The sequence below is a fragment of the Arachis stenosperma genome, chromosome 3, assembly GCF_014773155.1.
Source record: "Arachis stenosperma cultivar V10309 chromosome 3, arast.V10309.gnm1.PFL2, whole genome shotgun sequence".
Classification (NCBI taxonomy): Eukaryota; Viridiplantae; Streptophyta; class Magnoliopsida; order Fabales; family Fabaceae; genus Arachis; species Arachis stenosperma.
The window spans coordinates 162,497,104-162,638,987 of NC_080379.1; the positions used below are offsets into that span (position 1 = coordinate 162,497,104).

Sequence of the window (141,884 nt, forward strand, 5' to 3'; positions counted from 1 at the left end):
CAGCATATGCCTGAACCAGTGCTCAATATAGAGTATCTTCATAGTAAGGACGACAGGGATGGAGATAGATGGTTCTCCACTTACTATAAGACATGGCATCAGCATTAGGACGAGGGCGCTCGCTCTGTGTTGAGTGTCCAGAGAGTGGCTGATCCTGGTCCATCCGCTGAGTACCTGGACTGGTGGCACTGTGTTGCACATAGGATTCTGTCACCAGGGATTGCTTTCGCCGACCCCAGGCCGACACAGGTTCCGGACGATGCTATACTCAGAGGGTCGTCGCAGGCGCCGACTAGAGTTCCAGTATCGGATATGCCGGATAACAGACGTGTGGAGCGGAGATGACACATTGGTACACGTGTCACTGATCGCGAGTGGCGCTGGCTCGACGACATGATGCAGGAGGAGTAGGTTGGTGGTGATGACGGAGGCCAGGCAGATCATCGCCTTTGTCGATCTAGTGCTAGACAACAGGCTACTCGTGCTGGACGAGCACCTCCCGTCCACCATGAAGACGAGGCTGGATCGTCCCGTGGGCACCCTACTGACACTCAGGTTGGTGGCACTGCGGAGGCTAGTATGGGTGGTACACCTTTTACTCACGTATCTAGCTCTTAGGTACTGCATGAGTGTAGCACGCAGATGTTAGCTGATCTTGCTACCACTACTTTCACCATGGATTTGGACGATCAGCTGGCTGGAACCCAATTCTAAGCATATTTTGCTGAGATCATACGGGGTGACGACGTTCATCAGTACCAGAGTCCGATTCCAGGCGGCCCGTCCGACCCTCCGGAGTATAAGTCACAGCCAGCGATGTGCCGTCCCAGGATCCTGAGATCCATCTCCCGGTTGACCTGAATGTGCCCGCAGGCAGCCCGTACGACACTTGGTTCGGCATAGGGGGGACGCTACCATCTGCATTGGAGTTGGGCTACAGGAGGCTCCACCCGGATATCGGCGAGCGGCCAGGGTTAGGCGTCTGACTCGATGTGGCACAAGCTCACACCTACTTGGTCCATTCGGGGGCGACCATGATGTTGATGGTGACCAGCAGTAGCGCCGTTGTCTTATTTCCGACCGTTATCCTTGTATGAATGATGACTTATTTATTTTCTGTTAGGGTTAACGACTTGTGATAGTTATATTTGTATGATTTATGTAGTTAACTTATTTTGTGTTATTGTTAATGCCTGGTGGCTATTCTTTTCGTACGACTTATTGCAAATGAGGATTACATTTTGTATCAATTCGTGTATTTTACATCATTTGGTCGTTACTATTACACATGTATATAATCACCCACTCTACTTATAATCCACTACAGGGTGTAGCGGATTATGCACAAACACAATTTGATCATAAACCGCTACAGGGTGTAGCGGTTTATGAGTATTGAAGTCCTCAACGTAATCCGCGACAACCTGTAGCGGATTACGTGCAATTGGGTTCCGCTACAGGGTATAGCGGATTACATACAATTGCGTTTGTTACATTTGCGTATGGAATTCGCCAATGTTGTATTTGCGTAAGGGTTTCCATCAATCATTTTATTTGTGTAAATTGCCCTAAAATTAATGATTAAAATGATTAAAATGCTAATATTTTTAAAATATTTAGGGTAAAGTATATTTGTTGTCTTTGCAATTTGGTAAAAGTTTTAAAAAATATTCTTAAGTTTTATTTTGTTTTAGTTTTGTCTTAAAAGTTTTCGATTTGCATAAAATATACTCCTGACAACTAAATTTTCAAAAATTTTAAGATCAATCCAACAACAATGCATGACAATTATGTTCGATTTGCTTATGTTAAAGGTTGTTCTTATGAAATTGTTATTGAATTGATCCTAAATTTTTTGAAAAATTAGCCGTTAGGGATATATTTGATACAAATAAAAAACTTATGAAATAAAATTGAAACAAATAAAACTTAGGAATATTTTTAAAATTCTTACCAAACTTCAGGAACAAATCAAATATTTAAAATTTGTTTATATTCCATTATTTTGAATAGTCGTCATGATTGTTGGGAGATTAAATACGTGCTTTTTAATTTAAGGTAGGTTTAACATTAGTATTTATACAAATTTTTAATATTTTTAATAAATATATAACAAATATAAGTTTTACATAAAAAAGATTTAATTAGTCATTTTAACCGATTTTCTAATTAGCAAAATCCTTTTATTTATTTTATTATCAAAGAATTAGCTAATTTATATTTTTAGAATATTTGTTAAAGACACTAAAAGTAATAATATTCAATTTTTGTTTTTACACGTTTAATACTTCAAAAGTGCATTGAAAATATAAAAATTAGAATTTTTGATTTGTGTTTTCACATTTTATTTTTATCATTATCAATCTTTTAGACTTTTATGAAATAAAAAGAGAAATTAAAAATAAAAACAAAAAATTTATTATTTTTATTTTTATTTTCAGAACGAAACAAAAAATTACTAAAAATAAAGACAAAATAAAAATGCAAATTGGTACGGTTTAGCATCTTCAACTGAATCTAAGACATTTTATAGCTCAATCACACCTCTTTGTAGATATAATTAGGCACAAGATACTCGAACTATATCCTATCTCATTAAATTCGGCAAGAATCTACTATAAATCTTTTTTTAATTCATACTAGATATATTATAATAACTATGTTATGTGTACACTAAAATCAACTATAAAAAATAATTATTAATATAAAATATATATTAAAATATAAATACATATATATTTATATATAAATGACTGATTTTAGTGACTGATTTTAGTGTACGAATAATATTTTTAATATTATAAATACTTTTAAGTAGAACAAACATTCACCCTAATAGTCACCAAAAAAACATTCACCCTAATAAAAAGTATGTTATTTTTTTTAATCCTCATATCTTTTGGACGATCATTGATTTGATCGTCATAATTCCTTATAATTACACCATCCGACTTGTGAATATAATTGATTGGAAGTCTCTATTTTCTTAAAGATAAATCTAGATAGTTAGTGTCGAACACAAATAAAAACATCTTCTATTTGCTTTCTTATCTTTTAAAATACATATTAATTATTAAATCTTATTATTTATGTGTCAAATACTAATTAATATATATGATACTAGTGAATTGTAATTTAATAGCCAATAGTTAATTGTTGTCTTTGTAAAGAAGCTTCTGTAGTTGTTTAATTCTCACTGAAGTTTAGTGAAGAAGATCAAGTAGCCTTGATATTATTGGATTGGTTTAACCTAACACTCAAGCTCACAGCAATTAAGAGCACTCAAACTCACTACCTAAGAATTCACTAGTTCCACATCTGATCTATATATTTTCCCCTGTTCTTACTCATTACAATAATTAATAACTCACATAGCTCAAGCTAATTGAGTAAATTGATACACTTTATTACAAATATAAATATGAGAGAAAGAAGTAAGATTGCATAATAAAGGACTTTAATTTTGGTACTGGAATTTTCTATGCTGAATAATCAGTTTACCACCGCTGTGGTTGACGTTTCTTTAATGAAGTTGTACCCTTGTTGGGTTATATAAGCTTAAGAAAGAAACTAGCTACTTTCTACAATTTTAATTTATACCTCTTTTCTCTCTCGTGGTAAATTCTCACTACAACCAACATGCATGTTATTTGAAACAAGAATGTTACGTATTAAAATCTACTATTAAAATTATTAGTTATTAGCATAAAAATATATTAAAATATAAAATAAATATTAAAAAATAAATTAAATTATTCATATATTTATATATAAATATAACAGTGATTGATTTTGATGACTGATTTTAATATACATTTAGTATTTTTTTATTTAAACACATATTATTTAATTTGGTTTTTAAATACTGTAATAATATATAATATGGTTATCAAATGTCACTGAGAAATTCCCAAAATCTTAACACTAAAATTAAACTGCAATGTTCAAACGCAAGCCAATAAAATGATAAACATTGATCATATATGTGCACAAAATTAAAATAAGAGAGGACAAAATTTAGCAAACACAAGAGAAGAAGACAAGGAAGAAGAAGAAAGGGGACAGAAGGGATTCACCTCAGCACTTGTCACATATCTATACGACTCTCTCATCTTTAAAAAAATAAAATAAAATAGATTTTGAAAATAAAGAGAAATTATTCGAACTTCAGTTAAAAGTTAAAACCTATAAATTAAAAAGAGAAATAAACCATAGCATATGTTAAAGGCTCAAAGCACATATAAAAAACTTCTATTTGAGAAAGCAAATAAGAGAAAGGATAATATATCTAAAATAAAATCTAAAAAAATATCTGTCCACCACTGGTATTGAATTGGCAGGGCTAAAATTTTCTCTTTAATATAAAGTTCTGAATTTCATATATCATGGGGCCAAGGCCCAAAGGTTGCAAAAGGAGGCTTAGATGGTTAGAAATACGATACGGCCCAAGGATATAAATCCAGGCCCAAGTATCCTGCTCGACACAAAGATATCTAATTATCTATATATAATGATCTTTAAACGCTTTTCTTTCTTTCCAGCCCCCCAAAAAAAAAAAAATCGCTTTGTTTCTTTTCTTTTTTCTTCTTTTTTTTTCCCCATATATTTCGAATCAAGGGGGCGAAATATATGTTACGAAACTTTGGCCATATTTTGTAGCCAGCAATATATATCTGGCAAAATCAGTTTTACTACAAAGTGTATGTTCTCTAATAATTTGTTTTACTTTAATTAATTTTAAAATAACAACATTAATATAATTTTTAAATTTAAATAAAAATATATAAAATTATTTAAACGGATAATAATAAGATAAATTTAAATTTTGGGTTTTAATTTAAATTAAAAAATACATATTCACACACTTGTAAATTTAAAATGAAAAGATTAATAATTTCTTAAAATTTATAAAAGAAAAAATTAAATTTATTGAGATTTAAGAAATCATTCTATATGGAGACTTTTGAATTTTGATTTAAAAAATGTATCTAAAACATATAGTCTTGTGACATAGAGAGATCACGCACGTGTCTAATCCTTGGCCACAAAACTCCCCAACCTCTTCACTTTTTTTTTTTTAACTAAATGATGTAGCATGATGATCCCTATGATGATATCTTTCTTTTCACATAGTTTTTTGCTTAAGTAGGGAGCTATATATAATAGGAAACATTTCAAGTGCAAGTTGTTTTAACCGTTAATTTTAATTAATATATATTATATATATTTTTTATAATTTAGATTAACAGTTAAAATAATTAGTGCATTAATACTCTCAGTACATTTAAAATGTTTTCTATATAATATAAGAAGGTTATTAGATGTATTAGAAATACCGGTATTTCAATTATTTTAAGCGTTGATTTGAATTATAAAAAATATAATATATATTAATTAAAATCAACTGTTAAAACAACCAGAATACCGATATTCCGATACACCTGATACCTTTCCTATAAAATATTGTAGCTTCGATTTAAATCTCAACAAGTAGGTAGTAGTTGTGTGGTGATTAACTAGAATGGCCGTGCTGACAGTTAATTAAATGAAAAACATGCAAAAGTAATTAAAAAAAGTAGTTGGTTGTTTGGTACAAAACTTCATGAAGTGTTCAATGAATCATTTAACATCTTTAACACCCACATCAACTTCTCTTCTATCCCATTAATATTAGTCTTCTATTTATAGTATGCATTAACATATACTTGATTATCAATTATCAATTATCATATATTCATGGCAAAGAGTGAAGTGAAGTTGTTGGGTGCATGGCCAAGTCCATTTGTATTGAGGGCTAGGATTGCTCTTAACATAAAATCAGTGGATTATGAGTTCCTTGAAGAGACATTTCAACCCAAAAGCCAACTTCTTCTTCAATCCAACCCTGTTTACAAGAAAATTCCTGTTCTTATTCATGAAAATAAACCTATCTGTGAGTCCTTGATCATTGTTCAGTATGTTGATGATGTCTGGTCCTCCGGCGGCCCTTCTATTCTTCCGGCGGATCCTTATGATCGCGCCATTGCTCGATTCTGGGCAACTTATGTTGATGACAAGGTATATGTATACAACTTTCGTTGGATATTCATAACATCAATTTTATGGTTTAGAATTTAGAGTTTAAGAATTAAAGAGATACTTTGATAGTATATTAGAATTAATGAATTTAACCAAGTAAGGGATAAAAAAATTATCTTATTGTAACTACATTCCTAGATAATGTGAAACTAAATATATTCCGAGTCGGACAAGAACATAAATAAAACCAAGAAATTCTCTGTTAGATAGGTCTATGAAAGTTTTCACTTTTTATTTTAGTGAATTCATCTAAGAATATTAAAAGTGGAAATTGATGCCAATTAGAATATAGTTTTGTCAAATGGGCTTTAGGCCCAAGGCCCTCAAAGCTATTAGAAAAAAAAAATAATCGCCTTGTGCATGCAGCAACTCATTGGCCAACGACAGACCTTTAAATAGAGCTCAGTACCGCGGCGAATTAGCCCCGGGTTGGATTGGGATACCGTGAGAAAAAAAAAAAAATAATTATGTCAAAGCAGTAGAAGTAATTGGTTACTTTAATTCAACTCTTCTTTTGTCCGAGAAAAAAAAAATTTACTTTTATTTTGTATAAATAAATTTTGGGATTATGAAGAGTTGAAGATCGTTACATACTTGAAAGTACAACAGAATTGAGAGTAATAAATTCTGATTCTTCAGTACGTTCTTTTTTTTTTCCTTTAAAAGGGAAAATATGAGGACTCTAAATACAACTTGTGATTATTTTTCAGTTGTTCCCAGCCATGAAATCCATTGCAGGAGCAAAAGGAGAGGAAGAAAGAAAGAGATTGATAAAGGAAGTGGAAGAAGGATTGGCACTACTAGAGGATGCATTTAACAAGATCACCAGCAAAGGAAATAACAAATTATTTTTTGGTGGTGACCAAATTGGGTACCTTGATATTGCATTTGGTAGCTTATTGGGGTGGCTAAGGGTGACAGAGATAACCACTGGTGTGAAGTTGTTTGACCAAGTCAACACACCTGGTTTGGCCAATTGGGCTGAGAGGTTCTGTGCACATGCTGCTGTCAAAGATGTTATGCCTCACACTCATAAGCTTCTTGAGTTTGCTAAGACACTTATGACCAAATTGGCTCCTATTTAACAAATTAGTAGAGGGACATGCAGTGTAATAATTAAGCCATTGTTGCTGAGTGAGTGAGATTTTGCTTTTGTGCCTTGTAATGTCTAATGTGAGGCTTTGTTAAATCAAAATGTTATTTGTCTATCAAAATTAATTATTAAAATCATTCACTAATATATTTGTGTATAAATATATGTGGTTTAATTTATTTTTAATGTGTATTTATATTCCAATATATATTTTATACTGGTGACAAATTTTGATAGCGGATTTTTGTGTATAGATAGCATAGTCGTTGTTAAATATATCATATTAAAATTCGTTGTGACGTAAAAGCAAATAGCACCAGTGGTCTAGTGGTAGAATAGTACCCTGCCACGGTACAGACCCGGGTTCGATTCCCGGCTGGTGCAATTTTTCTTTCCTTTTTATGTTTTTTGCATTCTTAGAAGTTAGAACCCCGTTCAAAGCTGATGAATTTTTTTATTCTTAAATAACATACTAGAGACTAAAATAATAGGATATACAATACTGTCAATTAAAAGTTTAAGAGACACCTTCAAGAATGAATGACTCAAATAAGTAAATAACATGAAATTCTTGCCTCATTGTTTGTTGAATAAGTAGTTTTACTTGTTGGACTTCAAACATTAATTGTGCAACAAATCTGAGTCAAAAATATATATTCCAAAATAAAGTCAACAATGGCATGCAATATCATCTTTCACAGTGTTAAATGAACTCTGAAGCTTTTGTTTTCATTCTCCCTTTGATGTCATAGAAGGTGGCGTCCGAGGCCGGCTGCTGGTGACACTGTCATATAACTATAACAAACTCACCAAGTCTCACATTTTATAAAACTTGAATCTATTTTTTTGTATTTAAAATAAAAGACATTGTTCATCACTTCATCTTGAATAATCTCATTTTTTTATTATTATTAGTATATTTTGTATACATTTATAAATAAAAAAGATAAATTAATAGATATATTAATATTTATTAATATACCAATATATAGTAAATAAATAAATAAAATTTTGGTTAATATATGTCTTTAAAATACATATTAAAGTTACAATATATATTTATTTTATAAAAAGCCATATATAACTTAAATTTCTTATATATTTTTTTATAGTTTATTAACATACAAAATTTAATATATATATATATATATATATATATATATATATATATATTCAATAAATAAAAAAGCAAAACAAGATTAGGTGTCTGGTGTATTACACTAAAATAGCTTTTGTTTTGAAGTATTGTGACGAAAACTAAGAGACTGTAACTCAATATCATGTTTATTGATCTAATACTAAAATTCCAGTCTATGTCATTAAAATTTTAGTATTTCAATTCTTCTAAAAAATAAGAACATAGGAGATTGAAATTTTTAAAGACAAAAGCTAAAATTTTAATAATATTTTATATCTAAAATACTTTCATTTTAATTAATTAATTCTAATTTTATCTTTTTGTTTAAATTAAATTAGAATTTTATTTTTATTTTAATCTCTGCCCTTCCACTTTACACTAAACACAATATTAAAATTTATTTCAATTTTTATATTTTTTTCTCGGTTTTTGTCTTTATTTCAGATACTACCTAACAGTCTAACAGTGTTATTTATAGTCAAGAGAGAGGGCAGCAAAGCTGACAAGTCCACAGGGACATTTTGATATACGTATTAATTAATTAATTATTGTTGCATCATAGCTAATAGCTTAGAGTTTATGGCACTTGTCCAGTATTAATTTCTAAGATGATGTAACATTTCTATTTCTATAATTTTGAAAATGCAGTTTTTTATGTTGACCGTTTACTAAGTGTACTCACTCAGAAATATAAAGTAACTTCACTCCCTTTGCTTTGTTCTGGGTATCCTCGACTATTATTGTTCTGCATTAGAGTATGGCAGAGAAGAAGAATAGTAATGGTGAGGTGAAGTTGTTGGGGGCATGGCCAAGCCCTTTTGTGATTAGAGCTCGCATAGCACTCAACATAAAATCAGTGGAATATGATTTTATTGAAGAGACTTTTGGGAAGAGAAGCCAGCTACTTCTAAAGTCCAACCCTGTCAACAAGCAAATCCCGGTTCTCATTCATGGTCACAAATGCATAGCTGAATCCATGATTATTGTTCAATATATCCATGAAGCTTGGTCCTCTTCAGGTCCTCCTATTCTTCCCTCTCTTCCTTATGATCGTGCCATTGCTAGATTTTGGCTTACTTATATTGATGATAAGGTATCTATCTATAACCATTCTATATGTTAAATCATCTATAGTTTTTATTGTCTTTAGTGTAACAAAGGTTCTTATTTTATTTTGGTTAAATTACACAGTTGGTCCCTACACTTTTAGTAAAATTACAAATTGATCCTTACACATTAAAAGTTTGTAATTGAATTTTTAAAAAGAATTAAAATTTGCAATTTAGTCCCTATTGATCAAAAAGTATTGATTTAATAGAATATTCTCATAATATATTGAGAATATTCTGTTAAAATAGAGAATATTCTGTTAAAATAGAGAATATGCTAAAAATATTCTGTTAAATCAAACACTTTTTGACTGGTGTCCGATAGAGATTAAATTGTAAATTTTAATTCTCTTTAGGGACCCAATTACAAATTTTTAAAGTGTAAGAACCCAATAAAAAATGATTCATAGTTGTTATGTTTAAAAAGAATAAATTTAGTTTTGTGGTTTTGACAGTGGTTCCCGCCCTTGAAATCCATTGTGTTGGGACTAGACACAGAGCCCATAGAGGAAAAATTGGAAAAAGTAAGAGAAGGGCTGGTGTTGTTAGAGGATGCATTCAACAAAATAAGCAAAGGAAAAGATTTCTTTGGAGGTGACCAAATTGGGTACTTGGATATTGGGTTTGGAAGCTTCTTGGCATGGCTGAAGACGGTGGAGGTCACTGAAGGTGTGAGCTTGGTGCATGAAACCACCACTCCTGCCTTGGCTAAGTGGCTTCAAAAGTTTTGTGCACATGATGCTGTTAAGGATGTTCTGCCACCCATTGACAAGCTTATTGCCTTTTCTAAGATGCTAAGGGCCAATGTGGATCTTGTCATTAATCCTAAGTAATTTTGCTTAATTAATACTAGGTGGAATCATTAATAATGTATTGTGTCATTCTAACCTTTACTATTATTATTATATGGTGTGTTACTACAGAATAAAAGACATAAACATTATTATGATATGATTTCAATAATATATATGATTTTCTATTATATAATTACGGAAATAATAATTAATTAATCGATAATTAAATTGGTCTCTTAAATTTAAAATTAATCTTTCTAATAGACAAGCTAACAAAATGAGAAGCTGATTTATTCAAAATTGAGACATCAATTAAATTATATAATTAATATTTTTTTTAATAAAAGTATGGTACTCATGCGTTTGTATGTATCTGAAAGTTTGTAGTATAAAATATTCCGTCCATAGAAGATTCCAAAGAGGAGTAGTATCCAACTTTGATTCTGATTTCTGAGAGACATGAAGACATAAATAGATGAGATAAAGGATTAAAGTAAGCAAGTGTTAGAGTGTGGCTGCCATGGGTGAGAGTGAGGTGAAGGTGATTGGAAAATGGTCAAGCCCTTATGCTATGAGGGTGAAGATTGCCCTCAGAATCAAGTCCATTGAACATGAACACTTTGAAGAGACCTTGAACCCCAAGAGTGATCTTCTTCTCAAGTCTAATCCTGTGTATGCCAGGGTCCCTGTTCTAATCCACCATGGCAAACCCATCTCTGAGTCTCTCTTCATAGTTGAATACATTGATGAGACTTGGTCCAATAATAACTCCCCTTCAATCCTTCCTTCTGATCCTTATGACAGAGCAATTGCTCGCTTTTGGGCCACTTATATAGATGAAAAGGTGATTCCTTTTTGTTTTTCCCGATCTGGGTTTTTGCTATTTTCACTCTTCTTTTCTCATTGTTTCATTGAAGTTGGATTGTAAGTTGGATTATTTATAGTTATTGAGTAGAAGATCTTAAAAGTTTATGTTAATGAGTTTTGAGAGACTTTTAATTGTTTAAAAACTATCAGTAATTCGATTCTTTATTAACAACCTTTACAACTAGCTTACTATTATTAGATTAGTTCTATTAATTATATTGATTATACTATTATTTCAATAAAATAAACTTACATGGAAGTATGTTACATGTTGTTAGTTAATAACTTAAGATTAGTTGGTAGGTTATAGTAATTACTCTAATGAGTTAGCTTTCTCTTACTATATGTGATTTTGTCTCTACCCAAAAACTATATGTCAATTGTAGATCAATTGATTCTTAACAGTTTTTTCCTTTCTGTGCAAATGGGGGCAGTGGTTTCCTTCCATGAAGAGCATTATAACTGTTGAAACAGAAGAAGAGAGGGAGCCATATTATAAGGTGATGGAAGAAGTGGTTGAGAGGGTGGAAGAGGCTTTTGGGAAGTGCAGCAAAGGGAAGCCCTTCTTTGGTGGGGATAGTGTTGGATTCCTTGACATTGCTTTTGGGAGCTTCTTAGGGTGGCTCCATGTGACAGAATCTTTGTATGGAAGGAAGGTTCTTGTTGAGGCAAAGGCTCCTTCTTTGGTGAAATGGGCTGAGAGATTTGCTGATGATCCTGCTGTGAAGGGGCTTATTCCTGATCATGACAAGCTTCTTGAGATTTCCAAGCCTCTTCAGATCAAATGGAGAGCTTTAGCTGCTGTTGGCAAGAAATATTGAATAAGAAGGAGAAATTGTTGCATGCTCATAGACCGGAAACTTAGGCGAATTGTGTTCCATCTACTCATAGAATGACATGGGTCAGTTTCGTTTGAAATGCCGCTCTATCAATGAATAGATGGAGCATAATCCGCCTAAGTGCGCTTTGCGAGCGTGCAATTATTATTTCTCGAGAGAATTTGGAGTGGGAGTTGCTAGTACAAATGATCAAGATTGTGTGGAAAATAAAGTATAATTGCATTGATCTATTTTCCTCTGTTTTTGAGCTTTAAAGTTGTTATCTCATTTTTAGTGACAGTTCCATGTATCAAGTTACTGGTTTGCTTAGATGATTCAATGTTATGTAAATGTCCTGATCAACAACTCTCATTATCTGATAACATTTAAACAACATTGCTTAATTCCTTTTAACTGCAAGGTTTGAAGTTTGAACAATGATGATTCATTTTGGTTTATTGTCACATGCAGTGTTCATAACATGTGCTGCTGCTGATGCTGATGTTTATGTGAAAATACCAATACTCTTAGGTTGTAGTATATTTCTCATGAATGAATTGTCTATATCTTAACCTTAACTTTCTTCTGCTTTTGAGCTTGTAAGCTGAATTAGTATTTTTAAACTGTTGTTGCAAGTAATTCAACATCAAATGCACTTGCTGCTTGAAAATCTCCTCTTTGAAGTTGCTACTATCAGGAAGAGGAGTAATGTAATGGCATAAGCATATTTGTGTTGCCACTTTGATTAGATTCTTGCTGCTATGAATTGCTATAGCTTTTCCTTCACTTCCCATAATCACATTAACTATATCTTTGGAGTCACATGTATACTTTTTTTATAAATTGATTGGTTTTGTTTATAAATCAATTTTTCAAAAGAAAGTTAAAGAAAAAGGAAGACTTTGTGCATATCTATTTTTGAATTTAATTTTTTTGGGAGCCATTATTTTATAAGGAAAAGTCTAGAGGACCAGCAATTTTGTTGCATTTTGGCCAGCATGTAACCAGCAGAGAAAGGTGAGCTATTGGATGAAATCTCACACCAATCTCATGCCATCAGATCATCATTGATGGCTAGTTGATGGCTACCAATCACAAATGTTGCTGGCCCTAGCATTGCTCATTCTATACTTAGAAAAAAATATTTAAAAAATATCTTTTAAAATATTTGATATGTTTATGAAAATATTTTTAATAAAAAGACTAAAAATAGAATTATTAGAAAGAAATCTTTGAATATTAAATCCAATACAAATTTATAAAAAGAAAAGATCTTTTGAATAATAATGTACGAGATCTTACTAGCATTAAAATAAAATCCAAATTAAAAAAAAAAATCCTACTATTCACTATTTATTATCCTCACCGAAAAACATCATAGTACAGTTGGAGTTTTCAGCCTCTGACACACTTCACCAGTTGATTCAGTTCAGTCCAAATATTACAAGGTAGTTCCTGTCTCTTTCCTGGGATGTTCTTATGTTCAAGTCTGAACCCAAAAGCTAGTTTGAGATTGGTATATGAAAAAAAGAGAGTAAATTTGATAAGATAGCAGGAAAATGGAGAAAGTTGTTAAATTGGATAACTGGGGATATGAGGTGACAACTTCTTCTCAAGCATGTATTTCAGCCATCAATGCCTACTATCATCAGGTGTGGAATTTCATAAATGGTTGATCTTCTTTCTTTTATTTATGTGTTTGATAAAGTTTCATTTTTGACGAGTGAGGTTTGCCTGGAATTTGGCTTTTGAATGTTGTGAAGGTACTAAGCTATGGCAGAGAGAAGCATGTGATTCTTGAAGCTGTAGCTCATGACAAAGATTGTACCTTGGCCAACATCTTAGCATCCCATTTTCTCCACTCTTCTGATCCTTCCAAAGCTTCCTTTTTTCTTGATTCTGCTAAATCCAATCTGGTAATCTTCCTTTTGTTTTTGCTATACATTATGCTTGCTTACTCCAAATTTTAATTTTTCATACATAATAAGAGTTCAGTTGTGAGTTGTGACAGGAACAAGCTACCTTGTACGAGAGGCTAGTTTTTGATGCTGTCAGTTATTTAATATCTAAAGATAGAGATGATGACGTGGCTTATGAATTACATGCGAAAGTGAGTTCACCCTCATATATAGTTTCCCCCTTAATTCATTGTTCTTGTTCTATATCTCTGCTTAATAACTGATACTTTTATTCTCAAGTTTGAGGACTAGTTGTTACTCATGCTTGGAAAATTCAATATTGAATTTCGACTTATTTTACTTGGTATGCTACTGGCCTACTGCATATTCCTGCACTATCTATATTGCTAGTGTAGGTTCTCTTGATTAATACATCTTTCACTTTGGTTCGAAGCTTCTAAAAGAGTTCCCGAGAGATCTTGTTTCTCTGAAGAGGGCGCAAGTGCTATGCTTCATCACAGGCCGGCCTGATCTTTCTTTATCTCTTGTTCATCAGGTTCTTTACTAACCAGAGAACTATCACTTCGTGTATGTTATAATTTGCATGCAGCAAGTAGTTTTTCTTTGGCCATAAAAAAGTACATTGCTATTAGTAATAAATCACTATATTCTATATTGTTTGAAGAATTTAGAATATGTAAATATTGAATCAGCATGTACAATGAAGGGGGCTCCCTAATTTGAAGTTTATAAAGAGTTGAGAGTTAATCAAAATTCTTCCCTTGAAGCAAAGAATTGTATTACTGCAAACCATTGGTTAATTGGACAGTTTGAGAACCTTATCCTATGTTTTATAGGTACTACCCCAAAATAAGGGAGAAAGTTTCATATATGGCATGCTTTCTTTTCCTTCATTGGAGCTTGGTCGTATGAAAGAAGCCGAGGAAGCTGCCAAAAGGGGATTTGAAATTAATAAGCAAGATAGCTGGGCACATCATGCTGTAAGTTAACATATTCCATTGAACAAGGGAATGCTCACTCTACCTTATGATTTGCAATGTGCTTTCTAAAAGATGTTTAACTATCAGCCTAAGATTTTGAATAAAACCCTGTTGCTTGCTTTTCTCTTTTGGAGTCTCAAATCTTGATGTCATAGAAGTTTCCCAATTTTGTTAAATGATCTATTAGTTAATCATGCTGGGACTATTGTCTCTAGTTTTGTTTTTAGATTCATGGACACATGTTAAAAATGCATTTTGAAAAAGACCTTGTAATAAGTTATATACTAAACTAAATAATTACTGTAATCACTGACTTTATTTTATGCAGTTGTGCCATATTTATCAGTACGAGTGCCGTTTTAAAGAAGCTGTGGAGTTCATGGAAGAATGTTCACCTTCATGGAGTTCTTGTTCATCCTTTATGTATGCAAGGCACTTGATTTATTATTACAAGAGTTTTGTTTTGCTATCAGTAACTTGAAATGTTTCCATTTTTTCAGGTTGACCCATAATTGGTGGCATGTAGCACTTTGTTACTTAGAAGGTAATGGTCCAATGAACAGAGTGCTTGAAATATATGATCATCATATATGGAGGGAGTTAGATCAACCTGATGCTGTGGCTGCAGAGGTTTGTTATTTCATAACATCATCTCTTAAAGAAATAAAGAAAGAGAAAGAAAAATCACCAACATCATTCCATCTAACAGTTTCTAATTTTCTTGGTTCCTTTTAATGAGTTCTGACATTACACAAATAGGTTTATCTAAATGCTGCTGGCCTACTTTTGCGGTTGTGTGTACGTGGCGAAATGGATATCATTGGAGATCGTCTCAAGATCCTAGCAGAATACCTAACTGATAAAGTAAGTTAGGATACACTCTATGTCTTACAAGTTATATGAGCGAAGACTCGCAATGGTAGTGTAGATTTGATGGTGATATTTATGATAGTTGATACTTGGTATTATCTAGCTAGTGGAGAAAAACTTGCTAACTTGGCTTGCAATCGAAGCATATAAATGCTGACAGTTTATTTGCATTGTATACTTAAATATTTAGGCCAACTGGTATATGAAGTGGCAACTTGATATATTGACAGTGTGGACTCTTGCAAAGACTGGAGAATTTTCCAAAGCTGAAGAGCTTCTTGAGGGATTAAAACTTAAAAGGCAGGTAGAAAGTGTTAACTCATCTTTTGCAGAAAGTATTCTAGACCTACAGCATCATGAATTATAATACTGTGTTTCTTACCATAGGATTTCGAGGATGACGAAAAAGAAGCAACGAGTAATGCATAGAGGATTGGTGGTATGCCCGAGATACGACTTTGTTCACCTGAATGATACATTTCCATAGATAAAATTCATCTCTCCATTTCTATTTTTTAACATAGCTTGCAGAGGCAGTCTATGCTTATGGGAGTGGCAATGACAGACATGGGTTGGAAATACTTGGTCCAGATTTTGATGCTCATTCTTTTAAGGTTGTGGTGTTTATCAACCTATTTTTTTGAGTTGTGGCTCCACATTCCTTAAATTCTTTTTGGAATTTACAATATCAATTGAACTCTCATTTTCAGCTGATTGGTGCATCTGATGAACAACTAGATGTGTTCAATGAAGTTTGGTACATCATGTTGCTGAATGCTGGTGAAGCAATCAAGGGTAAAATCACAAACTTTAGTCTAAGGTTATCTAATACAACTTCAAGTTGGTGGCCAACTTTGTAAGGAGTTTTCAGAAATCAGTCTCATTATCCACACAATCTAAACAACTAACTCTGTCAGCCATGACTGACCATGATAACTTAAATACAGCTATTGAATTGATGGAGAGGCGAATCGAGAAGAGGCAGGGGTTCGCGTTCTTGTGGCGTCTGCTGGTAAATCTCTTTTTGCTCATGGTTTTGGAGAATAACAAGAGGGGCTATGATCTGATGATTGTAGCAGAGTTGATGACATATTGTTATTTCAAATTTGTGTTTCAGGAGAGTGCATACAAACTAGCAAAGATGCCAGAAGAAGCTACTATAGCAAATGAGAAAGCAAGAGCTTTGGAGTGTGCATATTTCAAGTGAAAGGAACAAACAATTACATAATAATCCCAGTAATAAGTTGATGAATTATAGTGAGTTAGCACACATCTGTGCTAATGTAAGAAGTATGAACTAAGAACTAGTAGTATTATAAAATAAAATTTTACATATTTGTCTAGTTTGTGTTGTTTAATCTAATCCTATTTGGTAAAAAAAATATATTTTTTTTATAAGCAAATTTTTTTTTTCTTTTTTGTATTTGTGAAATCGTTTATGCATTTGATCTAATTTTGTATAAGAATATTTAAATAATTATTTAAAAAGTGAATAAAATGACAGATAAAAATTTAACCTTTAGATTCTTTTTTCATTTTTTGTTAACCATTAACAAAAATAATTGCAAAAAAATATACTTACTGTAAAATTATTAAATTTTTAAAATAAAAAATTTATCTTTTTTTAATCATGTTTATAAAATAATTGTATTAAAATATTTTTTGAGAATATATATTTCACATTTGGAATTTTTATCACATTTTAAAGTGTTTGGAGGATATTTTTCTCAGCGTATTAAAAAGTCGCGATTTCGATAGTTTATCCAAATTTTAAAATCGGTGAACAATTATAATTAATATCATAAGTTAAAATAAATAAAATCAATTAGTAACTCATCAACATTGGATCCGTGGCGCAATGGTAGCGCGTCTGACTCCAGATCAGAAGGTTGCGTGTTCGATTCACGTCGGGTTCAAATCCCGGATCACAATTTTTATTTACCAAAATAAAATTTGCATTTTATTTTATTCTCAACTTCTCAAGGCATTTTAACCTGCAAAACGGCTGCGTTTTGTCGTTTGGCTCTGCTAACAAACCGAGATCTCATTTCATCCCTGAACCGCGAGTGTGAAGAGGAAGAAGAAGAGTACAGTGCGAATCGAAGAAACTCGAATACGCAAACCTAAGAATGGCGTTCGAGATGCCATTGGATCAGATAAAGCAGTTACAGATCTTGCTTCGCAAAGATGCCAACCTCTCGTGGTACGACACCGAAATGAACGACCAACTCTCCCTCCCCAAGCTTCCTTCCGTTGCCGAAACCGTCGCCAATCTCGATCCCTCGCCACCGTACCTTCGCTGCAAGAACTGCGATGGTAGGCTCCTCCGCGGGGTGCAGTCCTCCATCTGCGTCTTTTGCGGCGCCAATCCTCACAAGGATCTCCCTCCCGAGCCCATCAAGTTCAAGGACACACTCGGTTACAAGTGGCTCCTTGATTCCCTTCAGCTCGATGGATCGGTAATCTCAAATCTCCTCAATTATATATAATCAGTTTTCTACTGATCAATTTGTTGAAATTGTTCTCCTATAGTGCTGGAATTTGGGAAATTGTATGTAGCGCTTGGATGAATTCTTATGCATAATTGTGCAAATTATTTAACTAGGTGTGGCTTAATTGGCGTAGTTGGGGATCCATGCTATTTACATGTACAACTTGTTAGAATGTTTACATGTAATTAACCCATCATATCTCTTGTTAAAAGAAAAAAGAAAAATTCTAGAACTGTGGGATAAATACATTTAAATGTGATCTAAAATTGGGATAATTCCAGTCATATTTATTTGATAGAGATTTGTTGAATATGATGTTTGTTACTAACTAATAACTCATCTTGGAGCAACTGCTTTGATTTTTAAATATTTTTCACATTGATTAGTCATTGGAACCTTCATCTTTTAATCTTGCATTTATGTAACCTGTCTATTAAGTGCATGTTTCTAGGGATATATGTTCATCTGTCTAATGATGACTGTTAGAGATATAATCATGTTACTTTCTTCTATTAGCTTAAACTTTTGGGATGAGTTTGATGATATGGTATTAGAGCTCTATATCTGAAAAGTCTAGAGTTCGATTTTTCGTGAAACCCAAAAGTGGAAAAAATATAATAAGGCAAATAAAAGAAAAAAAAAAGAAGGCCTGAGCAAAAAATCAAGCAAATCCAAAAGAGGCTCTTGCTTGAGGGAGAGTGTTAGAAATATAACCATTCATGTTGGCTTTTCCTGTCAGTTTACGCTTTTGGGATGAGTGGTTTCATGATAATGACTTAAGGATCTTGGATTGTAAATAGGCCATTACTTCTTTCTTGCATTTTCCATTATTTCTAAACTTCCTAACATAATTTTACAATATTTTGAATTTTTTACTACAGTTAAATTGGCTTGTTGGCTTTAGACTTTTTATTCATAGTATTTTTTTCAAATTTCTAAACAGTAGGATCATTTCCTAACTTGTTGAAGCACAACTCTTACTTATAATACAATTGGTCATATAATGTTTAAGCTGCTAATAACATGGCTCTCTTAAAATTTTGGGTGTAATCATTGATGCATGACCAACTTTTGGAGATAGATAGTAATTTTGCTTTATATGCCAAGCACCACAATACATAATCTAGGGCATTATTGATCCACTTAAATGGTTCAGATTGACTAAGATAGAGTGCTCTACGATTAAGTTAATGAGAAATTCTCAAGGAAATTTAGTAAGATCTCACAGATTCATTCCATATGGGAACTTTGTATTTTTATGGAACAGTTGGCAATGATTTAGATATTTTCAAATTCTTATTCATAACTTCTTTTCCTTTCATTCATTCGTTCTTTCTTTCTTTCTTTTTTATCTTCTTTTTTTTTTTTTTTTTTGAAGTATGTGGAATTTGGAGAAGTCAATAAACCTCATTATCTGCCCAATACAAACCTCCATTAACATATGCATTGATGCATCATCCAAAATTAGTGGCGTATATTAACAATTAGATTAAGCATGACGTGTGGATTTGTGTTCTTCGTTGCTTTATAATCTAAATTAAATAGAATATTGCATGAGAAGTCCCCTAACATTCGCAGCCAATAAGCATAAGCACGACCCTTGATCATGGATTAATATGTATTTCTACTTTGGATTAAATATGAATCAGTCATTAAACTTAAAGAGTGTCTTTGTTTTATACTCCACCTAAATCCTCTTTACAATAAGTACAGTTACAGTACTAGTAAAAGGATAGTTTGTATATGGGGGTCTTGAAAATGTGCTGCTGTGAAATGAGTTTTGGTTTCAAGTCTCTTAATTGATTAATGTGTCTGAAGGAACATATTCAAGAGTCTTCATTTTTGGATATTTATGACACTATAATAATACCCATAAAGTTTGCTGAGGAAATAAAACAACTCAACACATTCATTAAGTAACAGAGATTAACAGACAGAAACTACCGATCATCTATAGTGGGGCAATACTTGATATGAGAATATTTAATCCGGAAGTTAAAGAATATGACAATACTTTGAAGTTTGAAGCATGAAGAACCATTTCAATGGTATCAATCTCTTGCTCATTCGACTTTGGTGGAATTCTTCAAAGCCTAACAACCCAAACATTGAAGCACAACTCTAGTTTCTTGGGATTAACTTCCTTGAGTAATGAGTATATAAATTTTCTCATCCATTTCTGTGGCTAATTATCTTTGGATTCTCACTGATTGATATTCACAGAGCAATTTGAGTTCTGTGTTGGCATTGCATGTTTGATGGAGGAAGAATAGTGTATAAATAGAGATATAATAGGTGAGAAACATGGATTGGCTGGACAATTTGAATTTTCGAAATTGGTTGCTGAAATAATTGCTTTTGGATTAATATTCTACAATTGAGGAGAACCTAAGCTACCCTATGTCTCCGATATCTGCTCCCTAAGATTTAATGAGGCATGCATATTTGAATAGTATTTGCCTTCTTTGCTTAAAACTTTCAAAAAGGTTGTATCCTGCACCCTTGCTTCCTCCCATTCAAAGTGTTCAATGTTCATTTACTCATGCTGCTACACGTCATCTCAAAGCATGCATGCATGTTGCACTATGATGCTGCAGAGAACATCAATCCCACATAGATGAAGCATCAGACTTAGCATCCATGAAGTTGAAATGCAGTGGTCATATAACACTTGGACAAAAAGGTGGGATACGGGATTACCAGAGTCGCACCTATATAGCCAAGATTTGCTACTAGATAAAATTTACATTTTAAGAGTTTATGTCATCAATAATAAAAGAATTATGGCAGTGCCCTTTTTTTTTGGTATAAAAATAGTTTTGGTAGTTTGTTTGAAAATAATGTTTTCGTGTGCTTTTGCAGGAGATGGTGGCACCTATGGAGGAGGAGGAGAATTCATCAAGCAGGAGGAGGAGTGAATCTAAAGATGAGATTCCCTTATCTGAGCTGCTAGATTTGGAAATTAGATGGCCAAGTGAGGCAGAGAGAACTCTGTCTAGTAATTCAGATTCGGAAGCATTCCAGGGGAAGAGTTCGTTGAGTTTGGCTGGAGTTGATCTTGATGGTTTTTTCGATCACAGGGAATCCGATTCAAATGCGTCTGGACAGACAATGGCTTTCGGAGATCAAGTGGGTGATACTGCTTCTTATAGTGCCATCCAAGCTGGTGAAAATCTTAGTTTGTTTCAGAATGTCCAAGCTTCAGAATTGGCTACACCTACAAGGTCTATGGAAGATCAGAGTGATGATTCCTTTTCTGGTTGGGCGGCCAACTTTAGATCCGCTAGTTCTGGTCCAGTTAATGAAGAGCCCGAGTCATCATTTGGTCATTCTAAAGTTCAAGATACAGTATCTGGATCCTCGAAAGATGATTTCAATCATTCAGTGTCCAAAGGAAATGATTGGTTTCAGGTTGATGGATGGAGAACTTCTAACCTAGAGGTACCTAACCAGAGCGGCAAACCAGAGCTGAATGTGGATTTTAATGATACCAAAACAGCAGAAAGCGCTACCAGTTCCTCTACCAGAAATTTGGACTGGATGCAAGATGACCAATGGCAAAGGAGTGATAATAAAACAACTGCTGCTGTTGTTACTGAGGCGGTTGAATATTCATTTGATGGATGGAATGATTTTACTGGCTCAGCTAGAGCTAGTGCACAAGATCCTTCAAGTATTATTTCCAGATCAAATATAACTGAGCAGGTTGGAAAATCTGAAATTACCGCTGATCTTAACAATACCAAAGCAGAAGGTAATAGCCCTTCTATTGAAGATTTCAGCTGGATGCAAGATGACATATGGCCAGGTAGCAATAACAAGACAACTGATACCAAGAGTACTAATAACGTTGAGGATTCATTTGATGACTGGAATGATTTCAGTGGATCAGCCAATGCACAATATTTGCCCAGTAATCTCTCCAACTCCAAGATAACAGGTGAGTCTGGCAAATCCGAACTTGCCAAGAATAATGATGATAAAAGAATAGCAGGAGGTGATAGTGGCTCATCTAGAAATTTTGACTGGATGCAAGATGATCAACAGCTGGTTAGCAATAACCAGGCTTCTGACGTAGTGACAACTAATGAAGATGCTGATTCATTTGATAATTGGAATGATTTGACTGGCTCCCCTGTTACACAAAATCCTTCCAATAGTGTTTTGTATTCTGAGACAAACATTCTAGCTGGGAAATCTGAGACTTCTGTTGATGCTCACCAAACCAAAACAGAGGTAGGTAATAGCTCTTCTATTGAAGATTTCAACTGGATGCAAGATGACGGATGGCCAAGTGGCAATAACAAGACAACTGATGCCAAGGGTACTAATGAAGATGCTGATTCATTTGATGACTGGAATGATTTCGCTGGATTAGCCAATGCACAACATTTGTCCAGTAATCTCTCCAACTCCAAGATAACAGGTGAGTCTGGCAAATCCGAACTTGCCAAGAATAATGATGATAAAAGAATAGCAGGGGGTGATAGTGGCTCACCTAGAAATTTTGACTGGATGCAAGCCAATCAATGGCAGGGGAGTAATGACCAAGCTTCTGGTATTGCGACCACTAATGAGGGTGCTGATTCATTTGATGATTGGAATGATTTTACTGGATCCCCTGTTACACAAAATCCTTCCGGTAGTGTTTCTTATTCTGAGATAAATGTTCTAGCTGGGAAATCTGGGACTTCTGTTGACTGTCATCAAACTAAAACAGAAGTAGGTAATAGCTCTTCTATTGAAGATTTCAGCTGGATGCAAGATGAAGGATGGCCAGGTAGCAATAACAAGACAACTAATACCAAGGGTGCTAATGAAGATGCTGATTCATTTGATGACTGGAATGATTTCACTGGATCAGCCAATGCCCAAAATTTGTCCAGTAACCTCTCCAACTCTGAGATAAAGGGTGAGACTGGCAAATCTGACTTTGCCATGGATAATGATGATAAAAAGATATCAGAAGGTGCTAGTGGTGCATCTAGAAATTTTGACTGGATGAATGATGATCAATGGCAGGGGAGCAATAACCAGGCTTCTGGTATTGTGACTACTAATGATGATGCTGATTCAGCTGATGATTGGAATGAATTTACTGGACCCTCTCTTGCACAAAACCCTTCTAATAGTGTTTCGTATTCTGAGATAAATGCTCTTGCTGGGAAATCTGAGACTTCTGCTGATTCTCATCAAACCAAAACGGAGGTAGATAATAGCTCTTCTATTGATGATTTCAGCTGGATGCAAGATGGAGGATGGCCAGATAGCCATAACAAGACAACTGACACCAAGGGTGCTAATGAAGATGCTGATTCATTTGATGACTGGAATGATTTCACTGGATCAGCCAATCCACAAATTTCATCAAGTAATCCCTCAAACTCTGAGACAACTGGCAAGACTGGCAAATCTGAATTTGCAAAGGATAGTGATGATAAAAGAATAGCAGTTGGTGCTAGTGGCTCATCAAGTTTTGACTGGATGAAAGATGATCAATGGAAGGGGAGCCATAACCAGGCTTCTGGTATTGCGACCTCTAATGAGGGTGCTGATTCATTTGATGACTGGAATGATTTTACTGGATCCACTGTTACACAAAATCCTTCCAGTAGTGTTTCATATTCTGAGATAAATGTTCTAGCTGGGAAATCTGAGACTTCTGCTGATTGTCATCAAACTAAAACAGAAGTAGGTAATAGCTCTTCTATTGAAGATTTCAGCTGGATGCAAGATGAAGGATGGCCAGGTAAAAATAACAAGACAACTGATACCAAGGGTGCTAATGAAGATGCTGATTCATTTGATGACTGGAATGATTTCATTGGATCAGCCAATGCACAATATTCCTCTAAAAATATTGACTGGAAACAAGATAATCAATGGCAGGGGAGCCAAAACCAGGCTTCTGGTATTTTGACTGCTAATGAAGGTGCTGATTCATTTGATGATTGGAATGATTTTACCGGCTCCTCTGTTACACAACATCCTTCTAGTAATGCTTCATATTCTGGGCAATCTGTGGCTTCTGATTTTCATCAAACCAAAAAACAAGTTGGTGCTAATAGTTCAGTTCAACTTCAAAGTTTTGATTGGATGCAAAATGACCTATGCCCAGTTAGCCAAAAAAAATCAAATGATCCCAAAACTACTAATGTAGTTTCTGATTCATTTGATGATATTTGGAATGGCTTCAAACAAAAGGCCACTACACGAGATTCTTCCAGCACTATTTCAATACCAGTTCAGACTTCTTCTGAGCAAAGTTCTGTCTTGAATTTGTTCAGCTCCTCAAACAAATCACATAGTGTGAATTTTTAGGACGTTTTAGCAGCCCACAGAGTACTACTGCAGCAAGTACACAATCTGAAGCTGCTTCTACAAACAGGTAACTTGACTGACATTAACTCAGATGCATTGTTATTCTTTTTGAAAAGTATGTGTAAGTGAATTCAAGCTTTCAACCACTTGTAATACAAGTGGGAGGAGTAGAATGTGTTTTTATGTTCCAACACTAATGGTTGAGGTTAATCATTCAGATTACGTTAGTAGTATTGTATATGATTCATTAAAAAGAATGTCTGTCTATACAGCAAGTCGTGTGAGGAAACTGATGGTCTGGTTAAGCCAATTAAATTTGATATTGGAGAGGTGTTAAAGGGTGTTTTTGTTCTGTTTGGTTTGACAAGTTGAACGGGACTTTGACTGATGGAATAGTTCTTAGCATTTACAACAAGGGTTTACATCTTGCATGTGGATAGTACAAAGGAGAGATGGTGTAGAAAGGAACAAATTAGTGGATGGTTCTAATATTTATCATTCATTACAAAATCCATGGTCCAACATATCTATCCTTTCCAGTACTGTCTACCTTGGAAATGCCTTTTTCATTTTAAACCCTGGACAGGCTTTACATATTATCACTGATGATGTGTTTTCTTGATGTGGTTTTTGGTCAGCCTACAAACCTACATGTAGATCTTTCATACCGAAAAGTAGAAATTTATCCAATATATTGCATGTCCAGGCTGGCTGATGTGGATACCAAGCGATGAGACTCGAGAGAAGTTTCCACTGCACAAGTAGGGTCAAAAGGTAATGATGTGGAAATGTTAATGTCTCTCAGATGCGTGATCTTTCCTTTTTGCTTGAGAGCAGTCTTAGAGTTTCCCAAAAGTAAGATGGACATTCATTTTTCTTATTGATTTCCAGTCATTCTTCACATGTAAGTTTAACTTTTTATTCTTGAGCACGGGCCTATATTCTCTGTGTTCTTGGATGAATGGGTGGAGGGTGACTTTGATCTAGTGTTGTGATTCCACCCTCCTGAATCCGTCTTTTATTGTAAACCGCGTATGGTGGTATTGTGTTGTTTTATAGAATGCGACCACTATACATTCGAAGCTAGCTTTTCTGAGGAAGATTATGTGTATTATAATTTTTGTGTTGCTGTTGAGGAGTTTCAGACATTATTCACACCACTGGCAATTAATCTTCATTGGATTCTTCAGTCTTCACATCTGAGCCCCTTCCCTCCCCCTTCTTTTTTCCTTATCTTCGTTTTCTTTTAAAAAACATCGATTTTTTTTTTAAAAGCCCGGTGGAGTTGGGAGAATATCCCACTTAAACTTGACAGTTTTGCCCAGACCAAAACAAAGAAGTTGACTGTTTTGGATTTGAATCCTCAACGCAATGGCAGTTCTAAAGTGAAAATCTTGGGGATTAATAACTTTTCCAGTTGCCGTTATCTTCCAGAAGCTATCATTTTTATTGATTTATAATAATATAAAATAACTTTTCCTAACAATCTGCTTGAGAATTCAATAACTTTTTTTCTTATTTAAAAAGAAAGATAAGCAATTTAGAAAAAATTATGTTATTTGTAAATTAAAAAATGAGTGATTAAATTACCACTCATATGAGATGCATGCAATAAAAAGATATATTGATAATATATAAAAATTCGACGTTGTTGTTGGCCCCTTTCTATATATATATATGATTTAATAGTTGATTTTTTCATGATATTTTTAATTTAGAAATATCGACGTTGTTGTTGGCCCCTTTCTATTGTGTTTCCGTCGGCTATAAGAAGAGTCAAAGGAAGAAATGCAATGGCAGGGACGGATATAATATACGGGGCGAGTGAAGGCCTCCCCCTCCCCCAACTTTTAAAAAAAATTAATAATAATAGTTATTAAGTATGATTTAATTTTTAAAAAAATTATTTAGTATTTAATCTAATATAAATAAAAATTTAGTCTAATCTAAATATTAATAATTTTTAATATCTAAAAAGTAAGTAATAATATTAAAAAAAAATACGAAAATATATTATTACTAATATTTTTTAATTAAATAAAATTGTTCAAATTTTATAAAGTAGATTTTTTTTTGTGAGTGTCTTTCTTGATTTATTTGGTATTAATTCTCTCTGTTTCAATTACTACAATTGAGAGTTCTTTTTCAACTATGAATATTGTGAAGAATAATTCAGAAATAAAATGAAAGATAAATTTTTTGCTAATTATCTTTTAATTATATTGAAAAGAAAATTGTTAAAAAATTTGACACAAATTCCATTATCGATGAATTTTATGATACAAAAAATTGACCAATTCGTTAATAAAAGTACATACATATTTTTTGTACTTTAAAATATATTCTCTATTAGTATATTTTTATAATGTATTTTACATTATATAATTTTTTGTATAATTTTTTAATATTATATATGTTATTCACTCCTATAATACTATTTTCGGATCCGTCCCTACCTATAGAAATGTCTAAGGAATAGATATAACAAACATTGCTAACGACTAAATTCGTTCACAAAGCTTATAACTCCTCATTCGTTTTGTCCTCTTGCAGAACTTTGTTCCTTTATTGTTCTGGTTTAACTGTATTAAATCATTAAGAATATATGTGTATGTGAACAACTTTAGCTAGCTACATTTTATTAACGTTACATTGAAGTTATGTTGCTAAAGAACTTTAATAATATATATTCGTGATTTAATAATATTTATACAAATTTGGTTTGTTTATAATCCAATTAGAACGAGCAGAGGAAGAAGCCACTCCCTCTGCTGTTTCTCTCCCAGTTAACAAGGATATATTATTCCTAGATCTTGTAATGATGTGATTTTGCCGCGCTGTTTAGTTTACGCACAACATAGGAAAAATGGAATTTGATTAGGACATTGTTACTTATTTGAATAATGGCAAGAGCAAAGACCAAGTTTATCGAAGTCAGAATCTGCATTCTGCCACGTAGAATCATCTGGTCTTCCTTTGAACGTTGACTACCCTTATGTCTTCTAGACTTGGGTTGGTATCGCTATGTATCTCTTGGAGTCAAACCACTGTTCATTCATAGTTTTGTGTGTGTTTCTTTTTCATTTTTATTCTTTTGAAAAGTTGACATTATTTTAGTCTTATTTGAAAATAAGATATATATTGCAAAAACCATAAATCTGATTACTATACTCATATTGTTGAGGCTATAAATAGATATATATTATGTTATAGGAAGATTGATTAAGGAACTTGTCCGTTAGCTAATACCTCCAAGTAAAAAATTGCTTATTTGTTCCATGTTTTCTTTAAAGTTTCCATGATTCTTATGTGCGGGTCAAGTAATGCCGTATGTTATTGTTGACCACCGGGTCAACTTGTAGCATATTAGATTATTAGTAGATATATGATCATTTTTCACTTAGCACATTCATCGAACACTTGGTAGACGTTATTCAACTACGTAGCAATGGAGTACTTCAACAAAGCCAAATCCGTGAAGCTTCGGAGCCACCTCGGCAAGTACCTAATCGCAGACGAGGACGGCGAAGGCCTCTACCAGAGCAGAAAAAGCTCGGCGAAGAACGCAATATGGGAGGTGGAGTTAGTAGAAGGGAAGAGCCACAGCATTCGGCTCAAGAGCTGTCACGGTCTGTACCTGAAGGCAACGGACACAGCGTTCCTTCTAGGAATGACCGGAAACCGGGCGGTGCAGTCGGAGATGGACGCAGCAGGTTCGAGTTGGAAGTACGAGTGGGAGCCACGAAGGGAAGGGTTGAGTAACCACGTGAAGCTGAGGAGTTGGTGTGGGACCTACCTTAGGGGAAACGGTGGCACTCCGCCTTGGAGGAATTCAGTTACGCACGACGATCCTCATAGTTCCGCCACTCACTCTTGGATCTTGTGGACTGTGGAGGTTGTTGACAACATTATAGTTGGATCTTTTTCCAAAGAGAGATATGATGATGATGCGGTTGTTTCTGTGGCGGCGCTTTCTGATTCTTATGTAAGATCTCCGTCGTCGTTGCCGCTGTGTGAGGACCCCGCGGAGTTGCAGCTTACGGTACGTTAAGTTTTTATTGATTCTCTAATTTTTTATTTATTTAAATAAATAAACCGAATATTAACCATCTTTAATATTTTTAAAATATAAAAATACCTAATTCCGTAATTGTTTGACTGGTTAAAGGGATTGCATACAATGATACAAATGAAAGGTTTTCATACAAATGTGAATTAACGGCAATGCCTATAATTGTAATGCCTAGGATGACTTGTGCCATTTAAGTTTTTTTAAATATAATGATGGTAAAGAATCTGATTAATTAATAGATATTATCTTGTGATTGGATTTATTGTGGGTGAGTGGAGATGGGAAAATTAAACGTAGGGTTAAATGGTGATGAGAGCAGTGTCCGCCATGAAATAGCCAGAGTGTTTGGCCAATGCTGAGCCAAAACCTCTGCACAAATACAACGACAACGTCCAACACTGTGGAATATGGATTCTTTACGAGTTCTCAAATGCCCTATCTCCACTTTAACTATTTTTTTTTTAAATTACACTCAAATAAAATGTCGACAATCTTATTTCAGATAGGTGTTTTATTTTTCACACTCGTTTTATTTTAAAACATTTAAATAAATTTATATAAAAAGAAAAAGTCTAGGAGGCCAACAGTTTTATTGAATTTTGGTCAGCATATAACCAGCAGAGGAAGGTGAGCCATTGGATGAAATTTCACACCAATCTCACACCATCAAATCATCATTGATGGCTAGTTGATGGCTAACAATCATGAAAATTGCTGGCTCCCTAGCATTGCTCCAAAGTATAGGTAGACAATAAATTTAGTGAATAATATAATTATGTATTTTTTTTATTTATGATTTTCATAATTTTCGTTGTAGTGTGTTCTTTATTTTATTATATCAATTTTAAAATCTATTATTTTTATTATTTATAAAAATAATTGTTTACCTAATAAAACTATAAACTTATTCTTAATTTTATTTTCTAAAAATTCATTTCACCTTTTCCCCCAAACACTTTACAAGGCTGTAAATTACACAAGGTTTGTTTTCTATGAACACCTTCCAGTTTCAACTTAAGAAACGTCCAAATCAACTTCTATAACTTTCTAAATCCACGTGCCCAACTCCAAATCTTGCATACCAGTTAATTATTGAATACTTACTCTTACATGTCATCACTGAAATTCAGGATCAAAACATAGTTTTCTTAGGCATCGTAATTATAGGCATGGTAGAATACTAGAATGCCCAACGGTAGTTGTAGATATTATTTGAAACTAGAAATACACAAGTAGAAGAGTATGTTTAAATTGATTTACGAAGGATTATGTCATAAAATAATTTGGTCTAAGAAAAATTTAATATTTTATTTTATGTTCGGTAATCGGGTTCCGGACAGGTCGGGTATGCAAGTGAAGGGGCGAGGATGCCTTAGCTCGGGTCGCGCTGGTAGCGGGCTAGGCGAGCTGACGAGCACTTGAGCTGGTGAATGGACGAGGGGAGGTGCCACCTGCAAAGACACTCCGACGCCTAAGTCAGAAATCGTGCAAGCAGGGGGAGTGATGTGGAAAGCGACGTACCTCGGGGGAAGAGCCAATCTTCCCCTTATATACATGTCAGTAGCGGGCCCCAAGACGAGGACAGGCCCATATTTCCGAGGACGTTGTCCTGCAGCCGCGTGTGTGCCGTACAGGACGCGTGTCCGGGTCGGTTGGAGGGCACGTGACCGGGTCGGGTAGAGATCGGGTCGGACCGACCCGTGCGGTTTTTGGGCCAGGCCGTAACAGTGCCCCCACGCGCCAATGGTAGTCGTAGGAGCTACCAATGGCGTGTCGTCTCGCATTTCGTCTGGTCGGCTGCTCGCGGGAGGGATGTGCCTCCAACGCGCGTCTCTTGGTTGCTCAAAGCAACCGTTTTCATCGCTTCGTTTCCTGCGCCGAGCATTAAATGCTCATAATGGGGTGAAAAACCCCGTTTGAAAAGACCATTCTGCCCCCAGGTGTTTCGCGCTTTGGAGGTAGTTTTTAAACGATCGGTTTTGGTATTTCTACACTTTTCTCACACTCCCTATTCTTCCTTTCTTCCTCCTTGCTACAAGATTCCAAGGCGTTGCTGTGGTGCCTCCGTTCGTGTTCCTTGCACTTTCCCAGACTCGCAATCATCCTTTTTTCCATCAACTTAGGTAATTTTCGAATCATTCCTCTTTTTAGGCATTATTTTCGGTATGCTCGTTGCTTGGTTCTTTTGATGTTACTGCGTAGCCTTAGTTGCGAGTAGACGTGTTAGGGGGGAAAGTACCATTCTAGGGTAGGCTTTTTTTTCGTTCCTTTAGCCTTTTAGTCTTGTTTGCCTTTAGTCGGGAAGTCGTGGGGGGTGGTGTTTGTTTTCGGCCTGAGCAACCGATCTCTTAGACTAACTGGATGGTACCCCCATGTAGGTATGGCCCGCACGGTCTCCCGAGCATCCGTTAACCCTGCGGCTTACGACCAGTATGCTTGGGTCGTCTCAGATGTAAGGGATTCACCCAACCAAATGAGCGAAGAGGAGCTCACCGAGTTCCGACAAGCCGGGTATTTGTGTGGCGGGACTGACGAGGAGACCAATTATGACGCCTTCGTCCCGGCTGCTCACGAGCGGTTGTATGAAATCAACTTCCAACCCCGCCAGGTCGCCGACTGGATTTGGTTCTACAAGGCCATGTTCACTCAAGTCGGAGTTCGCATTCCGTTCTCAGCCTTTCAAATGGCGCTCTTAAACCGAATTTCTGTGTCACCGTCGCAGTTGCATCCGAACAGTTGGGCTTCGATCCGCTGTTTCGAGATGGTTTGTGAATATCTCGACCTGCCGGTGTCCGTAGATGTCTTCCTCTTTTTCTTCACCCTCACAAACCCTACCAAGCAGGGGAAACATAGGAAAGGGTTCATGTCCTTCCGGGCTGCTCAGGGTCGGAAGATTTTCGGCTTGTTCGAAGATTCTTACCATGGGTTTAAGGACAAGTATTTTAAGGTCCGTCCGGCCAAAGGTCGCCACCCCTTTTGGTTGTCTCTGGAGGGGGTACGGCTCATCCCGACTTATTGGAGCTTCGGGGCAGGAGCCAATAGTTTTATTAAGGTAGTTTATAAAAACATGTCGGCAGAAGATCAGCAGATTGCCGAGGTGCTAAACGCGGTTTTTGGGAAGAACCCAGTAAACCCCCACCTCCTCATGGGTGATCGAGATTCCGGTCGTAATTATATTTGTGAGAAGCTCTTTACTTTACGCTTTATCTTTTTCCTTTCTTGTCGATATTATGTGACGACTAACCGACCTTACTTGTTTTCCCGCAGTGGATATGTCGGCGTCCGTGACGGGTCTTCCCGACTTGTTTCAAACTTTTCTTGGTGGTGGCGACGATGAGGAGAGTGACGAGCAACCCGCCTCCAAGGGACCTGATGCTCCGGAGGACAAAGACGTTCCCGAGCAGAAGGCCGCAACCGATGGGATCGGTACCTCGACTCAAGGTGCCTCGGTTGAAGGTGGCAAGGCGGTCCGTGTTTCTCCTATCCGTGAGGTTGTCGGGACTGGGGGTTCAGTGCCCAATCCGGATGATGAGGAGGAGGTGGTGGAGGTCTCTAGCCTGAAGAGAAAGAGAAAGAAGACATCCACGGCGTCATCTAGTCCTGAGGGTGTCCTTACCGTCATGGAAAGGAATTTCGATGCCAGCAACTTCATAGATACCCAACTCATTCCTGGCACTGAGGAGTACTTCCATGAGTCTTCCCTTGCCGGGCAGGCGAGGTGGATGTACCGAACTCTTCTGCGGGGCGCCGTGATAGCCCGGAAGGCCGAGTTTGAGCTATCCGGGATGGAGTCTCTCCGTCGGAAGTTGGACTCCGCTGGGAAGGCCAACAATGATTTGAAAAGTGAAGTGGAAACTCTCCGGGAGCAGTTGACTCAAACTTCTGAGAAGTTGGATGCCGCCGAGAAGAAAGCTACCTCCGCCGAACAAAAGTTAACAGCTGCCGAGAAGAAACAAAAAGAGTCGGACGCGACGATTGAACGTCTGGTCGAGCGTGAGATGGCTCTGGAGAAACAGGTCGGCGAGGCGCAGAAGCGTACGGCCGAAGTCGAGAAGGAGAAGCAGGCCGTGGAGGCCGAACTGGCAACATGGAAGGCCAAGTACAAAGACGTCGTCAAACAGGGTAAAGGCGCGATTTTGGGTACCGAGGAAGCCCTGAAGGCTCAAATTAAAATTGTTGCCCCTGAGTTCGACACGTCGGCAATTGGCGTTTTTAAGATTATTAAGGATGGCCAGGTTGTTGATGTTCCGAAGAAATGAACTCTTTGTTTCATCGTTTTTGTTTAGCCGTTTTGTTTTGGCTTGTAGACGGTTGTTTTTAGCCGTTTTGGCTTACGAACAGTTTAATCTTAGCCGTTTTAATTTTGGCTTGTGAACAATGACTCTTTGGCCGCTTGCTCGTGTTGTCGCGATGACGTTTTTCTTACTTGTCCGATTGTGTTATCGTTTTTAGTAACCGTTTTTGGTTTATAGTTGTTTATATCGGCGGCCCGTGGGCTCTCGTGTAGTTGTTCGTTACAACGGTAGTTGATGACCTCCCGGGGTGATCAGTCCCGGGTTAGGTGTCGTTGCTAGTCACGACAAGATGATTTATCTGAAAAACGGAGGTAAAATAGAATGGAGAATTTGCACAAGTGTATCTTATTCGGTATCCACATAAAAGACTTGAAAGTTACTATGAAATTCAAATGGCAAATTAACTACTTAGCTAGATTAGCCGGCAGGTCGCTGCGTCCTCTAGGAGTAGAATCTTCTAAGGTTGTCCGCGTTCCATGTTCTCGGGACCTCCTTGCCATCGAGCCTTTCCAACTTAAAGGCCCCTTTTCCCATCACTTTCTTGATTCTATATGGGCCTTCCCAGTTGGCCGTTAGCTTGCCTTCTCCTGGGGTCGGCAGGCCGATATCATTTCGCCTCAGGACGACGTCGTTTGGCCCGAATTCCCTCTTGAGCACTTTGGTGTTGTAACGGAGCGCCACTCTTTGTTTTAGCGCCGTTTCTGTCAAGTGGGCCATTTCTCGGGCTTCCTCTATCAGGTCCTTTTCTACAGTTTCCTCTACTCCTTTTAAGAGCAATCGCGGGCTTGGTTCACCGATCTCCACGGGTATTACTGCATCCACCCCGTACGTTAGTCGGAAAGGGGTTTCCTTGGTGGAGGATTGCTCGGTTGTTCGATAAGACCAGAGGACCGATGCCAGCTCGTCGGCCCAAGCACCCTTTTTGTTGTCCAACCTCTTCTTTAGCCCTGAAAGGATAACCTTGTTGGCGGACTCCACTTGTCCGTTCGTCCGAGGGTGTTCTACCGAAGAGAACCTCTGCCTTATTCCTAGGCCGTTGAGAAATTCTGTGAACTTTTTGTCAGCAAATTGTGTGCCGTTGTCTGAGATGACGACTTCTGGTATCCCGAACCGTGTTATCACCTGCCTCCACATGAATTTTCTGCAATTGGCTGAGGATATGCTAGCCAATGGTTCGGCTTCTATCCATTTGGTATAGTAATCAATTGCCACTATGAGATATTTGACCTGCCCAGGGCCGACAGGGAAGGGCCCTAAGAGGTCGATTCCCCACTGAGCGAATGGCCGGGAGGTCGTCAGCAAGCTCAACTCGTTTGCCGGTGCCTTGGCAAAGTTGGCGTTCTGTTGGCACTTTATGCACTTTTTGACAAACTCTTTGGAATCTGCCATCATCGACGGCCAGTAGTACCCAGCTCGGATCAACTTCCTTGCTAGGGCTTTTCCTCCGATGTGGTGCCCACAGCAGCCCTCGTGGACTTCCCTGAGGACGTAGTCCGTTTGGTCGGGGTGTAGGCACTTCAGTAGGGGCTGGCTGAGCCCTTTTCTGAACAGCTGTCCTTGGATGACGGCGTATTTGGCCGCTTCTCTTCTTAATTTCACCGCCTCCTTTTCGTCACCAGGGACTTGGCCGTGTTCTAGGTAGTTGGTGATGGGGTCTAGCCATGAAGGACTTAGGGTTGTTATGTGTAGTGCAATTGCAGGTTCCTTTGTCATGCCTTGGATGAGAGACCGGTTTCCCTCCCCTGGCTTCGTGCTGGCTAATTTTGATAGGAGGTCTGCTCGTGTGTTCCTTTCTCTGGGTACATGCTGGACCGTGACCTCGTCGAACTTTTGGCTCAAGCTTTTGACCTTTTCCAAGTACTTCTGTAACAAGGGGTCCTTGGCTTGATAGCTGCCGTTTACTTGGGAAGTGACGACTTGGGAATCGTTGCATACTTCCAGCCTTTTTGCGCCGACCTCTGTTGCTAGGGTCAAGCCTCCTATGAGGGCTTCGTACTCTGCTTGGTTGTTCGAGATGGGGAACTCGAATCTGACCGATTGTTCGTATACGACCCCGTTTGGACTTTCTAGGATGATCCCGGCTCCTCCGAAGGTCTGGTTGGAGGCTCCGTCCACATGGAGCTTCCACCGTGTACCCATGTCCTCGCCTGGGTCTCCTGTTACTTCAACCAAAAAATCCGCCATTGCCTGCGCCTTGATGGCTTGCCGGGGCTCATACCGTATGTCATATTGAGAGAGTTCGATGGACCAAGTCATCATTCTTCCCGCCAGGTCGGGTTTTTGGAGAACTTGTCGGATCCCTTCTCGAGGAAGTTAGGAGTGCTAAGGCTAGCTTTTCCAACTTGCTATATCTTAACTCTGCTCCTTGTAGGGCCCTGCTTATGAAGTAGACTGGTTGTTGGGTCCTCCCGTCCTCCCGCACTAGTACTGCGGCCAGGGCTTCGCTTGTTATAGCGAGGTATAGGTACAGTGGTTCCCCGTCCCTTGGCTTCCCGAGAACGGGAGGTGCCGCTAGGATTTCCTTGAAGTGTTGAAAGGCTTCTTCGCACGCGGGTGTCCACTCAAACGCCATTCCTTTCTTCATGAGGTTGAAGAATGGCAGGGCGTTTGTCGCCGAGGCCCCGAGAAACCGGGAAAGTGATGTCAATCGCCCTGCCAACCTCTGGACGTCCTTGACACAGCCCGGGCTCTTCATCTGAAGTATTGCCTGGCATTTCTCCGGGTTGGCTTCTACCCCTCTCTGAGTTATCATAAATCCCAGGAACTTGCCGGCTTCCATGGCGAAGGCGCACTTGAGGGGGTTCAGCCTCATACCATGTTGACGGAGGGACGCAAACACACTTGCCAGGTCGTTTAGGAGGTCGTCAGGTCGTGTTGTTTTTGCCAGGATGTCGTCCACGTAAACTTCGACCGTTTTCCCTATGAGGTCGTGGAATATCCTGTTCATCAGCCTTTGATATGTCGCCCCTGCATTTTTCAAGCCAAACGGCATTACCTTGTAGCAGAAAGTTTCTCCTGGCGTTATGAACGCCGTTTTGTCTTCATCTGGTCGGTGCATCGGTATCTGATTGTAACCGGAGTAGGCGTCCATGAAACTCAGATACCGGTACCCCGCCGCAGCGTCGACGAGTGCATCTATATTGGGGAGGGGGAAGCAATCTTTGGGGCATGCTTTGTTAAGGTCAGAGTAGTCCACGCACATTCTCCATCTGCCATTGTGTTTTCTCACCAATACCACATTTGAGAGCCATGTCGAGTAGTCCACTTCTCGTATGAAGCCTGCTTCTAGGAGGCCGGCCGTTTGCTTGGCTACCTCCTCTGCTCTTTCCGCGACATCTTTCTCCTCCGTTGAGCCACTGGGCATGCTTCCGGCTTGACGGCTAGGTGGTGTGAGATGATTTGTGGATCAATGCCCGGCATGTCGGCTGGCGTCCATGCGAACAGGTCTTTGTTGGCCCTTACCATTTCAATCAAAGGCTCCTTCAACTCATGTGGGAGGTTCTTGTTGACGAATGTGAACTTTTTCCCTTCGTCACCGATGCTAAATTTCTCCAGGTCCCCTTCTGGTTCCGGCCTCGGGTTGTCCTCTACTCTGGCATCGAGGTCGGCTAGGAACACGCCAGATGCTTCCTTGGACTTCTTTCTGAGGGAAAGGCTGGCGTTGTCACAAGCGACCGCCGTCTCGAGGTCTCCTCTTATGGTCCCTATGGATCCATCATCGGTGACAAACTTCATAACCAGCAGCTTGGTATTGATTATGGCTTCAAAATCATTGATTGTTTTTCTTCCCAAGATGATGTTGTAGGCTGTGGAGTCTCGGAGGATTACGAACTCGGCCATCGCCGATCTCCGGCCTTGCACCTGTCCCACCGAGATTGGTAGGGAAATGACTCCGTCTGGTTTGATGAAGTGGTCGCCTAACCCGATAACCCCGTGCTGGTGTGTCGTCAGGTCGGCATCCTTCAGCCCCAGTGCGTCGAACACGTTGCGGAACATGATGTTTGAATCAGCTCCTGTGTCGACAAGGATCCGTTTGACGAGGCCGGTTCCCACTCTGGCCGTTATGACCATGGGAGGGTTTTCCGGGGCGTCGCTGAACCATTGGTCTTCTGGGCCAAAAGAAATGGACGGGGGTTTTTTGGTACTCTGCATTGGTGGAGATGAGATCGCCAGGACCTTGGCGTCTTTCTTGTGTGCCGATCGGGATTTTGGTGCGGCGTTCTTTGCCGTTACCACGTTTATCACGGTGAGGCCATGGTCCCCGCCTTCGGGTTCCTGCCGCCGCCTGGTCGAGCGCGTCTTGGCTTCCTCATCTTGATCGCGATAACGCCTTCTCGGCTCCCTGATGAGATGGGAGAACGCGGCTAGCTTTCCTTCCCTTATCGCCTGTTCTAGTGCATCCTTCAGGTCGAAACAGTCCTGTGTTTGATGGCCATACCCCTTGTGGTAATCACAGTAAAGGTTCTTGTTTCCTCCTGTTCGGTCCTTAAGTGCTCGGGGCTTCGGGAGGATTCCCTTCTCCGCTATCTGTTGGTAGACCTCCACGATGGGGAGAGTGAGAGGGGTGTAATTATTGAATTTCCCGACCCTGGGGAACGGTCGAGGTGCCCTGTTTGACGCCTCTTCCCTAGCTTTTTCCTTTGCTCTCTCTCCGTCGACGGGCTGCCGTGCTTGTCTGTAACCGGACTGCCGTTTATTTGCAGCCACGACTCGGCTGACTTCCTCGTCGTTTATATACTCCTTGGCCACTGTTTGGATTTCATGCATCGTCCAAACTGGTTTCGTGGTGAGGTGTTTTCGGAAGTTCTCGTTGAGGAGGCCGTTCGTTAGGCAAAGACTGGCCACCGAGTCGGTTAAGCCGTCAATTTCCAAGCATTCGTCGTTGAACCGATCCAAGTACTTCCTTGTCGATTCTCCTTGTCTCTGGGTTATCCCTAGAAGGTTGATGGGGTGCTTAGCCTTCGCGATCCGCGTTGTAAATTGGGCCAGGAATGCACGACTGATGTCTGAAAAACTGTAGATGGAACTTTGCGGGAGGCCGTTAAACCATCTGATCGCTGGCCCTGCTAGTGTTACCGGGAAGGCGCGGCATCTCACTTCGTCCCCTACTCCCTCTAGATTCATCCTGGCCTCAAAGGCCGTGAGGTGTTCCAGAGGGTCTTGAGTTCCGTCGTATCTCATGTCCGTTGGTTTGTCGAAGTGTTTCGGCAACCGGACCTCGAGGATAGATCGGTGGAAGGGTGTGACGCCCATTATCACGGGTTGTCGTGTTCTCCCAGTTCTCCCTTCTCCGTCTTCACGACCTCTTGCTGCTCGGCGGGATTGCCTGCCACGAGAGTAGATGACTGTGTCATTCCGTCTTCTCGGAATGGGTGACTCCTCCCGCGTGCTCTCTGCTTCCGTCCTGGATGCGGATACGCGCCGCGGGCGGCTTTGGTGAGAGTCTTCCTCGTCTTCCCCGGGAGACGGGGTATAGCTCGGATCGGTGAACTGTCCATCTCGCTCCTGGTCGGCCAGCTGTCGTTCCAGGTTCTGGACTCTGTGGCGGAGCTCCTGCATTATTATGGCGCTATCGCCGCCCGTTCCCCCGAATGGTCGGGTTCTCGTGTGTCGTTGGGGGGATCTCCGCCCTCCCCTTTGCGAGGCGACGGAGGCTGCCCCCTCCACTCCGGCTGCTCGAGCTCGGTCGCCGGGACCTGGCGCGACTTCCATTCAGGCAAAGGGATCCCCACAGACGGCGCCAATGTTCGGTAATCGGGTTCCGGACAGGTCGGGTATGCAAGTGAAGGGGCGAGGATGCCTTAGCTCGGGTCGCGCTGGTAGCGGGCTAGGCGAGCTGACGAGCACTTGAGCTGGTGAATGGACGAGGGGGGGTGCCACCTGCAAAGACACTCCGACGCCTAAGTCAGAAATCGTGCAAGCAGGGGGAGTGATGTGGAAAGCGACGTACCTCGGGGGAAGAGCCAATCTTCCCCTTATATACATGTCAGTAGCGGGCCCCAAGACGAGGACAGGCCCATATTTCCGAGGACGTTGTCCTGCAGCCGCGTGTGTGCCGTACAGGACGCGTGTCCGGGTCGGTTGGAGGGCACGTGACCGGGTCGGGTAGAGATCGGGTCGGACCGACCCGTGCGGTTTTTGGGCCAGGCCGTAACATTTTATTTTATTTTTTTACCAAAGATAAGAGACTCGAATCTGCAACTTCTTAATTCATCTTTAAAGAATATTAATATAATTAAATTATATTTTATACTTTTCTGTTAACGTATCATAACTAAATGTCACATGAATTTTGAAGATGAGTCCTAAATAGAAATAGTTGGTTTGAACTGTGAAGCACGAAGCAGCAGCGTAGGGTGGTGGTGCACGTGATTGGCTCATGTGGTTCCTGAAGGGAATAGCACTTTCACTTTGGCCACCTAATGGCCGCGTCCACCGCCACCAGCTAACAACCGCGTTCTGCTTTGTGCTTGCTGGCTCCCCCTTACAGCACACAATGTTGAATAAATCATCTCCTACACTTTCGAAATCACAGGGTTTAATCATTTATTTTTATTTAGTTCTATACTAAATGGCCAATTACTTAAAAGGATTTAATTAATTTAGGGTTTTAAGAATAAATTTTAAAAATAATAATAAAATTATTTAAATATATTTAATATACTAAAAATATTTAAAAAATAAAATTTTATAATAATTTTTGTAAAATATTTTTTTAAAAAATATTCAATTTATATCTTTAAAATAAAATTCTTATCTAAAATCTAATCCATCAATTATAAAAGTGAAGTGAAAATTCAGATATAATTAACTTCACATGATATTGATAATTAAAAATTATTAAATAAAAATTTAATCAAATTAATTAAATTATCAAATTCACATGAAATCTATTCTATATGAATTTTTACCTAAAAAATAAACACCGATAACTTAACCGTATACAAAACGTTTACCAGATCAGGAAATAAATATAAATAATAAATAAGCAAAATGGTAAGCAAGAAAAGTAGTCGCCTTTCTTCTCTCTCTTTCTTCTTCTCTTCCACAGTATAAGAGACGAAGTCCAAATATCACTTCTCAAAATCAATCAAAGCTCCCCCACTTTCCATTCATCTCTCTCTCTCTCTTCCTTCGCCATGGACTTCTTCCACCGCGCCAAGGTGGTGCGCTTCCGCAGCCACCACGACAAGTACCTCACCGCCGACGACGATGAAGAATCCGTCGTCCAAGACCGCAACGGCGCCACCAAGAGCGCCAAATGGCTCGTCGAAATAGTTCCCGAATACGACAACATCGTACGCCTCAAAAGCTGCTACAACAAGTACCTCACGGCATCAAACCAGCCCTTCCTTCTCGGCGTCACCGGCCGGAAGGTCCTCCAAACCCACCCCTCAAGACTTGACTCCTCCGTCGAATGGGAACCCATCAGAGACGGCGCCCAGGTCAAGCTCAAGACCCGTTACGGCAACTTCTTGCGGGCCAACGGTGGCTTGCCGCCGTGGAGGAACTCCGTTACACATGATATTCCGCATCGGACTTCCACTCAGGATTGGGTCTTGTGGGATGTTGATGTGTTGGAGATTCATGTTGATTATGTTCCTCCGCCTCCTCCTCCTACTCACTCTGATTCCCTCAATTTTGAATCGTCTACTCCTTCTGCTGTTGATGTCAAATCTGCTCAATTTTCTAGGCAGGAGGTATGCTTTTGGGGAAAAGTTTTGAAATTTTCATCTCTGCTGCCTTTGATTCTTTGTTGACTTTATTTCCTTAATTTCTTGATAGTACTTTTAGCTCTCAAAATAATGCTTATTTTGACTAAATTGGTGTAGTGTGTCTGGATAGTTACATTGATTTATGAATGAACCTATTAATATGGAATGGAGGGAGTGCTGTAATTAGCTTGGTTAATTGTTTATGATATAGCTAGATTAGATACATGAAATTGGTCGTTGGATGTTTGTTTGTGCGGTTAAAATTAAATTACTGTAGTTCCTAGAAATATATATTGGCCTTTGACTATCATTTAAGGACTAATTCTGACTGTGATTTCATACTGGACAAGCATGATTTTTCGTAGAGGGAAACATAATACTTTTATTATGGTAAGGTTCTGCGGTTTTTTTATGATGATTTTGTCTTGATTTGTTTGCTGGCAGTCGTCGGATTCATATGTGGGTTCACCGCCGAAGATGGAGGGGAGAACTATATACTACCATGTTGCCGAGGATGATGGGGAAGTGGACGATGAGAATGTGCAGGGGTATTCTCTGATCTTCAAAGGGAACGGGGTGGAAGAATTGACAAAGAAGTTTGAGGAGGAGACAGGGTTAGAGGGAGTTATTGTGTGCAGTCGGAGTCCTTTGAATGGGAAGCTTTATCCTCTTCGATTGCAGCTTCCTCCAAACAATGTGATGATGCAGGTTGTTTTGGTTCTTCAATCGTCAAAAGGTGAGTTTTCAGAGTTCTTCTTAGTTCTTATGGATGCTGAGCTGCTAGTAGTCACATGCATCAGAGTATTTTCATGAAGTTGTCATAGATTATCAATTGAAATCAGATTGAACTGATATTATACGAAGTTGAGAAAGGATAATTTGGTGTTGAGAATTGGATTGAACTACAAGTGTGGAATTCTACAATAGCTAGTCTCTAGTTGATGTAGGACTAAACTACATAAGTCTACCACTTGAAAAATTAGGGATCATTTGAATTACATAATTATTAACTCCCTTGGAATATAAATCTTGTAGGATCCTTAACATCAAGCCTTTTAAGACATTGGTCAGACTTATATGCATTGCTTTGCTTCCTTCTTTATAGAAAAATCAAGTGGAGGACTTGATTGATGGTCATATTTGTTTTCAAGGTGAAATGCTGCATTGTTATAATAGAAGTAGTTTAAAATAATTGTTAATGCTATTTTGGCTTAATTAGTCAAATTTCATAAAAATGTTATGCAACAAATAATTAGCCATTTAGAGTGACTTTTAATAGTTAAGAAATAAGGATGTGGCATCACTACCTTTCACACATCTCGCTAATCTTACATCGTATAAATAAATAAATAAAAATAAAATATACTCCTTCCAATGCATAATATTTGTCACTATTAGCCAATGTTTACCGAAACAGTTTATTTACAATTACTTTGTTTTTTCATGTCTTATTGTACTTTGTTTATATAAAATGATTTGATATTTGCGCATTATACTTCAATTATTTCCCTAACTTTTATTTTTCTATTATGCCATTCCAGTTGCAAAAGACTTTGAGGCACAAGGTTTACTTTGAGTAGCGAGATTTGTGGAGTCTTGAATCAATTACATTAATGCAAGGGCTATGTACATAGAGATCCAAGCGGGTTCAAATATCAATTATACATGTGAAAGCATTTAAGATGTTGCACTACTACACCATCTTCATTGCGTTGAAAAAGCACAATTCATTAAGGTCTTACCAAACCTTCAATGGAGGTGCCCTAAATTTTGCATTGGCTAGGATCATATCAGCATATTGTCCCCTTCTTCTGGTAGTAGTTGTTTTTAGGCTTCCTATGTATTTGAGCTATAGTTATAAGTATAACTTAGTCAATTCTTCATGTGCACTACTATTGTTTCATTTATTTCATTTCATTTGTATTGTGGTAAATTTTCTTTGACTATGCTATTCTTAGGTGTAAGTGTATGCCTTTGTATAGATTTTTTTTTATTTATTTATTACAATACTTATAAACAGGCTTATTTTTCTAATAGAAAAGGTTCTGTTTATGTATGTCTTATTGGGTGAGATTCTAATTCACAAATGACAGAACAAAACAAAACAGAGAGATGCAAACTAAATTTATCAATGAGCGTCAAGCATTATGACAAAGACCAAAAGTTTCATGTGCATTATATATATAATTCAATTCTCTGGTACAATCTTTTATCAAACCAATTTATGTTACTGTTCGTCCGTTGAATTTGTGTCAATGGAATGCATGTGGCCGGCAGTTTCACTGGTATTAACTAGCTGGCTATTATTAGTTGAACCAAATCATTCATCATTCGTGTCGCTCTCAATATCCAGAGAGATATATGATTATAATAATTGCTGTGAAGATAGGATTTTCTATTGTCACATGAAATTTTAAGAAATCCATAACATCAAACCCGGGCCAATAAAATTTTTTAACGATATATTAGTTCACCATAGATTTTTCATTTATATATGATTGTGCATATTTTTCGTCACCAATAATCCTTACAAGAACAGTTTCCCTCTTTAAAATGATGGAACCGTGCACGATCTCTCACAATTATCTCTACATTATAAATTCTTGATAGTAATTTTGTAACACCGTGACAATCATTACACACCCTAAGATTCTTAAACACTCTTATTGGCATGCCTGGTCTTGACCTTAGCAATCCAAAAGCTATAGCTAATCTCTCACTATGCAACCTCATAGTATTCTTTTTTCCCTCATTAACCTCATCAACTAAAGGTGCACCTGAATAATCAGGTACATACCCGGTTGCTTCTAGCTTCTCCTCAATTTCACTCATAAACTTGTATATATCTTCACTTTGAGGATGACTCGTGTCCCCAGCAAAAAATTCATGAGTGACACCATCAATCTCTACCAAACTACAACCAGGTTCTTTATTCACACCCTTATCAGTCATTAGTTTTCTAAGCAATCCAACATCATTCCACATGCTAGCTGAAGCATAGATTCTTGACAATAGCACATAAGCACCACTACTATATGTAGTACTTCCCTCTGACTCAAACACTTTCTTGGCCAATTCTTCACTTAGCTCAAGACTTGCATGTTGCTTGCAACAAGCATCCAACAGACTCCTCCAGATCACGTCATCCGGTTTCATAGGCATTTCTGAAACCAAGTTCATAGCCTCTTCGATCCGTCCGGCTCGAGCGAAAAGATCTACGAGGCATCCATAATGCTCTAATCTTGGCTCAATTTTGTACTCCCTCGTCATTATGTCAAAAGACATAAGCCCTTCATTAACCATGCCCCTGTGATTACATGCACTCAAGACACCAACAAAAGTGATTGAATTCGGCACGAGTCCCTTTACCTTCACCATTCTTGCATAGTAGTCCAACGCCTCCTCAGCCATGCCATGCATGGCAAGCCCCAAAATCATTGAATTCCATGAATTCACGTCTCTATAAGGCATGCTTTCAAAGACTTGTCTTGCAAATTCCACTGAGCCACACTTGCAATACATATCCACCAAGCTAGTGTTAACCAAAACATCATCAATCATGTTCTTGTCACTCCTTTTCAAGACATAAGCATGAGCCCACAAACCCAAAGACAAAGCACCCAATCCAGCACAGGAACTAATCACACTTTGCATGGTGTAACCGTCAGGATAATGAATCCTCTGCATCTCACAGAACATTCTCAATGCAGTGTCATACTCACCAGCACTTGCATAAGAGTCAATCATGATGTTCCATGAAACCTCACTTCTTTCGGACATTTTCTCGAACACCTTGTGTGCCAAGTCTAGAAACCCACAAGTTGCATAAAAATGAATCAAACTGTTACAAATATGAGTATCCAATTCAAACCCAAGTTTCAATACATGAGCATGCACCTGTTTCCCTTCAGAAAGAGAGAACAAGTAAGCACATGCCTTTAATACAAAAGGGTATGTGTAATTATCAGGAATAACCGCTGCACTTTGTTGTTCTCGTTCCATCATTAACATTGCTTTGTAAAGTTCCATGGACTTGTGTTTTTGGTCTGCGGTTCTAGCATAGGCTCTTATGAGTGTGTTCCACATGAAGGAATTGGGATTCTGAAAGTGATGAAAAATTCGAGTGGCGTATCGAAGATCAAGCAGAGAAGAATGGTGAAGGATTCTGCTGTGTAGAAGGAGGGCTTGTGGATGATGGTTGGTGTGAATGGTACGTAGAAGTTGAGCATGGATTTGCTTCAAGTGAGAGATATCAACAATGGAGTGGTTGAGGAAGTGGAAGAGGCGCGTGTGGCTGTTATGGATAAAGGGTTGGCCATTGTTGTTGGTGGAGAAAAGCAATGGAGTTTGAGTTGTTGCCATGCCCAATGCTATTCATTTCTCTCTCCTACTTATTATCAACAAGAAGATAAGGTGGAACCATGTTACCAAATTAAACATCTTATTATTCATTATTTTCTATATAAAAAAATATATAAGTAACTATACTTTAACAATTAAAAAATATCAAATTCGATTATAATTTTATATCAACAATAGAAAGCTTTTAGCTTAAATATTTAGTGTATCTCCCTAATAATTTAAATATTTAATTCAGTTTTGATTCTTTATATAGCTCTAAATTAAGTTATTATAATACGTAGTCATATATTTATTATTAAAATTTACGCCTACAAAAAATAATTATTAAATTAGTTATTATTTGTATATAAATATGATAGAAATTTATATGCAATTTGTCTTAATTAAAAATTATTAGATAATAATTTAGTTAAACTTATCAAATTATCTAACCGTTTTTAATTATCAATTTTACATGAAAATAATTTCACATAAATATTTATCTATGAATATATATGTATTGTTTAAGGGTAAAAACTTAAATGCAATCAATTAAGAGCCATTAAATAATTTAATTGGTTTTCATACCAAAAAAATAATTTAACTGATTTAAGTAAATGTGTATTTTATAGTTTAAGATAGGAATAAGTACTGTTTTGATTCCTAAAATTTAAAGTTAAAATCAAATTTATCCCTAATCTTATTTTGGATTTAAAAGCATCCCCAACATTTCATTTGGTATTAAGATCGTTCTTTCAATTTTTTGGACAAAAATACCCTTCCCTAACCCCACCGTTAACCACCATCACCACCTTTATTACCACTAATTATTCGTCTTCTCATATCTATTCATTCTAATCCATCAACAACAGCAACACAACAAAAATTCATCATTAACAATATAACATTGAAATTTAAAAATTCATCATCAACAACATATTCAAATTCAAAAATAATATCAACAATCTCATTTATTTTAAAGAGATTGAGAAGAGAATAAGACTGCCGTGAAGAGAGGAGAAGCAAAAGAACGAGAGAGCGAGAAGGAGAAAGTTCAAAATCGTAGCCACCACCATCGAAACTGCCGCCACTGTTGCTCTTGGAAATTGCCACTGGAAAAGAAAATAAAGGAGATTTGAAACCAAAGAAGTCCTTGCAAACGCTAACAGAGAAGCAGAAAAGCTCAGCCTCATTGTTCACCACCGTTTCCAACGCTTCAAAATTTTTTATTTTAAATGCAACATCAAATCCTTCAAATCCTACAACAATAACAAAGCATTCAAATTTAAAAAAAAAAAAGAATGAAAAACTTAATCAATTACAGAAAAGAGACAAACGAAATTTAGAGTAAAGTAGAGATAGCAAGGTAACCAGTTTGCTCCACCACTACTGTCGTCGGAAAAGGTTGTTGACAGCCAACAAGGTAAATGGTGATGGCGTGAAAGATTACCATGTGTTCATAACATACAGCGGAAGAAAAGAAAGTAATCCTAATGATCTATTTTGTGCTTAAACTTTATTCCAATAATAAATATATAGTAGATCAGATCTAAATACCTGAGTACACTAGTAAAAATCTTTTTCTCCTTCGATGATACGAAAGCGCTATGCATATCCACACCGAAACCAACATTTGCTGTCAACTCCTTGACCAATGAAAGTCTAATCTAAATTGAGAAATCTCTTGCAACTCTTTGCATGCCATAAAATTATTCTCCAAGAATCAAGCTCACATACGTTTATGTGTGTAGAGGTAAAGGAATAAAACTCTTGTTATTCTCGTCTTTTTCACTTTCCTCTACTCTTGGCGTATATATCTATAGTATGAGATTTGTTACTGATTTTAAATTTGAATCTCAATTCAAATTTAAATTATATCTTAAAATTCTAAATCTGAATCCTTCAAATTTATGAATCATATCATAACTCAATTTAAAACAGAATCAGATAGGATCTCATCCAAATTTAGAAATAGAATAACTAATTATTCTCAAATCTCGTTTAATATTCTCAATTATCATACTATTATTATATTCTTGGTGCTAGCAAAGAATATAATAATATTCCATTTGAATTGATATAATTATTTATTTGATCAAATCAAAATAATAATTAAATAATTATTCTATAGCAAAGGTTAGAACACTCGTTAGTGTGTGACCTCGTAGGTTCAATACTAAGCATGTAGTAAATTAGTCATATTAAATTTACTAATTGAGGTTGGCGTCTAGTAATACTCCATAATGACCCGATAGTATAAAGTAATATATTTTTACTAAGAACCTTAGAAGAACAAAGTATAATTCCTTCCATATTTCCAGCTCTTGGTTAACCCTTATAGTATGGTTTAATTGTCAAACTCTAACTTGTTACCATTATTATAATGAACTGTGAATGACCTGAAAAATTCATTTCTTCATTCATTCAATCCCCTTTGCCAATGTTTTATTCATCTCAGTCATTATAATCATAGAGCTCAAACTCTTTACCGAGAGTTGACGGATTTCTTATTGACTAATCATTAATTCTACAAGTATTTAAACTATACCCAATATCCATTCAACTAGCACCCCAGAGTATTAGGTGTCCAGAATCAAAGTATAATAAATACATTGTTAATTACTATGACAGTCGCAGGTCAAAGGAAACTCTATTACTATGTTCATCTTGAAAATATCCTATTGACAAAAATACGGTAATTATAACCATTAGAAATTCTCAAAGTGAGTCAGTTCAATGGTCATATCTGTAACACTCTACCACGCTAAGCTTTACGCTTAAGCCGTAAAACAAAGGTGGTGTGGTATTACGACCTCTAAAATAAAATAAGTACATATAATAGCAGAAGAATTATAATATGCTAGGAGCCGTGAAGAAAAGAGGAAACAAAATCGCAAAATAAAAGCGCAACACTCAAGGAACGGGTTAACCTGCGTGCTAAGGAAACCATGACTATTAAACATATGATAACAGAAGTAGGAATAGAGTGCCAAAGATACAAAATAACAAGCTCCTAACTCAGCCTGCGAAGTCAAGACTGGCCGGAGAATATTTACATATATATACATACATATCCAGAACCCAAAAGTACATATACACAATCCTGCCTCTCCATAAACCTCTAGGAGGATCAAAAGAACAAGTTATGCGGAGAGAAAACCAAGTATATATATACACATCATAGCATAACAAAATAACCCTGTAACCACTCCGCTTCAAGGGTCCAGACGCCTAACGAGATGCCTCTCGACCTGCATCTGAAAAACAACAACATAGTATGGAATGAGAACCAGAGGTTCTTAGTATGGTAAAGGTGCCACACACATAATATATAAGGTCCTGGGAATGCCAGAGGCAATCCTAGAACGCCGACACTCAAATTATAGAGCTTAAAGTATTAAATAGAAGCTATAAAAGGTGGTTTACTAAGGATATTTAAACCTAACTTAACTTAACCTTAAATATAAATCCCACTCTGCCATTCCTCCTTACCTCCAACTCCATCATGCATTTTCACAGACAAGTAAACAAACAAAGGCAAGCACAAGAAGGTTACAAGTGCTACAGATAACAAATATACATTTAACATGGCAAGTACATTTAGGCACACCCAGTTAATACACAAGCAAGTAGTTCAAGTAATATGCATATGATGCATGCCTGTCCTATGGCTGATGAGGCTCATCTGTCGGTTATCCAGCCAACCCGACAAGTCTGAATTGTACTTAGACTGTCCCCCGACGTGCATCCCCAAGAGTCTATGCATAGTTTTTCTCAAATAATCAATAATACTCAATGGGGGTAACATTCCCGGGAATTTATATAGTGCCCGGTCACACACTTACGTCGTAGTGTCAACAGAGTATCGAGTTTTCAACCTGGTACACGTGGTGGCAAGCCACGGCACTTAATCCAGGGAATCTCGTATCTCAGATTATTCAAATTCATAAGCCATATAAATAATTCAATTATAATTCATCAACTTCAACATCATTCTCAATCGCATTTCATTCATCATCATACATCAATCATATTCAATCCTTATCCTTCATTATCACACCTCCCATTCCGTCCATCAATAGTTCCAATTCAAAACATAACTCATTCTTTTCTAAATGAATCAAACTTAAAACATACTCATTTTCTTAATAACTCTAAATCAAACCATATAACCTTCGAATCTAAATCTTTTTAAATAATCATATAAACAAAATCTCTAATTTTTTATAAAATTTCGGCAGCATCTCCTCTAAAACTCGGACTTTGCCACCCTTTTCGGGTCCAAACCTGCTTTCTTTTCAATTCAACATACCATTCCTCATTATCATAACAATCTCCACAAAAAATCTACCTCAGATCAACAATTAAACTCATACAATATTCAAATCCAACAACCAAAATTCAACTAAGAGTCATAGTTCACAAATCCTAGGCTTTTAACACAAAATACTTCAAATCAATAATTCACCGAATCATTAATTAATCAACAAGCACCAAACCAACCATGTTCATCAACAATAACATTCAACTATAATTCTCTCCAAATTAACATAACAACATTCACCATCCAAAATTAGTAACTAATTATCCAATAAACTTCACTACAAGAAAAAGGCGCATTTGTAACAAAAAATATTGTTACAAAACGTCAAAATTTTGAAACAAAAGTTTTTTGTAACAAAAAAAGGGTCCATTGCAGTAAGTCCCGTTACAAAAAGTTTTTGTAATGAAAAATGGAACTGTTACAATTCAATACCATATTTTGTAACAATTTTTTCTGATACAAAAAACCAGAAGCCGTTACAAAAGTGGTAACAAATTTTGATCTTAAAGGTATTTTTCGTGACAGTCAATTTTTTTCCTATCAAAAAATTTTGTTACAAAATGTAACATGATTTTGTAACATTTTTTTTTCTTTAGTTACGAAAGCAAATTAATTATTTTGTAACAAATTTTTTTTATTACAAATTACATGCATAATTTACTAAATTATTTTTTAAATTAACTAATATATTAACGATTTTAATAAGCAAGTTTACATGTATATAATATGCAAAAACATATATAAGTCAAACAAGATCCTTTAAGCTAAAATTGTCTTGAAACAGAATAACATTAGCTAGTGAGTACATTGATTAGTTCAACAAAAACATAAAAGTTCTAACATAAAAGTTCAACCAAAACATAAAAATTCTAACATAGCTTAGTGTCTCTATGCATCAAAACATTCTTGATCCCTCAAGATAGCATATGATCACCATTTCAGCACTCCTGTCAATAAGAAAAACCGAAATAAAAAAGTTAGAAACCATAAGCAACTTTAGGAATACCTTTAGGGTCTAATTTGTTTCATTGTCAAAGCGAGCTATGAGAGAGTTCAACATACTCTTGCACACTACAGTATACACATATCAATATGTTCTACTTTACTATTACTTAAAATCAATGAAGACAAGTATGAAACATGTTTCAAATAGCACTTATCTATTACTTAAAAAATTCAAGGCAGCCAATGGGTAACACAAGAATTTAGATTGAATCAAAATCAATGATACTTACCTCTATTAACCGTCCATTTGCAACAAGCCTTGGGCACAAATCATAGTAAAGATAACCAGCAAGAAAAGTGGAATGATTTGGAACAGAAACCTAGGAGATTAAAAGAGAACAGAGTGATGATTTTGGATAAAAGAATATGATAAAGTCTTCCTAAAAACAAACCTTACATTTGAAATCAGTTCCAGAGCAGCCTTTCGAACATCATCAGCTGTAATGTCATTTTGAAAAGAGTCTCCATTACAGCAAGAAATTTTCTAAGAGCTAGAAAGTAAAAAATGAGAAAATCTGTTGAAACCCTATTAATGATGAATGGTTTCCTTGAAGATAACGTGTCCAAGATCCAATATTTGAAAGTTTATTAAAGTGCTCTAATGAATTCTGGAATGCCTCACAGATAGGTGAAACACATAGAGCATGACTTAGCATTCTACTTTCCCAAAGAAAAGCCAACCACTTCTCAATTGAGACATTCTTCCATTTAAACATTCTAGTCAGCAGCTTGTACGCATTACCTGAGAGTTCCTTGAAACCCTGTGGATATGCCAATGAAAACCAAAATCTTGTTACTGAACATATTATGCAACAACCTCAGCAACCAATATGACAAAAGAAGCAAACTCAACCTTCAGTTGTATTAAATCTATTATATTGCAGAGTAGAATCATTATATTGTTAGGCAGATAACAGTCTCCATCCTCAAAGCAACCAAGAGGAGAAATACCCAACCATAGATCCAATGTAGCTTTGACAAAGAAAGCTTACTAGCTTAGCAAAATAAGAAATTCAATAAGACAAAGTATATAATTGATTCTAAGACCATAATTGAGGACAACATTCACCTTAATTGGGCGTACAACAACGATGAGAACTCCTCCTCTCCTTCTTCCATTTAAACATTCTAAATTCAGTTTATTGTATCTACCAAACAAGTTAATGTATCCACTCCTTCTTCCAACTCTTGTTATTTCAGCTTCTTTTATACTAAGTTACAAATGATTAAATAGACTAGTTCTATCATTAAATCACTCCTTGACCTTAACCTATTACAAATGTAAAGCAGCTTCTAGTTTCTTTATTCATGTATGTTAATAACGTGAATAACAACAATTAAGACAACCTAAGCAATTTGCAATTATATTTAGAGCATGTATGATATATTTTCTCTAATTATTTAGCTTAACGGAAGGTCCTAGTTGCCTTAAGGATGGTAAAAATTACAACACATAACTTATATTTCAAATTTAAGTGGCACTTGCTAACCTGTATGACAAATACTTGGCTATATATATATTATGTGATGACTTAATCTGTAAGTACTAAGTAGTGGTAAAACCAGTATTGAAGCATTGAGAAATATCATACATACATAACTTCCTAAATTTTATAGATCTTGGACAGCACTAGAATTTGTGTAACCTTGCAGATTCAACAATCAACACCAGCATATCCAGCACCAAATTCATCAATCAGGAATCCCAATCCGATGATTCAGGCCAACTTAAACTCAGAATTTTCACTACTCAGAAATAATGCAACAAAGCTAGCTGCAGAGAATTCAACAATCACAGAAATAGCCACCTCACTATCTCAATACCAACTCAATATTCAGAAATACTAACTCAAAGATATACTTACTTAACAAAGGAGAAACATGGAGACGAAGCAATGGCAGCAGCTCCGACACCTAGAAAAACAAAACCCGTCATAAACGAACCATGGTCGGAACCCAAACTGGAGTGGGATAGGGTTTGGCAGCTGCAGGGGAGTCCTCCAGCGGCTGCAACAGCGGTTTTCCAGCGCCATTCAGTGAGGCAGAACAGCGGTGGCAACTTCCTCCGTCGTCACCTCCTCTCTTCCAGCGACAAGCTCCAGCGGCAAGGATGGTCGAGCTCCTTTCTAACAATGGCAACAATGTTACTTTCTCCCTCTCTGCCTAGTTCGATGGCGACAGCTCGGCTGGGGTTCGGTGGTAGTGATTTCTTCGTCGGCGACCACAAGATGCGGCTTCTCGATCGTGTCTCTCCTTGGGTTCCCACAAGCGACGGCGACGAACTCAGAGGCGGCGGCGACGGCACGCGTAGCAGCAGTCTGTGATGGTGACGATGGCAGCACTGGCTTCTTGGCGAGGACCATGGCGGCGCTGGCTTCGTGGCAAAGACGATGGCATCTGCAGGAACACTTGGAGACGACGACGAACGCGAGGACCGGGGCTTCTCCTTCCTCGCGCACGCTATTTGATCCCTGACGACGATGGTTCAGCCATGGTTCAGCGGACAGAGGAGAAGAGAAAGGAGTAGAGGAGGAAGAAGAAGAGAAGGGTGGTTCGGGTAGCTGAGGCAGTGAACTCGCTAAGGAGCAAGGGGGTGAATGGTGGTGATGAGGTGGTGATGATCAAACTTGAAGATAATGGCTAAATGGGGGATGAAGTTGCTCTGAAGAGGAGGAAAAGTGAAAGGGAGGGGCTGTGCTAGGGTTCCTGGGTAAAAGGAGAAAATTATGGGTTAATTAGGATTAGGGTTTATAGGGTTTAATTTGGTAATTAGAGTTTAATTTGGGGTAAAAGTGAAATTAAGAATTTTGGGTAAATTGGAGTTTGGTAAATTTTTAATAAAATTAAAGTATATTGTATAAATTTGAAATCTAATTTAATCTCTTAAAATTACTTTAAAAATACTACTCAATTATCAATTTACTAATCAATTTTTAATCAAGTATTCTAATTTAAAATTAAAAATAATATAATTTATTTTTTGTTTATAAAAATTAAAGTATTAAATTCTAAAATCTCAATTATTTAAATTAGATCATATAAAATTCTTATTATTTTTATTTGCTAAATTTTATTATTTAAATATAAAAAATAATTTGATAATTATAAAATAAGATAAAACCTTAAATTACTTTAAACTCAATTAATCAAAATTTACTTTAAACCTTAAATTCGAAGACCACCGAAGACCACCAGGCCGCCGCTCACAACACAACGGCGAAAGAGACGGTAATAACAAACGAGATGACGACGAGAAGAACGTTTTTCGGGGGCTACGCCGATCCTTCTTCTTCCGGCGGGATCTTCATTGCGCTTTCTGGAGTGGTAGACGGCGCAGAGTGTTCGTGAGTGAGGGGTTGGGAAGATTTAGGATTTTTTACTGCAGTGTATCCCTTTTTACAGCTTTTAGTATTTTGTTTTTATTCTTTTCTTTTTAGTTACTTTTATTTATATTTATAATTTAATAAAATTTCTTTAAGTGACATAAATTAATTCTTAGTTAATTTTAAAAATCTGATTATTAATAAAAATTATACATTAATTATTTAGAAGAATATAAAATAATATTTATAATTTTTAAAAATTAATGAATACATACATTATATAAAAAATTTTAATTTTTGAAACAAAATAAAATTATTTTAAAAAAATATATACACAATTTTTTTTATTTTTAAAGTGTTTACCATTTAGAAAAAAGAATTTGTTATAAAATATACTTATATTTTGTGACAAATAATTAACTTGTTACAAAAAATATTGAATTTCTAACAAATTAATTTTTTGTTACAAAATAATTAGAGTTTTTGAAACAAAAAGTTGTTTTGTTACAAAACAATTGGAGTTTTTGAAACAAAAAAAAAATTGTTACAAAATATTTTGAATTTTTGTAACTTATTTTTTTTTGTTACAAAATATTACAATATTTTGTAACAAAACACTATATCGTTACAAAAACTAACATAATTTGTAACAAAATAAAACAGATTGTTACAAAATATTATCATGTTTTGTAACAACTTGTAATGTTGTTACAAAACATTATTCTTTTGTAACAATAAAAAATTGTTATTACAAAATACTATTTTTTTGTAACAATTTTAAATTTGATACAAATTTTTTGTTACAAATGTTCCATTTTCTTGTAGTGCTTCAACTAATTATATTCATCGACAAATTACTAAATATTAAACATACACCTGCATTCCAACTTATCCTATGGTCATCTAGCCTAAGTTTTCACAGAACATTATATATTAAATGCAAGAAACCTAAACCATACCTTAGCCGATTCCCAAGTGTTATTCCAAGAAAATTTTCCTAAAAGAACACAGCCCTCAAAACCTCAACTAATCCGCTTCCTCCAAGTTCCAATATTCACAATTTCAAGGTCAAATTATTTATTCACAACCTAATACACATTCATAACACATATATATCCAATTTAATACTCAAAGCTCAAATTCAAAGAAAATAAAATAGAATTATCGTATCCTCACCTTACCCAAGCTTCACATAAGTAAGAGTGAACGTTTCTCTCAAGCTAATTGAATCCTAAAACATCAGAAATCAAAGAAATTCAACCTTCCCATTAAAAATTCAAAAATTGGGGGAAAAGATGGCTGGAAGTGATTAAACAAGTTACCAGTGAAATTGTTCCGATAGAAACGTAGAGCTCGACGCGGTGAACGCGTGGCCGCAAACGGTGCGGCGATTGGAGCTCGAACGGAGAAGTTACGGGATATTGAATTCACCGTAAACGAATTCCTCTTCTTCTCTTCCCTGGGAGGCTTGCTGCGTCGTTGAGGGAAATGAAGAGAATAAGAGCCGTGGCTCTTTTTAATTGTTGGACTAATTGGGCCCACAACCCGGTTTGGGTCCGGTTTAACCGGTTCGGCCTGTTCGGTCCAATCTTGGACCGATTTCTTTAAAATTGGTGTCAAAATTCTCGTTTCGATGAGCTCTATCCTAATTTAATATAATATTCACATTTCTAATCTTCCTTATTAAAAATTAATTTATTGACTAATTATCTACTAATTTAACCGGGGTTTACAATATCTCTATATGCACCATCTATATATATATAATTTAATAAATGAGATCTATTAATCTTCATCCAATGAAGACCATTATATATATATTGATCTTTCTGGATTATTAATGTCCTTTTTAATAATCCTATAACTAACAATAACTTAGATTAAATTATAAAATATTTATCTCTCAATATTATGATCACTATCACAATGATAAATCTCTAAATTTAATCAAGGACCTTATTATATTAACGTTTTAATATAATAACAATAACAAATTATTTGACACATGATTGATTGGATTGTGGTCATACTACTTATTCCCAACACGGCGGTGAGGACATCGTGACTGGCGCCGAAGAGGAGGGCGATGACGGCAGAAAGAATGTCCTTCAATAACGAGGCGAGACGAGGGCGAGGCACGGCGAGATGAGGGTGCAGCACGGCAAGGTGAGGACAACCGTCAATCTTAACGGCGGCGGAAGAGTCCTCAATGGCAGATCTCTGCCGTGATTTTTCCTTTCAACACATGCAACAATAGCAACAACAACACAACAACGACATCATTTTCAAGAGTACCGAAATTAGGGCAAGTATGCTCAAGAGAAAAAAGAGGGGTGGGTTTAGAGGGATGTCCGATTAAGAAGAAAAAGAGGATGAGTTGGAGGAGGAGAAGTAATGTGAATTTTTGTTGTGTTGCTTTTTGTTGATGAATTAAAAATGAATAAATATAAAAAGAGGAATAGTTGGTGGTAATAAAGGTGGTGGTGGTAGTGAACGATGAGGTTAGAGAAGGGTGTTTTTGTTCGAAAAAAGTTAAAAGGACGATTTTAATACCAAATGAAACGTTGGGAACGATTTTAAATCCAAAATAAGATTAGAGACGAATTTGATTTTTATCCTAAATTTTAGGAATCAAAACAGTACTTATCCCTCCACGATATCTTATATGTGAGTGGCTGTTTTTTAAAGTCTGATTAAATGTGTAAATTATTTTATGCACCAACAACATATGATAACAATAATGTGAAAAATAATGAAACAAACAATTTGGCAAGTAAAAAAATAGACGGACATTTCAATAAAGAAACACAGACGTAGTTATATTATAAGTGTCCCATAATTTGGATTACATGAAATAGAAACGATCGAGGACATATACTTAATTAGTTTAAATTCCAAGTAATCAAAATCTAAAAGCATTAGACCACAGATTATAGAGACCATTATCAATATTGGTGTTATTGTTGTTTAAATCATCAGCTTGTGAGTACATATTAGGAGGAATGCGAAGCAAACGTTGGTGCCTTTCCATTTGAAGCTTTCTAATGCGATTGAGAGTGTCTTTGTAATTTTGGTAATGCAATGGATGAGGACTCCCTTGAAAATATTGCATTTGGTGCTTAGCAAGTTGGTCATACCTTGCAATTTCTTTATCAAGGTCCCCAACATACACTCTATTCAACTTGTTTAGCACATCCATCGCTATTTCCTCAACGATCTCTGATTCCAACCTATCATCATATATTATTTGTACAAACATTAAAATTCCTACATGCATGTGTGACCATATATATATATATATATTTCAAAACTTGCAATTTCTTACTTGAGAAACTACTTTATTATTTACACTACACATATTCTTTCATTTATATCTTTCATATAAAAAATGTTATTTGTAAACTATGACCAGCTACTAAAATCAGCCACCAATGTATTTATATATAAATACATATGTAGTTTAATTTATTTTCAATGTGTATTTATATTTTAACATATATTTTATACTAGTTGCTGACTTTAATGGCTGATTTTAGTACAAAGTTAGCATAACTCTTTTCAAATATATACACTCCTCTTTCCTTAAGAGTATAGTTAAACTATATGTTACATTTTTAATCCCTTTTGAAGCATTTTTTTATTTTCTATTATCTCATTATATTAATTACTTTATTTCTTTTATTATTAAAATATTCTCTATGATAAAAATTAATGAGTTATTCTATTCCTTCACTTATTAAACTTTTAGTTAGAAAGGTGTTACGGCCCGGCCCAGAATCAGCTTTGGGCCGACCCGACCCAAGCAGTACCCGACCCGGACACGCGCCCTCCAACCGACCCGGACACGCGTCCTGTACGGCCCACACGCGGCTGCATGGCAGCGTCCTTGGAGAATTGGGCCTGACCTCACGTGGGGCCCACTACTGACATGTATAAAAGGGGAAGATTGGCTCTTCCCCCGAGGTACGTCACATTCTCTCACCCCATTATTCTGCCCGCCTGCACATTGCTGACTTGAGCGTCGGAGTGTCTTTGCAGGTGGCACCCCCCCTCGTCCGTTCACCAGCACAAGTGCTCGCTAGCTCGGCAGACCCACAATCAGTGTGACCAGGACTAAGGACATCCTCACCTATCCATCTTTACATCTTCTGTCCACCCGACCTGTTTGGAAGACGACTAACGAACATTGGCGCCATCTGTGGGGACGTCTAAATGGAAGTTGCACTGGGTCCCGGCGACCAAGGCCGAGCTGCCGGAGCAGAGGGGGCAGCCTCCGTCGCCTCGCAAGGGGGGCGGCGAAGGTCCCCCCATCGACGCACGAGGACACGACCATTCGGAGGAACGGGCGGCGATAGCGCCATAATAATGCAAGAGCTACGCCACAGAGTCCAGAACCTGGAGCGGCAGCTTGCCAACCGGGAGCGGGACGAACGATCTGCCGATCCGAGCTATACCCCGTCTCCCGGGAGCGAGGAGGAAGACTCTTACCGAAGCCGCCCGCGGACGGAAGTGGAGAGCTCGCGGGAGGAGTCACCCATAGTGAGGAGACGTAATGACACGATCATTTACTCCCGCGGCGGACCGATCCGCCGAGCGACAAGAGGTCGCGAAGACGGAAGAACACGACAACCCGTGATAATGGGCGCCACCCCGTTCCACCGATCTATCCTCGAGGTCCGGCTGCCGAAACACTTCGACAAGCCAACAGACATGAGATACGACGGGACTCAAGACCCTCTAGAACACCTCACGGCCTTCGAGGCCAGGATGAATCTAGAGGGAGTAGGCGACGAAGTAAGATGCCGCGCCTTCCCGGTGACCCTAGCAGGACCAGCGATCAGATGGTTTAACGGCCTCCCTCAAGGCTCCATCTACAATTTCTCAGACATCAGCCGCACATTCCTGGCTCAATTTACAATGAGAATAGCAAAGGCCAAGCATCCTATCAACCTTCTCGGGGTAACCCAAAGACAGGGAGAGCCGACCAGGAGGTACTTAGATCGGTTCAACGACGAATGCTTGGAAATCGACGGCTTAACCGACTCGGTGGCCAGTCTCTGCCTAACGAACGGCCTCCTCAACGAGAACTTCCGAAAACATCTTACCACGAAGCCGGTTTGGACGATGCATGAAATCCAAACGGTGGCCAAAGAGTACATAAACGATGAGGAAGTCAGCCGAGTCGTGGCTGCCAATAAGCGGCAGTCCGGTTACGGCCAGGCTCGGCAGTCCGGTGGCGACGGGGAGAGAGCAAAAGAAAAGGTTAGGGAGGAGGCATCAAACAAAGCTCCTAGGCCGTTCCCTCGAGTCGGGAAGTTTACTAACTACACTCCACTCACCCTCCCCATTGTGGAAGTCTATCAACAAATAGCTGAGAAGGGAATTCTTCCGAAGCCCCGACCACTAAAGGATCGCACGGGTGGAAACAAGAACCTTTATTGTGACTACCATAAGGGATATGGCCATCAAACACAGGACTGTTTCGACCTGAAGGATGCATTAGAACAGACGATAAGGGAAGGAAAGCTAGCAGCGTTCTCCCATCTCATCAGGGAGCCGAGAAGGCGTTATCGTGATCAGGTCGAGGAAGACAAGACACGCTCGGCCAAACGGCGACCGGAGCCCGAAGACAGAGACCACGGCCTCACGGTAATAAACGTGGTAACGGCAAAAAATGCTGCACCAAAATCCCGGTCGGCACACAAGAAAGACGCCAAGGTTCTGGCGATCTCATCTCCACCTGTGCAGAGTACCAAAAAACCTCCGTCCATTTCTTTCGGCCCAGAAGACCAATGGTTCAGCGACGCCCCGGAAAACCCTCCCATGGTCATAACGGCCAGAGTGGGAACCGGCCTCGTCAAACGGATCCTTGTCGACACTGGAGCTGATTCAAACATCATGTTCCGCAATGTGTTCGACGCACTGGGGCTGAAAGACGCCGACCTGACGACTCACCAGCACGGGGTTATCGGGTTAGGCGACCACTTCATCAAACCAGACGGAGTCATTTTCCTACCAATCTCGGTGGGACAGGTGCAAGGCCGAAGGTCGGCGATGGCCGAGTTCGTAATCCTCCGAGATTCCACGGCCTACAACATCATCTTGGGAAGAAAAACAATCATTGATTTTGAAGCTATAATCAATACCAAGCTGCTGGTTATGAAGTTTGTCACCGATGATGGATCCATAGGGACCATAAGAGGAGACCTCGAGACGGCGGTCGCTTGTGACAACGCCAGCCTTTCCCTCAGAAAGAAGTCCAAAGAAGCATCCGGCGTATTCCTAGCCGACCTTGATGCCAGAGTAGAGGACAAGCCGAGGCCGGAACCAGAAGGGGACCTGGAGAAATTTAGCATCGGTGACGAAGGGGAAAAGTTCACATTCGTTAACAAGAACCTCCCACATGAGTTGAAGGAGCCTTTGATTGAAATGATAAGGGCCAACAAAGACCTGTTCGCATGGACGCCAGCCGACATGCCGGGCATTGATCCACAAATCATCTCACATCACCTAGCCGTCAAGCCGGAAGCACGCCCAGTGGCTCAACGAAGGAGAAAGATGTCGGCGGAAAGAGCAGAGGAGGTAGCCAAGCAAACGGCCGGCCTCCTAGAAGCAGGCTTCATACGAGAAGTGGACTACTCGATGTGGCTCTCAAATGTGGTATTGGTGAAAAAACACAATGGCAGATGGAGAATGTGCGTGGACTACTCTGACCTAAACAAAGCATGCCCCAAAGATTGCTTCCCCCTCCCCAACATAGATGCACTCGTCGACGCCGCGGCGGGGTACTGATATCTGAGTTTCATGGACGCCTACTCCGGTTACAATCAGATACCGATGCACCGACCAGACGAAGACAAAACGGCGTTCATAACGCCAGGAGGAACTTTCTGCTACAAGGTAATGCCGTTTGGCTTGAAAAATGCAGGGGCAACATATCAAAGGCTGATGAACAGGATATTCCACGACCTCATAGGGAAAACGGTCGAAGTTTACGTGGACGACATCCTGGCAAAAACAACACGACCCGACGACCTCCTAAACGACCTGGCAAGTGTGTTTGCGTCCCTCCGTCAACATGGTATGAGGCTGAACCCCCTCAAGTGCGCCTTCGCCATGGAAGCCGGCAAGTTCCTGGGATTTATGATAACTCAGAGAGGGGTAGAAGCCAACCCGGAGAAATGCCAGGCAATACTTCAGATGAAGAGCCCGGGCTGTGTCAAGGACGTCCAGAGGTTGGCAGGGCGATTGACATCACTTTCCCGGTTTCTCGGGGCCTCGGCGACAAAGGCCCTGCCATTCTTCAACCTCATGAAGAAAGGGATGGCGTTTGAGTGGACACCCGCGTGCGAAGAAGCCTTTCAACACTTCAAGGAAATCCTAGCGGCACCTCCCGTTCTCGGGAAGCCAAGGGACGGGGAACCACTGTACCTGTACCTCGCTATAACAAGCGAAGCCCTGGCCGCAGTACTAGTGCGGGAGGACGGGAGGACCCAACAACCAGTCTACTTCATAAGCAGGGCCCTACAAGGAGCAGAGTTAAGATATAGCAAGTTGGAAAAACTAGCTTTAGCACTCCTAACTTCCTCGAGAAGGTTAAAACAGTATTTCCAGAGTCACCAAGTGGTCGTCAGAACGGACCAAGGGATCCGGCAAGTTCTCCAAAAACCCGACCTGGCGGGAAGAATGATGACTTGGTCCATCGAACTCTCTCAATATGACATACGGTACGAGCCCCGGCAAGCCATCAAGGCGCAGGCCATGGCGGATTTTTTGGTTGAAGTAACAGGAGACCCAGGCGAAGACATGGGTACACGGTGGACGCTCCATGTGGACGGAGCCTCCAACCAGACCTTTGGAGGAGCCGGGATCATCCTAGAAAGTCCAAACGGGGTCGTATACGAACAGTCGGTCAGATTTGAGTTTCCCATCTCGAACAACCAAGCCGAATACGAAGCCCTCATAGGAGGCTTGACCCTAGCAACAGAGGTCGGCGCAAAAAGGCTGGAAGTATGCAGCGATTCCCAAGTCGTCACTTCCCAAGTAAACGGCAGCTATCAAGCCAAGGACCCCTTGTTGCAGAAGTACTTGGAAAAGGTCAAAAGCTTGAGCCAAAAGTTCGACGAGGTCACGGTCCAGCATGTACCCAGAGAAAGGAACACACGAGCAGACCTCCTATCAAAATTAGCCAGCACGAAGCCAGGGGAGGGAAACCGGTCTCTCATCCAAGGCATGACAAGGGAACCTGCAATTGCACTACACATAACGACCCTAAGTTCTTCATGGCTAGACCCCATCACCAACTACCTAGAACACGGCCAAGTCCCTGGTGACGAAAAGGATGCGGTGAAATTGAGGAGGGAAGCGGCCAAATACGCCGTCATCCAAGAACAGCTGTTCAGAAAAGGGCTCAGCCAACCCCTACTGAAGTGCCTACACCCCGACCAAACGGACTACGTCCTCAGGGAAGTCCACGAGGGCTGCTGTGGGCACCACATCGGAGGAAAAGCCCTAGCAAGGAAGTTGATCCGAGCTGGGTACTACTGGTCGTCGATGATGGCAGATTCCAAAGAGTTTGTCAAAAAGTGCATAAAGTGCCAACAGAACGCCAACTTTGCCAAGGCACCGGCAAACGAGTTGAGCTTGCTGACGACCTCCCGGCCATTCGCTCAGTGGGGAATCGACCTCTTAGGGCCCTTCCCTGTCGGCCCTGGGCAGGTCAAATATCTCATAGTGGCAATTGATTACTATACCAAATGGATAGAAGCCGAACCATTGGCTAGCATATCCTCAGCCAATTGCAGAAAATTCATGTGGAGGCAGGTGATAACACGGTTCGGGATACCAGAAGTCGTCATCTCGGACAACGGCACACAATTTGCTGACAAAAAGTTCACAGAATTTCTCAACGGCCTAGGTATAAGGCAAAGGTTCTCTTCGGTAGAACACCCTCGGACGAACGGATAAGTGGAGTCCGCCAACAAGGTTATCCTTTCAGGGCTAAAGAAGAGGCTGGACAACAAAAAGGGTGCTTGGGCCGACGAGCTGGCATCGGTCCTCTGGTCTTACCGAACAACCGAGCAGTCCTCCACCAAGGAAACTCCTTTCCGATTAACATACGGGGTGGACGCGGTAATACCCGTAGAAATCGGAGAACCAAGCCCACGACTTCTTTTGAAAGGGGTGGAGGAAGCCGTAGAAAAGGACCTGATTGAGGAAGCCCGAGAAATGGCCCACTTGACAGAAACGGCGCTAAAACAAAGAGTGGCGCTCCGCTACAACACCAAAGTGCTCAAGAGGGAATTCGAGCCAAACGACCTCGTCCTGAGGCGAAATGATATCGGCCTGCCGACCCCCGGAGAAGGCAAGCTGGCGGCCAACTGGGAAGGCCCATATAGAGTCAAGAAAGTGATGGGAAAAGGAGCATTCAAACTAGAAAGACTCGACGGCAAGGAAGTCCCGAGAACTTGGAATGCGGACAACCTTAGAAGATTCTACTCCTAGAGGACGGAGCGACCTGCCGGCTAATCTAGCTAAGTAGTTAATTTGTCATTTGAACTTCATAGTAACTTTCAAGTCTTTTATGTGGATACCGAATAAGATACACTTGTGCAAATTCTCTATTCTATTTTACCTCCGTTTTTCAGATAAATCATCTTGTCGTGACTAGCAACGACACCTAACCCGGGACTGATCACCCCGGGAGATCATCAACTACCGTTGTAACGAACAACTACTCGAGAGCCCACGGGCCGCCGATATAAACAACTATAAACCAAAAACGGTTACTAAAAACGATAACAACCGGACAAGTAAGAAAAACTTCATCGCGACAACACGAGCAAGCGACCAAAGAGTCATTATTCACAAGCCAAAAGTAAAACGGCTAAGATTAAACTGTTCGTATAAGCCAAAACGGCTAAAAACAACTGTCTACAAGCCAAAACAAAACGGCTAAACAAAAACGATGAAACAAAGAGTTCATTTCTTCGGAACATCAACAACCTGGCCGTCCTTAATAATCTTAAAAACGCCAATTGCCGACGTGTCGAACTCAGGGGCAACAATTTTAATTTGAGCCTTCAGGGCTTCCTCGGTGCCCAAAATCGCGCCTTTACCCTGTTTGACGACGTCTTTGTACTTGGCCTTCCATGTTGCCAGTTCGGCCTCCACGGCCTGCTTCTCCTTCTCGACTTCGGCCGTACGCTTCTGCGCTTCGCCGACCTGTTTCTCCAGAGCCATCTCACGCTCGACCAGACGTTCAATCGTCGCGTCCGACTCTTTCTGTTTCTTCTCGGCAGCTGTTAACTTTTGTTCGGCGGAGGTAGCTTTCTGCTCAGCGGTGGTGGTTTTCTTCTCGGCGGCATCCAACTTCTCCGAAGTTTGAGTCAACTGCTCCCGGAGAGTTTCCACTTCACTTTTCAATTCATTGTTGGCCTTCCCAGCAGAGTCCAACTTCCGACGAAGAGACTCCATCCCGGACAGCTCAAACTCAGCCTTCCGGGCTATCACGGCACCCCGCAGAAGTGTTCGGTACATCCACCTCGCTTGACCGGTAAGGGAAGACTCGTGGAAGTAGTCCTCGGTGCCAGGGATCAGTTGGGTATCTATAAAGTTACTTGCATCAAAATTCCTCTCCATGACGGTGAGGACCCCCTCAGGACTAGAAGACGCCGTCCTCTTCCTTTTAGGGGTGGGGACGACCACCTCCACGTCATCGTCAGGAGCAGACGTCGAACCCCCTTGGCCTACCACTTCGCGAGGGGGAGAGTCATGAACCGTTTTCCCGACCCCGACCTGGGCGGCTTGCGTCGAGGTCCCGGTCCCCCCAACAACGGCCTCCTGCCCTGAAGAAGTTTTGTCCTCTGGGGGAGCTGCGGACGTCTCGGCAGCAGATTGATCATTATCCTCTTCATCATCACCGCCGCCGAGGAAAGTCTGAAACAAGTCGGGAAGACCCGTCACGGACGCAGACATATCCACTGCAGGAAGACAAGGAAGGTCGGTTAGTCGTCACATAACATCAACAAGAAGGAAAAAGACAAAGAGGAAAGTAAAAAGCTTCTCACAAATATAGTTACGGCCGGACTCCCGGTCACCCATAAGGAGATGGGGATTTACCGGGTTCTTCCCAAAAACTGCGTTTAGCACCTCGGCAATCTGCTGATCTACTGCCGACATGTTTTTATAAATCACCTTAATAAAACTATTGGACCCTGCCCCGAAACTCCAATAAGTCGGGATAAGCCGTACCCCCTCCAACGACAACCAAAAGGGGTGGCGACCCTTGGCAGGGCGGACCTTAAAATATTTGTCCTTGAACCCGTGGTAGGAATCTTCGAACAAACCAAAAATCTTCCGACCCTGGGCAGCTCGGAAGGACATAAACCCTTTTCTATGTTTCCCCTCCTTGGTAGGGTTTGTGAGGGTGAAGAAGAAGAGAAAGACATCCACGGACACCGGCAGTTCGAGATATTCACAGACCATCTCGAAACAGCGGATCGAAGCCCAACTGTTCGGATGCAACTGCGACGGTGACACGGAAATTCGGTTTAAGAGCGCCATTTGAAAGGCTGAGAAAGGAATGCGAACTCCGACTTGAGTGAACATGGCTTTGTAGAACCAAATCCAGTCGGCGACCTGGCGGGGTTGGAAGTTGATTTCGTACAAACGCTCGTGAGGAGCCGGGACGAAAACGTCGTAATTGGCCTCCTCGTCGGTCCCGCCGCACAAATACCCGGCTTGTCGGAACTCGGTGAGCTCCTCCTCGCCCATTTGATTGGGTGAATCCCTTACATCAGAGACGACCCAAGCATACTGGTCGTACGCCGCAGGGTTGACGGATGCCCGGGAGACCGTGCGAGCCATACCTACATGGGGGTACCATCCAGTTAGTCTAAGAGATCGGTTGCTCAGGCCGAACACAAACATCACCCTCACGACTTCTCGACTAAGGCTAAACAAGACTGAATGGCTAAAGAGAACGAGGAAAAAGCCTACCCTGGAATGGTACTTTCCCCCCTAACACGTCTACTCGCAACTAAAAGGCTACGCAGTGACATCAAAAAACCAAATAACAACCATGCAGAAATAATGCATAAAAGGGAGGTTGATCAGAAAAGTTACCTGAATTGATGAAAGGAAGATGAAGTTGAATCTGGGAAAATGCAAGAAACACGAACGGAGGCACCACAGCAAAGCCTTGAAGCAAGGAGGGAGAAGGGAGAATAGGGAGTGCGAAAAAAGTGCATAAAGTGCAGAAATATCAAGACCACTCGTTTAAAAACTGCCTCCAGAGCGCGAAACGCCTGGGGGCAAAATGGTCTTTTCAAAAGGGGTTTTTTACCCCATTATGAGCATTCAATGCTCGGCGCAGGAAACGAAGCGATGAAACGGTTGTTTGAGCAACCAAGAGACGCGCCTTGGGGGCACGTCCTCCCCACGAGCGACCGACCAGACGAGATGCGAGACGACACGCCATTGGTAGCTCCCACGACTACCATTGGCGCGTGGGGGCACTGTTACGGCCCGGCCCAGAATCAGCTTTGGGCCGACCCGACCCAAGCAGTACCCGACCCGGACACGCGCCCTCCAACCGACCCGGACACGCGTCCTGTACGGCCCACACGCGGCTGCATGGCAGCGTCCTTGGAGAATTGGGCCTGACCTCACGTGGGGCCCACTACTGACATGTATAAAAGGGGAAGATTGGCTCTTCCCCCGAGGTACGTCACATTCTCTCACCCCATTATTCTGCCCGCCTGCACATTGCTGACTTGAGCGTCGGAGTGTCTTTGCAGGTGGCACCCCCCCTCGTCCGTTCACCAGCACAAGTGCTCGCTAGCTCGGCAGACCCACAATCAGTGTGACCAGGACTAAGGACATCCTCACCTATCCATCTTTACATCTTCTGTCCACCCGACCTGTTTGGAAGACGACTAACGAACAAAAGGTAAAGTCACCTTACTTTATATATACCTTTTCATAATTTAACTTTGCCTTATACCATATATATACAAGTGTGAAGAGTTGACATTATTGTTATATGATTCTAGGTTTATATATAATAAGCAAGAAAATAACCACTTTGGGCATATTGTTTGACTTTCTATTGATTTTCTGGATCATCATGTACAAATAAACAAGAAACATATAGAGATATATTAGTTTAGTGTACCATTACCATAAACTATTTTACATTAGTATTTAATTATATATTCTCAAGCTAAACTAAACCATTAATATTTTGACCCTAAAATAATTATAGTTCTAATAAAATAATCTTAACAGGAAAAACTGCACTTTCTAACACTATTATCGTCAAATTTTAGAATTTCAATAATAATACATTAGCGTTGTGTGTTTCTTCAACAAAATAAATCTGATAATAATACTTAAAATCGTCGATTCTGTATATAAAATTTAACAGTAAATTTAAACGATAATCAAATTTTGTTTGCAGTGTAAACTTTCAAAAATAATAGAAGCTTGACCAATATCAAGAATTGTGAGTCCGTGGTATATGACCATAAACGATATGATGGTTGGAGTGGGTTACGGATTGTTGAAGCCAAAATGTGTAAGTGGTATATGACCATAAACAATTAAGTAGAAACAAAATTTGCTTTTCATGTAAATTTGATATTTAATTAACAACACCAAATGATTTGATAAGTTTCACTAAATTATCATTTATCAATTCTACATAAAAATAACTGCACGTAAATTTTTACGTTGCAACCTGAAGTTAATTAGACGTATATTATGATTTACCTGTCAACGGAGCAATCCCAGCCTGAGAAAGTGGCAGCTTCAGCAAGAGCATCCCTCCATTTCTGAATTTTCTTGTTAGGGCGATCAGAATCACGAAAGCGCTCCTCATGTCTGGCGAAAGCTGTTGCAAAGCTTCCCGTTTGGTACCTAACAATGGAAGGCTCCACATCGTAGAATATGGGAAGCACCATCTGCCCCCTCGTTTTCTTACAATCAATTATCTTCTTCACCTCCTCAAGACACCATCTGGAGGATGCGAAGTTCTTCGAGAACACGATCACGGAGAGCTTGGCATCCTCTATGGCCCTGAGAAGCGTCCCCGAGATCTCGTCTCCTCTCTCAAGATTGTAGTCTATGTAGGTTCTGATCTCAAATCTCTTGAAGGCAGCGTGCAGATGGCTGGTGAATGTCTTCCTTGTGTCCTCGCCCCTGAAACTGAGGAACACCTCGTGAACACCATTATTGGTGGAGGACGATGCTGCCATGTATGTTCTCTGTTCGTTCTCGATCTCTATGGTTTCAACATGCAAGAAATTAAAGCATTATTACCATTTGCCTTATTAGTTGACTTTAGTAGGTGTTAGTTCCTATGTACCTTCCGGGGATAGAATTCAGGCAATATCTCGATTCAACTTATCGTACCAACAAATACAAGCAAACATTACATTATTATATAAACAATGTTACACCAGCATAATTTATTCTTTTTCATTCTCTAATAATAAGAAGAAGAAGAGTAAAGTATCGTGTTTATCTCTAACGTTTTGGATAAATTCTATTTGTGTTGTATTGCTAATGTTTATAAAAGTGATTTAATATTATCTTGCCGTCAATTTTACTAATAGATCATATTGTATTTGTCAATTATTCTTACTTGGATGTATTTATTCTCAATTAGATCTTATTTAGATGTGTTCAATTTTAATATTGTAGGAATTAGTTTCAACTTTTAATGAGCTATTATCCGAAGTAGATCATCGGTTCTGCTCCAAATATTTCTATTCTAATTTCAAAAAGAGATTTTCAGAACTCAAACTAAAGTTCATGATGTATAATTGACAGTATGATAACATTGAATCACTTTTACAAACGTTAGAAATACAAATAAAACGATTTAAACGTTAGGGATACAAATAGGATATATTCCAAATTTTTGAGACAAAAATGATACTTTATTCTAACAACAATAATAATACAACTACAGGTGAATTTACACTAAAATCAACTATTAATATATAATACACGTAAAAATATAAAATACATACTAAAAATTAGTTAAACTTCATATATTTATACATAAATATATAGTGATTTATTTTAGTGACTAATTTTAGTGTACAATTAATATTTTTGATAAATAATAATAATAATAATAGATTATTTTTATTAACATAACATTATATAATTAGATTAATGTATAAAATTATTTTATATTAATAATATATTAAAATTAAATAATAATAATAATAATAATAATAATAATAATAATGAAGTGATTGAATTTTAAAAAGTAAAACAGTCCTCTTTATCGTTATTTCTAGTGAACGATTTCTTGCTGGAGAGAAATAGAACAGATAAAATTGTTAATGGACTAATACTATTTGTATTAAAAAATAGAGTAGTTAACTACTATTAATTCAAAATTAATACAAAAAAAATATTGGTTATTTAAAATTTCTGGTTGGTGTATGAATTCTTTAATATTATATATGAGCTTCACTTAATTCGTTCTTAATTGATATCATACTCATCTCTCATATATCTCAATATCTTTGATTTAAATGTAAGATTCAACACGGTTTTTTCTTCTTTTACAAAACTTTCTAAATATTCAATTACTATTGAATTCATTATCGGATGAGTTCTTTATTAGAAGGAATCACACGTAAAGACGTTTAAAATATTTTTTTAAAAATATTTTTTAATAATTAATATTAAATTTATATAATCGATTAATTTATATTATTTTGTCAAAATTAGATGAAATAAATCGGTTTGACCGAAAAATTAATAAACTAAATCTTAAATCGATTTAAATTAATATTTTTTATAAAAATAACTATAATATTCCTATTATAAAAAATGACTTAAAATATTTTTACTATATATTTTAAAACTCTAAATTCTAACCTTTCTCTTTTTTTTATGTCATCATATAATTATAATTTAAGATTTTTAAAATTAATATATATAATGAGAATATTTTAGTCATTTTTTATAATAAAATTATTATAGTCATTTTTTTATAAAAAAGAATATTAATTTAGATCGGTTCAAGATTTGATTTATCGATTTTTTTGTCAAATTAATTTGTTTGATCTAATTTTGACAAAAATAATACAGTTTGATCGATTATATAGATTAAATTTTAATTATTAAAAAGCGTCTTTAAAAAAAGACGTTTTAAACGTCTTTACGTGAGTGACTCCCTTTATTATAATATAGTACATTAACTTATAAGAATATAATGTTTAATAAATATTTAATTAGATCTGAAAAAAGATAAAAGCCAGGCAACCGATCAATGAAAGCAAGTCCACACACGAAATTCCATCATTACATTTGACAAAGTCCAATTATTTATTATTAGATAATTAATTATAAATGTATAATCATACAATGACGTATGGGGGTTGGGGTATGTTATAGAATTATGCAATGATTAACGGGTAGAGTTATCAGTTATGTAGTCGATGATGAAGAATAAGAATCGATAAAAGAGTTGACCATGTGAAAAGGAGAAACGTAGAGCAGCATTTGTCAGATACCAGCCACAAAGAAAGAAGCCAAATTGCAATAAGATCAGAGGTGTGAAAGCTATGAGAAATTTTGACACCAATCTTACACAAATAGTGAATGGATGCTTCCAAAAACAGTAGTAGTAGTGGGGCTACTGTGACAACTCATTTCAACAGCTTCCTTTGTTGATTTCTCATTCTTTCTTTTCATTCTAATTAACTATATGACTATACTTCAGCTTAACTTCTTATGCTATAAGTTCCATACGTCCATAGATTTATAGGTACCTTTTGAATCCGGTAGACACTTTATTAATGACGATGATAACGAATTTGTTCGCTTTGAAAAGGATTGTCAAGTGTTTGTATTTCAGTAAAAATTTCGTTTAACTATGTATATTCCCTCCTTAATTAGGAATGGTAAAAATATCTCCCTTAATATATTTTTATTTTAGTAACAATGAAAATAGACGCTAATATATTTAGTGAAAATTAAAGAACTTTTAGCGACAATAATATCATTGTTGATACTTTTTAATGACAAAAAAATATGTAATTATTATTATAACATATAGAAATAATGTTAAATATATAATTGTTACAAAATAAAGTTATAGTACTTATTATATTATTGTCACTAAAAATTTGTTATTTAAAAATATTTTTATTGTAGTGGCGATAAAGAGATTAATAAAGACTTGCAAAATTTCTATAGAGATGAGAATTCGTTTCTACCAATAAACATTGATAAAAATAGAGATATTCGTTTTATAAAAATCTACTAAATTTTTACAAAAAATAAAATTATTAAAATATCTTTATTTATATATAAAAATTATGTTATATTATTCTATTTTATTGAAAATTATTTCTATTTCATTTTGATAAACGTGTATATTAGAGATTTTATATATACATGAATTACGTTAAATTTATATTTAAACTGTTTTAATATAATAAATTTAGTTAAATTGTATTAAAATATAATTTATTGTGTTGTTTTTAATTATTTAAAGATTAATATCTATAAATATGCACAAATATTTACTTTTTTCCGAAAAAATTAAACGGAAACTTGTAATAAAAATAAAATAGAAACGAAATACATTTTTCTAAATGAAAACAGAACAGATATCCACTCCATGAATATCCATTATTGCCCGTACCCTACTAGCCTAACATTAACATCCTCTTTTGTTAAGTTGTTCAAACTTGAATAAAATAAAAGAAAAGTATAAGTAACTAACAATATTTTTGAATAATGTTTAAATAATATAAATTAATAAAATTAAAAAAATAAATTAATTTTAAATTTAATTAGTAACATTAAATTATAATATAGTATAATTAATAGTTATTTATATTATTTAAGATAATCATTATTTATTTAACAGCCCCCTAAAATAAATTAAAATGACGTTCAATTTGTTTTGCGGATATCTAATTGGGATTGGTGGAATTATGATTAGAAAACCGCGTTCTTCATTTTCAACTCAATCATTTAAAACAGTATTTTACTTATTCAATAGGCATGTTGTCGGCTGTGGCGGGTACAGTAACATCACATATTATAGCATAATAAAAAATATTATTTATACATTAAAATTAATCACACTAAAATATAAAATTAGATATTATTATATATTTTATATTATAATCAAACACATATAATTTCATTCATTTTTAATATATATTTTTATATTATAATATATATTTTATTTTAATAATTAATTTTAATATATATACATTTACTATTGTTATATATCACATTAGTTACTACTCAAATAGTTAGAACATTTATGAACATTGTGAGTTTGCTAAGTTCCAAACTCTAAATATTAAAAGTTAATTTATACTATTTATTATTTAGTACCTAATTTTTATTTAATTTATTTTTTATAATAAATTTTAAATATTTAAAAATCAATTTATTATATCTTTTTAAATTGAAACTGATTGTTAATCCTTTTTGAATAAATTAGTCACATTTTTTAAACACCATAAAAATTATTAACGTTAAATCGTAAGTTTTAATAATATAAAAACAAAATATTGATTTAAAAATATTAACTAATATTAATGAAAAATGTTGAGTTTCCTTATATATATATATATATATATATATATATATATATATATATATATATATATTGTACGCCAGAAAGAAATTATTATACATGTAATTCAACGAATCTGCAATTTTCTTGGCTCTTTTTATGCCTAATTATTCACGAGCTTCCTATGTTGAGTTTATCAGGTTGTTCATCACTTCATCTCATAGTTTATTCCATCTTGGATAGATGATATATTTAGTTAAGGAGGATGTTCTAGTAAAGACGCATAAAACGTCTTTTTATAAAGATATTTATGTGTCGAATTATTATTTGATGTATTAATAAATTGATTAGAATAAAGTATTGTTTTTGTCCCTAACGTTTGGGGTAAATCTCAAAATTGTCCCTAACGTTTCAATCGTCCTATTTACGTCCCTAACGTTTTAAAATTGACTCAATGTTGTCCTACCGTTAGGGATCCGTTAATAAAATTAACGGCGGGACAAAATTGAGACGATTTTGAAACGTTAGAGACGTAAATAGGACTAAAACGTTGGGGACAAAAACGATACATAGAAATAAATTTTAATTTTATTCTTCAATAATATCAATTTTTACTGTACATAGTATTCAATTATTTTTAATCATATTTACACTTAATCACCTTATTTTTATTCTAAATAAATTTATTTTTTTAATTTTACACTTAAAGTAATGTATTTTTTTATAAATAAATAAATTTTACACTTTTATTCTAAATAAATAATGTAATGTGATTAGAATGAAAGTGTAAAACTATAAAAAAATATAAGTAATGTGATTAAGTAATGAAAGTAAAATTACATTATTTATTTAGAATGAAAGTATAAAATTTATTTATTTATAAAAAAATTATATTACTTTAAGCGTAAAATTATAAAAAAAATAAATTTATTTAGAATGAAAATAAGGTGATTAAGTGTAAATATGATTAAAAATAATTAATACTATGTACAGTAAAAAATTGATATTATTGAAGAATAAAATTAAAATTTATTTTTATGTATCGTTTTTGTCCTCAACGTTTTAGTCCTATTTACGTCCCTAACGTTTAAAAATCGTCTCAATTTTGTCCCGCCGTTAATTTTATTAACGGATCCCTAACGGCAGGACAACATTGAGTCAATTTAAAAACGTTAGGGACGTAAATAGGACGATTGAAACGTTAGGGACAATTTTGAGATTTACCCCAAACGTTGGGGACAAAAACAATACTTTACTCAATTGATTATCTTTTAATTTTTTGACAAATTAAAATAAAATTAAATTTTTTATAACAATAACAATAAACTCAATTGTTATTAGATCTGGTCGAACTGACTAATTTACATAACCTACTGGATTATGGTTTTTTTTTAAACAAAAATTAAGAATATATTTGTCTTTTTATCAAAAAATTTAAATATGATTCGTTTTAGATTATGTAAATTGATCGGATCAAATCAGATCTAATAATTATAATGCGGATAATTGGGTTTATTATTGTTGTTATAATAAACTGATTTTGTTCTGGTTTATTAAAAAATAAATTATTAACTAATTTAATAAAGATATCCAATAATATTATAACATATATAAACATCTTTAGAAAAAGAGGAATTCTCCACATACAAGACTTTTCCCATACAAGTCATACAAGTCATTTATTTCTTCTTCTTTTTCTTTTTTCATGCCTCCTCTTTTTCTTCTCATTTTTCTTCTTTTTCCATGCCTCCTCTTCTTCTTCTTCTTCGTTTTTGAAGTGTTTCATCTTCATCGTCGTGTTTCTCCTCGTTTTTCTTTTGATTTTACAACATTATGTATTTTTTTCTTTTTTGTTTGATTTTTTCCTCCCAAAAAGAATTATGAGAATATGAAATAAGAAAATGAAGAAGAAGAAGAAGCAGCAGAAGATGAGGAGGAGAAAGAGGAAGAGTTCTAAATTATGCATAAGGTGTACTTCAACAAATTTTGGGTGTATTTTCGTAATTCTTTGGGTGTATTTCTGTAATCCTTTGGGTGTATTTCTATAATCGTTTGGGTGAATTCTTGTAACCATTTTGGTGTATTTCTGTAATCAGTTTGGTGTATTTCTATAATCGTTTGGGTGTATTTTTTAAGTTTCATTATATTCAAAACGATTTCAAAGCTTGATTTCAGAAACCATGAAAATCGAAAAAAAGAAACAAAAATACCAATGATAAACGCAGATAAAACAAAGAATGAAAAGACAAAGAGAGAACGCACAAAGGAGATCGAACAAATTTGACAAGAAACTCGTTTTCATGGATGAAGAAGAAGAAGAAGAAGAAAGATGAGAAGAAGGAACGCGAAGCACACCATGTAAATTGTATATGGGCCCGCGTATTTTTTGTTAAATTTCTCCCAACTTGTATGATTTGTAAACCAAATGACTTGTATGTGTAGCACTCCTCTTAGAAAAAAAATATTTTTAGTGTGATCTCCTTTAATTAAAGCCCATTTGTTAATTCTTAACGTATAACGAGGGCAGGGCACATGCATTTGTTCTCGTTTTCAATTCTTTCGTCGACGACATATTCAATCATTAATGACTCGGATAATGAGCATTCAACAAGAAATTAAAACATTATGAAAAGTTTGATCAGGAATTACATAAGTCAACAAATTGAAAATGAAACAACTTGTAACAAGGATCGAATTAACCAAGTATACTCTTTGATGAAGGCATTTAAGCAGGGAGTAATAAAATTTATTTATTTGAAAAATAATTAAATGGAATGATGAATAAGAAAGAGTTAGTGGGATTTGAAATTTCCGACATATGGAAGCATGTCAGGAGTTAAACGAAGGAGACGAATGCTTCTCTCCATTTCAAGTTCGGTGATGCGTCGAACCGTTGCCCTGTAGATTTCTAAATTATCAAAGACTGGTATGGCTTTGTAATATTGATCCTGAAGCACTGCCAGTTGCTTAAATTTTCTTATCTGTTCATCCAGGTCCCCTACGTACACATTATTCAGCTTCTCCATCACATCCATTGCAATTCCATCCACTATTTCAGATTCCACTCTGTCATCAATCAATTTTCAGCAACTCATTCAGGAAGATCATATAATATGACATTTACTCTTAACCTTATCTCTAAAATTATATTCATAATAAAGAAAGGAAGGAAGGAAGTTATTACTTGTTGAGGGAGCATCCCCAACTAGAGTGATTAGCAGCTTCAGTCAAAGCCTCCCTCCAGATTTTGACTTTGTTCATCTCACCTTCAAACCGTTGTTCATGCTTGCCAAATGCATCACCATAACTCCCGATCTGGTTCCGCACCACGGCCGGATCTACGCGATAGAAAACAGGCACAACAATTTGGTTACTCCTCTTCTTGCACTCCAGTATGTTGACAACTTCATCCAAGCACCATTTTGAAGCCGCGAAGTTTTCCGAAAAAACAATGACGGAAAGTTTAGCATCCTTGATTGCTCTAAGAAGCCTCTCAGGAATCTCTTCTCCTCTTCTGAGGTCGTGATCTATGTAGGTTCTTATCTCTAGCCTTCTTAGTGCAGCATTCAGATGGCTGGTGAAGGTGTTGCGTGTATCTTCACCTCTGAAGCATATGAACACTTCGTGTTTCTCTTCACTTGAATTTGCCATCTTTGGACTTTTAACAAACAGGTACTCTGGATTTCGATGAAATTAAAAAATTTTTACTCCTTCTTATACATTGTATATAGAAAGAAAAATATGCTACTCCTTAATAAATTTATAGACGGTTTTTAAAATTTAATAATCTTAAAGTAGGGAGTGGAGTACAACCTTGTAATTTATTTCAAGTTTTATTTGACTTTGACTTTACATTATTGAGTTTTTTTTCCCCTTTATATGTGTGTTATATGGAATCATTCGGCGCTGAAAAATAAATAAAAGACAAATGGTGGGGTAGTGTACTTCCTTGTTCCTTCCTGGAAGATGGAGATTGATTATATATGGAATGTAATGGAATTTCAACGATTCTCATAATCTGCGTTTAGGGTTCATACTTTGATTCAACTTGAAAAGGAAAATCAATATATATAATAAACACTTTGAAATTTTGCTAATAAATACTCTAAACGCACATGTTAAGTGGTAAATTCTCAATTTTTACTTACATTAAAAACTCTCAAATTTTTTACTTTCTTTTAAAAAAAAAAAAAAAAATACTATTTGACTATAAAAATTAATCACTAATATATTTATGCATATATATGTTTAATTTAATTTATTTGTATGTGTATTATATTTTAATATATATTTTATATTAATAGTTAATTTTAATGTACATATAATTAAAAAAAATGTGTTTTAGATATTTTACAACAATACATAATACAGTAACAACAATAAATTTTTTTTTACTAAGTAAGATCGGTTACATAAATTAAACGGTATTATTACCCTATCATATATAATGTATATAGCACATAATATATATTTAGTTGAAATTAACTGGTAAACCATGTGTTTGCTAATTATTCCATTGTCTCTAATAATCGGGTTTTTCTATACTTTATTAGGGCGAAATAATATATATATATATATATTTCATCTCCCCCTCGATAGATGTAATGCACTTCTAAATTAAAGTAGCGGTGAGAATTGTAATTCTATCTTTGTATTTTTTAGTTTAGATTCGATAATTGTATTTTTTTTTTAAGATTTGACTTACCGAACCTATAGTTTCTTGAAATCCACTCTAAATATATATAATAAATCACGTGTGGAAATTAATTTAAATGATAGTGAGTTAAATTTTAGACGAATGTTGATGGCAAAGTTGAGAGCATCTAGGGTTACCACTTCAAATCCTAGCAACTTATTAAGACATTCTCTCCTTTATGTTAATCATTCACCAAAAATGTATACCCTAGATCAGAGTGAAAGATGCAAGATATATATTTTTTAGTTTCAGGTTATTTGAATTTTTAACTGCCATAAAACTTATGCATCAATTTGAATTTAGCTAGTTTTCTGTTAAAAGAATAAATAAATGTTGCCCAATTGACATGTGGTGATGTGCTTTTGGAAAAAGGAATTATAAACAAAACACACGTATAGTTTTTTGTTTTTGATAATATATCGAACTTGAAAATACAAATAGTACATTATTGAAGATCAGCGAGGACAAATTCAGCAATTAATCACTCGCTATCAACATAAAAAGAAAGCATTTCATTTTATTTCAACCAGAAAAGAATAAACACGAAAACTAATAAACATAAAACAAATTAAAAACACAAGGACGAATAATTATGAATGGTATAATTAGCGGGATCTGAAATTTCCAACATATGGAAGCATGTCAGGAGTCAAACGAAGGAGACGAATGCTTCTCTCCATTTTAAGTTGGGTGATGCGTTCAAGCGTTGACTGGTAGATTTGTAAATTTTCCACATTTGTTATAGCATTGTAATATTGTTCTTGAAGCTCTGCAAGTTGCTCAAATTTTCTTATTTGTTCATCCAGGTCACCAACATACACATGATTCAGCTTCTCCATCACATCCTTTGCGATTCCCTCAACTATTTCATATTCCACCCTGTCACGCCAACATATCACTCAAACAACTTTATTATTATCTCAACTATTTGAAATGTGCGTAATATGAACATGTTTTGTATGAAACAAGGGTTGAATTTAAATATAACTCATACCAAGAAGTCTACTGTTTAAAATAAAGCAATCATATATAATACCAAAAAATGTTATCTTGCTTTATTAAGCGAGAAACTAACTTTTAGTTAATTAACATTAACTAATTTTAAAATTTAGATATTATAATTTAATATATAAGATTAATGATTTAGGATTTAATACGAAAAATTTAAAATAAATAAAATAATATTTAAAAAATTAATTGAAAAATATTACGTTCCTGCAAAAACATTCAATTATGTAACACTTTCATCAATAAAAACAATTATATTTTATAATAACTGCATAAATAATTATTTAAATGTGTAAAATTATCCATACATCAAAACTAAATTCAAATAAAAAAAAAAAGAAAAGAAAAGGAAGGAAGTTACTTGTTGAGGGAGCATCCCCAACCAGAGTGATTAGCAGCTTCAGTCAAAGCCTCCCTCCACTTTCTGACCTTATTCATCTCACCTTCAAACCGTTGTTCATGCTTGCCAAATGCGTCACCATAACTTCCGATCTGGTTCCGCACCATGGCCGGATCTACACGATAGAAAACAGGCACAACAATTTGGTTACTCCTCTTCTTGCACTCCAATATGTTGACAACCTCATCCAAGCACCATTTTGAAGCCGCAAAGTTTTCCGAGAAAACAATGACGGAAAGCTTAGCATCCTTGATTGCTCTAAGAAGCCTCTCAGGAATCTCTTCTCCTCTTCTGAGGTCGTGATCTATGTAGGTTCTTATCTCTAGCCTTCTTAGTGCAGCATTCAGATGGCTGGTGAAGGTGTTGCGTGTGTCCTCACCTCTAAAGCATATGAACACTTCGTGTTTCTCTTCACTTGACTTTGCCATCTTTGGATTTTTCACAAACAGGTACGCTGCAATATGTTATTTAATTGATTTTGGATGAAATGAAAAAATGCTTAGTCCTTCTTATACGTTGTATGCTTGACTTTTGGGAGAAGTGGTAGGACAATATTGTAATTTTGAGTTTACTTTGACTTTGGATTATATGGAAACATTGGGCGCAGATAAAGGAAAACAGGTGGGTTAGTCTATTTCCTTGATCATCCCTGGAAGATACGCTGGGTTTGTTTTTTTAGAACAGGACAGGACAAGATTATGGACAAAGATACAAAGTTTTTTGTATTTTTGTATTTTGTTTGGTGATAAATTAAAATAAATTATAGAAATTTAATTTATTTTTATTTTTTTTATTCAAAAAATTTGAGATGAAATATAATAATAAAAAATATAATTATAAAAAATAACAAGAATAATGAAAGATAAAATGAAAAATAAGTTGTGTCCTTTATTAGTGTTTCCGTATTCTTCCTGTCATAATGGACACAAAATATACTAATTTAGTGTCTCTGGACACATTGTCTCTGTCCATGTCTTTTTTGCCAAACACAATTTTGTATCTTTATATTCATGTCACAATGTTCTCTGTAAACAAACACAGCCATAAATATTGATTACTCAACGATTCTCGTTTTCATTTTTTCCCCGATATGTTGATGCTTCTGGAACTTATTTTTAAAATGTTACACTTTTAAAATTATTTATGTATCACTGTTTTATCATGGTGACATTGGTGCTGAGTACTGACCGAGAGGCAGAGGCATAGTATGCAACCATGTCTATCCTAAGACTTTGCAAAGCACAAGATGGAGACTCAACTACAACTATTTTGAAGTGAATACTTGGAGACTCTTAAATAATTTGACATATTTTGTTAAATTGATATCTAATCATTTTAATTATCAACTATATATAAGAATAATTACATCTGAATTTTCATTGAAACACAAACACACCTTTTTTAATCTTTCAAATTTAAAAGTTTGCTGATTTATATAGCATAGTTAATAATTTTATGATAGCATTTTAGATATTGGAAAACTTTTTAAGTGCTTATGAAATTTTGTTTAAATTGTCTAAAAATATTAAAATAAAGATAGAGAAAGATGAGACATATCTTTTTATTTTTAAATTCTATATCTAAAATTTAAGCATCATAGAATAAATCTTTAGGTTACGTTTGGACATAGAGATATGGGCAATAAATATCTAAAAAGTATTTGGATAGAGAGATATAGATACTAGACACAGTGTCATACATTTTTTTAATTTTATTCATGTGTCCAGGACAATTTTTTTCATTTTTTTGTCCACTTTTAAACAATGATGAACACGGGATTGAGAGAATGGATACGAATTTTTATTGAAATTTTTTCCCTTTTTTTCATAGATGATTATCTCTTTTTTAAAATCTAATTTGACTTCTCTGTATTCTTAGAGGTTTTCAGAGAAGTATTCAGAGACATATTCTCTTCTCTTTCTTTCTCTATTTCTGTATTTTTCTTCCTTTATTGTGTTTTTCTTCTTCTTTTAATTGGGTAAAAAGACCAAATCCAGCACCTCTTGAATATCCTAATTTATACAATAAAAAATTCAGAAAAATAACAAAGTTAAAAAAATTCGAAAATGAATTGTACTAAAAAAGTTTTAAATATTCAGTTGAGCAAGAGAGATTGAATTGGCAAAAGCAAAATTTAGCAGGTATTATTCTTCCACAATCTTTTAGTAACTAAAACATTAGGCAATAAGGAAAGAGTGAGAGAGGGAGGGAGAGGAGGATATGAAGATATGTTTTAGTCATTTTGCATAATATTTTAATTTTATTTATGTATATCCAAACATAATATTGGATATTACATTAGTACCTTAGACATATCCAAACATCACAAAATAATTTTTAGTCTCTGTCTATTGTCCTATCCACAAAAATAAATGCAACTTTAGATATTAGAGATGTGTCCCAACAACAAAAAAACTAACAAATAGCAGTTGACAAAACAATAACACCTAAGAGCTGCATATTGGAGAGGAAGAAAAAATAAAGCGACGATTTTCAATGAGCTCCATTTAGGGGTAATACTTCAGTTCATAAACCCATTTATAGTTGAATGAACAGCTAAATGGGCAAATTGGATATACAACTCGCATGAATACTGCCCCCTAAAATGAAATAGTTCGCAGAGAACGTTTCCGGAAACTCCCCAACTTCAAGACCAAAAATATAGAAAAAAAGAAAACTCCCCAACAACTTCTCAGCCTTAACAATTCGTGCATTCATTCTTTCGAGGAAGGTATACGCAGTGCATAATGCATATTAAAAATATTGACCACAAATCTGCACACCCTCTATTCACGAGTACCGCCATTTCATTTCAACGTGACCGTGCCAACTATGCGTGAATGTGAAATTATTGAAGCCTAGTGTAAAACTCAATTGGGCATAACATACAGCTTCAATTATAGGTAGACAACAGTATACAAAAATAATAAAGCAAAAACAAAAACTCATCGTCATTCATATGTTTTCTTCTCCACCTCAAAAAAATGGTTCCCAGCAATTCTCTTCCTTCCCACATCTCTTAAATCCCTCTCAAGTTTTAACAACAGGTCTACTCTCTCTTGTTTAACTCAGTTGGGGAGCGGCCGGGACATTCAGAGTGATTCCTGCTTGGATTTGTCCCCATCCAATCAGACGCCAATGCTTCTCAACACGCCGACTAAGAGCAATCTTCTCACCTTTGCTGGTGCACACCGGGGAAGTAAGTTGCAGCTTTGCCAAATCGTTTCTCACAGCAACAACTCTGGCTCCCGTTGACATGGATCCAATATTCAACATAAGCATCTCTCCTTTAGCAAGCTTCGATACCTTGCCCTGTTTCTCTGAGCCTTTTGTCCGCACACCCAAAAGCCGTCGAAGCAAGAAAAAGTTCACCTGCAAGACCGCAAGTCAAAACACAACCAAACAGGCAAGACAGGTGTTCACAATACCAAGCAATGAGGGCAGATGTAATAATGAGAGGACTAAAAAAAGGAGGGAGAGATAGAGAGACTATGAACGTATGCTAAATTGCAGATAGTTAAGTATGTAGCCTCGTACCTCAAGTTCAACAAAAACATCAGGCAGAGATCCAACCTCACCAAGAACTTGCCCAACCAACCTGTCAGCACGTGTCAAAGTTGGATCCATTGTCGTCCCAACACCAATGAGACCTCCAGGCACAGCAAATTGAAGCTCATTTTGCTCAGCATATAATGATACTATTCTGGAGTATATAGGGGTGCACTTGATATTCCCGCTCTCGTCTTTAACAACTATACCAGGTCGAACTTCAATGAATTGGTTTACCTTCAAAACACCCTGCGGCAAAAAAACATCAGATGTGTTTGACCAAAGATGTCAGGGAGAGACACAAAGTAAGAATAGAATGCCTCTAACCAACCATAAATTTATGTCATATTCTAACACATTAACTTGGTTTATAGTTATTAAAAAGAGTATACATTGGAAAGAAGATTAATGAGGTGCTAATAAATCAGCTCAGACATTGTTTCTCATTCACTGAGCATCCACCTTTTAGCACATGGTGATGCCTTCTTCGGTTCTTCCCCTATTTGTATAACATTTCGCAAATAGAGCAAGAGCAATTTAAATTTAGGACGAGCTAAACATTTTAAAAACATGTATTATACATGGTCAGGAGTACAAACAAGGCTTACCCTCAGAATGCTTCCACCAGCTACACCTCCTTTTATATCATCAACCTCAAAACCAGGTTTGTTGACATCAAATGACCGAATTACTATCATATTGGGTGGAGAGACGAAATCCCTTATTGGAATTGGGATCTTTTTTACAATATACTCGCACACAACATCAATGTTATACTTCAGTTGTGCTGAAATAGGTACTACTGGTGCACTGTCAGCAACAGTTCCCTGGATTGGATAGCCACCAAAAGGAGAACATGTAAGTTGCAGAAAGGGACCCACTAAGAACATAATAATAATAATAATAATAATAATAATAATAATAATGAGTATACAATTAAATAAAAGAGGGCTTCCTTGCACAACAAAATCTTTCTCACAGAAAACACATTCACAAAAAAACTAACCGCAATAAACTTCGTTATTGCTTCATGTTGATTGATTGCCACATTTTCTTGAATCAAGTCTACTTTATTCTGAAGGATGATTATGTGTTGCAGACGCATAATCTCTACAGCAGCTAAATGCTCTGAGGTTTGTGGTTGTGGACAGCTCTCATTAGCAGCTATAAGTAGCAAAGCTCCATCCATGATTGCAGCTCCATTAAGCATTGTAGCCATGAGAATATCATGGCCCTAAACAAATAGGGAAAGTAAAGATAAATATCATGTAAAAGTAAAACCAAGCAAACTAGAGATATATTAAATTAAATAATTAGCACTGATTAGTGACTGGTAACATACTAACATCACTAAAAAGGGATAACCCAAGAAATATGAAAATCCCATGCCATATGGAGGGGAAAAAAAGTAAAAACAGCAGAGAAAAGGCAACAAAAAAGCAAAACATATATTATAATGAAATTATGTAGAGAAAAGACAGCCAACAATAATAAATGACAGATTAAGGCATTACCGGGCAATCCACAAAAGAAACATGCCTCAGCAATTTCATCCTGCTGTTTTCAAACCCTGGCACATCACACATAGGACTGTCTTCCTTCCCACTTCCATATGCCCTGAAGAGGAAAGCTGATCACCATAATGAAAGTTTAAATCAACTGATAATATAATAGCATTCATAAAATAAATACCCACTTGTAGCACATAGGCCTAGGACAACGTTCATCTTCACATTTATATATCTTAGCATTTGCATAGCCAAGCTTAATTGTAATATTACGCTCCAACTCATTTTTGAAACGAACAGTCTGCACATTCACAGTATACAAGAGGTTAACAGTGTTTGATTAACTAACACTCAAGGAACATATATTAATGATAGAATGAAATTATTAATAAAATTTCTTTTTAACACTACAAATCCAAGGAAAAAAAGTAACAACTATCACATGGAACTCATGTATGTTGTCAAAAGACTCTGTGACCACTGATCAACGGGGAAAATAAAAATGTTCTTATCTGCAAAATGCTAAAACCACTTCCAAAGGCACTTAATTATCCCTTGACAAACAACTGAATTTTACAAGCTGAGTATTGTGTCTAAAACTAAGTGAAATTCCTTGGTGACGACCTATATGACAATGAGTATATATTATTCTTTGCAAAATTGAAAGAAACAATAGACATTATTATTGACCCTTCCTTTCTTTTGTTACAAGGATTTCCAAAATTATATAGTCCAGTCAGGTGATCAGCATCATAGTGGTGGCACCCATGATGGAAAAATTATTATTCAAGCTTTAAGATGACTAATAAATGAGAAAAAAAAAAAGGCATATAATAGTATAGCAATAGCATCAATAACAGATTGCAACAGATGTTACCAGGATTTGGTATATAAAAAGACAAAGTTAAAAGCAGAGAAACTAAAGAGAGAGAAATACCTGAACACCTGATATTGCTTTCACAACAGTTGACTTGCCATGTGCCACGTGACCTATAGTGCCTGCAAAGATTCAAAAAAAAATCATAAGTTCCAAGTATCATTATTCATTAATAAAAAAGGAAGAAATAACATTAGTCCTTTGGAATAAAAATCTGTTTCAGCTCAAACATGGCTGTAACAAAGCTGACAAATGAATGTGATATACATTAGAGAAAATATTACCAATATTAATGGTAGCCTGTCGTGATATGACTTCAGGAGAGAGTGGATCCAATTTCTTTACATCCAGTTTACTCAGGTCTTGTTCCATCAAACCCTTCCGCGACATTTTGGATGTTTAAGATGGTATGAATGACTTTACAAATCAAAATGTGTGATGGTAACCTATCTAAAGGTTAAAAAAACACAGGACAAGAAACCTGCATCAGCATCAACATATCTATTTTGATAAAAATCTGCATTTTTAAAAGTGACAGTGACAAACATCCAAAATCTCTTGCATCGATAGTCAACATTAAGAGAAATTCATCCCTAATAGTGTTAGTTTATCGTTATCTTCAGAGATTATAAAATTATTTATCTATTTCTTGGAAATATCAACAGATTGTTTCCATTTTGTTAACAGATCCCCCAACAATTTGATAAATGTCTCCCTTCAATCAATTTTCTCAACTTCTCACCATCTACCTAAAAATTACTACTAATGAATTTCAAACTTACCACTCTTACTTGGATACCCTCAGAAATAAATTGAAGCAAGAAAAGAAGTATGTTAATAGTTTTGATCTTAAGCCATATAGTAAATGGTGGAGTCTTACCTAGGGCATAATAAGTACAAACAGAGATTGTTTATAACCTAGTACAAATGATTCATAACTCTTCATAGTAACTCTCTTTTCCTATTCATCCACACCTCTGAATTGTACATGGCACATTAACACAATTGTTAGCTATACTCCCATACCACCCCAAACCCTTCCAGTCCTCACAGCATAAGCACACAGACACTTATAAATACAACATGCCAATTAGCATCGCACTACCATATAACTCTTCAAACTGTCAGGAAAATGAGAGGAAAAGATACAAAAATACAGCATCATTTGTGAATAAAAGAATGTAGCTCATGACCACGACAACAACAACAACAACACATTTTGATGAGAAACTTACAAAACTGAAAGGAGAATATTGGCAAAACTATTTACTAAAACAGTTAACAGAAAGGGCAAAAAGTGTCAATCGCTAAAAATTGCAAAGGAATGAAAGTTGAATGCCTCTTACTCCTTAAACCCCAATCTCCACCCCCTTCTCGAAAAACCCAATAAAGAATACTACAATAAGATTGGGCAGTTCATAATCCATACTTTTCAAACAGTCGATCCAATCATTGATTCTATTTAATGAAAGTCGTAATGTCTAAATTAATCAAATCCCATATATACGACCTAAAACCCAGTCATCCAATACAAATGAACAAAAAAACAATTCTTCAGTATCATAGAATCTGCAAAAGCTATCATACAAGAGACACATCAAACTGATGCAGAATAAATTATTTTGAAAAATATAAAATATCGAATCTTAAGCAAACACAACCAAACCAAATTTCTCGGAACCAAAAAACAATTGAATGATTATTGAAATTAGTAGACTTAGACAGAGAGAGAAGTAACCTGGAAGAAGTAGAGCAGCTCAGAAGTGTCGAGCGGCGGCGGCGGCGGCGGAGGAGGAGGAGAAGGAAGATGATGGCAGCTGAGAAGAGTGCAGAGAGACTGCGTGCGGCCAAGTGAAAGAAGAAAGAAACCCTAACTATAGTAATTGCTCAGAAGAAATTCAAGAAAATCGAGAAATGACAATGCTCATGTCAAAAGAATAAAATATAATATTTGAAATCAATAAAAATAAAATGAAATACAGAATAATTTTTTTTTGAGTGTCTACAGAATAATTAATTTTAATGGATTACTTTCTGTTTTGATATTTTTACAAACTGAATCAGTAGGAAAGTGCTATTACTTGTTAATTTGTTATAATAAAAGGCTGGTTCAATTTAGTACAAGAATATTGTATAAATTTAAGTTTTTTATTAATTAAATTTAAATTTAATTAAGTTAGTTTAATATAATAAAAATTAGTTGTGATTAATATTATTTTAAATTTTATTATTTAATTTGGTTGAATTTTAATTTCTAAAAAAATTTAGATGTGCATGGTACATAGATTTATATTGGTTCGAAATTTAACAAAATAACTTACGGACAATCGATACTCAAATCAAAGTTTAATTTTGGTTGTCACAAATCCAACCTAATAAAAATAATCGAGAGTATTGGTCCTGAATCGTCTAAGAATTACAATCGAGTGCTCAATTATTGATTATGAGTTTTAAGGGGGTTGGGTTGATAAAATGGCAAGAAAATAAATGACAATAAAGTAAAGAAAATAACTAAGAAAAACAAATACTAAAGAGAGACATTTTATGGCAAGGATTGGAAAAATTTAGGCTTTCGATCCTAGACATTAATTATCATACAATGATTAACAAAAGTTAATCCTATTTCGTCATCTCCAACATCGGAAGAAGGTACAATGTTATCTTCAACATAGGGAAAAAAGTCAAATATGCTTAATTAATCTCAATCTAAAAGTCCTAATCAACTCACTAATTGAATTAGGAGTAAATACCCATAATAGTCCCTGAAATTCATGCAATTACTCATAGTAATCTCTAAGTTCTCGATTTCTCTATTGTAGTCCTCCAGATAGAGCTCCGAGCACTCAAACTAGTCCCTGGCCATATTTCAGGTGATGACTCATCACCGGAGCGCTGACGTGGCCTAGGATTGCCACGTGGGACGTGTCCAAAACGACGTCGTTTTGGGTTTGGCGCCCTTGAAAGCCAAAAACGACGCCGTATAGTTGTTACTTATTATGAAAAACAGTTTTCTCCACCAAGACAAACACTTCGTCTCTTCTTCTTCCACCCTCTGAGTTCTTCTTCATCTCCCCATCAATGGCGTAGCCGCAGGGTTGTATTTGCTGGGTTTACAAAAATTTGAGAGAAGAAGTCATCTGATGAGAAGTTGTTGTCGCTCTTCCCTTCCCTTCCTTCACCTCAAAGACGAGGTTCTGACGTTGTGACCGGACTCAAGGTAACCTTTTTTTTTTTTTACTTTGCATTTTGAATACAGTGTTGGTTGATGATAGCATTGGTTAGTGTTATTGAGGTTCTGGAGTTTTGGTGTCATTGTAGTGTCTAGGGTTTGAATTTTGGTTGGGGTTTGTGGGGTTGCTGTAATACCCGAATGAAACAGGGAAGAAACAAGGAGAAGTATGGAGGTTTGGAAAAAAAATATTTTCTTGTGGTGATTATTTTTCCTTTTTAATGCATGAGTAGGCTTTCAAATTCTCCCTATATATTGTAAAAATTTTAAATTTCTTGCAAATGGAGGAGAAGTTGGACATCATGTTTCATCATGGGGGTGACTTCAAAAAAAAATGCATAAGGAATTATGATATATTCTCGGACAACAAGGCCTGTTTAGGTGATCTAGACACTGATACTCTAGATGTGTTCTACATACGGAACTACCATTGGGTACAATGACATTAAGCAGTGCTGGTGGCATGTTCCTGGAAAATGTTTGGAGAAGGGGTTGAGAAATGTAAACAGTGACAAAGAGATAAGAGAGATGGTGAATTGTGCTAGGACAAATGAGGGATTGATTGATATATATTTCGAGCATACAGTGTCAGTGCCAGAGGTGTTAGAGGGAGATAACATAGTTGTGTACTTGGATGATCATGGTGAAAAGGGATGTAATGCAGGTACAGATACTGATGTGAGTCCCCCAGTTACAGAGACTCGTGCAATCATAGTTGCTCCTCCTATCCCTAAGGTTGTACCCAACAGTTCTTGCAAATACAGTCCCAAAAAAAACAGAACATCTCCACGTCAATCACAACCATCACACTCCAAAACTGCCAATCCTTCCAAGACAACCAAACCTCTGAAGAAGACCAACTCCACCAAGCCCACCAAAATCAGCCAGCCCACGAAATTCAGTCAGAACACCAAATTAGATAAGAGGAAGAAGCAGAAACTGTCCAAGAGACCAAGTATTTCCAGGAGACCCTGTACACGGTCTGCTGCTAGAGGATTTACTAGCAAAGTGTTTAACAATGAAGTTTCCTTTGATGTATCTTCTGACTCCTCTGATAGTGAAGAGGATAGCATGTTCAAGCCAGGTCCGGATGAGGGTAGTTCCTCTGATTCTGAGGCTACAGGGAATGATCCTAAAACTGGGAGTAGGATTAGGAGAAACATGACGCATGCTACGGTGGGTAAGAGAAATATTAGTCCACTAGGTAAAGGGAAGGAGAAGATATTACATGAAGACGATGGTTTGGTGGAGGAGGTGAGCAACGCTGAGGTTGACCTTGGGTTTGTGGGTTGTGTTCATAAAGGGGTAGAGGATGGACTAGACCCAGGTGTTGACTCAGATGGCACCAATTCTTGGCACTCGGAGGAGATGAAGACGCCTCCAAACTCAGAAGATGAGCTGGAGGAAGGAAATGAATCTGAAGAGGCAAGTCTGCTATTTAGGGAGGGTGCAAGGTTTGGAGAGCTGCACCTTGAGGTAGGCGTGAAGTTCGGAACTAAATGGAAATTTAGAGAAGCTGTGAGAGAATATACAATCCAAGAGGGTAGAAGCATAAAGATAGTGAAAAATGATAACATTAGGTGTAGGGCGGTGTGTAAGGTGAAAGAGTGCCCATGTGTGGCTTATGCATCAAGAGACCATGAAGACACATGTTGGCAAATTAAGACATTCAATGATGACCACACTTGCCCAAGAGAGGACAAGAATAGGGCTGCCAACAGGAATTGGGTACGCAGCAAGCTTGTGAAGAAGGTGAGAAAGTATCCAAATTTTAGACACTGCGAGGCTACAACTTACTTCAAGACACGGTTTGACTTGACACTGAATAAAAACTCAATATCCAGGGCATTAATGGATGCAAGAAGTGTAGTGTATGGGGATGAGAAAGAGCAATATAGGATGGTTAGGGATTATGGTATGACGCTATTGAAGACTAATCCCGGTTCCACTGTACAAATATGCACCACCCCCCAACCAGATGGTGAAGTTACATTTGATAGAATGTATATATGCTTAAGTGGCTGCAAAAACGGGTTCAAGGCTGGTTGCCGTCCTTTGATAGGTCTGGATGGTGCTTTCTTGAAGACCCGGTTTGGTGGACAGATTTTGTCAGCCGTGGAGTTAGATGCAAATCATCATATCTACGTCATAGTCTGGGCTATTGTCAGAGTGGAGAATACAGAGACATGGAGATGGTTTTTTGAGCTACTTCATCAGGACTTGGGGCATTATAAAGAGCATGATTGGTGCTTCATATCGGATATGCAAAAGAGATTGTGCATAGGACATCCAACCAACCATGTTGTGGACATAGGAAAGAGATTGTGCACATGCCAATTTTGGATGCTAACGGGTAAGTTAATTGTGTTTATGCATTTTACTTTCTTCAACCATAACTATTATCATGGTTCATCTCACTGTTTGGCACCTGCAGGTATCCCGCGTGTGCACGCTTGTGCTGCCCTGTCTCGTGTGAATAAACAGCCAGAAGACTTCTGTCACAGATGGTTGACCATGGACTCATACAAGGAAACTTATAACCACCACATTAATCCAATTCTGGGTCAACTAATGTGGGAAAAAGCAGAGGACTGTAACAGGCCACATGCCCCTAAAATCAAGACAAAACCTGGAAAACTAAAGATGAAGAGGAGGATGGATGCGGACGAGAAGAGTGGTTTTGGAACTAAGAAGTCTAAAGTTGACCCAAAACTCTCAGGCAACACTGCAGATGGTGTACACCTAAAGAGATAGCTGGGTGCCTTTACATGCAGTTACTGTGGTGATAAGAGGCATACAAAGAGAGGCTGCAAAAAGAAAAGAGATGCTGATGCTGCTCTTCTGCTACTGCAGCAGCAGCAGCCGCTGCCGCTGCCACCAAGGCGGCTGAGAAGAAGAAAAATGATGAAGTTCATAATGTGCCAGAAGCCTGTTCAGCAGCCCCAAGACGTTTCTGGCCAAGCAGATTTGGGAAGCAATCCCCAGGAGATCGAATTAACTCAGCCTTTTGCTTTTGAGCAAGAGGATTCTGAAAAGGTAACTAAAATTTTACATTTGAGTATATTGTTATTTCCATGCATAAATAATACTTAATGCCACTTATTTCTCCTATAGGATCCTGCACCAAAAAGACCTTCGAAGCAGTCACCACGAAGACGATCCTCTAATCAGCCAACCGCACCAACAGTGAATCCCTTGCATGGTGCATCTTCAGCAACATCTTCAAAGTTTGCCAACTTGATGCAGTTCATCCCAACGCCAGGATTTAAGCTCCCAAGAAAGAAGAATTGAATACTTTAGATATATGTACTTAGGAGTTTCTGTTTTGTGTTTTGTTATTAGTCTTTTCCATCGTATAATGACTAGATGGTAAACTGTGATGCAAATGCCTTTTTGGTATGCCTTGGCCTTGCTTTTGATGAAACTACAGATAGCAGCAACATGATTTCTAGGCTGCCTTTTACAGTCAACTTTTGTTGTTTCTTGATAAACAATGGAATTTATGTTAATATACTATGCTATGTGGTTTACCATTCAAGAAGCAGTTTCTTTATTTTTTTCATACACAATGGAATTTAAATTAACAACAATTTCATAGTTAATAGCACTTTTCATTCCATCAAGAAGTAGATTTTTACAAATGTTGATAACAAGGAACCCAAAATCACCAATTCATTCATCATTTACAATACAGGATCACCAACAACACCGTCAATACACACACAGCTAACACTAACAACTAGGTCATCACTTTTTGCATCTGGACATCCTCCTCCAACCTTCGAAGCCTCCAATCAACGTTGATCTTCACTTCATCACCACACGATTCTGACTTTTCAACCTGTTTCTCGTTCACAGAATCTGCCCACACAAAAAGCCCGCACCATCTCTTCCCACTTGTCTGCAACCAATAAAGGATCAAAGTTTAGAGAGGAACAGCACAAGAACAGTAAGGGGAGGAGAATCATAACAACACAAGAACAGTCAGGGGAGGAGAATAACAGCAACACAAGTGATTATTCTAACCTACATTATAATTGGGGCACCCATAGAACGGTTTATTCGGATTCGAATCTGTGCCAGACCATCTGAGAACTGGCCTACAGCCACAGCCACACCATTCTGGCGGGGCCGATCTTCTGCTCTTCGTTTGCGTTCTAGTCCGGTTCCAGCTAGATGAGAGACGAATAGAGCTTCCACCTATAGTGCTACCTCCACCCATCATCGACATGAGTAGCAACCCCGGATGAGAGTGCATGAATAGGAACAAGTGTATGAAAGAAGAAGAAGAAGAGGTGAACAAGACGAAGAGGGGAGGTGTATGAGAATTTAGGGATTTAGGGTTAATTATACTAGGAGGGACCAATCTAGGTAAAAATTGGAACTTATCCAGCTCAGCTAGCCGTTGGCAGCACTCCAGCGTGGCAATCCTAGGCCACGTCAGCGCTCCGATGATGAGTCATCACCTGAGATATGGCCAGGGACTAGTTTGATTGCTCGGAGCTCTATCTGGAGGACTACAATAGGAAAATCGGGATCTTAAGGATTACTATGAGTAATTGCGTGAATCTCAGGGACTACTATGGGTATTTACTCATTGAATTAGCAAGAGATTAGAGTCAATAGAAATAATATTAACTAACAACTCTAGATCACCAACATAAGTTGGGTATCAATGACTCAATATTGCCTAATTTCTCTTTCCAAACTAAGAATGTTCAAAAACTACTATAAACCTAAACCAAGCATTTTGTCAAACACTTGGAAGGCATACAATAAAAGCATGGTCAAATAACAAGAACTATAAAATCTAATAACTACCAATTGTAAGGAACAATAATAACAACTCAATTAAACAATAAAAGAACATAAAACATAAATTACATTAAATGAAAATCAAAGTAACAAGAGTGCATGAACATAAAAAGAGGCATAAAAAGGAAAATTAACAAGAGAATTAAGAAGAACAAAAATGTAGGAATAAGAAATTGCAAAGAAAACTAGATGAAAATAAGAATACCCTAGATCTAAGAGGAATTAACCTAATTCTACCCTAATTCTAGAGAGAAGAGGGAGCTTCTCTTTCTAGAAAACTACCTAAGGCATGATCCTAAGCTATCTAATTGCTTCCCCTTGTCCAATCTTGAATTCTGCATCAAATAGTCTTAGAAATGAGTTGGATTTGGGACTGGAAAGCTCAGAAATCGCCCCTAGCATCTTCACTTTAATGAGGTCACGTAACCAACGTCGCGTGTGCGCGTGGCCTTAAATTCTCCAAATACTTATTTCTTCATCAATTCTTCACTTTGCATGCTTTTCTCCTCACTTCTTCCATCCAATCCATGCCTTATAAGTTTGAAATCACTCAACAAACATATCAAGACATCGAATGGGATTAAAGTGAATTAAAATTAGCTATTTTAAGGTATAAAAATCATATTTTTAACTCTAAAGCACAGATTAGAGAGAATTACAAAAATATGCTATTTCATTGAATAAATGTGAGATAATTTGATAAAAGCCACCAAATTCAACACAAAATTGAGGTTTATGAGTGTAATATTACACTTTATAATAAGTCTTGAAATTATTTTTTACATTTAAATCCTTCTTTTGACAAAGCACATTAATATTAGGGAAAAATTATTCCCCCTTTTATTTTGTATTTTGCTATAACTTTTGTAAAAATAAATAAATAAGGAATTCTGTTAGAGACACAATGAAAAATTTTGACAGTGTGTAAAATAGATTAGTTATTTAATTTAATAGGGATAAATAATAAAAATCACTCCACAGATTACCTGAGTTCAAAAATTCTCATTCAGTTATTTCACATCAAATTTTAAATTTCAAATCTCCCAATTTAAATTTTTAAATTTTTAAATTTTTAAAAAATACAGTTAGTTATTTCAAAAAAATAACTATATGAAATTATAATTTACTAAAACATTTCACTCTAATACTCTCTTCTTTTTCAATCGGTGGCCATCCCACCTTCATCAATAATCATTCCACTTCACCGTCGCTGCTTGGCTTGTCATGCGCCACTCACCCTTAGTAAAAATAACCGTCCAGGATAAAAATAATCATCTGCATATCTAATAAATTGAACATCTAAGATATTTTAATTATATATAACTAAACTCAATCCAATCAAAATAATCATCTATATAAAAATTAAAATAACCATCCGCATACCTACTAAAATGACCATCTTAAATTGACCATTAAAATAAAAGAAGAATCAACTATGATCATCCAATAATTTAATTTTTAATTAAAAAAAATTTATAATTTGATACATGAGTTTTATGATTTGATGTAACTATAAAACTGGAGAAACAAAAAATAGAAAAATAAAAAAAACTTGAACATATGAAGAGATATGAGTGAGAATCAAAAGTAATCAATTGAGTGTTTGATTTGATATTGCCTTCAAGCACGCGTGCGTTACATCTAATATACTTACACGATTAATTCAAACAGCGGCGTCGTTGAGTTTTTGGCGGCGTATGCGAAAACCCGTGGCAGCGTCGGTTGGAGTCTGTGGCAGAGTCGGTGGCACAGTCAGCCGTGAGGAGTTGCAACGGCGTAGGTGAGGCTGCGGTAGCAAGAGGAGCACCGAAAATTGGGAGCATATGATAAGAATATAAGTAACCGTCCGTATTGTAAATGAGTTTAGTTGTTATGGGTAACGGTGGCTGTTGTCAGTGGCGGCGCGACACCGGTGAGATAGGAAGAAAGTGGACGAGAAGGAAGTCACATCACATGGGAGAGGGAGACCGTTTTTGTGGTGTATGTAATTGTTGTAAATTTTTATTTATTTTGAATTTTAAATTAAAAATTATTAAAAATTAATTAACTTAATTATCATTTGATTTGATATTAATTTTAATTTTATCCTTATTATACATATTGTATATTAAATTTATTGACTCTCTATACTTTCTCATAAAGAATATATGAATCACATAATTTATATGAATTTAATTTCATAAAAAAAGCACATTAATATTGGGAAAAAAGTATGCATATGACCCATCATTGGGTGAAATTCTGAAATGTCACATAATGGAGTATGAGACAAGGAAAAGCATGTTATTAATTTTTTTCTAACAAAAATAGAAAAAATGGTTAACATTTCTCTCTTTTTCTGAGTTTCTAATGTGCCTTGTTTATAAAAATAGTAATGTTATGTGACTAATAAATATTATTATTTTTAATTTGTATTTGACTAATAATAATTTATATTTATATTTATAGATATTTTGTATATAATAAATATATATTTTATATTTATATTTATTAAAATTAATATAATTTGTACTCATATTTTTTTTTAAATTTACACACATAAATTAATAAAATTTATTTATTAAAAATAATTTATTATTTATACCAACTAAATAATAGGCAAAATATTAAAAATTATTGACTCTAAGTTTTTTTTATAAAAAAAATTACATATTTTTAATTTTATATAAAAATATAAATATTTATTATTTTATGTATTATTTTTATCGTAACTACTCAATTTCATAATTATTATTTACGAAATATAAATTTTTATTGCAATTTAACTGATAGTGTCAACGAAATTAAAACAACAAGAAACAGATTAATTTATTGACATTTTTTATTTTTAAGTGAATAAAGAATAATTAATTTTAAAATATAATTATCAATAAAAAATATTTTTATTTTAATTTAAATAAAATATTAAAAAAATTAAAACTAATAAAAATAAAAATTCCAATTTTGTGTATTAAAACTAATTAAATTTTGAATTTTTTTTACCCTTATTAATTTTGATTTTTTACGTATATTTTCCATTTCCATCTTAGATTTAAGGGAATATCAATCTATTTTTTTCATGAACATGAGTGTCATTTGATTAAAAACACGTTGCAATGATGAACTTCACAATAGTATCTGTTACTTGAATTTTGCAGAAAATATTACAGAATCTTTTTAAAATTTGTTAAGAGTATGCGTTATCCGGAATATGAAATAGGGGTGTTTATGGGACATGTGAAAATCGGATTTGATGTGATTTAAATTTGACCTAAAATATATATCGAGTTTATTTATTGAATCTGAACTTGGCTATAGACCCAATGAAATCTACACATTTTTGGAGCACAATTATACCAGATAAAAATTGAACTGTTAACATTATATTTTTTGATATATTCTTGTAAGTTAGCATGTAAAAATATATAAATTTTTAAGACTCCAACCATTATTTGACATAGTAAAATTCACTTAGAAAAATATAATAAGAACCAACCCTTCTTCAAAATTAAAACATAACTACAATCAATACTAATATTATCTAATAACACTAAATATAAGTCAATACAAATAACACAATATTATGCATTAGTCTAAATTCTTATGCATTCTAAACATAAAACATTAACTTATAGTCTTATAATGACTAATAACACAAAATATTAAGATTTACAATACTTAAATTCTATATAAAAGTAGTTATCATCCATTCTAAATATAAAATATTAACATAAGAATATTAATTGTGTATGATGATCGAACCACCGGATCAAGTTTGGATGACCTGAACTATGACTCGGTCCCAGTTTCACTCACTTTTTAGATTTCATTTCTTCTCTTCGAATCAACCTTGAATCACTTTGGATTCGGGTCTTCATAGTCCAAAATCCTTCGAGTACGGTCTGGTCGTGCACGCCTCTAATCCAGAATGTTAGTGTTGCAAGTGTGAGGAGTGTTATAGTCTCACATCAAAGAAAGTAAAGAAGAGTGAGGAGTTTATAAGATGAGAGAGCCATTAACTTGACACCTTAAGATTTTGAGTTGGATGTAGTGTCTTCTCATCTTATGTTATCTCACTTGATTCCTTTCCAAAATCTTCCCGATGGATTTAAGAGGTATTCAAGGTGAAACATCAAAAGTTTTTCCGACAAAGGTGGTTCGGATAGCGTGTCCCGTGGTATTTTACGGCAGTGTGATGGACGAATACTCATATACAGTGGAGGCATCGAAAGTTTTTCCGACAAAGATGGGTCGGGCGGCGTGTCCCGTGGTGTTTTACGGCGGTGTGATGGACGAATACTCATATGCGGTGGAGGAGTTAGATGGAAGTTGATGTTTGATGTGGAGATTCACACTTGAAGGGAAGATTGTTAGTGTTGCAAGTATGAGGAGTATTGAAGTTAGTCCCACATTAAAAAAAGCAAAAAAGAGTGAGGATTTTATAAGATGAGAGACCTATTAACTTAACACTTTAAAATTTTGAGTTAAATGTGGTGTCTTCTCATCTTATGTTATCTCATTTCAAGAGTTATTCACAGATGGCTCAATATAGAATACTAATATTTATGAATAAATCCAAATAAATAAATAAAAGGAACAAAATGCGAAGCCTTATCAATTATGATCAAGTGGTAACAATACACTCACTATGATGTTGAATTGCTGATGGTGCCTACTACTGTAAAGATGCATCTTTACAGATTTTTGTCTTTTATGACAAAAAAGCGTGTCACTAAAAAGCGTTGCTTTAAAGAGAAAAGTGTTATCCTTAATCGTTAACTTGGCTCTGATACCAATTTTTATCAATGCAGGTTTTTGAAATATTTTTCTTGGGTTGGATTTGCATTATTAAAATTTTCTATTTCTTTTAACAAATTTTCTATTTCTCTTGATATGCTTTCTATACAATTTTTACAGAATTGTTCCATTTCTTCTCTATTTCTTGTGTAAATGTTACTATTCTGTAATCTTACTTCATAATATCTTTTTTGACTTGTCTGAAAATCTAAATCATTTTTTAATTCTTGTATCGTTTGATTTGCTAAACCAGGCATTTTATACTTGTAATTCTTGTTCAGATTCAATTTGTATTTGTTCTAGAGGTTCAACCTGTAGAGGTTGTATTACTTGAATATTTTGAACATGTATTCTTGATTCAAAAGCTTGTAATGCAATCATATTTGTATGTGAAGATAATGCAATCTTCGAGCACGATAAATTTGTTTATTCTTAATATTTTCTTTTAAATTTTTGACTGATTTTTTAGTTTTAAAACGTTGTATTAATTTTCTTGTTCTAAATATCTTTTTGTTTACCTTCTTGATTTCTGTTTCTAAATCTGAAGATTCAGTTGTCAAATTTCTTATTTTTATAGATATAGCCATTATTCTTGTTTTCATATTCCTTTTAATTGTTTTTAAAGAAATAAGACTTTTTTGAAAATCTTTCATATTAGAATTTCTGCATCTTCTGCCATAGCTTCATTGTTATTTTCTAAAGATTCTATTATTTTTTCTAATTTTTCGACTTCTTTTTTCAGATTGTTATAAGATAATACTAAAGTTTTGAAAGCTCTTTGGTTTATTTCAGAAACTTTAAATATTTCAAATGGTTTTTTCTTTCAAAGAGTTCTTGTTTCTTATCTTGATAAGACACGTATATTTCTTCTTTATTTATCGTCATAATTTATTATTTAAAGTTTCATTCAACTTTTCAATTCTTTTTGTTAATTCCTTTATTTCAGAATCTTTTTCTTCAATTTTTAAATAAGATAGACTTAGAGGACTGTTAATTTTAGATTCTCTTATTCTAAAACTAGATGATGAAAATGAATTTCTTGACGGTTGTTTTAATAACAAAACTGGGCTTTCAATAGCCTTATTTCTTGGAATTTCTGTTTTTACAAACTTTTGAAATAGTTCATCAACATAAATTCTTTCTTTATCTTTGAAGTCTATACTATGATGACTATTTGTCAGCGCATAATTAATTGCATATGTGATAGAAATGGTTCATCATTTTGTTCCATTAAATCTATCTTATGGAATTTATAAGCCAGACTTAAGGATCTGCCGAGATTTTCGGTTGATAGAGGAATAGCGTATCCAATATGAGCATTGAATTTAACATTTACATTTGCCAAGTTACCATGGATTATTCCAATTATTTGATCTCTAGGATTAGTGATTCTTTTATCACAGATTGCCAGACTTATTAGAGAATTAATTCCTTTCATGTATGTGGATTTAACTAAAACTTGAATGGTACTAATATGAATCCATCCAATTTTAGATCTTTTTTGTTGATCTTTAATTTTTCCAATTTGTTTATTTACATCTTGTTCATTTATCAGAGCTATTTCAAGTTCTCCATTTGCGGATTGTATTTTTATTGGAGTTTCAATCTGAATTTTTCCATAATATATTATTTTTTCTATTAAAGATTTCTTTTAGAGGATTTTGTTTATTAAAATTATCGTTAGGTTTAAGATCTAATTCCGTTTTTAAAATAGCTTGTTTTTCATTATCAAGTAAAGCGGTTAGCTTATAGTAATCAGATTCTTCAGTTATTTCTATGTCTTCTAAATAATTCATAACTTAAAAAGATTGGGATAAAGATGTACCTTTCTGGAGAATAAACTTCTTTATTTATTGCTATTTTACAATATGTGTTTTGTTCTCCAGAGGGGAGATTTTACAAATTAATTCCAGAGGGGAATTTCTTAGAATTATTTTTCTAATGGATCAGACTCCAGAATTGCCTCAGCTACTTCCTCTTCGCCCTCCTGGCCTGTGAGTACTCTAAGCTTCCTGCTTTCTGATTTCTGATTCTCTATCAAATGACTTAGCACTCTATTTATAATGGTTGGGTTTGATGGACAAATCCCATCCTTACCCTTCTTATGACGTCATTGCTTACGTCATTGAGCAATAATTCGCACCAACTACATTATTGGTGCCTTGTGACGAAAGCTCTTACATCATTCAACAATAATGTTGATGGATGACTCAGATGTCTCATCCTCTTCTTTTCCCACGTGGGTGGGGTCTTCAGCATTGTTGCTTTCTTCAGACATTTCTGAGGCGCACAGCTGGCACCTATGGTCTTCTTTGTCTTTTAGTAAATGGCATAGATTCCTCCTTATCCCGTCAGGAAGTTTTTCCAGTAATCCAGAAAAGTTGTAAAATGCTGATTCAAAATCCACTAGAAGTCTCATCTCTCTTGATTCAATTTGGTTTTTCTTACTAGAAACAATTAGAGTGTTTCTGCTTTTGTAATTTATTCTTGTTCTGGATTCTTTGTTTATTTTTGGGCTCTCTCGAAGACTCTTGCCAATGTACTGGCCAATCTTCCTTCGTCGCTATAAATTGATAGATCTTGAACTTGTTCTATTGGTTGAAAATCTCCTGGGAAGACTGACATGAAAATTACTTGAAATGCTGGGATCAAACATTCTCCTTCTTCATTGAAGATTGGCTGACTACTTGTAAATTTTAGAGATATATCCCTTGGTTCTCTTGCATCAATCATATTTTTGAATTTTTTCACTGCATCTATAAAACCTGCAGGAAATTCTTTAATGATATTTAAATTGTCAAAAATTAGGATTGTATCAATTAATCCGTATTGGAAAAACTGATATGTATCAGAGGGTGAAGCCTCTGGGAAGATTACCAGCTTTGTTAGCTGTTCTTTGTTAATGGGATAATATCCCAATATTGCTCTTTTGTCTAGAGTCCAATTTAGAACCAGATTTAAGGTTTCTCTACAGTTTGATCTGCAGACCCTTTTCTTGTCATTTATTTCGGCCCTTGTGGGAATATTTTTCATTAGTCCAGTCCTTTGGGCTTGGGCTGTTCTTTGGATTTGTACTGGAGCTTTTTCTGCTCTTTTTAGAATTTGCTCTGGATGGAGCACTTCATATTCTCTGAGGGATTCTTTTGCGTCTTCTATTGTCAAGAAACCTCCTTTATGAATAGTTTTGGGCTGATGGGTGAATGGGGCTGCTTTTGCCCAATCATCATAAACTCCTTTCATTGGGCCATTGTAAATAACATAATATTTTTTGTCCTGAGTCGATTTTTTAATTATTTCTGCCAAAGTTTTATTTTCAGAAATTTTTTCAATTTTTGGTTGGTCCACCACGCTTAGCTGGCTGAACTCTGATGGTGTTGTCAGCATTGGTATTGGAGCAGGTAATGTTGACTACTGGGTTACCTTTATGGCTTCCATGGCCTTCTTAATGGATTGAATTTGAGCTCTTAGCTGCTGACAGTGATTGCATCTTTCAAGCTCTTGTTCAAGCTTCTGGATTTCTTGATTCATTGTGTTGACAATGAACTCCATTCTCTTGTCAATGTATCTGCAATAATATTTTATTTCCCTTAATGTACTCGATTTTTATCGGATATTGTAATAAAAACATTTGCCATCTTACCAGACGACCCTGATTATAATCAGATTGTAAATTATATCTAATAAAACCTGTTAAATAACTTGAGTCTGTTCGTAATGTAAATTCCTTTGGAAGTAGATCAATCCTCCATTTCTTAATAGTTTTTATTGCTGCTAGAGTTTCTTTTTCATGGGTAGTATACCTCTGTTCTGTTGGTGTAAACGTTCCAGAAATATATCTGCATAGTAGTTCCTTTGAGGAATGTTTAGAATCTAGTGATTCTTTTTCTTTGTTCAAGCTTTTTTCAGCTTTTTTAGCTTTTAGACAGCCTGACCAGGTCTTGTCTGAAGCATCTGTTCTACTATTAAATAGTCATCTTCTTCCGGAATATAAAGTTCTGGAAGATTTTTACAAAGTTCTTTAATTTTTTGAATCTGCAGGCTATCCTTTTCTTCCCATTTCCAACTCTTTTTTATACTTATTTTTGAAAATAAGTTTTTAGTATAATCTGTTATATTCTTTAAAAATCCTTGATCAGAAATATAATTTATGCATCCTAAAAATCTTTAATTGTTTTCTATCTTCCATTTTATCAGGAAATAAATCTACTTTTTCTAATACATTTGGTTGAAGTTTTAACTTCCCTTCAGTAGATAGAATTAATCCAAGAAATTCTATTTCTTGTTTTGCTATCTTAGCTTTCTTTTTACTGAGGACTAAACCTTTTTCCTTACATCTTTCTAAGACAATTAGTAATTTTTGAAGATGATCTTCTTTATCTTGTTTTGTAAAGATTAGTATATCATCAATGTAAACTAGAACAAAATCATTTAAATCTTTTAAATTTTCTTCCATAAATCTCTGATAAATACCTGGAGCTTGTTTTAGTCCAAATGGTAGGACATTCCATTCGTAGAGTAAAACTCCTGTTGATTCTTTTGTTGGACAAGTAAGGCAGTTAGTTTCTTTGTTTCTTCGTCTAAACGAAGTTGCCAATATCCTGATTTTGCATCGAGCGATGAAAACCAAGTTGCTCCTTTGATTTTTTCTAGAATGGAATCCTTTCTTGGGAGCTTATGAGCATCTCCTATGGTTGCTTCATTCATTTTTTTATAATTAATAACCATTCTTCGTTTTCCTCTTTTAATTTCGTTATTGTTTTCAACATAGAAGGCTGGGGCCGCATGAGGGCTTTTACTTAGTCTTATAATTCCTTTATCCAAAAGATCCTTACATTCGGATGAAAATTCTTCCTTATCTCGAGCTGAATAGGGGATTCTATTTGGAACATTTATTTCCCTTGTAGGAACTTTTAGCTTAATACTTATTAATTCTTTGTTTGTATTTTTAATATCTAAAGGATTTTCAGCACAAACTTCATTTAAAAGTTCTTCTATTTTAATTTCAAGGTCATTTTTTGGAGTTTTTATCTGAAAATATAGGTTCAAATAACATTCTTCTAGAATAGAAAATATTTTGAATTTTAGAATTTCGTTTATAGTAGTAGTTGGGATTTTTATTAATTTTGCCCTTTGATTTAGAGAGGAATCATATGGGGCTTTTAGAACTATATATGTTAATTCTTGGATAAAAGGGTGATAAAGTTTAAGGAAATTGTTTCCTATAATTAAATCTATTCCAGATTCTAATTTATATATAGCTGGAATGAAGACTTCAATCATTTCTGCTTTAAAATTAATTTTGTGTATAGATTTATCGGCTATTCTAATTCTTAGTGGATTTTTTAATTTTTTCCAGTTAAGTTTTATATTTGAACTTGCAAAACATTTTGTTGCCCCTGTGTCTATGAAGGCATTAATAAATTTTTCTGTAATTTTTACAGTAATAAATGTAGCGCTATTACTCAGTTCCTGAGTTTGTCTCTGAGTCTGTTTCTGAGACATATTCAAAAATATATTTTAGTTCATCATCAGATTCTTCTAAAGGTTCCATAAAACAAGTTTTCGCGACTTCTAGTTGTTTAGTTAGGTCTTTTTTATCCTTCTTTTTTGGACATTCATTTGCATAATGTCCTTCTTCTTGACAATACCAACATTTACAGTTTTCTTTTTTATTTGGGCAATAGTTCTTTTGTTTTTTATTAATACTTCTTTCCCTAAAATATCTCTTTTTTCTCCAATTTGGATAATATTTTCTTTTTCTAAAATGATATTTTCTTTTTCTTTGGATATTTTTATAAGGATGGTATTTCCGAATATTTTTATTAGAACCATATTTTTGAGGAATTTCTTCGTTATCTTGACAACAAATTCTAATTATATTATTAAATCTTTTCTGAGTAGCTTCTTGCATAAAGCGTTCTTTTATTTCCTCTCTTATAGCAAATGTTGCTCCACCGAAATTATTTTCAATTGTTTTATTATTTATTTCTCTTATAAATCTTCCCATAATAATTTCATTAACAGGATATGGAAGTTTTGTAATATACATGCTAAGATAATGTTTTTTATCTTCTTCTTTTAGTTTATAATAATATATTTTGTATTCACAAATATAGGATTCTATATAACAAAGATCGAATATCTGAATATTGGCCAAATGATTTTTTGCTTCTAAATATTCTTTTTCAGAAATTTCATTTCTATGATCTATGACATTTTTTCCAAAGAATTCTTTATATAAAATTCTCATTATGTGTGCTATTTTATCATAAGCTGTTGTCTTTTCATCTAATTCTTCTATTATTTTATTATCTACTGATAACATATAATTTCTTATAGTTCCTTTTGTGTGGAAACCTATGAAATTCCAGATATCTAATCCAGATAATTCATTTAATTTTGGGTTTGTATAAGCTTCTAATAAAAAGGAGTTTATCCAATCTTCGAAAATTTCTTTTTCGTTCCTTTTGCAATCTAGATCAAGCATTCTTTCCCCTTCTAGTTCTTGAATTTTTGGAATATATTTAGATGGTATTTTAGTATATTTTGAATTTTTGCTTATAAACCCTTTTTTGAAAGCATAATTTTCAAAACCTGTTTCCCATTTAAATTGGGTTTGATTACTATTCCCAGATGTTCCAGCTTCATCCTTTACTTGTACTGGATGTACTGGTTCTTCATCACTTGAATAGTCTAAAACATATTCTTCTCTTTCAGAAAAATCTGGTTCTTCTTTAATCTGAAAACCTTGTTCCATAAGATTATCTTCTTGAGCCATTTTTAATTGTTTAAAAAGCATTGTAACTTCTTCTAATTTTTCATCAATATTCATAATTTTAGAGGTGGTCTAATCTTTAGATTTGTTGTATCGATTTTATTTTGGACTTCTTCTTTTTTAGGAATTTCTTTTTGGAAATGTTTATCAAGTATTTGTTCAATTTTATTTATCATATTAGGTTCTTCCTTTTCTTTATTTTTCTGAAATTTTAGAGAAACTAATATTTCTTCAAGCATATCTATTATAGAATTTAATTGTGGATTAAAAGTATGATGAAGGTGGGGATAATTATCTCCCTGATAACATTTTTTAGAAACTCCATGTGAAATATAAGTTTTTTCGGGCTTTTGAAGTCCTTCAATAAAACTTATAGTAAAATAAAGATTTTGAGAAAAATCATTTTGTATTGATTTTAAGAATTCGGTGTCATTACAATTGACATTAGTTAAAATCATTAGTTTTTGATCTATTAATTTTGATAGATTAATAATTTCTTCTCTTAAATCTTCTAATTTACTAGTTTTTTCCATAAGGTGACGCTTTTCTTTGAAAAGGGCAACGGTTTTAAATTAAAAGTGTGGTTTTAGAATGAGTGGTTCAGATTTTGCCACATATCACATCTTTAAAACAACATCTTTACCATATATTTCACCATTGCTGATTATTATGTCAGTTTGACTTTATAACTGAATGCTTGACTATAGCACTTGGCACTGCAGAATAGTGTCTAATCACAAACCCTCATCCCCTACTTTTGATTAGAACAAAAGATCTGGTCGGTGATGGTTGTTGCAAATCAAATTGGAACACAGTGCCTTTAACCCCTTTGGTACAATCTGAAACTAGTAGGGTTACGTTACAAATTGTGTTATGGACAATTGAGGGTAGCTTTAAACTATAAATAATGAAAAAATATTAATCAACTTAAATATACAAAACAGAAATAACTACACAAACCATTTCTACAAAGTTTTAGTTGTATGAATGCATAGTTTTAGTTATGTCTCGAATAGTTGAATTGTTTCTCATATAAACTTTAATTGATCCTTGGGTTTTTTTTTTTTTTGAGAATTGGGCTTAATAGGATATTTATTTAAATGGCTCCATCACCCCCACACAGTGATCCAAATTTCAAAGGCCTTGATCCAAAAATAAGAGGGGGTTTTCTGAAAACCATTTTGTGTCTAATAATTTGCTCTTAAATCCGACACTATATATGCTTGAGAAAAAATAAGAAAAAAACAAGATTAATTTAAACCTGTATTTTAAGTGTAAGATCCCTCTAAGAGCACCAACTAGATTCTGGGTCCTTAGTGTTTTGGAAGGAAACAGTGAATTGGAAAAGGAAAAGAAACATCATGGTTGGTGGTACCTCTCTTTCGTTTCACTCCAGCTATATTATGCCTACCACCCCACTCCATTGCACGTTCTCAATCTCATTATAATATTGATCACTTCTTTAATCACTATCTCATAAACCTAACATGTCTTCTTTCTCCACTCGCCAGGCATTTCTTCGCTGTAATTCTCACTTCTCTTTCTTAAACTTAATATTCCCATAAATCAAAAACTAAGCACTTGTCCTTTCTCAAACTTGATCAAACCCATTCAAGTCTTAGCTTCATTTCTCTAACTCAAAAGTAACTGACCCTACAACTTTCCAAAATTAAGCAAAATATTGCTATTTTCTTTAGAATTTACCTAATTTGTATATTAAAAGTATATTTTAACCTGTTCTTTTATTTATTAGTTTTCAAGTGTAATATTGATGGCTTTTATTTACAATAAAAAATTTTATCGTTAAACACAAGAATTAATCTCTTGTTACTTTACAAACATTTTAATAGGGTTTTTTTTTTGTATTGGTGACGTGTCTATTTTAATTAAATTAAAGCATCCAACTATTTCTCTCATTGGTAACAAATAATTTCTTTTCATACATAAATTCTAGTTATTTACAAAAGGGAAAAAAGGACCCTAATAAAGGCCTAAATCTGTAAATCAAATAGAGAGAACTTAATTCAAAATCAAGTAACTGACTGTGCTGTCAATTCCATATTTTGAGTGATTCTCCGTTTCAAGTCAACAAAACGGTCTGAGAAATTAGAAATATATTCTAGCCTCTAGGGATCTCACCATTTTTTTTTATTTTAAGAAAAAAGAAAGGATTTTCCAGAATAATATATAACTTGATATGAATACCTGGCTTTTATCTATTGGTGCTTGCTGAAACAAGTGCTTATGACAGCACACACTCTTCTCTCTCTCTCTCTCAAAAAATCAAATATTCCAAAAAATCAAAATGCAAGTCTCAGCAATCAATCAGCATCATCCAAGTACCCAACCTTAATTCTCATCTCATCTCTCTCTTTCTTCAAATAAACACACACTCTCAAGTCCTAACTCTCTGTCAGTGTTCTCTTTCTCTTTTTCTCTCTCTCTCTCTCTCTGGCGGAAGGTGAACGTGAATCCTGCTACTTTTGCGCGTGTGCATTGTCCCTTGTTTCTTTCAACAGCTGGAACTGCTTATTACTGTAGCACTAACACACTCCTTTCTTCTTCAACTCACTAACCCTCCACCACCAACAACCACCCCCTTTTGCAACCACACATACCAAACCCAAAAATTGAAACTTTTCATAAACCCCATCACGAAAGTTATAATCTTTTTTCCATATAATTGAACTGAATTGTGAATTCAAAAGAAGAAACTTCTCACTTTTCAGTTTCCATAAACCCCATTACAAAAGTTTTTTTTCCTTTTTTCACATAATTGAGGTGAATTGTGAAGAAGATGGGTGCAGGGGACTACTACAAGGTTCTGAAGGTGAATCGTCACGCCACAGAAGAGGAGCTTAAGAAAGCATACAAGAGGCTTGCAATGAAGTGGCATCCAGATAGGAACCACCATCAAGAAGTGAAGAACAAGGAAGAAGCTGAAGCAAAGTTCAAGCAGATATCTGAGGCCTATGATGTCTTGAGTGACCCCAAAAAGCGCCAGATCTATGATTTCTATGGCCACTACCCTCTCAATTCCATGAAGGTTAACAAAAAGGAACAAGACTATGATGGTAGAAATAATAATGTGAAGGAGGAGAAAGCAGGGGTGGTGGTTGAGACCAAACTTGTGTGCACCCTTGAGGAGCTTTACAAAGGTTGTAGGAAGAAGTTGAAGATCTCAAGAAATGTTGTTGATGAACTCGGGTAAGTAGTAGTTACAATTAATCCTCTTTCTTTAATTAATCCATGCCATGGTTTTAGATTGGGGTATGCATTACAAGTGTTGAATTGAGGTTTTAGCTCTGACTTTGTGATGGTTTTCTGCTTCTTGATTTGGTTACAAATTTTGGGGATGTTATTTGATTTAGTTAAGCTATATTATTAATGTTGCATGCCTTTGTCGGCTACATGTTTGGACTATAACTAATTGAAAATCTACTAGTACTGAAACTCATTGTTATGACTTAGTACATATACTTTTGGCTCTTGATTCTTGAACTTGAATCTTTTCCTAACTTCAATCAATACCCGTATGTATGATTTTTGTCTTGCTTTGGCCATCATTTTTATTTAACTCATCTGCAGAATTTTGTTTTCTGTAATTAATTTGGCTGTGGCTACTACACTGAAATTTTTGGCTGTACATTGAGTAGGCCTAATGTGCAGACACGCAAGATTACATGTGTATCCACATGCCACAGAAAACTTCAATTTTCTTGTTTCATGTATTTATTTCTTGGGATTTGTGTTGGTCCCTCCTGTGTTTATTTTATTGGTTATTAACAAATAACAATACACAAAATGCTAAGACCATTCTTCCATTAACAACTAACTATAAAAAATTACTAAGTTGAATACAATATTTTTTTATTGGTTGTAGTAATCTTCAACTTAGCCATTCCAATCACAATATCTCTTCATTCCTAAGTTTGATTTGAATATTTGACCAGCGTCACCCTTTATAATAATAGTTAAGAACCACTATATTATAGTTTAGTGAGATATATCAAATTATCTAACAGTTCTTAAATAGAATTATATCGTTGCGAATGCATAACAATTGACCTAGTAATAAGCGGTTGAGTGAACTTAAAAAAGTTCCTCTGTTTTTGGTTTTAGCAGCAAGTTGAAGTGTGTGGAAGAAACCTTGAAGATAGACATTAAACCAGGTTGGAAAAAAGGAACAAAGATAACATTCCCTGGAAAAGGAAACCAAGAACAAGGAGGGTCTCAACCTTCTGATCTAGTCTTTGTAGTGGATGAGAAACCACATGCTGTGTTCAAGAGAGATGGAAATGACTTGGTGATCACACAGAAGATCTTGCTTGTGGAGGCACTCTCAGGGAAGACACTCAACTTGACAACCTTGGACGGAAGAGAAATCGCCATCGAAGTGACCGATGTTGTGAAACCGAGGCATGTTATGGTGGTCCCAAATGAAGGGATGCCAATTTCTAAAGAACCAGGGAAGAAAGGATCCTTGAGAATCAAGTTTGATGTTATGTTCCCTTCAAGGCTTTCCACACATCAGAAGCATGAGCTTAAGAAGATTATGAGAAAGGATTATAAACTGTCATCATGAACATGATATATATATATAAACTAATTCTCTCAATCTTTTATTACTTACACTGTATATATATGTAATGTAATTTCCAGCTCTAGTCTTGAAGAAATTGTGCATAATACTAATAAACAAGGCATGGTTGGTTGCTGCTACCCAGGTTTTGAATTGATAGCAGAAAATCGTTGGTGTGTGAAAAACTTTTTGTGATTGTAACTTGAGAATTGGTCTATTAAGGTAGTTAATTATAGTTATATTGTAATTTACATAAATAAGTGTAACACCACAAGTGGCCTTGGATTTTGTTTTATTAATATTATTATAAGTTAGAACACGTTGCTACTTGCTATGTGTAAAGTGTGTATGGTTCATCTTATGAGTGGTTTCAGTTAAAGAAGTTATAGGCTTCTTATTTTAGTTTCTCATATTAATTGCTTATTATGAAAATGACTTGTCTCTAGATATTTCTCTAAGGTCCCATGACATGAATTTTTTTTTTATAATAATTTATTTTGTTTAGGAAAAAAAAAGAGAGAGTTGTGTTGGTTGACCAAATAATATTGATGGTTATAATAATCTTTGATGAGTAGCGTTAGTGTCAAATATCAATAAAGAATCCAATGGATGTGAGGTTACAAATAATAGAGACATGAATCGGTAACCCCTTTTATGTCGTTTTCCATTTTTAAAATTAGCACCGACACATGACAAATAGGTCTAGAAAAATAATTTTCATTGTGATTTGAATCACACTAAACAATGACACCTCTTTTTTGTTTTTTAGGGGATCCAACATAACCTTGCTTGTTCTCCCTCCATCTTTGTAGCTCCTGATTTCTAACTCCAACCACTTTATGAATGTCTTTCTTAATAAGCATGGTGTTGCCATTACCTGCACATGGATCTTTCATCCTTGAGACACCTGTTTTCAATTACAATAGTGATTTCAATTTTCAAATAAGTTTCATAGGTGCTAGAATCAATCAATCATTAATTTTGTGGTAGGATGATAAAGAAATTGTACTATTTTATCTTCTTGAAATTTAGTAAAATTTATCATGATCCACCTTTATTTGTCTAGATACTATTGTTTTTTCTTTTAAAAAAAAAGGTCTTATTTAGTAAAGAAAAATCTAGAAATATTAAAAGATACAAATCTACTTTTAAAAAATATTATTAAAAGGACAATATATTTGTAATTTAGAGAAAAATATATAATTAAATTTTATAAATAATATAATCAAACTAGAGTTGCATTATAATTATTTAAAATATGAATAAAAATATAAAAATTCAATGGTCGACTAATTTGATGTTGAGAAAAAAAAACTATTATTCTATTGCAAAATATTTAATTATTTTACTATATAAATTTTTTTTATTATTTAGTAGTTGACTATTTTATTTAAAAAAATGTATAAGACACGTGTATATATATATATATATATATATATATATATATATAGAGCATTTTTATTTTTGTTTTGAGACGTTTATCAAATAATAAAGTTTTAGGAAAGGCTAGTATTACAATTACAAGAATATCTAACACTACATTTTAGTAATATATATAGAAGAACACCATATGTATTTTAACTATATATATTGTTCAAAATATTCCTCAATTCGACAGACTAAAAACTAATTCATTACGGATCACAATTTTATTTAAGAGTTTGTCACTAATCAATGAGCTACAACATATACAACATGAAATTTGAACTCTCAATACTTATTTAAGCGGACTAGTAGAAGGAATACAAGGTTGGATTTCACCAAACATGGGAGGTGAGAATAATTTCACCGAATCTAAAAACTTATAATGTGTTCCTATATAGAATGAAACAAGAGAGTTATGGTGAAAGAGAAGGAGGGATATACCATAAACTCGTCCACATCAATATTGACAAACCCAACCCCTGTGTATTTTGCAGCAAATTGTTGGACATCAACACGGCCCATTAATTTTCAAGGTCCACAAACATCATGTTGCATGCTGTGAAATCAATCGCCATCTACATAATTATACATTTATACCAGTTAAATCAATAAAAGGATTGTATCACCAAAAAAAAAAAAAAAATTTCAATAAAAAGATTGATATAATAATAAGTAAAACCAAGAAACATTTAACTTCAATTGACAGTGATACAAATTAATAAACATTGTTGGTATCTACTAGCATAACAGCTTTAATTTGTCAGTATCTTTGAATCCATTAAAATGTGCATTCCATCTACATATCAATTGTGAAGCGTGACTATCCTAATGATGATAATCTATAATTAATTAGAATAAACTAAGACCAAATGATAAGGGAAAAAAAATAAGAGAAGAATTAAAAATTTGAAATTGAATAAAAAAGATAAATTGTAATTAAAAATAAAAATAAAAATAAAAATAAAATAAATAGGTTAAAATTAAATAAAAAGATATTTATTTTATTTTTTATTTAATTTTTTGAAATAATAAAAAAAGACTCATTAACCTAACTTGTTCATGCCATAAGTTGAGAATTGAATCGAATAGACTTTTTAATTTTTTATTTAATTTTTTGATGTAATAAAAGAGGAATTTATTCAATTTCATTTATCCACATTATGTTTTTATCACGGAATAAAAAAAAATTTAGAAATTGAATTCAATTCTAGTGTTGAAAACAAAAATATTTAAATTAGTTTATATGGAGTTCAATTCAATTTCATTATTTTCTCTTAAAATCAATTCCAATCCAAATAGGTAGGATTTGAAATTCTACTCCATTAAAATTTTACTTAAAATTTAATATGTCTAAAATATCCTTATAATTTAATTACTTTTTTTTTAACTTTTTTTACTCACTTTCACTCAATGCTTCCTACTTTTCAACATAGACTCTCTTGTCTCACCACCTTTATTCCCTTCTTTTTTTTTCCTTCAATTCACTTAATATAATTGTTCATACCCTGGCCCAATGCTAAGGGCTCAGGTCCAACCAAAAGGCCTGATCTAATAGATTAAGCCTAGCAAAACACCGACCTCCACCTAAGAAGTCGGTGTCAACCACGACTTAGTATAAAGAAGTCGGATAGGAGATTAGCTGGCAGGTAAACACTCATTCAAACGAGTAACCGCCCCTAAAATCTCTCTAACCACTTCATGAAGCCATATCTTAACCTCCCTAAGATAATGGGACGGTTAATATCCTAAAGATACGGCACTACTCCAACGGTGGTTATTGGCTCACCACTACAAATACACTGACACCCCTCAGGTATCTCTAAGCCCAATACTCTCTAGACCTGCTCACACTCTTGCTAACTTAGGCATCGGAGTGTCTTTGCAGGTACCACCCCCCATTCACTCACGCGCGTAAGTCGGACGGAGCCTCCCGAGTTGCAGATACATCCGGAGTTCCCCTCCTTCATACACTTGGGCCGTCAAACGTCCTCCGTCTTATTAATCTCCGGTTACCCACCGTAACAATAATATATAGCTATTTTTTTAAAAGGGTCTACTGTGTAAATCTAAAAAAATATCCATATATAGATTTGTGTTTAACTTAGATTAATAACACCAAACATTTATCAGTGTATCTGAACATTTCAAACGAAATTGTGCCAATCATGACACTAGCAAAAAATAGCATAATTTTGTTTCATCTCAATCATATGAATCAGTTACTATAATTTATCGTTAATAATGAGTTTTTTTTTTTACTTGCTATGTTATTAGACCACTCAAAAATTAGTTTTTGATAGTTCATGTTTATTTTTTTGTCATTGGTTTATCGTTGGAATTAATCATAAAGGATCATTTAATTTTTTTAATTAATAATAATAATTTATAAATTTAATATTTTTAGATTAATCTAATTTTTTTAAAAGAGGTGAACAAATTTTAGTTGAAAAAAATTAGTTAAAAAATACCTTTTTAATTATTTATATAATTTAATAAAAAATATATTTATTATTTAAATATGATGTTATATTAATGAAAGATAAAATTGTCTGTTATAAAATTTTGATTCATTTGATAAATATTTTAAACATTGAAATTCAATTCAATTCTATAATTTTATTAATTCATTTCAAATACTATAATTCACTTCAGTTTTAACTGAAATTTAATTTTTGATAAAATTTAATTCAATTCTATATCATTAAAAAATTTTAAATGTTAATACTATAACTCTAATAATTTATGAGATATTTATAACCTCTTATTAGATTAATACAAAAAAATTCTAAGTCCATAAAAAAAATACCCATAAATCCTAAATTGGATATTATGATAATGGTTATTAATTAATTGCTTCTTTTTGATATATAATGATGATAGACCAAAATTGGATACATATCATTTGTGCATTAATGTAGAATTAACATTCAACGTTCTTATTATGCTTATTATTATTATGATAGATTAAAATTAAATACATACAGAGTTCAAGAAGATTGAACCTATTTATTATACTTCTAACATGTTTATTAAACACACCTTAATAATACAAGATATATAGAGAGAAAGTTTTATAGATTTGTAATAATATATGCTTATTTGGGCGCTATTATTTTGATAATTTTTTTTTAATTGATGTTTTTTATTTTTCAGCGTGTGGCAAATTTTTAACCGTAAAAATAAAAACACTAAAAAAATTAAAAAAATATTTTTTTGAGAAGTTATAATTTACATTTTTTTTAAAAGATGTTTTTTCTTAAAAAAAAAGGCTTGTTTGGGTGAGTTTTTAAGAAAAGATCTTTTTTCGAATTATCTTTTTTAAAAGATCTTATAGAGAAGTAAAAGTAATTTTATGTTTGAATATCTCATGTAAAAATGTTTTTTTATGTAAAAGTACTTTTTTGTTTATTTATTACATAAAAAATATATTTTTTTAAGAAAAAAAGATCTTTTAAAAAAAGATGTAAATTACACCTTCTCAAAAAAAATCTTTTTTTGATTTTATTAGTGCTTTTATTTTTACTACTAAAAATTTACCAAATACATTAAAAAATAAAAAAGATCTTTTTCATTGAAAAAAGATATTTTTTAACAAAATAATAGCGTCCAAACATGTACAAAAGATATTTTTTATATAATAAATAAAAAAAGTACTTTTATATTGTTATACCCAAATATAATTGATAAATAAAAAGATCTTTTTATATAAAATATCCAAACATAAAATTATTTTTATTTTTTCATAAAATTTAAAAAAAAAAACTTAAAAAAAGATATTTTTTTAAAAACTCACCTAAACAAATCCTGTCTTTTGAAATGGCATTGGATTCTGCTAGAGAGAAGTGGACAAAGCAAACTATAGAATGGAACCTTAAAGCTAATTCAGGCACATCATTATGCGATGAGATTGTGAAAATAATATAAGTACCTTCCCTGCTATGTGATCCCAAAATAATTCTTGACCTTTTTTATTTAATGTGATAAAATCATAAAAATGTTACCTTAGTAGTATTGTCAATATATAATACATTCATGTATTATGTTTTTTTTTCCCAGCTTGTACATTCAAGTATATATAGCATTTCTATACAACAATTAGCTTTCCCGAGGTACAAATTAAAGCAGTCTATGACTTTTACTTTTATGAGTTTAGCTAACACGAACTTTTTAAACCAAATAAATAAAAAATTTTAAATATTTTTATTTAATAAATATAAAATAAGTATATTAATTTTTTTTTATTTATTTAAAAGTAAGTAACAACAGAACAAAAAAAAAAAGAATAATTGCTTAACAACTAAGATAATTCTGTCTGAATAATATTTTTAAATTCTTTTCAAAATAACAAAAATTCTACTTATAAGTATGAATCTTATTATCGTCTTTATCACAATATCTGTCATTTTGTTTGTATTTCTTAAGATTAATTAAAAATCAATATATCATTTTTAAGATATAATATCTCAAATTTTTAACACTAAAAAATTAATAAAACTAGACTATTATATTTTTATAAACTTAGCATGTATTTTGAAAATACAAGATAGATAAATCATATTTTTATACACAAAAGTTTGATTAGATTTGGTAATAATCACATCTTATATTTTTAAACAAAAGTTTAAATTAGGATAGATTTAATTTTAAATTTTTTGGGGCTTAAAGAAGTATTTACAAACCAAACAAAAATCGAATTCCGACGCGTCTTCATAAAATAAATTTTATATAGCCCCAATACCATAAATGACAAATGTAGGTTAAATTACGGAATTTTGAGGGAGTTGGACTGAAACGGTTGAGCTGATGAAAATTAAAATCAACTCAACATGTTGGGTATGGGAAGGAAAAAAAAAATTGGGAACAAAGTAATTTATTTAGTCACCAAAAAAAAAAAAGTAATTTATTTGAAGGACAAAGTAATTTTTTATAATTTAAAAATATTTATTTAATTTTCAATTATTTAAATAGTTAAAATTTAACTAAACCAATTATTTGAATGACTGAAATCTAATTAAAAATTGTTGAATTATAAAAAAATTATTTTGTTTTTCAGACAAATTAAATAATCAGTAACAAAAAGGGTATTTACTCATTCGTAATTCATTCTTTTGTAACAAATTAAATGAGTATATGTCTGGATAAATTAAAATGTAACATATTAAACATTCAGTGTGCAATAATGATATGTGTGAATTGGAAGGAGGGAGCACCTGTTTGGTTCCACCTTATCATGTCTTCTTTCTTTTTTTACTTTATATGTTCCGTCCCCTACCCTACATAATAATATTTGTGAATTGAAATTATATGCTCATAGATCTTAGGAGGGGAAAATCCTATCAATAAAGGAGGGTTTGTTATTTTTAGTAGTGTTTTGAAAAAAAAAATTGGTTACCTAAGATATTTTTTATCAGTTTAATAGGTCAAAAATTAATTCGTTGCATATTTGAATTTTATTTAAGGGTATATTATTAGTCAATAAATTATTACATGCACAAAGCGAAATTCAAACCCTCGATATTTGCTTGAGTGTACCAGTGAACTGATGACCATTTAACGAAATTCAAAAGTTTTTTTTATTATTTTATTTTAATTTAATTTTTTTACAAAAATATTAGACAATTAAGACTTTTTTAAAACAAGTCTAACCAAATCAAATTTATACAGACACATTTTCATTTTCATTCTCGTTTTTATTTTCATTTTCGTTCTTGTTCTTATTCTTTTTCTTCTTCTTTTTCCTTCTTCTCCTCCGTAGCTCTTGCCACCTTCGTTATCATCATCTTTCTCCTCTTCTTCCTGCTTCTTTTTCTGTTTCTTTATCATTATCTTCTTCTTTTCTTTTTTGATTTCTTCTCCTTCTTTTTTTCTCCTCCTTCTCTTTTATTATTATCATCATCATCATCTTCTTTTTCTACCAGCTTCTTCTTAGTTTAATATCACATAATTAGTTTAAAAATAACAGAAATAACACAGAAATTTTCTGTTAATGACACAAAAAATTTGTTGATATAATATCATTTTTTTTATAAATGAAACAAGAAATCTTTAAAGAATTACAAATCTAAAATTATAATTTTCTCAACCAACAAAATACATTTAAATATGTTTTTGAACCAAAAAATAAAATAATTTGTTACAAAATGACATAAGAATGGCAAAACTTCTTATATATATGAGTTTAATATCACTCAATCAGTTCAATAATAAAAAAATTACTGAAATTTTTTTTATATTATTGTTAAAAAATTTCGGTGTCAAATTTAAAAAACTTCCTAGATCACAATTAAAAAATTTTAATGCTATTTTTTTAATAAATTTTACACAATTTAAAACTCTCCTTTCTCCTCTTCTTTTTTATCATCGTATTTTTTTCCTTTTCTTCTTGTTTCACCTTCTTAATGAGAACCTGTGTCACACTTAAAAAATTTCGGTGTCAAAATTAAGAAACTTCATGTATTGCAGTTAAAAAACTTCAATGTTATTTTTAATAAATTCTGCACTATTAAAAAATGTCATTCCTTTTCTTCTTCTTGTTCTTCATCATCATCATCATCATTATCTTATTTTACATTCTCATAATTTTTTTATTTCACCTTTTCAACAAGAGTTTGTGTTACGGTTAAAAAATTTTAGTGTCAAAATTAAGAAACTTTCTATGTCACCGTTAAAAAATTTCGATGTTATTTTTTTAGATAAATTCTACACAATTCAAAACTTTTCATACCCCTCTTCTTCTTCATCATCATCTTCTTCTTTTCTTCTTTATTTTCTCGTTCTTGTTTTACCAACTCATAATTCTTCTTATTTTGCCTTGTTAATAAGAATAAAAATATGAAAAAAAAAGTTAAACAAATAAAAAAATAAAAAATACTCAATAATCAGAAAAAAGGAGAAGAAAAAATAAAAATAAAAACACAATAGTTGCAGCAACAAAAAAAATGACGACAAAGAAAAAATATGTAACTAACGCAAGTTGGCACAGATGGATGAGGGTCTGTATCCCTTAACCATTTCTCCTAGATTCGATACTTACTGGAGGATAGAAATGGAGCTTGCTTGCTTGGGAGAATCGCCCACTTTAGGCCTTTGCAGTATCTAATAAATTAGTCATTACTTATTAGGCTTCCGGCTTGATATAGATACCTTGGTGCAAACTAAAACGAAAAAAAACGCAAGAAAAAATGTCTAATTTATACGCGCGTTACCTGAGTGATTTTTATTAGTTTTAGGACAACTTGATTGAACTTTATCAATAAAAATACTTGGATGTATAGTAAATTTGATTTTTTTTTTTAAGTTGTATAGTAGTTATATTCGGTAAAATAAAATAAAAGTTACTTTCAACAAATATACACAAGATATAATAATATATAGTATTTGATAAAATTATTCTAAAAATTAAAATATTATAATAGATATAAATATAATAAAAATGATTTTCATGTTTTTTTTAATGTGTTATAAATTATTTATGTAAAAAACACATTTAGTTATAGAAATTCTAAAATAATATCACGTTATGAACCATTTTTTTCAAAAATCAAATATATAAAATTATTGATGAAAATTCATATGTAGTTATTTTCATGTGAAATTATAAATTGAGAATAGTTAAATGATTTGACATATTTGACTAAAGAGCAGTTTAGATAAATAACTTAATTAAACTCTTTTGAAAAAAGAGTTTTAAAACATAAAGACTTATATTAAAAACAGTTTATAAATATAACTTATTTTGTGTTTAAATTTATATCATAAAAATATTTATTTTAAAATTATTTTAATAAATAAAAATAATAAAATAATTTTTGAGAAGAAGAGAAGTTAAATTTTTTTATTTTTTAAAAATTCTTAAGTAATTTTTTATAAAATTAAAAGTATATTTAAAAAATGAACAAGACAACATTAATGTGACTTTTTATAAGTTAAAATTAAAATAAAAGTAGTCTTTAAAGCTTTTCAAATCAAATTTTAAATTGATATTTAATAGCTTTCAATTTTTAATTTTATATAAATATAACTAGTGAATATTTACTAAAATTATAATTTTTTAATTTTAAAACGCAAGTTTTGATTTGGAAAATATTCGTAACATGCTTTTCTTTTTTCTGGTGTCTATTCGGAAGGAAGCTTTAAAATACAAGCATGTAAATTTGTTTACGATGGAAACTCAATTACAGTCGACTTTATGTGAATTTGATAACTGAAAATCATTAGATAATTTGACTGATTTGACTAAATTTTTATTTAACGGCTCTCGACTATTAACTTCACATGAAGTCGACTGCACATGAGTTTTCACCCTTATTTATATCCTAAAACATAAAGCGTTAATTTACCAACTCACCCTAAATTATTTTTATACTTATGTGACTAATATGAAAGGGAGAATTCTTTTTACCAGCTTCCAATAATTCATCAACCACATCCTCAAAAGTCAAAATCATAGTTGTCAGAATTGAACCGGTAATCGAATCGGTCAAGTTATTAGATCACTGGTTCAACCGGTAGATCACTGGTTCAACCGATTAATCCAGTCCTACATAAATAAAATGTATAAAATAGCTAAAAACTTAAAATGTATAATATCCAACAGCAACCAACATAAATAAAATGTATATTATCCAACAGCAACTAACAATGGATAATCAACAAACTGAAGTACTGAACAGAAATAAAAAATAAATCAAAAAACATGAGAGATCAAACAGAAAAACATGTAGAAGTGTTCATGTTCTCATCTGCCGGCATACCAAAATCAAACAGAAATCAAAGTATCAAACATATGTGAACCACCAACAATCTAAATTCTAACAGAAACCAACATCCATAATCATTAATCAATCTACAATAATCAATTAACTTCAAAAAATTAAAAAATTAAAATTACTTACTTGCACGGCTAGACCCTGGACCTGGAGGGATGGAGCGACGAGCGTCGAGTAGAGAAGAGGGAGACCTGGAGCGAGGAGCGACGAGGAGGCGACTTCAATGTTCAATCTTCGATGGACCGTGGACGTGCTTCTTGGCGGTGGTGAGTGGCGCATTGCTCTGGATGCGGTGGTGAGGTGAGTGCCGCGTGGTTAAAGCTGAACGGGGTGACGAGGTGGCTGAAAGCCTGAAACTGAAGCAAAGTAGGCGAGTAGCAGGGGATGGAGTCATGGTGCCATGGTGATGGTGATGGTGGTCTCTGAACTCAAACCGTTTGGGAATGGAAAGAGAAAGTGGGAAACAGGGGATGGAGGCTAGGGTTACAGCGTTGAAAGTTGAAATGCAGTAGCTTTTGTTCTTTTTTTTTTTTAAGAAACGACATCGTTTTTTCCATCGCAGAAACAAAAAAAAATCTAACCGGTCCGAGTTAAACGAAATCCGCCAGTTCACCAGTTCTGATCAAACCCTGTCAGTTTAATACGGATCTTGCTGGTTCAACTCCTTGTTCGGTTCGATATCTCATCCGAAACGGTTATGGCACCGGTTCGCCGGTTTTTCGGTTCGACCAGTCGGATCGGTCCGATTCTGACAACACTGGTCAAAACACAGCCTATTTGATTGCGAAAAAACAATAAATATTTAAAATGAAAGCATTATAAGAGTAAAAATTAAAAATAGAAAACCTGTGCTAATACGCAAAATAAAAAATGTTATAAATTAACTAAAAATTAACTACTAAATTAATTATTATATATTTATATATAAATATATAATTTAATTTATTTTTAATGTGTATTGTATTTTAAATTTTTAACATATTTTTATATTATTGACTAATTTTTATATATACTTACATGATTATAGACAAAACATTTACTCTTATATATTATTGGTTACTGTAGAAAAAGAAATAAATTAAAAAAAGGTAAACATTCACCCTTATCAAGTGAGGATGCATCAAATAAACTTGTATTAATAAAAGCTGCTATAATTATTACTCAAACAGATTACTCAAATTTTCGTTAATAGAATCTTTGATGAACTTTTGCGACGCATTTCAAATTCTTTCTTCGGACAATATACAATAAATAAATAACTAAATAAATAAACAAAATCTGGTGTGAAATGTTACTCTGTTACACAATCGAAGTGAGTTGGAAAGTGGCATCTACTTTGGTTCAATGGAAAAAGAATGTAGATTTCATGACGCAGACGAAGACATAAACATTAACAAATCATGAATTATATGCATGCAAGTACAAAAAGGAACACTACTACACTGCTTCCAAACTGTTCCTTCTTTTAATCTTTTGGTTTGAGTCCCCCATTGATAATTAATTTCATACACATATATGCCGGATCGGATCAATAAATCTTTTTATGCACGGAAAACAATCTTTTCCAATTGCCGTGTTCATCATCTTATTTAACTTTAAACGGAAAGATTTGATATATTAATAATATAAAATATTTTATATAATCGTATAATTATATTTATTTTTTTAATAATAATTATTTATATAATTAATATAAAAACAATTATTATTGTTATTGTTATATTATATCATTAGATATACATATAAAACTATTTTATACTAATAGTATATTAAAATCAATATACCTGTACCCACACAATAGAAGTGTTTTATGCACGAAAAATAATACTTTTATCATCAATTTTATTTTATTACCAAAACGATGAGAACTAAATTAGTCAATAAATCAATAAGATCATTAGTTTAATAATTCGAGTGAAATTTAACTAGAGTTCAATCAGTTTAATTAAATATTAAATAAAATAACTAAAAAATATTTATAACTTTAAATATATAGATTCAATAATTTTTAACTTAATAAAATTTAAAATTTTATAATTTCACATAATAAATTATCTATAGTCTAAGTTCACAAACAATTTCAAATATCAAAATTCATAACTAAAAATAACCAAAACGCACATAATGACAAACACATAATGTTCTACTATCAAAAGAAAAATTAATAACAAAAAAGTTTTCAACTAATGAAAGGCACAACTCATCACAAATCATAATCATCATTTAGTATTTCAATATCTCCATCATAAACAGGTAATCGTCCAAAGCCACCATCTTTAGAAGTACCACCAAAGGAAGCCGTATTTAAAGAATCAATCACAATATCATGCATATTCATATTAATCACAGCATATCCACATCACCGTTGTTGATCACTTTGTAATTGTTCCATCTTTAACATACAGAAAAAAAACTATTAACAAAATTAACTCAGCAACAAATACTTGATAGAATCATTTAACAACTCACAACTCAGACATTCAATAAATCACTAAACCTAGTATTATATATTAACAAAACTACAAAATATTATCAACATCTAAAAATCTGCAACTCAATATTATTAATAACAGTAAAACCAGCAAAAATAATTCTAAGAAAAAAGGAGTGTGACGATGACGACAGAAGAAACAGAATTGCTGGCGGAGACAGAGAGAGAACTCGAACAGAGGAGACAAGGAAGGCCACAGAACTTCCAAAGACGGTGACACAACTTTCGAAGATGGCGAAAAACTTCCACATGCGACGCCTATCCCCAATGGAGAAAGTTCAGCAAAATGACAATGCGAAGCGAGGCTGCGGAGGCTGTGGTGACTGCGGGGGACTAGGATTCTTTATTCTTTCAATTTAAATTTTCATCACTTTTCAGTTTCAGAGAAGAGAGGAGGGGGATTTGGATTATGTTGTGGATTTAGGATTTTTTGTCATGCAATTTATGAAGTTAATCAAATTGATTTATTGACGATTTTTTAATTAGCCTTCTTGACCTGACCGTCCCTTTCGATTTTCAAAACTATGTTATCACTCTTTTCTTGTAAAATTTTTTTTAGAATATCCTCTTCTATTATTATTATTATTATTATTATTATTATTATTGTTATTATTATTATTATTATTATTTTGTTTTTGCCAATGACAAAAAAATTTGTCATTAAATAAAGAGTAATGATAATCCTATGGCAAAAATATTTTTAGTAACAAATTTTTAATGATAATAATATAATAGCCATTATATATTTGTCTAATTTATATTTTTGTGATAATTATATATTTATCATTATTATTATATATTATAATATTAATTATATATTTTTTGTGATCATTAAAAATATTTTTACTGAAAATTATATAATTATTGTTAAGATTTTTTAGTGGTTATTTTTATTGTCACTAAAATTAAATAAATAACTGCTAAAAATAATTTTTTAATAGTGTAAGAAGATAATAATTTAAAAATATTTTATTTAATGTAATATTTACAATTTTATATATAATATTTGTAATTATATATTAATTATATCTAATATATATTATATATTTATTCTACCGAGAATCAATGAATACAAACAAAATTACAAAAACAAACGAAAAATTATAGCTACTTTTGACCCCAAACTTTGATCACAAAAATTTTCGATTAGATATATGTACCTAAAAAACGTTTTAATACGTGAAATAGAATGTACATAATGTAATGAAGTTCTTAGAAGACATTATTATTACAATGCTTACATTTAATTTGCTAATCCTAAGTACATTTTCATATTGATTCCTAAACATTTAGGGTTACCACCAGGAAAAAATTATAGGTCTACCGATAAAGTGCCTCTAGAGATCGAACATATCCTAAAACTCACCGATACTGTTTATTAACAGAACTCCAAACGATAATGCAAGTTTCTTTTTGTGTTTCCTTCGCTTTAATTTGATTCAACGTAACTCACGGCTGAGTTCATTGGCCTATAGCATGGCTTCTTCAACAAACATCTTAAATTCATAATCATCACACTTTTGAAAGTTATCTACATTATCTACGCCTACTACTAATTTGATATGACCACACAGTTTCAAACATTTTTATTTAGACAGGTGTTTATCTATAATAAATTTTTAGAATAATATTATATATTTAAGTTTTTTTATTAACCAAGTTCAATTAATAAGTTAATTTAATATAATAAAAATTAATTATGACTAATATTATTTTAAATTTTATTATTTAATTTGATTAAACTTAATTTATAAAAAAACTTAAATGTGTAGTATTACTCAACTTTTATTTATTGATTATAAAGTGTAAGAGTTATAAAAATTAAAAATAAATTTACAAACTTATTTTAAAACTATTATAGTAATATTTTTTTTCAATTACTTAATCTATTTTCTCTCTCAACACGTTTAATTCCAGGATTTATAACACCCGAATTTTTTAAAAAATTAAATAATAATGTATTATTTTATTTAAAGAGTATTATTTTTCTAAAATAATTAAATTAAATTTTATGATAATTTGAGTTTAAAATTTATTAAAATTTTTAAATTATTTTTATTATTATAATAAGATATTCAAAAATATATATATAAGAATTATTATTATTATTATTATTATTATTATTATTATTATTATTATTATTATTATTATTCGGTTTCACTTAAGGCCGAAGCCATTAAGGAAACCATAGGAAAGATAAAGGAAGCCAAGGGTGGCTATTATGCATGACACATATATATAAACAAACATTACACATGTTTCCTTTTGCTTACATATGAGCAATGACACGTATCCTCCTTTTAAATTCATTCATCACCACTAATTATCATTTTGCTTCATTTGGTTTCTTCATTCCACCGAAACCAAAACAAAAGAAAGAAAGAGAGAATGTCGTAAGTAAGAAGCTGTGATTCCATGGCACCTCCGAGCCTTCGAGCTTGATTTTCTTTTAATCCGTAACTCCAACAAAAAATCTAATCCCATAAAAATATTTGTATCCTTCATCTCTACACGTTGGCGTTATTTTTATCTAGTAGAAGTTGACGGTGACATAACTCCTTTTTCCTTTGAGTTCGGTCAATTGGAGTTTTAGGAGGCACAGACGATTCTTAACGTTTTCTTCTTCAGCAGTTCGGTCAGAAAACTTCTCCGGAGGTCTCGTTAGTTTGATTTCGTATGCAGGTAGGGTTTTGATAAATTTTCACCGACTAAATGATATTTGATAAGTAAATTGACGTTTGGATTGAGTGTTATTGAAATTTGATTGCATTTTATGTTAAATTATTGTTGATTTATTATTGTTTGCTTGAGATTTTGATTCAGTTATGTATGAACAACTAGCTGGGATGCTTTGATTATTTTGGGAATAAGAAATGGAATTTTCAAAAACTTTAAGAAATATATTAACTGATTTTGAATTATTAAAGAAATATTTTTGCTGCTGGAGGCGGTTGGATTATTAATTATTTTAAAGATTTTGGAGAATGACATAAAGATGTGGTTTTAGTTTTAAAAGAAAAAGAGAAGATAAATCGGCACGTGTACTTATGAGAATGATTGAAAGGTCACGAGAGGGTGACGGAAAGTAAATAGTTATGGTGCCGATGTGAAAGTGTTAAGCCGTGGGCTTTGTTTTTGAATGATTGTGTGGGGACGCCCGTATGTATGGAACGGCTTCCAAGAGAAAGTGGCACATACTTCAGCTAGATAATCAGCGCCTGCAAGTACTTGCAGAGGTCATGTTCGGCATACTTCAGCTGGAGAATCAGCGCCTGCAAGAAGTGGAAACTTGCAGAGGTTATGCCGCTGGAATGCCTTATCTGACCTGCGGGTCGGATTGCGTCGGGTGCGGGTCGAAACCGACAAATGAGCTCATTACCTGCGATAGGAATAGACATGCATCATGCTTGTTTGCGCATATCTCTGTGCTGTGTAACTCTGTGATTGTGTGTGTGTGCTGCGTGACTGATTGACTTCTGAGTTCTTTTATTATTCATGCTTATAAGTGTTTTGTTGTTAGTTGCGGTTGGTTAATAATGGCAAAATGAACTTAACTTCTAACCCCGACCCTACTAAGAACTTCCCGGTTCTTACCCCCTATCTCCACCCCTTTCAGCTACAGGTGCAAAGGCTCATTGTCAAGTTACGGGAGCACAAAGGAATATGTTTATAAGTTGAGTTGTTAGGATTTGTTTTCCCCTCGCCTTGTTAGTTAGAGTTTTTAGAGGGGTAGGATTTGTTTTTGGGAATCTTGAAATAAGTTTATGTATTTAATACTATGTGAATATATATACTTTTGTGATTTAGTGGCGTAAAATAAAGTCTCTTTTCGTTTTCTTAATTAAAGTTTCGGTTCGTATTTGCGAAGGCTCAATATTAAATAAAGATAGTACAAAATAAAAAGGTTTAGAGGTAAGTAGCATTCAGATTTTTAGTACAATCATGAGGTGTTAAAAATTAGGGTGTTACAGAATTGATTAAGGTAATAACATTGATAAATTAATTAAGGGCAATAATAATAATAATAATAATAATAATAATAATAATAATAATAATAATAATAATAATAATAATAATAATAATACACTGATCGATTTTCTAATGAATCTTTATTTGTGAAAAAGATAAAAATTTTAAAAATAGACACTTATAATAAGATAGTCAAACTTAAAGGAAAGATAAATTGTTATTTAAGATTAAGACATTGATCGATTATATTTAGTTTTTATTTTATTTATTATTATTTATTATTAGGAAGATATTTAAGAAAAATTTTAAAAAATCACGTCAATGTCACTTTTCCATGTTTTTCAAGAGTAGCTCAAGTAACGAATCTAGTCTATATGTGTGATGCATAGCATGCGTATGATATCAATTCATTTATCATTAAATAATATAGAATACAATTTCTCATATATAATATTAATAAAATTTAATTTTAATATACTACTATTATAAAATAATTTTATATATGTATTTAATACATAATAATATATAATATTACGTCGATAAAAATAATTATTTTTTTATATTAATTATATAAATAATTATAAGAAACAAATATAAATAAATAATAATATAAAATATTTTATATTATTAATATATGAAAATATATAATATTAGTCTCGATATAAATTTCATAAAATTATAGGAAGTTGCCGACACTGATGCATATCCATCAATCATGTAACTAAGCACTGCATGCCGACACAAATAATGGCCTCATTATACGAAGTTTGGGATTATTATTGGTTGGAGAGTGGTAGTGCTCTATAGCCTCATCAGTATCATATATATATCTCATTAACACACTTCAAAATGTTGATATAACAAATCAAAGTAGAAGAATAACAATGTTTTGTCCAATATATACGCGCTTGTCACATGCATGTAACTCTCACCTCTTATTTTATTTTATTTTGTTTTTCTATTCTTTCCGTTGCTTTGTGCTCGTGATATATACATAGTGATATTATCATGTTATTCTAGAGAAGACACACTATTCTGATTCTCGGATGTTGGAGAGGTTAATAACATTTATGATTTTAGGATTACTTTGATACATCTTGAATTCCTTATGAATTATATTATGGGCCGTCTTTTTTTAGAGATATTCTTTTATTAATTAAAATTTAATACATATAATCGATTAAATTATATTATTTTTGTCAAAATTAGGTCAGATAAATTAATTTAGTAAAAAAATTGGTAAACCAAACCTTAAACCGATCTAAATTAATATTTTTTTATAAAAAACGACTAAAATATTCTTATTATATATATCTTTTAATTTTAAAAATTTTAAATTCTAACTCTATATAATAACACAGAAAAAAGAAAAGGGTTAAAATTTAGGATTTTCAATATATATATATAAGAGTATTTTAGTCATTTTTTATAATAAAGATATTATAATTATTTTTTATAAAAAAATATTAATTGAGATTGGTTTAAAATATAATTTATCGATTTTTTAACCAAATCAATTTATCTGATCTAATTTAATGAATTATATATATTAAATTTTAAGTATTTAAAAATATTTTTAAAAAAATATATTTTAAGCGTCTTTATCTAAGTAGCTTCTTTATATTATATTGTTAGTTTTTGAATTTGCAATAATATATCGTCTTATGTAAATGAATTTGTTGCCCTTTTTTTACCAATATGTCAATTTTTTAAAAATTTATTATCAAAATATTATCTTTTTTGCAATTAATTACGTATATATATATACACTATTCTGTCATAATCGCAACTGATAGTTTATTTTTAATGATGATAATATAAAAAAAGAAAAATTTGGATAAGTAATTTTAAAAGAATAACATGTTAATAATGTTTTGAAAACAGGTAACACATTGGTAAAAAAAAATTATAAATAAAAAAATCCATTTGTTGTATCTTAAGTCTTAACACTTTAAAGGAAAGTGAAACACATAGTATACCTAGCATGGAATAAAATTTTTGTTAGGCTGAGAAGGTATATATTATTGATGCGGTTCTCATCATTGACTTTGTTTGACATGATCACTCATATCACATGAGCATCGTCCCTACCTATATTGTTTAAAATAATTTGACATTTTGGCCTGTTATTATACATAAATAATCTGATTTAATGAATGCTATTCTCTTTAAGTAATAATAATAAAAAATTCTAAATATAGAGTTAAATACCTTATTATCACACATGAAAATAACTTTTAGTGTGTTTAGATGGGATGATTAAATAACTTTCAGCTCTTCTTTCTTAATTATTTCACGGTTAAACTCTCTCCAGGGAAACAGAAAGAGAAATAGGAATCAATCTTTTTTCTTTTCTTCTTTTTTTTTTTTTAATAAGAAAACTAAAGATGCTGTCACCTTTGAGCCGCCATTTTTCATTTTGTACATACAACCGCTCATAGATTTTATTTTAAAGGCTTATTTTATGTGTGATGAAAAAATAAAAATACTAGCCAATCAATTTTTTAATTAAATCTAATTAAATTAAATTTATATATTTATTATTTTTAAAGTTTGACAAAAATTTTAAAAATACTTTTAAGTTTTATTTTGTTTTAATTTTATCACAAAAATTTTTTATTTGCATCAAATATATTCTCGACGGCTAAATTTTCAAAAAATTTAAAACTAATATAACAATAATGCATGAAAATTATGCTTGCTTTGCTTATATTGAGGGTTGTTTTTATGAAATTGTTATTGAATTGGTCTTAAATTTTTTAAAAAATTAGCCGCCAGTGGTATACTTGATGCAAATCGAAAATTTTTTGGACAAAATTGAAACAAAATAAAATTTAGGGGTATTTTTAAAACTTTTGTCAAATTTCAAACACAAAAAATATACTTACTCAACTATAAATCTGTAATTGTTGATTTTTAATGCTCCACTTCTATTGTTAAAATTTAAATTTGTGTTTGCAGTTCTATTGGTTATGTTGCTGAATCTGTAATAATATAATTCTGTTGAGATATTATTGTTGGAATTTGAATGTAAAATTCTGAATTTAAATGCTCTTCCTCTTTAAAATTAATTTTTCAGCAGTAATGAATAACTTCTTTTTTTAGTCATTCTCTCACTCTCTTTGTTTTGGCTTTTTCTGTCACTCTTTTTTTCTTGTTCTATGGTAGTGATAAAGAGAAGAATTTAGGGATGGTGATGATAATATAGTGACGGTGGTGGTTAAAGATGAGAGCAGTGGTGAGGAAGAATTTAAATAGGAGTGATAATGTAGAATAAAAAGAAGTTAAAGCTAGATTATATTAGAGGGTATTTTAAAAATTTAAAAAAAATTAGGGTTTAAGTAGTTTTATTAACAAAAATTCATCTTTTATGTGTAAAAATAATAATTTTATTTATTTGTGGATAGATTTATCAGTATTCTAAATTTTTATGAATAAAAATAATAATTTATTAATAATAATAATAATAATAATAATAATAATAATAATAATAATAATATTCAAATTATTTTATCAACTATATTATTAACAATTTTACTAAGTACAGTAGATTTTTTCTATTATATTTCTTTTCTGTGCTAATTTTTAATCTATTATGCATGTGAATTTTTTAATCTATTTTCTTTAATTTTTTATTCTTGTTCTATATAGTGAAGATAGTCAAAATATTTTTAATTTAATATCAATTTTACATAAATAATATTTATAAATTTATACTTATAATTTCTATATATTCATACGTATAATGTCTATAATTAATGAATATTTATGATTATAATATTATCTAATTTTAAGATATGTATTTTTTAAATGATCTTATATGTGCATCAATAAATCATAATTTTAAGGGCAAATCACTGATATAAACTAAATCAAAAACTGGTTCATGAATCAATCAAGAGACATTTCTATATAGTTTGAATCAGCCTAATTCGAACTTCATCTCTATGTAATTCGAATCAGTAATCATACTGATTCGAATTACACACACGCACACACCCACTAATTCGAATCAACCTGATTTAAATTACACACAGTAATTAGAATCAGGGTGATTCGAATTACACACAAAAACTATCCATAGTAATTCGAATTGGGCATATTCGAATTACTCAAAGAGTTGGTGCCCATAGTAATTCGAAAGAGAGTAATTTGAACTACACACATTTTATGAAATAATTTGCAATACTTTTTAGTCCATAAATTTTATTAAAAAATTAATAGTTTAAAAATTAAAAATATATATATTTTATTTCATGCATTAAAAAAACTAACAAAATATTTAATTACGAGACTTTTTTAAAATATTAATGAGCTATCAATTCGAATTCTATACAATACTCTTTTGCCCATTTTTAATAGCTCATAAATATTTTTTAATAATTTTTTAATATAAATAAAATATTTTCTATAAAACTAAAAAAATGATAAATAAATGTATTGATGCATCAATGGTTGATTTTGTGCCTCTAGAGCTTGTACTTGTTCTCCAGATTATCGATTTTGTTCTTGAACTGTTGTTATATAGGACATTTTGTTAATTATTTAATTTTGACCTCACTGTGGGACTAAATTGATGCTGAATGAAACTTTTTTAGATTCAAATAGAACACTTTAAACCTTAAAGACCAAAATAGAATTACGCCCAAACCTAGAGGACCAATTTAGTACTTTACCCAATAAGTTAATAATGAGGGTTAGTTTTTTCGAATTTGATTCCATAAAATTTGAATTGATTTTTAGTGTAATTAAATGAAAGGAGATATTTATAGAAAAATTAATTGCGTAAATTAATTAAGGAGAGTAATTAACACTCTTTGGTAAGTGAGAATGTTATTAAGTATATATTTTATTTATTATTTGTAATTTTTGACTAGATAGCATTACTCTAATAAAAAAATAATATCATACTACAAATAAAATTTATTATTTTTGACTAATATTTAACCAATTTTAAAATTTAAATCTTAAACATTAAATTCTAAATTTTAATAGTATAAAAATTAGGTGTTAGACAAAAATTTTAATTCTATTGATTAAAAAAAAAATAGTTCCTCAACATTTTTCTATAAAAAACGTTATTTAAATATTTGAAAGTTAAATAGTTTTAAAAATGCGTACTAGACTTCTTCATTATTCAAGGGTGAATTTTTTTTTTTAAAAAAAAAAGACTATATATAGTGTGAATCATATTAAATTGAGTTTAAACTTTAAAGTGACAAAATGAATGGAGAATAATAAGGGGCTAATATTTTTATTAGAAAAAGTTGGTTCAAATGTATAAAAACAAAACAAAAAAAAACAAACCACAAAAATTAATCGTCTAATATTTCTCAAGATGAATATTAGTATTTTATACAAAAATGTAGGTTTTAATTTTTTTAAAACTCTTTTAAACACATGCTAAGGATATTTAATTTGTTTGGGTACGAGCAGTAAATATTGTCAAAATTAGCAGCTTATCTTGCAAGAGAATCCGATACTAAGTAGCTAGTTCTCATATTAAACGATAAAATAGTATTGCAATTATACTTTGCTACTCTCTATATAAAGGCCTTGAATTTTGCAACCAAATGGTATAGCAACCCAACAAAAGTTGAGTAATTAAACCCCAAATTAAAGTATAGTGCCTGAAACAATCTTTTGGGTTTTTTGTAAAAGGAAGAATAATTTGATTATGGGAGCCAACTATTCAAATTTGGAATATGTTCAAAGAGCACCAAAGCCATTATCATCAGTAGCTACTTCTCGAATCCTCACCTTTCATTCCTCTGCTAAATGGAAGGCTCACTTTGATGCTTCCAAACAAACAAATAAGCTGGTAAGCTTTGAAAAACCTATATATACAATTAGTTATTAATTATTAATTAGTATCATATAATAGTATTTCATTTTATTATTATTGTTGTCATTAAAATTATTTTTGAGAGATATATAGTTTATGAATTTGTTTGCTAAAGATGGTGATTGACTTCACGGCAACATGGTGTGGACCTTGCAAATACATGGACCCAATTTTCAAAGATTTTTCTGCCAAATACACAGAGGTTGAGTTCATTAAACTTGATGTGGATGAGTTAATGGTAAGTTTGTTCGAACTTAGTTATTATATATGTGGGATTATTTATATATTCAACATTATTTTAATTTAATTTGTTTACTAATTAACGTACGAGTTGGGATATTGAATCAGGGAGTGGCCCAAGAATTCCAGGTGCAGGCAATGCCAACATTCGTTTTAGTTAAGAAAGGGAAAATTGTTGATAAGGTGGTCGGTGCAAGAAAGGAGGAGTTGCAGAAGCTTATTGAGAAACACAGGAAATGAATAATGATATTATGATCTTACTAGTTAATGGTACCCTCAAGCAATCATTATCTATAGAACTTGTGAAATAATACCCCCAACTAATTATACTAGGTTGGTGCCCTCTAATAGTATTGCTTGAGCGTTACGTCAGTGTGTAATAGTACGTACTTATATGTATGTAAATCTACACCTTTTTTCAGTATCCATGCATTGCATTATTTTATGAATGTGAAACTACTATATTATTATTATTATTATTATTATTATTATTATTATTATTATTATTATTATTATTATTATTATTATTATTAAGTCGAATTTTGAATTTTTTTTTTCGTATAATAAGTAAATTCACGAAGTGCTACTCAGAATTTATGTTTTTGAAGTTATAAAATATTTGGGTGCATGGTTGGATCTGGTGACAACTACTACTTAAGAATTTGTTCCATATATAGTACTTAGAAAATCACATATATCTGCTATTGCATAATTCAATTGGTATTGATGAAACTTATTTCTAAGAAAAAAAAATATATATTATGTTTTAATGGTGTATAGATAATTCTAATTTATTATTGATAATTATTCAATATTTAATTATTTTATGAAACAATCCAAAATAAATTAAAGGTAAATATTTTCATGCAGTTATCTTCATGTAGAGTTAATAGTTAAAAATGTTGGACATTCTTAAATTTTTTAACCTAAGACCATCTATGATAAATCATTAACCTAAATCTATCACTTTGAGAGAGTTTGATTTTATAATTCTTTGATCTTTATCAACCAAAATATACTACATTCTTATTTTAGGTTTAATAGCAACTCTCCGATGAAATGAGAGTCGCAAAGTGATTTAATACGTTAGAGACCAAAATCCTAAAGTTCTATTTATACGTGGCTATTAGTTTCTATTAATTCCTAAATGCCCAAAATAAAATATTTAATTTTATTTAAGTTTAAACTCAAATCAAAATAATATATATATATATATGTAAAAGTCATATAATATAAAATAATTAATATAATTATAATCAATTATATATATATTATCTATAAATAGATCAGAAAATTGTTAAATACTTGATTAATCAAACATGTAAAATCATTTAAAAGATAACTGCATATGAATTTACATATAAATTAAAATGGTGTCAACTAATCTTTTTTTTTTTTTTTGTGCTTGGAGGGAGCTTAAAACCCGAAGAAGAAAAAAGAGACACAGATTGCACTCTAATTAGACGGGGTAACGGGATCCCTCTTCCATGATCAGCTACCATTCCTTTGAGATCTCCATAAGATAAATCTACAAAGTGATATCCTGCTTCTTTCCTTGTACTTTTCTTTGCTAGCCATCCAGTCAGTTAAAACATTAAGACAATGAATCTATAGACCCTCCACGTTATGTAACTCTTCAGTTTTCACTGAATTAATCATCATCAATTAATATGCTACTTCACCTCTTACAAAGTCACACTTGATATTTCAATACTACACATATGAACACCCTCCAAGCAATTTGAATGATTTCAGCAATGCTAAGAGAGCACTTCTCAAAACTCTTTTATTCGTTGCAAATCATAAAGTCCAGATCAGACAATTCTTTGGCTTAATTAGCTATTCAATTTTCATGGCACACTTATTCGGCCCTTTTAGCATGAAATCTGGCATAAAACTCAGCCTTTGAACTCTTAGCGGATATATTCTATCTAATTTTTCGCATCAAGTTCATTCATAAAAAAATATATTAGATTTTTATCCCCGCCCAACTATACACTTCATGTATCTTTCTAATAACTAAAACATAACCAGACCGTGGCCAGCTAAAACTAAAAGTAAAGGGGTTTTAATCTACACCATTAGTTAATTAATTCATAATAAGTGATCCGATAAAAGTGATTACGTGCACTAAAATTCTCCATTACCATTTGTGTAATGCACTTTATAAACCGTTCGTCAAGTTGGAAGGAAATATCAACCAAATTAAACTACCAGTTGGATTCGCTCATTTTGGTTCACCCTATGACCCTAGCAGCATCTAGAGCAACGCAATCAGTAACGAGAAAAACCAGCCCTGGAATCGAAATTCCAATCATACTTTTGCTTGAGAGAGAGAGAATCCATATCATACCTCTTGGTATAGCAGTGAGTGGCAAGAGTCAAAAAGGTATGCAAAGGGTGCTACTATGTATAATACAGATTTTCAACAAAGCAAATATTAATTAGTGATTAGATGCTTGGTTAAAGAAACTTTTTGTCACAATTTATTTTAAATAAGATTTTATTCGATATTATTTTCACCTATTTCAACTTTATCGTCGGCCTTTTTACTTTAGAAAAAAATGGAAAAAGGAAACGGATATCATTCTACCTCCTTTTTATACGGAAAATGCTACTTGTACAACATAAATCAGCCTTTAGTCAGCCTTTAAATCTAATATTTTATTATTTTAATTTTTTAATTAATTATATTTCCTATTTTTAAGGAACCACTATTATTTTAAACTTTATCAACTAAAAAATCTCTAAGTTCTTATCATTATAATAAAGTATTTCCTTTATTTTCTCCCTCTCTCTCTCGTTCACACTCTCTCTCTCTTTTAAAAAAATCAGTGAAGTTTTCAAAATTAATTAAACTCACTTCAATTATTTTTTTATTTAAAACATTTAAAACTCATGTCAAAAACACATCTAAAATTAAATAAACAACATAAACACATTTAAAATTATGTATTAACACATCTAAATTATTGTTATTGTAGTTCTAAATTACATATTGAACACAGAAAAAGTTAAACTCAAATACACATCCAAAATTATAAGAATGTACTCTAAATATTTTATCAACACATCCAAAACTCATGTAAAAAAACTTATATATGTACATAAGAACATAGTAAACAATGTAAACACATCTAATATTATAAGAATGCACTTTCAATATTTTATCAACACATCCAAAACTCACGTAAAAAATTCTATATATATACATAAGAACATAATAAGCAACATAAACACATCCAAAATTAAGTATTGACACATAAATTAAGTTAATATTACAACTTCCAAATCAAATATATGAGTTAAAATCACAAACACATTTAAAAAAATAAAACATAGACATATTTAATATTATACAAAAATTGAAAAAATATAACCTTTTATTAAATGAAAAGAAAGGGATAACATATCTCCATGAATGAACTCAACCAAATTTTTTTAAAATTTTGCCAGAGACAGAGAAAAAGTGCGATGTAGAAGAGGAGACAGGAGAAGCACAGGAAGAGGAGGAGGCGGTTGTGCGTGGTGCGAGGGAGGACACCAGGGATGGGGAGGAGTCCATCGATGGAGGAGGTGTGTGCGCGTCGCGAGGGAGGTGCACGTCGCGAGGAGGAGCGCGTTCGCCGAAGGAGAAGATCCTCGCAGAGGAGGTATGCAACGCGGGAGAAGACGAAAACGGTCACATATGAAGAGGGGTAAACGTTGCAGTTCTGAATATTTACGAAGGAAGATTTTACTAGTGATGAAAATCTGATTTGAAATATTTGAGATTTGTTAGGATTTATAAGCTTTAAATTTAAATTTTGAATTTGAATTTTAGTTAATCCGGTTTTTGTAGATTTGTATTTAAATTTAAAAAAAGAAAACAAGAAATCTATTTTAATGTGTTTGTTTTAATTTTTTTAAATTAATGTAATAAAAGGCTGAATATTGTACCATTTTTAAAGGATACCTAGTTGAATTGTTTTTATACATTGGCTATCAATCTTAAGGTTAAGGTGTTTAAAAAAGATTTACAAGGTAAAAGGGCGGATATCATTCTACCTCCTTTTTACTCCCACCGTGTATATTGTAAAAATAAAAAGTTTTTCTAAATAATGCTCGAACTTGAGCTTAATCAGCTAATGATTATTTGGCCAAAGGCAGTAAACTCTTTTAAGTTCTAATTGTACTCTAGTCATCAAAACTAAAAAGTAACCGAACAGGAATAGAATTTGTAGATATTTTGATAGGGAAAAAAAAAAAAACTTTTTCTGATGTTTCCAAACAGAATATATTTTAACGGCCTACACATGCAGAACAAAATTCACATAGTGGCCATTATTAATTTACTATTTCTAGTCTACCAGTGATTAACGAGAGAGAGAGAGAGAGAGAGAGAGAGAGAGAGAGGTGTTCCTATTCCTGCCGCAGAAAATGCCAGCGTTAGATACTAGCTCTTCTTCTGCCTTCTCAGTTCTCTATTCTGTTTATTTTTTAACTTCGATTCTGAACCATGTAAGTTGTAACTAAGGCCTACCATAAAGGTTACATTGTTGTTACAATAAGTTGTCAGCGCCGAAGCTGCTATTCAACATCAGTGGTAAATGCACTGACAATAGTCACATAACAGGTTGATTTCATTTTTCGTTACTTCATTTCATGGGTCTACATCTTCAGGAAAGGTGGCTTGACCAGCGTATATGTATTGCATTTCATCCTTCCATGTCTGCACAAAACACACAATCGTTATCAAGATAGAATAATTATAATCAAACTGCATTCTGTATAGGGTTTATCACAAATGTTCCACCTCATATCGGAATGCAATTCTCAAACTGGGAACATTTGTCTTGTGAATATCATTTCCTTCCGGACCTCTAAGGAAATACTTGTCCCCAAGCCAACGTAACTGTGAAAGGAAGGGAAAATAAATAAATTAAATAAAAAATCAAGACATTTATAATTCAGGAAAGAGCCAGGTAAACAATATTTTATAAACGTCCATGCAATAATACTATAACTATAACAGCATGTGGATAGCTCTCAGTTTTCACAGCTAAAGTTGTGGATCAAACATCAAACGAGAATACAGACCAAAAGGATGGAAGAGCTCAAAGATAAAGATAAAGATGATCATCATGATAAGGGTAAAGTATAATTTTGATGATGATGATGATGAGGGTAAAGTATGATGATGATGATGATGATGAGGGTAAAGTGTAATTTTCGTCTCTAAGGTTTGCAATTTTTTCCAAAAATATCCTTAACATTTAATTTTATTCAATTTTGTCCCTAACGTTTTCGATTCATTCAATTTTTCCATTAACGTTTTCGATTTGTTTCAAAAATATCCCTAAACATTTTCAACTTTGTTCCCAACATTTCAGATGGAGTTAACACTCGGGTAGTTTTGATACAAACCGAAAACGTTAGGGACAAAATTGAATACAATTAAACGTTAAACATACTTTACCCTAATAATAAAAAATAAAAGAAAAGAAAAAACAGGTAATCCAGTGCATAAAATTCCTACACCATCTCATTTACCTTGGTCTGATGTGAAAATCCAGACTGGTAGACAGAATTTCTGGCAATTTCGCACATATCACATGCAGAGAGTTTCCATACCTGCAGTGCATGTGAAAATTATTGACCCCTAGAAGAAATGATGCAACAAAATATTTAACTGTTGTCAGCCAAGAAAAAGGAGCCTAGGTGTTTTAACAGAGCAAACCTTTGCTGCGACGCTATATTCCTCAAGCAAGGGTTCTTTTGTCAAATGAATTTGCAAAGGATCATCAGTAGAAAGAGAGACATTCAGACCTCGCTGGAAAAACATGGGCAACGGATTGCGAGAATAGTCCAAGAAAAGTGAATTATTGCTAAGTGGTGACATTGCCAATCCAACCTAAAAAGATAACATGACTGCCATTAAAATTATCACAAATTTTTCAAGATTTACAACAAACGCAAACTACGATTGCAGCATGATAGATATTGTTATGCTGACCAAATGACTGACTATTCATGAGGGGCTAACCTGTGCGAGGTAATATAAATATTGCAACACAGGAGTTTTCCGTAGATTAATCCCATGGGAAATATTATGGCATAGGAGGAAAGCAGCAGCCAAATGATCACTATCGCCTGCCTGCATAAGCAAGTAAAATATATTAACCATCTTAAATAAAATAAATAATCAAATCATACAGCCACTATAGCACACAGAAAACAACCTCTCCGCAATGGGGCCGCAACTTAATAGTGGTCATTCCTTTAGATTCACGGAGCTGAAACCAATAGAAAGTAAGATATTAAATATGTTGGAAAAAGAAAGAGAAGACAATAACCAGAAGCTGAAGACGTGTATGCAGAGGGAAATAACATTAACCTTGTTGAGGGTGTACAGGTTTGCATAACAGTAATAAAGATAGTAAGAGTATGCTGGATTGAATTCATTAGTCCACTCTGCTGGTGTAGGCATGTGCTTAGTTGGACGCCTTTCAGGTTTACTTTCATCATCTACAAGGTCAAATCCCACCACCTGCTTTCAAAAAAGTAACATGTTATACCTAGTAAATTATGAAGACAAGAATTAAAAATGGTGCTTCCTTTTTTCATGATTTTAATAATTGAACTCTACACAATTGTAACAATGACATTATAAAGAATCGAATGCCGGCTCTCAAATCGAACTTCATCCTCTACTGCTGACATATGAACTGTGAAGTAAAACTTAATGTTCAGAAAAGCAAGCCTTTATTACTACAAAGCAACACTGCACAGATGGTAGCTACTTAAAAAAATCTTTGAACAAAAGAAGAAAAACAGCTTGATTTTAAATATATAGGGTTGAATACATAACTGTTATTGAATAACAAGGTATTTGCAAGATGAATAAAAGAAGCAGTTTGCAAAGTACTCAAATAAACTGAAGCTCATGAATATTTAGCTCCATTATAATTGAGTATGCCTTTCAACTAGCTGAACAGGTACAATCAACTCCAATATAGAAAGTCAGTCATTAGTAGCCACACAGTAGCAATGAGCAATTTACATAGTGGCACCGGTAAAGCACCACAAAGTTGCTTGATGTATCATTGTCACAACATGACATAGTTACACAAGAAATGTTCACTGCTATAATCAAATGACACATACTGAACGTCATTTAACTTTATGACTTCTACATTTGAACATACATAATAGAGCTATGAGAACAAAGGAAGGATCAAATTGACCAACCTGCTTCAAAAACAAATGTAATTGAGGATGAGAGTTTGGATCAATTGTGACTTCAAATAGAGGAATAAACACATTATCCAAAATATTCTGGAAGGAGGTAACAATTCCCATATTCTTGTATACGTTGTATAGTCGTGGTAACTGTGCAAATGGAAGTTTCATAAAAAAAAGATGATAGTCAAAGTCAAAATCCTATACAAGTAAACGCACCAAACACAATTCTGAATAAACAATTAAGACATATGATGTATGAAGTTAGAAATATTATATCACATCACATCACAAAGAGCATGCATTAAAATGCTGCAAATGGTGTTTCTTCAACATGATCAAATCTAAGCCTCATCTTTCTTTGCTTGTAGAAAAAATTGCATTATATGTCCATTATCTATGTAAGGATCCGTATAATTAACATGGCACATTCCAACAAATATCAAGTGACTTCTCTCTTATTTTCTCTTTTACAGTTCTTTTCTTTTGGGAAGAAGCAATGCAGTGCAAGGTTAGTTGCCACTTGCTAATCTAGAAGTTAAACCCACTTAAAAACTTATGGTAGTGAAGCAGGAATTCATGTGGAGACTAAAGTGATGATGCTGTTGACAACAAGCAGAGTTCTCCTAGTTCCAACAAACATAGCACTATAAAAGTAATATAAAGACCTGAAAATGCTCATGCAACAAAGACATTTTACATCAAAGAATTGTGGTTACAGACTTGCTGTGCATATGTTTGAGTGATAACACCCGTGAGTTAATGCTATAATTTGCAAGAATTAAGAAGATTCACTTTCAACAACAGGATACAGGAATATTACAGCACTCGTTGCAGACTGCATACAATTTTGAAGTTACTTACTTCAACCACTTTTCCAAGGGTACTAATCATGAGTATTTCCTTCTTTCTTTTTCTTCTTTTTTTTTCTCTTTTTTTTTTGGATAAAATATTCTCTCCAAATATTTACCACTGTCCATTACAAGTTCAGGCTGAAAAACAAAACAATCCTAAAACTCAAACTAAGGAAGCCCATTTGAGTATTAAAAAGACCTATAAACAGTCACAATAAATAAGTAAATAAATGACTGTAAAGTTATGGGAAGTTGGTCTATAGTCTATAAGAATCTTGGTATAAATATCAAATTAGTATCACCAGAAGAGTCAATCAGTTAGGACAGACTTTTATGAGGTCAGATGGATCATATCCGGGCCTCAATGGTTTATCATCAGACTATGCATATCAAAGAATAGATGTTAAAAATTATGCCTCAAGACAGAATAACACACCTGGATTAGCCATACAGCATTCTTGTTATAAATAGCATTGTTAACAAACCAACTTGCTAGCTGGTCCCATTCACTCTGTTTTCTTCCATAAACAGAGATCCTGTACTCAGCCATCTGAAATTTGATTTATAAATAGAAATGAATTAATATATAAGACACAAAAACATTTAACAGAAAAAAGTCTATGCCATGTGAATAAGTTACCTGATATTTGCTAGCTTCAAGATCAGTTAAAACTTGCTTTGTTACTTCAGCCAGAAACCTTCCTGTGAATGTGGGTACGTTTAAGCTATTGTGAAACAATAAAGCATCAACACTTTTAACACATTCAGAGTTCCTACAGCTTAAAAAATTATACAATAGGCATCTTTCATAATCTTAAACAAACCCTGGATAAGATTATCCTGCTTTAAAAATATCTCTCTGAGTCTGCTTTGCCCGCAAGGATTGTACTTGAGGTTGAATTTGTCAAATCTATGAAATGTACTCTTATCTGCATGGACATCCAACAAATCGACATTCAGATCATACCTGCATTACGATTGCCTCCTATTAGAAACACGCAGACAAGATAAAAGCTCATAAATATAGCAAGCATCTTTCTACAAGTCATTAGATGAAAATTCAGCAGAAAAATAATTCATACCCAGTTAAATCCAAACTCTCAAAAACCTCCTTAAGTGTCATATACTTTCCATCTCTAAATATAACAACCTGCCAACATGTATGAATACTATTAGCAACATTAAGAGGAAATAACAACTAAAAATTAGATGAAGAAAAAGGATGCGAAAACAACCTACATTATTATGGTGTCAAAAAATAAAAAACAAAAAACGGATTTGCTTAAGAATGCCCTTAAAGCACTTGTTAGGGAAATAAACCTAGAAAGCCTTTATCCTTCTAATACATTTAATGCACTGAAAATTTTTAAAAAAAAAAATTTTTAATTTTTTTTTAAAAAATTAAAATTATCTACTTCTAGTACCTTAACAAGTGCCTTAAGTGCGGGCACTCATCAGTTAAACCCCTAAATCAGTCCGAAAGTAGATTATCACCTCATCAGGTTCTTTTCTTAGTTTTGACTTAATGAAGCGGAGGAGATGCTTCTGATTCATGCAAGCCGAATGGTGAATGTGAGTATCAACTTTTCGGATGTTGTAAAAATCTCGATGTGGTGCACCTTTCTGGGCTAGAAACTCCCTATCTGCATTTAGTAATAGATGAAGGCGGAATTTCTGTATAATGATCAGATGCATGTTAACCAAAAGCCAGAGGCAAAACACAAATAGATCACATATGCAAAGGTTGTATAAACATACTTCCTCCAGAAACCGAAGCCTGTGATAGCATGCAGAGCGAACATTCCCAACAGACATAACTTTAAGAATGTAATGCATATCTGTAAAAAATGTTGTTGAGCTTGCAACAGGGAAGAGCTCTTCAGTGTCTGCAGACAGTTTCACACGAAGCTCAGTCATTCTATGCTTAACAGAAAGAAATAAAAAAGCTGAAAATGATCATTGCATTGCCTTGTTTTTACAACTGTGTGCTCACCAGTTTTATTTGCATAGACATGTATGACTCCATCTTCCATTCTAAAATGATGCTGTTAGAAACATTAAAACATCAGTATAACAATTTTGAAAACCACTTCAAGGGGGAAAGAAAAAGGTTACTGTTAGTATCTCTAGCAGATGGGAACAAAAATATCTGAGGGGAATAATGGAAAACAACTAACTTACTGGTGTTGCTTCAACTGGTTCAAAATGAAATGGGTCAGAGTCAGCCTCCACAGGTTCAGCCTTCCATGGAAGGTTTTCCTTGTAAACATATTGCTTACGCAAATCTAAGCACTCTCTAATCATCTTGCACACTTCCTCTTCTTCTATGTTTATTGGCTCTGAACATTTTTATAAAGGAGAAAAAATGCATCAAATCACTGTGAAAAGAATAAAATTAGAAAAATGCCAAACACAAGAATCATAGTACAGATTATGTTACAAATATGACATTACCGTTCACTGTGTTTCTTTTAGGGAAAACACTACTGATAAAAGCAAGGTCTTTTTCAGCAGCATGTGCTGAATTTGAATCCACTGTTCCATCAGTATTCATATCGCCATTTGCTTTCCCTTCTTTTGAAACCTCTCCAGACATCTGGTGTGCAGAGTTTGCATCATCGAGCCTGAAAGCAACACCGGATAAATTGCACATGTTTGGATTCAGTCCCTGCAACAACATAGCAAACCATTTAAAACAATGTACAATGAACAATAGCATACCAAAATCAAGCAA

General features: G+C 34.1%; 15 protein-coding genes, 2 long non-coding RNA genes and 2 other non-coding genes across 28 annotated transcripts in view; 11 read left to right on the plus strand and 8 right to left on the minus strand.

Annotated features, from left to right (window-relative positions):
• Window positions 1–5,644: 5,644 nt before the first annotated feature.
• Window positions 5,645–7,286, plus strand: LOC130967958 (glutathione S-transferase U17-like). The gene is made up of 2 exons (XM_057893019.1): window positions 5,645–6,057; window positions 6,789–7,286. Exons 1-2 carry the CDS (start codon window positions 5,737–5,739, stop codon window positions 7,161–7,163), a joined length of 696 nt encoding a protein of 231 aa, XP_057749002.1. The 5' UTR covers window positions 5,645–5,736; the 3' UTR covers window positions 7,164–7,286.
• Window positions 7,287–7,484: 198 nt separating this feature from the next.
• Window positions 7,485–7,555, plus strand: TRNAG-GCC (transfer RNA glycine (anticodon GCC)). Its single transcript has one exon. It is a non-coding gene; the product is annotated as a tRNA-Gly (tRNA).
• Window positions 7,556–8,969: 1,414 nt separating this feature from the next.
• On the plus strand, window positions 8,970–10,367 carry LOC130967956 (glutathione S-transferase U17-like). Its single transcript, XM_057893017.1, has 2 exons — window positions 8,970–9,402; window positions 9,874–10,367. Exons 1-2 carry the CDS (start codon window positions 9,067–9,069, stop codon window positions 10,249–10,251), a joined length of 714 nt encoding a protein of 237 aa, XP_057749000.1. The 5' UTR covers window positions 8,970–9,066; the 3' UTR covers window positions 10,252–10,367.
• Window positions 10,368–10,622: 255 nt separating this feature from the next.
• LOC130967957 (glutathione S-transferase U17-like) lies at window positions 10,623–12,301 on the plus strand. The gene is made up of 2 exons (XM_057893018.1): window positions 10,623–11,056; window positions 11,514–12,301. The coding sequence occupies exons 1-2, from the start codon at window positions 10,733–10,735 to the stop codon at window positions 11,898–11,900; spliced, it is 711 nt and encodes a 236-aa protein (XP_057749001.1). The 5' UTR covers window positions 10,623–10,732; the 3' UTR covers window positions 11,901–12,301.
• A 913-nt stretch (window positions 12,302–13,214) lies between these two features.
• LOC130969662 (uncharacterized) lies at window positions 13,215–17,048 on the plus strand. 5 transcript variants are annotated; one of them, XM_057895500.1, is made up of 15 exons: window positions 13,224–13,345; window positions 13,453–13,549; window positions 13,661–13,813; window positions 13,909–14,007; window positions 14,250–14,351; window positions 14,653–14,796; window positions 15,125–15,219; window positions 15,297–15,426; window positions 15,556–15,660; window positions 15,857–15,966; window positions 16,054–16,105; window positions 16,191–16,280; window positions 16,377–16,461; window positions 16,614–16,678; window positions 16,784–17,048. In XM_057895500.1, the coding sequence occupies exons 2-15, from the start codon at window positions 13,457–13,459 to the stop codon at window positions 16,871–16,873; spliced, it is 1,413 nt and encodes a 470-aa protein (XP_057751483.1). In that variant the 5' UTR covers window positions 13,224–13,345; window positions 13,453–13,456; the 3' UTR covers window positions 16,874–17,048. The 5 variants fall into 5 exon arrangements, 4 of the variants coding, with proteins under 4 accessions (XP_057751482.1, XP_057751483.1, XP_057751484.1 ...); XR_009081904.1 differs by having other exon boundaries at window positions 13,215–13,549; window positions 16,377–16,522; window positions 16,784–16,937; XM_057895499.1 differs by having other exon boundaries at window positions 13,222–13,549; window positions 16,784–17,047.
• Window positions 17,049–17,510: 462 nt separating this feature from the next.
• Window positions 17,511–17,582, plus strand: TRNAW-CCA (transfer RNA tryptophan (anticodon CCA)). The gene has a single exon. It is a non-coding gene; the product is annotated as a tRNA-Trp (tRNA).
• Window positions 17,583–17,676: 94 nt separating this feature from the next.
• Window positions 17,677–25,916, plus strand: LOC130968262 (uncharacterized). Of its 3 annotated transcripts, none has more exons than XM_057893441.1 (3): window positions 17,677–18,125; window positions 21,021–24,546; window positions 25,186–25,916. In XM_057893441.1, exons 1-2 carry the CDS (start codon window positions 17,796–17,798, stop codon window positions 24,477–24,479), a joined length of 3,789 nt encoding a protein of 1,262 aa, XP_057749424.1. In that variant the 5' UTR covers window positions 17,677–17,795; the 3' UTR covers window positions 24,480–24,546; window positions 25,186–25,916. The 3 variants fall into 3 exon arrangements, with proteins under 3 accessions (XP_057749424.1, XP_057749423.1, XP_057749425.1); XM_057893440.1 differs by having other exon boundaries at window positions 25,118–25,913; XM_057893442.1 differs by lacking the exon at window positions 17,677–18,125 and adding an exon at window positions 19,561–20,841 and having other exon boundaries at window positions 25,118–25,913.
• A 1,757-nt stretch (window positions 25,917–27,673) lies between these two features.
• Window positions 27,674–42,505, plus strand: LOC130966499 (uncharacterized). 2 transcript variants are annotated; one of them, XM_057891309.1, is made up of 3 exons: window positions 27,674–28,521; window positions 41,006–41,297; window positions 42,103–42,505. In XM_057891309.1, the coding sequence occupies exons 1-3, from the start codon at window positions 27,928–27,930 to the stop codon at window positions 42,135–42,137; spliced, it is 921 nt and encodes a 306-aa protein (XP_057747292.1). In that variant the 5' UTR covers window positions 27,674–27,927; the 3' UTR covers window positions 42,138–42,505. The 2 variants fall into 2 exon arrangements, with proteins under 2 accessions (XP_057747292.1, XP_057747293.1); XM_057891310.1 differs by lacking the exon at window positions 27,674–28,521 and adding an exon at window positions 39,753–40,546.
• On the plus strand, window positions 29,915–39,512 carry LOC130966498 (uncharacterized). Its single transcript, XM_057891307.1, has 2 exons — window positions 29,915–31,730; window positions 31,819–39,512. Exons 1-2 carry the CDS (start codon window positions 30,932–30,934, stop codon window positions 32,808–32,810), a joined length of 1,791 nt encoding a protein of 596 aa, XP_057747290.1. The 5' UTR covers window positions 29,915–30,931; the 3' UTR covers window positions 32,811–39,512.
• Window positions 42,506–43,003: 498 nt separating the features above from the next.
• On the minus strand, window positions 43,004–44,935 carry LOC130966497 (pentatricopeptide repeat-containing protein At1g59720, chloroplastic/mitochondrial-like). The gene has a single exon (XM_057891306.1). The coding sequence runs from the start codon at window positions 44,921–44,923 to the stop codon at window positions 43,076–43,078; it is 1,848 nt and encodes a 615-aa protein (XP_057747289.1). The 5' UTR covers window positions 44,924–44,935; the 3' UTR covers window positions 43,004–43,075.
• A 5,092-nt stretch (window positions 44,936–50,027) lies between these two features.
• On the minus strand, window positions 50,028–51,176 carry LOC130965216 (uncharacterized). The gene is made up of 3 exons (XR_009081191.1): window positions 50,629–51,176; window positions 50,462–50,551; window positions 50,028–50,173 (listed from the first exon to the last, which is right to left on the minus strand). It is a non-coding gene; the product is annotated as an uncharacterized LOC130965216 (long non-coding RNA).
• A 3,399-nt stretch (window positions 51,177–54,575) lies between these two features.
• LOC130965218 (uncharacterized) lies at window positions 54,576–55,188 on the minus strand. Its single transcript, XR_009081192.1, has 3 exons — window positions 54,877–55,188; window positions 54,731–54,785; window positions 54,576–54,642 (listed from the first exon to the last, which is right to left on the minus strand). It is a non-coding gene; the product is annotated as an uncharacterized LOC130965218 (long non-coding RNA).
• A 1,164-nt stretch (window positions 55,189–56,352) lies between these two features.
• Window positions 56,353–67,977, minus strand: LOC130969030 (disease resistance protein RPV1-like). The gene is made up of 2 exons (XM_057894587.1): window positions 67,328–67,977; window positions 56,353–56,784 (listed from the first exon to the last, which is right to left on the minus strand). The coding sequence occupies exons 1-2, from the start codon at window positions 67,810–67,812 to the stop codon at window positions 56,457–56,459; spliced, it is 813 nt and encodes a 270-aa protein (XP_057750570.1). The 5' UTR covers window positions 67,813–67,977; the 3' UTR covers window positions 56,353–56,456.
• Window positions 67,978–74,817: 6,840 nt separating this feature from the next.
• On the minus strand, window positions 74,818–75,896 carry LOC130969032 (disease resistance protein RPV1-like). Its single transcript, XM_057894588.1, has 2 exons — window positions 75,307–75,896; window positions 74,818–75,188 (listed from the first exon to the last, which is right to left on the minus strand). The coding sequence occupies exons 1-2, from the start codon at window positions 75,771–75,773 to the stop codon at window positions 74,915–74,917; spliced, it is 741 nt and encodes a 246-aa protein (XP_057750571.1). The 5' UTR covers window positions 75,774–75,896; the 3' UTR covers window positions 74,818–74,914.
• A 1,315-nt stretch (window positions 75,897–77,211) lies between these two features.
• Window positions 77,212–78,693, minus strand: LOC130969033 (disease resistance protein RPV1-like). The gene is made up of 2 exons (XM_057894589.1): window positions 78,188–78,693; window positions 77,212–77,697 (listed from the first exon to the last, which is right to left on the minus strand). The coding sequence occupies exons 1-2, from the start codon at window positions 78,652–78,654 to the stop codon at window positions 77,424–77,426; spliced, it is 741 nt and encodes a 246-aa protein (XP_057750572.1). The 5' UTR covers window positions 78,655–78,693; the 3' UTR covers window positions 77,212–77,423.
• A 2,025-nt stretch (window positions 78,694–80,718) lies between these two features.
• LOC130969028 (eukaryotic translation initiation factor 2 subunit gamma-like) lies at window positions 80,719–86,131 on the minus strand. 2 transcript variants are annotated; one of them, XM_057894584.1, is made up of 9 exons: window positions 85,899–86,065; window positions 84,445–84,606; window positions 84,221–84,282; window positions 83,472–83,584; window positions 83,290–83,392; window positions 82,782–83,009; window positions 82,384–82,602; window positions 81,764–82,024; window positions 80,719–81,598 (listed from the first exon to the last, which is right to left on the minus strand). In XM_057894584.1, the coding sequence occupies exons 2-9, from the start codon at window positions 84,548–84,550 to the stop codon at window positions 81,290–81,292; spliced, it is 1,401 nt and encodes a 466-aa protein (XP_057750567.1). In that variant the 5' UTR covers window positions 84,551–84,606; window positions 85,899–86,065; the 3' UTR covers window positions 80,719–81,289. The 2 variants fall into 2 exon arrangements, with proteins under 2 accessions (XP_057750567.1, XP_057750566.1); XM_057894583.1 differs by having other exon boundaries at window positions 80,721–81,598; window positions 84,445–84,610; window positions 85,899–86,131.
• Window positions 86,132–106,115: 19,984 nt separating this feature from the next.
• Window positions 106,116–108,477, plus strand: LOC130969029 (uncharacterized). 2 transcript variants are annotated; one of them, XM_057894585.1, is made up of 2 exons: window positions 106,116–106,962; window positions 107,878–108,477. In XM_057894585.1, exons 1-2 carry the CDS (start codon window positions 106,553–106,555, stop codon window positions 108,338–108,340), a joined length of 873 nt encoding a protein of 290 aa, XP_057750568.1. In that variant the 5' UTR covers window positions 106,116–106,552; the 3' UTR covers window positions 108,341–108,477. The 2 variants fall into 2 exon arrangements, with proteins under 2 accessions (XP_057750568.1, XP_057750569.1); XM_057894586.1 differs by having other exon boundaries at window positions 106,121–106,962; window positions 107,881–108,477.
• Window positions 108,478–130,565: 22,088 nt separating this feature from the next.
• On the plus strand, window positions 130,566–131,529 carry LOC130969034 (thioredoxin H2-like). The gene is made up of 3 exons (XM_057894590.1): window positions 130,566–130,811; window positions 130,951–131,073; window positions 131,184–131,529. The coding sequence occupies exons 1-3, from the start codon at window positions 130,668–130,670 to the stop codon at window positions 131,313–131,315; spliced, it is 399 nt and encodes a 132-aa protein (XP_057750573.1). The 5' UTR covers window positions 130,566–130,667; the 3' UTR covers window positions 131,316–131,529.
• A 3,774-nt stretch (window positions 131,530–135,303) lies between these two features.
• LOC130969027 (AMP deaminase-like) overlaps window positions 135,304–141,884 on the minus strand; it is an 8,182-nt gene continuing 1,601 nt past the window's right edge. The window contains exons 3-19 of the mRNA XM_057894582.1: window positions 141,605–141,818; window positions 141,332–141,489; window positions 141,144–141,195; window positions 140,909–141,036; window positions 140,645–140,824; window positions 140,233–140,300; window positions 139,975–140,117; window positions 139,791–139,852; window positions 139,587–139,700; window positions 138,306–138,446; window positions 137,452–137,604; window positions 137,297–137,350; window positions 137,101–137,211; window positions 136,795–136,968; window positions 136,608–136,688; window positions 135,871–135,969; window positions 135,304–135,786 (exon numbers count right to left, since the gene is read on the minus strand). Coding sequence (XP_057750565.1) covers window positions 135,718–135,786; window positions 135,871–135,969; window positions 136,608–136,688; window positions 136,795–136,968; window positions 137,101–137,211; window positions 137,297–137,350; window positions 137,452–137,604; window positions 138,306–138,446; window positions 139,587–139,700; window positions 139,791–139,852; window positions 139,975–140,117; window positions 140,233–140,300; window positions 140,645–140,824; window positions 140,909–141,036; window positions 141,144–141,195; window positions 141,332–141,489; window positions 141,605–141,818 — 2,001 coding nt within the window. The 3' untranslated portion in view covers window positions 135,304–135,717. The remainder of the gene's footprint in view (window positions 135,787–135,870; window positions 135,970–136,607; window positions 136,689–136,794; window positions 136,969–137,100; window positions 137,212–137,296; window positions 137,351–137,451; window positions 137,605–138,305; window positions 138,447–139,586; window positions 139,701–139,790; window positions 139,853–139,974; window positions 140,118–140,232; window positions 140,301–140,644; window positions 140,825–140,908; window positions 141,037–141,143; window positions 141,196–141,331; window positions 141,490–141,604; window positions 141,819–141,884) is intronic.

Excerpts from the sequence above, each read along its gene's own strand:
- LOC130967958 (XM_057893019.1), top strand. The coding sequence starts at position 5,737 with ATGGCAAAGAGTGAAGTGAAGTTGTTGGGTGCATGGCCAAGTCCATTT. Across the intron at positions 6,058-6,788 it reads CAACTTATGTTGATGACAAG|TTGTTCCCAGCCATGAAATC; the intron begins GTATATGTATAC and ends ATTATTTTTCAG.
- LOC130969662 (XM_057895499.1), top strand. The coding sequence starts at position 13,457 with ATGGAGAAAGTTGTTAAATTGGATAACTGGGGATATGAGGTGACAACT. Across the intron at positions 14,352-14,652 it reads CTTTATCTCTTGTTCATCAG|GTACTACCCCAAAATAAGGG; the intron begins GTTCTTTACTAA and ends TATGTTTTATAG. Across the intron at positions 16,462-16,613 it reads TGCTGGTGAAGCAATCAAGG|CTATTGAATTGATGGAGAGG; the intron begins GTAAAATCACAA and ends ACTTAAATACAG.
- LOC130969034 (XM_057894590.1), top strand. The coding sequence starts at position 130,668 with ATGGGAGCCAACTATTCAAATTTGGAATATGTTCAAAGAGCACCAAAG. Across the intron at positions 130,812-130,950 it reads CCAAACAAACAAATAAGCTG|ATGGTGATTGACTTCACGGC; the intron begins GTAAGCTTTGAA and ends TGTTTGCTAAAG. Across the intron at positions 131,074-131,183 it reads TTGATGTGGATGAGTTAATG|GGAGTGGCCCAAGAATTCCA; the intron begins GTAAGTTTGTTC and ends ATATTGAATCAG.
- LOC130969030 (XM_057894587.1), bottom strand. The coding sequence starts at position 67,812 with ATGGCAGCATCGTCCTCCACCAATAATGGTGTTCACGAGGTGTTCCTC. Across the intron at positions 56,785-67,327 it reads TGGGATTGCTCCGTTGACAG|GTTGGAATCAGAGATCGTTG; the intron begins GTAAATCATAAT and ends ATATGATGATAG.
- LOC130968262 (XM_057893441.1), top strand. The coding sequence starts at position 17,796 with ATGGCGTTCGAGATGCCATTGGATCAGATAAAGCAGTTACAGATCTTG. Across the intron at positions 18,126-21,020 it reads CCCTTCAGCTCGATGGATCG|GAGATGGTGGCACCTATGGA; the intron begins GTAATCTCAAAT and ends GTGCTTTTGCAG.
- LOC130967956 (XM_057893017.1), top strand. The coding sequence starts at position 9,067 with ATGGCAGAGAAGAAGAATAGTAATGGTGAGGTGAAGTTGTTGGGGGCA. Across the intron at positions 9,403-9,873 it reads TTACTTATATTGATGATAAG|TGGTTCCCGCCCTTGAAATC; the intron begins GTATCTATCTAT and ends TGGTTTTGACAG.
- LOC130966497 (XM_057891306.1), bottom strand. The coding sequence starts at position 44,923 with ATGGCAACAACTCAAACTCCATTGCTTTTCTCCACCAACAACAATGGC.
- LOC130966498 (XM_057891307.1), top strand. The coding sequence starts at position 30,932 with ATGGCCCGCACGGTCTCCCGAGCATCCGTTAACCCTGCGGCTTACGAC. Across the intron at positions 31,731-31,818 it reads TTCCGGTCGTAATTATATTT|TGGATATGTCGGCGTCCGTG; the intron begins GTGAGAAGCTCT and ends GTTTTCCCGCAG.
- LOC130969032 (XM_057894588.1), bottom strand. The coding sequence starts at position 75,773 with ATGGCAAATTCAAGTGAAGAGAAACACGAAGTGTTCATATGCTTCAGA. Across the intron at positions 75,189-75,306 it reads TGGGGATGCTCCCTCAACAA|AGTGGAATCTGAAATAGTGG; the intron begins GTAATAACTTCC and ends GATTGATGACAG.
- LOC130969028 (XM_057894584.1), bottom strand. The coding sequence starts at position 84,550 with ATGTCGCGGAAGGGTTTGATGGAACAAGACCTGAGTAAACTGGATGTA. Across the intron at positions 83,585-84,220 it reads AAGCAATATCAGGTGTTCAG|ACTGTTCGTTTCAAAAATGA; the intron begins GTATTTCTCTCT and ends GTGAATGTGCAG. Across the intron at positions 82,603-82,781 it reads CAATAACGAAGTTTATTGCG|GGAACTGTTGCTGACAGTGC; the intron begins GTTAGTTTTTTT and ends TATCCAATCCAG.
- LOC130969029 (XM_057894585.1), top strand. The coding sequence starts at position 106,553 with ATGGGTGCAGGGGACTACTACAAGGTTCTGAAGGTGAATCGTCACGCC. Across the intron at positions 106,963-107,877 it reads AATGTTGTTGATGAACTCGG|CAGCAAGTTGAAGTGTGTGG; the intron begins GTAAGTAGTAGT and ends TTTTGGTTTTAG.
- LOC130969033 (XM_057894589.1), bottom strand. The coding sequence starts at position 78,654 with ATGGCAAAGTCAAGTGAAGAGAAACACGAAGTGTTCATATGCTTTAGA. Across the intron at positions 77,698-78,187 it reads TGGGGATGCTCCCTCAACAA|GGTGGAATATGAAATAGTTG; the intron begins GTAACTTCCTTC and ends TTGGCGTGACAG.
- LOC130967957 (XM_057893018.1), top strand. The coding sequence starts at position 10,733 with ATGGGTGAGAGTGAGGTGAAGGTGATTGGAAAATGGTCAAGCCCTTAT. Across the intron at positions 11,057-11,513 it reads CCACTTATATAGATGAAAAG|TGGTTTCCTTCCATGAAGAG; the intron begins GTGATTCCTTTT and ends AAATGGGGGCAG.
- LOC130966499 (XM_057891309.1), top strand. The coding sequence starts at position 27,928 with ATGGAGTACTTCAACAAAGCCAAATCCGTGAAGCTTCGGAGCCACCTC. Across the intron at positions 28,522-41,005 it reads CCGCGGAGTTGCAGCTTACG|TCGTCGGATTCATATGTGGG; the intron begins GTACGTTAAGTT and ends GTTTGCTGGCAG. Across the intron at positions 41,298-42,102 it reads GGTTCTTCAATCGTCAAAAG|TTGCAAAAGACTTTGAGGCA; the intron begins GTGAGTTTTCAG and ends ATGCCATTCCAG.